The sequence below is a fragment of the Aplidium turbinatum genome, chromosome 3, assembly GCF_918807975.1.
Source record: "Aplidium turbinatum chromosome 3, kaAplTurb1.1, whole genome shotgun sequence".
Classification (NCBI taxonomy): Eukaryota; Metazoa; Chordata; class Ascidiacea; order Aplousobranchia; family Polyclinidae; genus Aplidium; species Aplidium turbinatum.
This window is the reverse complement of record NC_137474.1, coordinates 15,257,490-15,401,668: the sequence shown is the minus strand read 5'-3', so window position 1 is coordinate 15,401,668 and position 144,179 is coordinate 15,257,490. Positions and strand designations below refer to the sequence as shown.

General features: G+C 39.2%; 5 protein-coding genes across 6 annotated transcripts; 4 read left to right on the top strand and 1 right to left on the bottom strand.

Annotated features, from left to right (window-relative positions):
• Positions 1 to 11,741: 11,741 nt before the first annotated feature.
• Positions 11,742 to 12,128, bottom strand: LOC145766578 (zinc finger BED domain-containing protein 5-like). The gene has a single exon (XM_082578296.1). The coding sequence runs from the start codon at positions 12,126 to 12,128 to the stop codon at positions 11,742 to 11,744; it is 387 nt and encodes a 128-aa protein (XP_082434422.1).
• Positions 12,129 to 45,695: 33,567 nt separating this feature from the next.
• LOC145766577 (ribosomal RNA large subunit methyltransferase E-like) lies at positions 45,696 to 46,499 on the top strand. Its single transcript, XM_082578295.1, has one exon. It carries the CDS (start codon positions 45,696 to 45,698, stop codon positions 46,497 to 46,499), a length of 804 nt encoding a protein of 267 aa, XP_082434421.1.
• A 3,891-nt stretch (positions 46,500 to 50,390) lies between these two features.
• On the top strand, positions 50,391 to 78,180 carry LOC145766170 (kelch-like protein 3). The gene is made up of 13 exons (XM_082577824.1): positions 50,391 to 50,688; positions 51,431 to 51,537; positions 53,519 to 53,670; positions 56,097 to 56,229; positions 64,297 to 64,406; positions 66,980 to 67,096; positions 69,118 to 69,267; positions 69,677 to 69,811; positions 70,274 to 70,454; positions 71,173 to 71,274; positions 71,435 to 71,563; positions 72,062 to 72,202; positions 72,675 to 78,180. Exons 1-13 carry the CDS (start codon positions 50,525 to 50,527, stop codon positions 72,845 to 72,847), a joined length of 1,794 nt encoding a protein of 597 aa, XP_082433950.1. The 5' UTR covers positions 50,391 to 50,524; the 3' UTR covers positions 72,848 to 78,180.
• Positions 78,181 to 87,749: 9,569 nt separating this feature from the next.
• On the top strand, positions 87,750 to 98,696 carry LOC145766575 (uncharacterized). Its single transcript, XM_082578293.1, has 6 exons — positions 87,750 to 87,783; positions 90,166 to 90,255; positions 90,764 to 90,793; positions 91,464 to 92,291; positions 93,024 to 94,031; positions 94,065 to 98,696. Exons 2-6 carry the CDS (start codon positions 90,198 to 90,200, stop codon positions 97,163 to 97,165), a joined length of 5,025 nt encoding a protein of 1,674 aa, XP_082434419.1. The 5' UTR covers positions 87,750 to 87,783; positions 90,166 to 90,197; the 3' UTR covers positions 97,166 to 98,696.
• Positions 98,697 to 120,633: 21,937 nt separating this feature from the next.
• LOC145766092 (cysteine--tRNA ligase, cytoplasmic-like) lies at positions 120,634 to 142,865 on the top strand. 2 transcript variants are annotated; one of them, XM_082577751.1, is made up of 17 exons: positions 120,634 to 120,775; positions 126,756 to 126,859; positions 127,256 to 127,441; positions 127,697 to 127,795; positions 129,305 to 129,487; positions 129,928 to 130,017; positions 130,209 to 130,419; positions 130,708 to 130,820; positions 131,174 to 131,302; positions 132,293 to 132,400; positions 133,019 to 133,144; positions 133,342 to 133,442; positions 135,514 to 135,703; positions 136,009 to 136,162; positions 136,532 to 136,680; positions 139,753 to 139,896; positions 141,372 to 142,865. In XM_082577751.1, the coding sequence occupies exons 1-17, from the start codon at positions 120,769 to 120,771 to the stop codon at positions 141,507 to 141,509; spliced, it is 2,232 nt and encodes a 743-aa protein (XP_082433877.1). In that variant the 5' UTR covers positions 120,634 to 120,768; the 3' UTR covers positions 141,510 to 142,865. The 2 variants fall into 2 exon arrangements, with proteins under 2 accessions (XP_082433877.1, XP_082433876.1); XM_082577750.1 differs by lacking the exon at positions 120,634 to 120,775 and adding an exon at positions 124,804 to 125,307.
• Positions 142,866 to 144,179: the final 1,314 nt, after the last annotated feature.

The following is a 144,179-nucleotide window of genomic DNA, read 5'->3' as shown; positions in this document are numbered from 1 at the left end:
AAATTTAAGATGGCCGCCAAACCATTCAAATAATGGTTAATTGACCATAACTCGGTCATTACATGACCAAAACATGTAGTTTTGGTGTCTATATCTAGGTTTTTATACCCTGTAAATAGTCCAGTCGTTGAAGCGAAAAAAGGGGCCGAACCTTGACTTAATTGGTGTAAAGATAAAATTTTGCACATTGGTTCTGTTCAGTGTGTATATTAGGGTGTCCCACTTTTAGGCGACTTTTCAGGAAAATTAGGTTCAGGTCAAATTCTGACTGGATTTTCGTCACTGATTTCAAAAATGACGTTATTTTTTCATTATGACGTCATCTTGATGCGCCAGCTAGCGGATTTTTGTTATTTTGACCTTATCACAAATATGGTAAGAGCTAGAGAGTTGGAACTTGCGCCAAAATGACCGGAAGGGACGATTTCCTATTTATTGTCAATACAATATGAAACGCTAACTGCAACAGAAAAGGAGTTATTTTGAAAAAACATGTTTTTGGACAAAAAAATGAGAAACATGGCAATTTTGCTACAGTGACGCTTTTATATCGATTAAGGCAGTGGTTGTCAACGGAGACGGTACCGCCCCCCAGGGGGCGTTTTGACTTTGTAGGGGGCGGTATGATTACTTCGGCTTAAGGGGGGGGGGGCGTTTTGATTATTAGGTGGAATTCTGGTTGAACCCATCTACCGCCCAGCGTAACAATTTCATCAAAGAGCTTCTATCTTCGTGGTAGCATTTCCTACCTCATACCTGGTAGAAAAGGGATTCAGCTGTGTTGTTCTGCTACATACCAAACTGCGAAACCCACTTGACATATCCATAAGAGGTGATCTTCGAATGTTTCTCACTGACTTTACACCAAATGTGAAGAAACTGGCACTTTCTCATTAAGTCCAAGGTTCACACTGACTACCAGTAGGCCTATACTGTTTTCATGCTCGCAAATATATATTTGCTTTTATCAAATATAGTTACTAGTCTCTAAAACCCTTAGACCTTACAGCTTGTTTCACCCTAAAAGGGGGACCTTCAAAAGGTCCTTATTTTAATAGAAATAGAATTCTATTTGAAGAAGGACCTTCTGATGATCCCCCTTTTAAGGCAAAACAGGCTGTAAGGGTTTGGTTTTAGAGACTGGTAACTAGCCTATATTTGATGTAATTCGCTCTGCTTGGCTTTTTGCATGGCATTGAGCACTTTTGTAGTATTAATACCCTCCCCCATGTAACGCCAACGTAACGCTTTTTTCAATCCCCCCCTCCCCCCATGTAACGCTTTTTCACTACAAATTCAGCACAAAAAACTACCATTCCGTAATCGAAAGCGTTACGTAACGTTTTGCTTGAACCCCCTCCCCCCGATGTGACGCTAACGTAACGCTTTGCATAAACTCCCCCTCGAAGGCGTTACGTAATATTTGAACGTTCCTTAAGTTGCTATGCTGCGCCACATTGTTTAACAATTAGGTACAGTGGTACTTGGTAGTAGTCTACTAGCATATTGTATTTACAATTAATTACCTCAGCATTGATTTTTGCATGCATGTTGCAATTACTAATACTAGCAAACGTTAAACCCTTGGTCATTTAGTTCAAAGATCTATTAAACAAAACCACCATTCAACAACACAACACAGTTCAATGGGATTATTTATCACACCATACTGTGCAAAGCAGCACAAATGCGCAAGTCTGTTTTGGCCAAATCATCTTGGTCATCTCGAATCAAGCCGTTCACAACGCCTTTCAGTCTTCCAATGAAGCGCTTTGTCGTTATTGTCGATCATACGCCAAAACACTGATGGAGACGAAAAACATGCTATGCATGGAGCCATCTGACTTTCTTCAGAGTAAAAATCACGTAAGTTGCCACACTTCAAAAGCGTCTGCTCGATATCAACGTTCTTGGAAAATTTTTCTGTCTTACCGCATCAGCAGCAAAAGGCGGAGCTTCAGTGTGAGAACTTAAAGCAACGTTTTTAGTGCTCAACCATTAGGATGCATGCTTAACGATGTATCAGAACAGCGTTGAATACTGGTTCATCAACATATTTATCTGCAAGTTATAAACCTCTTGTGAACAGTACAATTGAGGGACCTTCAGCAGCGGAAGGTTTAAGATGGATGACCAAAGATGCTGGCAAATGAACACAAACAATGAAAGAAACCATACGTTGAAGTTTAGGGATATCCTGAGGCTCAACACAATACCCAAAAATTAGCATTCTTAAGTAACCACTCGCTGTTGTTATCCAACGCGCATGGGACACGCCTTCTTGACGATAAAAATGTGGGAGTTTCAAATTTCCTGGAACATCCATCAATAAATCAGCTGCCAGAGCAAGAAGACACATATGGTCGCTCCGAAAAGATGTATCTTTAGCTTCTTTCTTGTGCTCAGAAAGCTATAAGATCTTGGCTTTTAAATGATTTGCGGCTATTGTTCCAGACGGTTGTTCGCCTGGTCAAACGTCATGTAGAAACCGTTCGGGTCTACTGAATATTACGTCATGGAAATTCCTAAAACATGAGCCAAAATTGCACCATCGTCCGTAAGACTCGTGTCAATCCTGTTGAAACCGGTTTAAACATGAAATGTTGCGTCGCCTTTGAGTTATCACAAATTTTTCTGATTCATTCTCGAAGTTGTTTGTTGGAAGTCGGTCGCACATTTAACTGGTTTATTTGGTGCTTGCTAGCTGGACAAATTCTCCGTCTTTTATCCAAGTAATCTGTATCGTAGTGACAGTTTTTAGAGGTGCAAGGCGTTGCATTTCGATTTCGATAGCCTCGGGCTAATTTTACAGGAATACACTTTAAGAATAGACGTTTCAAGAAGTGTTTCTTTCTCGGTCGATACATACAGACGAACGGATTCGGGAATCTTATGTTACAATTTTCCCACGAAGAGATTATGGTTTACCGCTGTGACCATAAAAAATAAAAGACGTGTTCTTGTTAGCTGGTAGGCCAAGAAGAAATTAAAGCAAAAAATAAAAATAAAAGACGAGTTATTGTTAACTGGTGGGCCAAGAAGCACTTGAAGGCATAAAATTAAACGACGTGTTTGTTGTCAGCTAGTGCAGAAGAACTAATTAGAAGTACAAGAAATAATAAAAGAAGATTTGTTGGTTGGTAGTCTACACTCTTACAGAAGCAAAGAAAAGTGAAGACATTTCTTCTCAGTTTGGTACAGAAGAAAAATAACTTTGACAATCATTGGCAAGAAAGAAGATTAAAAGACAATCCATCTGTGCTTGTAGATTCAAGTGGAAGAATCCAAGCAAGTTTTGTGGACTTTAGGACTTCATACTCGTACAGCTACGGTATCGTGCATTTAAATTCTTTTTTGTATTTTTACGGTCTTTGCAGTTAAGTTTTTTATAACTACTGTAGCCTAATAATTTTGTGTGTTTGTGTAACTTAATTTTTTTAATTGTTAAATTTAGCCCTAACATTTAATATGTCTACACTCGGTGGCGACAAGGACTCGACCGCCGTAGACTCGACTGAGTTTAAGCCTGATGATGTTCTTTGCGGTCGGGCAGGCCATTCTGGGGAGGGACCCATTAACGATGAGGCTAAGTCAGTTCGAGAGGCCCGGCATCTTAGACGGGATATTTTGACTGAAATTGGGGAACTTTCTGTAGCCCTAGGTTCTTTGAGTGATAAGCAGGAACTGTTAATTTTTAGATCTAAGTTATCTACTTTAGAAGAGGAATTACGGCATTTCCATGCTCTTTTGACTAAAATCTTTAACTCTGCAATCTTGGCAGAACTTCGTGATAGGGTAGATCCCGAATTTAACTCGTTAAAAAATAACTTTGAACAAAAAGAAAGTGAGTTCTTAGATATGTTGGATGCTGACATACATCCTGAGGATAGCGCCTCAAATGTAAGCACTAGGATGTCTAGGACTTCGTCTCGGATAGTGGCACAAATTAACCTGCAGCTAAGACGAGAGGAGCTCCAGATACAAGCTGAGGCCGAAGCGAGAGCTGCTGAGGCTGCCGCGAGAGCTGAGGCCATTCGAGCTGAGGCTGCCGCGAGAGCTGAGGCCGAAGCGAGAGCTGCTGAGGCTGCCGCGAGAGCTGAGGCCATTCGAGCTGAGGCTGCCGCGAGAGCTGAGGCCGAAGCGAGAGCAGCTGAGGCTGCCGCGAGAGCTGAGGCCATTCGAGCTGAGGCTGCCGCGAGAGCTGAGGCCGAAGCGAGAGCTGCTGAGGCTGCCGCGAGAGCTGAGGCCATTCGAGCTGAGGCTGCCGCGAGAGCTGAGGCCGAAGCGAGAGCTGCTGAGGCTGCCGCGAGAGCTGAGGCCATACGAACTGAGGCTGCCGCGAGAGCTGAGGCCGAAGCGAGAGCAGCTGAGGCCGCCGCGAGAGCTGCTGAGTTCGCACTCAAAGACGCTCAGTTGAGGGCTGAACAACGTAAAGAGGTAGTTTTAGCTGAATATCGATCAGAGGTGGGCTCTCGGCGTAGCTCTAAGAAGGGCTCTTCTAGGCATTCCAGAAATGAACATCAATCGCAGTTTAATTTACATAACCTTTTCCAAACGCCCGTTCAACCTGTGAGTGGACCAGGGCAATCCACACGTTTTCCAGCTGTTTCAGGAGGTCTCGAGGCCGCGGCTAAGGGTCTTCCGAATGCTGTAGAGCCAAGGTCTGCGAATTACAACCGAACTCCTCCCCCAGAGCGTACAGGTCACGGGGCCGCCATTAGTAGTAATGCTTTGCCCCCTTCACAGTTTTCTGCGCCGCTAGGTTTTGATCGCCCAGCTACACGTAATTTGGGTGGTTGTGAGAGGCGTATTGCGTCTCCTGATTTTAACGTGTGTGAGGATCGTGGTCGGGCTGTGCATGTGACTGAGCCCACTCAGCCCCTTAAGGGATATAGCTTGTCTTCTCCCGCTAAATCGAGTTCTCAACAGCAGGATTGCTTTTTTGAATACCAAAATAGTAGGACGTTTTTCGATAAGGCGGCCTTGATTGGTTACGATGGTAATAATATGCCATTTATCTTCTTTAAAAATCGTGTAACGGCCTTAATGGCAGCTTCGCCCTTTAAGGGGACTCGTTTGACTTTGTTACAAGCAGCTTGTGTTAGGACAGCTGCGCAAACGATTGCTAATTTGGTTTCTGACACCCCTGGCTTGTCAGAGGAAGACAGGATAGAAATGTCGTTAGCTCGCTTGTCCCAGCGTTTTGGGGTTCGTGGAGGTCTTTTTGCAGAACCGGAAATTAGAAAGTATCGCTATGGTAGCAAATTGACTTCGACCTCTTCCAGTGATCTGAAAGAGTTTAAAGATGAATTATCGCAGTGTTTGCTTTACGCGCAAGCTTATGGTCAGCGTGATAAATTAGAAGGACGTTTTGTTTTGGATTTGGCTAAGCGACTCCCGTTTGACGCTAAGCAGCGTTATCTTGACTTTTTAGGTGATCAGTATGGTGGCACTAATGAGCCTACTTTTCAGAGTTTGTTCGATTTTGTTGTACGAGAGGAAACGCATAAGTCGACTGATTTTAGCATTATGCTAATGGGCGATTCTGGTGAGTCGCAGCATTTTAAAAAAATTGGCAAAGGAAAATTGCCTTCATGTCCGGTTAGGCAGACGTCCGTAAAACCCCACGATGATGTGATGTCAGGGAGTTCGCAGTACTCGACTGTTGTTGGCGCACCGCGCGGTGGTGAAGCCAGACGTAAAAACCTACCGGCATGCATTTGTTGTTCGTCACGTGGTCAAGTTGAATATCATTTTTTGTCTAATTGTAAAGAATTTTTGCGCTTGACACCTAAAGATCGGAGAGATGTCATTGTGAAAGCTGGCAAATGCTTGAATTGTTTGCGCCAGCATATGGTTAGGGATTGCGTTCATGCAAATAACTGTCGTAAGTGTGGGCCTAACAACGATAGGAAACACTATTTTCTTCTGCATGATTTTTATGTGACGTCACGTGATTCTCTGGATTCGGTTGGTAAAGATGATGCTCGTGCCAGAGTTCCTGTGCGTAATGTTAAGATTGGAAATGTTAAAGCAGCCTTTAACCGCGTTACTGCTGCTCGTGTTTTGAATCCAATGACTGGCAAATCGAAGTTGGTGTATTGTCAGCATGATCCTGGTTCGCAGTTGACGTTTGTTTCGAGTGACTTGGTGTGTGAACTTGATCTTAAACCGTACGATAAAGCGTCGTTTAAAATGGATACCCTGGCTGGTCAGAAAGCTACTTGTGCTGACCTTGTCAAACTCAACATCCAGTCGTTAGAGACAGATGAACTGTTTTGTGATATAACTTCGGTGGTTAACCCAGCTTGGGCTGACGATGTTAAAACTTTACCGCATAAACAAGATTTAAATGGTTTCCGTCATTTTCATGACGTGAATATGTTTCATTTGAATGATTGTAGTACTGTAGATGTACTGATTGGCAACGACAACGCTTATTTGATGTGGGCAAAAGAAGAACGTGTTGGTGAAAATCGTAGTGAACCGCATGCTTTGCTCACTCCTCTCGGTTGGTTGGCTTGTGGTGGTAAGTCACCCTTAGAGGAAAGCGTTGCTAAAGTGTGCAGAGTGCAGACGTCTTCAGAGTCGGATGTCATCTCTGGCTTTCAGCGTAAAATTGAGTCTCGTGATATGGAAATAGCAGACCTGAATAAAGTCATTCAGGATTTGACGTTGCAAAATGAAACCTGTGAATTGTCTCGCAATGATAAGTTGGCTAGAGAACTTGTTGAACCGAATATTGAGTTGAAAGATGGTCGATTTGAGATACCTGTTCCGTTGAAGGAAGATATTGATCTACCTAACAATTTTGTGTTGGCGTCAGATAGAGTTGCTGCTTTAAGGAAGAAAGCTTTAAAACAATCTGAACTTCGTGATTTCCTTACTGACACCATGAAAGATCTTAAATCAAATGGCTATATTGAGCGTACTGGTGAAGCAGGAAATGTCAAGGGATTTGAATGGTATTTACCGTACTTTGTTACGTCACAATTAAAAAAGCGCATTGTTTACGATGGCAAGTCTGAATTTCGAGGAACTTGTGTTAATGATGTAATGTTTTCTGGTCCTGACTTGTTAAACCCTCTGGTAGATGTCTTGGCTAGATTTCGGCTTGGTAGATTTGGTCTCATGGCTGATGTGGCTAAATGCTTCTTTCAAATAAAGTTACCTGAGTCGCAAAGGGATTTGTTTCGTATATTGTGGTTTGAAGATGATGACCTTGAAAATGGTAGGATGGTACCATTTCGTTTTTGTGTACACCCTTGGGGAATAAAGAGTAGCCCGTATATCGCTTGCTTGGCTATAAAGAAAATGATCGAGCAGAATCCCAGCAGTGCTGGTGAATTGACTCTCTGCAATATTGCAAATAATATGTACATGGATGATTTTATATTTTCGGCTGATAGCTTAGAGGAAGCTCAGCAAATCACTCATGAATCAATTGCTTTGTGATAGCCGTGGGTTTAAACTTGGTAAGTGGAGTGCTAACAAGGAGGCTATGACTGTCTTGTCAAATTTGGATAATGAGATGCTTTCACCTTTGATTCGTGACATTGACTTTCAGACTGAAAATATGACTTTGCCATCAGCGAAGACATTGGGTTGTGTGTGGCAAACCGAGTCTGACGAGATGCGTATCGCATGTTCCTTAAAGCCCTTAGCTAAACACACGCGCCGAAGTATGCTCAGTCAGCTTGGACAAAAATTTGATCCGCTAGGCTTTGGAGCGCCATTTTTTCTAAAAGCACGCCTTATACTTCAGCAATTGGTGATAGACAAGTTTGATTGGGACACCGAGGTCCCTGATAGCTTTGTTAAAGAGTGGGAGTCGTGGCTTCGCTCTTTGGACCTGCTTAAGGATTTTTCGTTACCGAGATGGTATTTTGCAAACTCTGGTGTGTGCAGTCCGGATGATATTGTTTCATATCAATTGCATGGGTTTAGTGATGCTTCGAATCAAGCTTTCTCTTCTGTTGTTTACTTACGTAGACTGGTTAACGGAGTTCCGAGTGTGTCTTTCGTTCTGGGTAAATCTACCATTGTTGTAAAAAATCAGTTTTCTTGGCCGATAGCTAGGAAAGAGCTTGTTGCCGCTTTGAATACAGCCAGACTCGTGAAGCAGGCCTACGAGGCATTGAAGATGCCCGACTGCCTTAAGTATTTTTGGTGTGATTCTCGTACTGTGTTGCAGTGGGTTAAAAACCCTGATTTACGTTTGAATAAGTTTATTACGCGTCGAGTTGAGCATATTTTATTGTTGTCTGGAGCCCAGGATTGGCGTTTTTGCCCTACCGATATGAACCCAGCTGATGTTGGCACAAGGCCAAATCTTATTACAAAGAAAGAATTTCGAGAGTTGTGGTTAAATGGTTCTAGTCTTCTCTACCAGTGTGAGGAAATTCCATCTGTAGAAAATGCCACTCCAGTACCTGTCCATAGCCTATATCTTCGTGACGAAGAGGAGTCGCTTGACGTTGGACAGGGTGGTCTTCACAGATTGATCGAGGCCGCACCTTCTTTGTATGTTATGAAAAAGAGAATCGCTTATTTGGTTGCCTTTGTAGAATTTTTGTGCTGTAAAACGAGAAAGCGTAGCTTTGTGAAGCCAAAACTGGATGCATCTTATCTTAACAGTGCTTCAGAGTTGGCTGTGAAGTTTGTTCAGAAGAGCGTGTATGGCGATGTGGTACATTTAATGACCAAACGATCGCCGGATGCCCTTGAGGAAGTGATAAAGCGAGGTAGTGTTGGCGCTTCGCAACGTGAGAAGGAACGGTTGAAAGAATTACGTTCACTTAAAAAGTACAGACCTTGTGTAGATGACGCTGGTGTAATCCGCATTGAAGGGCGCTTAAGTAATTCTCCCGAGATCTCTCTTGAAGCAAAGCATCCGATTGTTTTGCCTTCGAAGCACCCCTTCACTAGGCTTGTTGTACTGTCGCATCATAATGGAAATGCGCACTGTGGAGTACAGCACACTTTGTTGTCTACGCGACAGAAGTTTTGGATCGCTAATGGTAATGCCTCCGTGAAAAGGTATCTTAATGACTGTGGTGTATGCGCGATTGAGAAAGCTCGACCTATAAGGCAGCTCATGTCTGATTTACCTTTGTCTCGCACAACTGCGCATAGGAAACCCTTTTTTGATTGCGGCTTAGACTATCTTGGACCTTTAACTTTCGTTGAAGGTAGAAGTCACAAAAAAGCTTGGGGACTCTTGTTCACATGTATGGCATCTCGCGCTATTCATGTTGAGCTGGTTACGTCATTGTCGCTGAGTGATTTTTTACTTGCCTTTACAAGGTTTACAGATTTACGTGGGCAGGTTAATGCTATCTATTCCGACAATGGAAGTACCTTTCAGGCAGCATCTAAGAAGTTACCCGAGTTGATAGGATCAGCTGAATTTCACAACGCCCTGAGACAGAGAGAGATAAACTGGGAATTTATACCTCCGTATGCTCCGGCGCAAGGTGGCGCCTGGGAGGCAATGGTTAAACAATTTAAAATTGCATTTTTTCACATTTTGGACTCTTCAAGTCGTAAGCCCGATTTTATTGAACTGCTTACGTACACAGGCAGTGCCGTTCGGATCGTGAACGAACGCCCTTTGGTACATTTGAGTGACGACCCTAGGGATTTTACTGTCATCACCCCTGCCTCACTTTTGACCCCATACTTAGACCCATACTGTGCTGTTGGGCAACCACATGATCGTGACCAACTAAGAAGGGATTATCGGTTCAATTTGTCACTTTCTCATCAGTTTTGGAGTAAATGGATCGATTTTTACTTGCCAGGTCTTCAGGGCCGGAAAAAATGGCTAAAAATGGTCGAGAATTTGGAGCCTGGTCAACTTGTAGTGGTAGGTTCTCTCCAGGACATTGGTAAACGTGGGAAGTATCAACTTGGGAGGGTGCATGAGGTAGTTCCACAAATTAGGAAAGGGAAGCCTGTGGTTCGTAGAGCTAAAGTTGCCGTCTGCAACTATGATGAGAGTACGGGGAAAGTGAAAGTAGACTATGTGTTGAGGGATATTTCGTGCCTCGCCCCCGTAAAGAACACCTAAGTGTTAGGGTTTGAGCCTGGTTTTGTCTGCGGTGGCCGACCCTTGTCTGAGCCCAGAACAGTCGGTTATTATCGCAATCATTGTATATAGCATCATTTTTTGCGTGTACCTAATACCTATGGTACCAATTTCATGTATCGTCGTGTTTATTCTTATTGCTGTTCATTCTTCGCATGCCCTTTGTATTTGCGTATTAACTTAAACGTGAGTGATTCAAACAATTTGTGTATCATGTGTTTTTATTCATTGGCTCACAATTGTCGTCAATTCTTTTTTAGTTATGCCATGTCAGACTGTCATAACTAGGGGCCGCTATGTTCCAGACGGTTGTTCGCCTGGTCAAACGTCATGTAGAAACCGTTCGGGTCTACTGAATATTACGTCATGGAAATTCCTAAAACATGAGCCAAAATTGCACCATCGTCCGTAAGACTCGTGTCAATCCTGTTGAAACCGGTTTAAACATGAAATGTTGCGTCGCCTTTGAGTTATCACAAATTTTTCTGATTCATTCTCGAAGTTGTTTGTTGGAAGTCGGTCGCACATTTAACTGGTTTATTTGGTGCTTGCTAGCTGGACAAATTCTCCGTCTTTTATCCAAGTAATCTGTATCGTAGTGACAGTTTTTAGAGGTGCAAGGCGTTGCATTTCGATTTCGATAGCCTCGGGCTAATTTTACAGGAATACACTTTAAGAATAGACGTTTCAAGAAGTGTTTCTTTCTCGGTCGATACATACAGACGAACGGATTCGGGAATCTTATGTTACAATTTTCCCACGAAGAGATTATGGTTTACCGCTGTGACCAGCTATATCTGTGATGGAAACTTTACAATCTTGTCGGATTTTCAGATGTTGGGGCTTAGGTTTTGGTATTTTCTTAATTCTGTTCATCAAACCACCATCTGCCAGACAAAATTTATGAATCTTGTTTGCAAAATATAACAAACAAAAATGATGCAACATTGCATCATTTTTATTTTAGGATGTACTGTTTATGACATAACAATCGAAATAAAAGCGTCACTATATTCTATTGTTAAGCTACTACCACTGTACTTAATTTTTAAACAATGTGGCGCAGCTAAACAATCGAAATAAAAGCACCACTGCAGCAAAACTCAAGCAAAATTGCCATGTTTCACTTTTTTGTCCTAAAATGACCAAAAACATGTTTTTTCAAAATATCTCATTTTCTGTTGCAGTTAGCGTTTCATACTGTATTGACAACAAATAGGAAATCGTCCCTTCCGGTCATTTTGGCGCAAGTTCCAAGTCTCTAGCTCTTACCATATTCGTGATAAGGCCAAAATAGCAAAAATCCGCTAGCTGGCGCATCAAGATGACGTCATAATGAAAAAATAACGTCATTTTTGAAATCAGTGACAAAAATCCAGTCAGAATTTGACCTGAACCTAATTTTCTTGAAAAGTTGCCTAAAAGTGGGACACCCTAGTGCAGTGGTTCTTAACCTTTTTTCTATCAAGCCCCCCTTCAATAATGGTCATGTGCCTCGCGCCCCCCCTAGATTTTTAACAAGTATCATACCAAACAAATTGCATTTTTGTCTGTTTATTGTACACATCAGTGAGATACTTGACACTGCTTCTTAGCGACTAGATTTTTAATGCGAGGTGTAACTCCAGAGAGTGAACAACGTAAGTCTCCTTCAACTCTCAGCCTGTTTCTGTACTTTAGTCTTGATAGCAACGAGAGCAGAAAATGCAGCTTCACAAAGATACGTGGATCTAAACATTGTTAGAATTCGAAGAGCCCTAGTTGCGATAAGAGCGTAAACAGGAAGGTAATTAGCCCAGAACGTCTCAAGTTCCAGTGCTTTGAAGTCTTCTTTAGCTGTGGAGTTGAACTTCATCTCAAGAAACTCCTCTTGTCCTTTTTCGAAAATATCAACTACTTTGCATTGAAACGGGTTTCTGATGAACTTCCAGGTTTCACGCTTCTCATCCAGATCTGGAAAGTATTTGATGAACTCCGCTTTCAATTCATTAAGGTGGATTTCTATTTGTTTCTTCAACTCAGACTCAAAAGTTACCATCTTTGAGAGCAGAGTCCAAGTTACTGAAGCTCGATGGATTTCCTTGTTGAATTCGACTCTTCCATAGGTCGAGTTTGGCTATAAAAGTTCAAATGATGTCATGATGCTTAATGATGCTATAAAGCAAGAATTACTGAATACAATATAAAACAAGATAAAATACAAAATATGACGAACAGCATAGGTCCTAGGACATTAAAGTAATTAAAAAAAAATTGAAATTGTTGTAAAACTCGCGCCCCCCCTGAGAGATGCTTCACGCCCCCCTGGGGGGGCGCGCCCCCCCGGTTAAGAACCACTGCCCTAGTGTATATTGACCAAAAAAATATCCCCGTGAAAATCTTTAAAATATGATATTATTGTTGTCACAATTAATAAGCAAGTAGGTACTCAATAACAACTATATTTCACTTTAATCGAAGTGACATTAACAAAATATTATATAATAGCCTACGCTAGAGTTCAAAAAACAATAATTTTGTTATTTTAGTAGTCAGGTCAATATTTGACCCCAAAAAATTCTTACAAAAGGTTTTCCAACGGTTTTTTCTAATAGTTATCATCAAGAATAATATATTAAAAATCTAGGAGAGTCAGAGCACTAGAAAGTTGTCATTTTCAAGATGGCCGCCAAAACAGTATAATGACAATAATTTACTTAATATTCATGCTAGAGCTCTAATTCTGGGGTCCTATCCCTGGGTTTAAGGTGGTAAGGAATTCATTAAAACAAATCAAAATGAAATTAACTCATTAGTTTAATGGAAAGACTTATATGAAACAAAACAAATAGTGAAACACTGGCATTATAAGAATCACACACCACTTATTAAGTTATTTACATTCAGTTGCTTAATATGTCCTGGTCATCATCTTCATCCAATAATGACTGATTGTACGTAGGCCTATTGTCACAGGCATCAAGTTGCACTGTCCACATGCTGAAGTACAGGGTAGATTATTCTGCCTACAGTTACACCTGGCAGTGCTACAGGCAGTTGTGCAGTTGCAGTAGATAATCTATAAGAGGGAATCTGGGGCCGCATTCATGTCCGACTCTGTTATCACAAACTGACTGCCTTCCAGTTTCCAACCCCAACCGCAAGTTTCCATATCACACTCCTGTCCTAGCCAGACCATTATTTGGTAGTAGCCTAAACCCTTAGACCAGTGGTTTTCAACCTTTTTGGTGGAATGGAATCCAATAAAACATTCCAAAAGCTCGAGGAACCCCTGTTCAATAATTTAATTACCATACTTGTAAGGCTGTAAGCAGAATTTTATAAATATATATAAAAACAAACCTAATACTGGCAAAACAAAATCATCTCTAACACATTCACGGCGATTTGATCCACCGGTGTACAAACGATCAAACTGTCTGAAAGAACTGGAAGCGAAGAAAACATGTCGACGAAATTTGGCGAGAAAGCAGAAAGTTAAAGGTAATCGCATCACAAGAAAACAACGAAATTTCGTGATCGCAGCGAACGTGTTAAAGTGTAGCAAATTTATGTTAGTGGCAAACCTAATCAATACTTGATTGTATTTAAACAATATAATATGCATATATTTAAACATTGGGAAGTTCATAGCAAACGTCTCCAAGCAGCAATACAAAGTGGCAGAAATGGATTCAACCAATCAGGAATATTTCGGTAGAAGACTTGATGCTTGTGGTCGACAGCAGTTATCAACGTGGCCTTTGGCCCAAAGGCATAATTGAAGAGGTATTTCTTGACAAGGACGGTTTCGTTTAACGAGCCCGTGTGCGCACAGCAGATTCGACTTTACAGCGGGACATTCGCAAATTGTGTCTTTTGGAAGGCGCGTAAAGTGCTAACTACGAACTGCAATCGTGACACAACGTTACATCATAATTATGTTAACTTTCCTGGCAACTCTTGAGGTCAAAGTTGCAATTTATTTGTGTATGTTCGTATTTGTATAAACTGTGTATGTTTGTGTTTGTTACTGTATAAGAAAATGAGAATTCTCATCATCATTTTGGGGCCGGTATGTTACAAACACATCGTCGGTTCGGGCCGGTTGTAATGTTTTCTCTCTGATTTTGACGTTACATAGATAGGCTATTGCGTCAATATTCGTCCTGACAACGTCATGTTTAGGTCTACTACATTTGTCGCCAGTATGGCGGCGTTTAAAACTCTCGATACGAATCACGTGGAGTCATAGGACAGCGACTTTCTTTCTCTCTCGCTATGATGTCTGTATTTTGTTGTTCAACGTAACTTCTATGTATTTAGTAAGATATGGGCCACTGCTTTCTAAGCGCACAATTGTCCAGTAGAACGCGCTTTCCATCCATCGTCCAGTTTATTTGATCAGTTTAGTAGCTTGATGTGAGCCTAGCGTGTATTCGTACTTTTAGTGCAGTTTCATTTATGGCATGAGTACAAACAGTAATAGTTTCGTTTTATCTTTCAGATTTAAGCTCGTTGTAGGTGTTTGCCACAACTATTCGAAATCTCTCTCTTTTCTTTGTCTTTAAATACCAATCTCAATTTGATATAGTTTATTTCGAATTTGTCTATTGGAAGCGTACTGTCTTTTTGAGTGGAAACGTTGGAAATTAATAGAAATTATTTGAGAGCATTTCGTTTGGCACTTGCAGACGAGAAGATTAGCGATCCAATTGCCTAAGAAAGCCGCACCGTCTTATCTTAGCTATTCGGGTTTGGCGAGAGATCTCAATAGGTGAAATCGCTTGCTACGTAGAACATAGGGTTCTACACATAGCTTTATTTACAAGATCCTTAATGATGTGGTCTGTCTGATTTGGGAGAATAAAGCAATTTGCACATTCTTTGATTATTGGTTGACTTTTCACTAGTTTCTTGAAAGCGTCTTCTTCCGGATACCAAATATCCTTGACGTTGAATCACAACCGGTGAATGCATGAATGAAGAAGAGGAGCTGTGAGCATATGTCTGGTCCGATGATTGCTTTAAGTTTGTTGATGTCGTGTATCTTGGTTGCGTAAGCTTTGTCGGAGCGGAAGTAAAGGTCGTTAATGTCTGGGTCAGTGCCAGCATAGTGTATAGTAACAATATTAAAAGGTCTGTGTCTTCACTAATTAAAGTCGTGCTATGTCGATGAGAGCTGTCCATCTGTCGTCTTCACGATGTCCACATCTGCATCACCTGGTGCGTTGATCACATTGCAGCTTCTATTCCTCAGTTGAGCAGAAATTAGTGAAATTAATCCTTCTTTGTTGGAAGCTCGAGACAAGAACTGCTCCTTCTTTCCAATGAACTCGGTGTCTACAGTAAAGTAGCCTAAACAACCGGGTGGACATTCATGCCGCGTCTTTGATGGGTATTGTCTTTGATAGAAAGACCACCGTTGCTAATGACGAATGGTAAAATCTGCATACGACTGTGCAATAGACCCATAACTGTCTCCAGTTTCCATGGCACTCTATGCAACAAGAACCCTCCATCAAGGACGTAGTGATCGGTTTTCGAGGCAGATTCTTTCACTACTTCATAATCGCCTGACATCACACTGCTGGCATGTTCTGTGATGGCAGTAGCTATTTGAGGCTTATCTTCTGCAAGAAACAGGATCTGGATGTTACATGGCTGTTACAAGTAATACTCGTCTTCCTCTCAACTGGTCTGAGTTTTTGGGAAATGACAGCAACAAAACTGCGCTATATCAACTGGTTCAACAAGCTGTGATAACTTCAGTCGATCCAAACTTGTCTACGATTGTTGTTACATCGTTAGATACAGCTCTTAACAATCAAACATTGGACATGTCTGAGGTTTCCCCATGTGATCGCGAAGAGGCAGACACCCGTATGTTTCTCCATGTGAAACATGGAAAATCCGATGCCATAGTCAAAACAGTAGATACTGATGTGGTAATTATTGCAATTTCGTGTTTTGACAAGTTAGAAATCTGTAAACTATGGGTTGAATTTGGAGTTGGAGAAAAAACTCGCTTCATTCCAATCCATGACATTGTTTCATCTTTACCTCAATCTCCGATGATTTGCGCTTCTTTACCTTTGTTTTATGCTATCACAATCTGTGATACTGTTTCGTCTTTGGAAAAAAAAAGTCTTGGGAATGTTAGATGCTTAATCTTATCGAAATTTGTGGCTTATTTAACTCTCTGAATTTCTCAAGCTCTCCTAGTTCTATAAATGACATACAAAAGTATATCATAGCTCTTCATGGCAATGGTCTTACTATCACGGATGTTGACGAATGCTGTTATATGATGTTTACCAATGGTTGCACTATTGAAAAGCTGCCACCATACGTCAGCTGCTCTGATGCAACATAGGCTACACCAGTAACGATCGGTGAGGGAAAGCAAGGAAAGCAGTGCTTACCTGAGCAAAAACTATGCAAAATATAATGACTGAATTCTAGGTTTAACTTATTATTTTTATCACGTCTATTTTAACTTGAAAATTACTGTGTTCGTGACTAGAATTACTCGTAACGCTTGTGAGTAGTCTAAGTCCTCACCAAACCGCACGTCTTGCCTATAAATGCCAATTAACGCAAACGCTTCTGTCAGAAACAACCACTGAGGCTTCAGGGAAATCAACTTGCAAAGTTGCTTTCCCCACGTCCAAAAAACGTCAAAAAACGCCTTCGTTTTATCCAATCCTCACTCGTTTTGCAAAACGTCACCAGCTGCTTAGCCAATCAGATGTGTTATGGTTAAAGTTGCTTTCCCAGTGACGTCAATGTGTTCAATCACTAGACTAACTGGTCATACGCACAGAATGGTCTCTCGTCACGGTACACAGCACAGCATCATAAAGGCGAAAAGATTGTTGCTGTTTTTTGATGTTTCCTCGCCATATACTTTAGCCTACTAGCTTTCATAGTCATGCCTTTGCCCTTTTTACAGCGTTGATATAACGTTACTTCGCCAATGAGCGTTCAGGTGCGGATGCAATATTTAGTTCGTTAAGCTTCTATACCCAGGAGGCAAACTTATTCAGCTTTTTGTACAAATTGCTTGCGGTTGTAATGTTTAGGCGTAAGTGTTAGTTTTTTTAGTGTAGGCCAGGGATATCTATAACTACGGGATTGGAAACTCTATCCAGTGCTATACATCAGTAGGGTCATCACATTACTACGATTACAGAGAGATTAACAAAACAAAATACCGACTAAAAGATACACAAAATTCGATTTTACAATAATAATACAAAATGTACACTCACATTAAAACTTAATTGATTATAAAAGTACATTTACGCTGCTAGAAAAAAAACGATGAATCCAAAAAATGAATGAATGCAACGAGTCCAAAAACCGCTTACTGTTGTTCTTTAGCATTTTGCGTGCTGCAAATCGGATCAGAAGTAAATGAGGAGTGTTCAGCAATCAGTGAAATATGCTGTTGTATCATCAACTTGTTCACAGACCAATCTAGTACGAAACTAATCCGTTTACGATGTCATCAGAACTAAAACCAATAGTCATTCTGGAAATTTTGTAAGCAGAAAACAAAATACAACATGACTGCACTAATGGAATACCAACAAATAAACAAACCAGGCAAGCGTAGACCTTACAATTTACAGCAGGTGAATTGATTGTTACACTTTTGGTTGTTCGTTTAGCCTAATACTTGCTGCCCTTTGAGGTCAATTTATGTGATTACTTATCACAGCAGCGCACAAAGAAAAGTGACCCTACTGGTGTATAAAATGGTTTTCAGTTCCACAGAGTTTCCAATCCCGTAGTTATAGATATCCCTGGTGTAGGCCTAACTGAATATCTGAGAATGAACATTCATGACGATCTAAATATTTAGACAACTATTATTCCATGTCTAACACTGGATTTTGGTCCTGCAACGTTAAAATTAAGATTGTTCATGACTTCTAAACATTAAATGGATGTATGATCACGACATAGGCGAAGCACAATTTGACAGATTTTTATTTTTGATTTGTTTTGGAAATGCTCTCAGAGCGCACCAAATTGGAAGTGTTTTTCAAAAATTTCTGACCCCCCGCTGGAAGTGTTGCCTTCGGCAACACGCTTTCGGGCTTCGCCCGACGATTACGCCCTTCGTGCCTACTACCTTGCTGCAGAATATTTCCAAGTTGCTTTCCCAACGGTTTAAGCTACCGAACGTCACTGGGCTACACGCAGAGCGATATTTCAAGCTCAAATACGGAAATCAAGCCTCGTAAATATTCACAGCAACTACTTCTCCTTTAGCTTGGGGTTGGAAACCAGGGATATCTAGAGAACTAGAGAAAGGGATATGAAGGCTCGCAGCGATTGCCTTATTCTCATGACACTACCAGAGCGGTAGTTTGTAGTGCTTTAAACATGTGGTTCTTTTTAAAATCGTGGAAAGTTTTGTAGCGCAGCTGATACAGTAAGCTACAGAAGACAGTTGGCAAATGTTACGTGGAGCATATTTAAAGAATACCTGTTTGGAAAGACAGATGAAAAGTTGCATGTAAGCTGTTTTTTTTAACAAAGCCTTTGCAGTAGGCTAGATGTAAAGCAAGTATATTGGTAGTTGAATTAACAAGCAACCATGGGCATGCTGTGAATATCCAGGCCTGATGCTAATAGCGCAATGCAAGTTATCATAACAAGATCTATTAAACTACTATCGGTGCCAATTGTCATTTTACGATAAACACAGATTATTTACGATAAACAAAAGCCTTTCTATTGTCAGACGTAATAAAAGCCTTCGTAGGCTATCCCCTTCTTTAGATATCCCTGTTGGAAACATATTGATGCAAATCAGCTTGCTCCGTTTTGTCAGTCTACTTGTGGCTCTCGATGTTCCTGTAAGAAAAAATCCATAAAATGCACAAGTCTTTGCTCATGCGAGAACGAAACATGCAATTCGACCACACAATCCCCAATCTTCTCGGATGTTTCATCTCCAATCCACACTGATCATTCAAGAAATGCTTTTGACTTTCTAAACTCTATGTTGTAACTTGAAAAAACTTGTCGTACGAATTTTTTTAACATCAAATTACGTATGGTAAGAATTTAACATCGAAAACTGCTAGTTTTTTCATCTTGAATTAACAGTGTTAAGACTCTGACATTGCATCATCTGGGGTCGTGTATTAATTTGATTTGTAGATCATAATTGCATATTATTTTAAATTTTAAAGTGGCATGACTAAAAGGGAAATTCACCCCTGGTAGCTGCTCTTCTGGTTATAGCCTACCCTTGATCAGGGCCTCTGAGAGAAGTCAGCACTGGTCGGGAAACAATAACTTACGAAAAATGGGCCCCATAATATTTTTTAGCAAATGTACAACTAATTTGTATCTTGCGTTGCATGTTCATGTTGAGCTGAAATTAGCCTACTTTAGCAGACTATTTTGTCTAGAAAGCTTTGTAAACACACAATAGTCCTACAGGCAACAAAAATAGTTCAACCAAGCATTTAATTCAGGAGTGTTCGAACTTTTTCCCACTCGAGCCAGATTTGATAATAATAAGTGTTCGCGGGTCAACAGCCACAATAATTTTTCTGAAAACTGCAAGTTGAATTTATATGATTTTTGTGTGTCTGCATGCCAAAAATACCACATTGTACAACAACAGGCGTGGGCCATACAAAAACGTCTCGTGGGCCCGAGTTGGCTCGCGGGCCGGACTTTGGACATCCCTGATTTAATTCAACCCTTTCTGGACTTTTTGCAATGCAAAGTAACGGATCACAGCATCAAATGATAACATTTTGCGATGTCTGAATTGATGCACAACATGTATAGGCATAGTTAGGCTTTTCAATCGGTTTTGAGTCATAGGTCTACTGGAGCGCAAACAATTCTTTACAAATTTCAGTAATTGCTAAAACTACGTTCTCAAAGCGCAACCGTTGGAGGTAGCTGTCGGAACACAAAAAAAATCATAACAAAACTATTTGGAAAAACCTTTCGAAAGTTGCAATCAATGATTCCTTGTGTAGAGATTATGGGGTGGTTCGTTCTGGTTTGCAGCTGAAGTTTGCTATGTGGCTTTCTGTCAAAAGTACCAACTCATCCAAAACGTCTTGAAAAATGTCATTGTTGTAGCCTGCAAATGGTTTAAATTTGTCCACATGCCCGCAACTGCACAACAGACATACGATGAAATTTTCATGGAACTTCAAACTCATCGACGATAATTAGGTTTGAGTTTGTTGATACATTTGTCAATTCCAACAACTATCGAATCCTTTGCAATGTAGGCTACGGTAGAATACATTTCCTTCGAATGATTCAGCTAGTTAAGTGGAGTTTTAAAAGCGTTCTGTCCTCAGGAAAAGAAAATCATTTTCTTTTAAATTTACAATTGCCACTGCAATTTTAGCTTGCGAGTAGTAGCCTACTCTTCTCAGCTTTCTCTTACTTAGGCTAGATTAGGCTACATCTTCCTTTAATTTCAATAAATTCATCAGTGAATCTTGTTTAGGACCGTAATCCACATAATGCAAAGCAGTCACAAATTTAAAACTGCTAGTTGTAGGCTACTTTAGCATTGACTCAGCTTCCGATCAAGCTCTTGTTGGTTCCAACTTGATGCATTTAAGAAACGCCTTTAGAGCTTCAATTTCAAAAGGGTAATGTAAAGCATTGGGTTTGACTGCACCACGCCTTGATTACCCTCTCGAAGTCAATTTTCTTTGCAAGATGATAGGACAGCTTTCTTTAGATTTTTCAGAATTTTTCCTCTGACTGGGCTATAACTATAAAGATACCACAAGCTTACAGATAACTCCAAAAATGATAAGACATTTGAACAACGCTGTCTGTAGGCAACATTGTCAATTTCAACTAGATTTAGCCTAAGCAACAACATCCATAATCAAAAAACTCAAATAAACAAAAAACTCACTACCTTCCAAAATCACATCATGAGAAGCATGACCAACAAAAAGCTACTTGACCACACGAAAACAGAAGATTTTTTAACTATGACAAAATTACATCCAATTGCAGCAATATTAAAATCAAAAGTTTTAAAACTGTTCGGCCACACTATAAGATCACAATTCGGAATCAGCAAAGTTTACACAGAAGGCAAAGTAGAAGGAAAAAGAAAACGTGGCAGACAACCAAAACGATGGCAAGATAACATCCAATCATGGACCGGACTCAACTTGGCGACGCTGGGCGAGCTGGCTCAAAATCGCCACTCTTGGAAGCAAATAACTCATGTTGATGCGCAATATGCTGCAGGCGGAGATGATGACTGATGATGATCCATAAACAAAAAATATACAGGATTTACTTTCTTTAATCGTGCTTGGACTGATACCTTTAACTTTCCCAGATAACTTATGTTGCATAGGCCTACAACATCCTATGCCTGGCCAATGCAGATTTTGAAGTTAAGGTTCAGTTTTCAAGCAAAAATAGTTCCCGCTTAGCTAAAACAGCACCAGTATTCAAGTTGAAACTATCAATGAAATCGAAACCGTTCAGTGATACAGAAATCATTTCAGCTTCAGATTTTTCGTCTTGAAGCTGTTCAACATCGCCTACCTTCACATGAAAATGATTTGTTCTTGATGAGAAGCATCGAGAGTGACATTTACAATGATTGAGAAATACTTGGAACTACGCACTTCATTTAAGAATTTGTTGATTATTTTGTAGGTACCGTACATTTTTACTTTAGTACTAAAATGGGCCCCCCTCAAAAGTGCAAAAACAAAAAACTACTCGTTTTTCCTTTACAATGTTTTGCTAGGTGGGAAACTGGCCCGACTTCCCCCCCCTCTCTCGGAGCCACTGCCCTTGATGACATTGCGTCATACATACTGTACTGGAATTATTGTTATTGCTTGCATTTGTAAAATTTTAAGCATTTGCAAAACTTATAATGTGAGTATTTGATCGCTTTTTTCGGAATAAACTTACCTTTGGTTCCTGAATTTGAAGTTGTCTAGTTTTAATAATGTAGTGATGACGTCTTAAAAGATGCAATCATGACGAAACTGCTTTTAGGAATTGTGAAATGGTTTTAGTAACCGGTACTCCAACTAAAACCAACAGCAAACGACCAAAATAGGTTAAAAAAGCAAAAACATATATGTGATGACGTCATAATGACGCCATCAATCAAATTATTTTGTGTTTATTTTGTCTCACTTATTTGTATGTGCTTTTTAAGTTAAAATATACAAAAATCAAATATGTAATTACACAAAAATGCTGTAAAAAGAGCTGAAACGTGATTTCTGGGAAAATCCCCGATTTGGGGGTGATCACGTGACCCAAAAAGTTGCGGCACCCACTAAAATCAAAGTTGGGTGGATCAACTGCAAAAATATGCAAAAAAACAACGTGTAACACGTTTAGCCTAAAGATTCCCCTAAAAGGGCCTGCACTAATTCAGTTCATTCATTACGCGTGTCATGTCTCTAAATAATTGCCCAGTCAAACCACATAACCTAGCAGTAGGAATATGTGCCTGTCCCAATTGCTAGACTAATAGCAAAGTATAGGCCTATTTAATATTTTTTCAAAAAGCTTCCCAGCCAGCAAGCCCATATGGGCCCCATATACTATTTTAATGGGCTTGTGGGCATGTGGGTTCTATGTGGGTTTTTGTGTTTTTGCCACATGTGCCCAATATGGGCTTTCTTGCAGAATGTGTCGCTAAATGACAAGGTGGAATATAAAACTTCCAATCTTCAAATGCGTGATCATATAAATGCATTTTAATAAATTTAGCCACATAAAATTATTGATCATGGGCTAAGCATGAACTATTGATGGGCTTCCCACTTTGTTTATGGGCAGACAATGAGATGCCCACTTTGTTTATGGGCAGACCATGGGCTGCCCACATTTTTTATGGGCAGAACATGGGCTGCCCACATTTTTTATGGGCAGACCATGGGCTGCCCACATTTTTTATGGGCAGACCATGGGCAAAGGTGGGCAGTAACTAGTTACAAAAGTAACTAGTTACTGTAACTAGTTACTTTTTGAGTAACTGTAACGGTAACTTCGTTACTATTTTCCAAAAGTAACGAAACGCGGTAACTAGTTCCTATTTTAGCACTTTTTCAACAGTTACAGTTACAAGTTACTTTTGCATTGAAATTTCTGTAAAAATTATGCATTGAAAATTATGAAAATGTTACTTTTGCATTGAAAATTATGAAAATGCAGTAAATTTCAACTTCTTGAAGGTAACTAACTAACTGACTATAAGCATCAAGAAACACGCAGCGATTAAAAGCAATTTCTTGATGCTTATAGTCAGTTAGTTAGTTACCTTCAAGAAGTTGAAATTTATTGCATTTAATGTAGGCTAACGCTTGCAATGCCTCTAAAAAGATTGTCTGACAGCAAAACCAGTAACAGCATTGCTGCTTGCTTGCCGTTGGTGGACGTTCTTGTGGAAGCAATACAAACCAGATTTGGTCATTGATTCGAGAACAGCGACTTTCAGCTTGCGACTGCATTCCACTCACAATTTAGACTTATCTGTGTTTAAATAATGGTTGACAATTAAGCGACAGTGCTGAATTGAAGACCAAAATAAAACAGAACACATGCTTCAAGCAATTAAAGAAGCAAACTGCTCTGCTGAAGAGGAGAGTAGCAGCGACACTGAAGTGGATGGTGGTAGAGCCACAGAGGACTTTTTTGCACCACTTACGCAAAAACCAAAAAAAGAAAGCAATGCGCGTTGAATTTGTTACAGGAGTATTTGGAAGCGGACCCTGTGCCCAATTTAAACGGATCCAGATTCACAAGCGAACCGATCAAAAAACTGTTTTAAAAACATAACACTCCCATTCCGCCAAGTGCTGCAGTGAAAATATTGTTTTCATTGCAGCACTTGTTCATCACCGGGCTTTATTCGTTCATCCCCGACGCCAACACACGCCCCATCAGCCTGACACTACCAAGACAAGCATGGGTGCGCCTCAATCGTCTCCGTACGGGCGTCGGGCTTTTCCGCTCAAACATGCACCAATGGGAAATTGCCTCTTCCTCCTCCTGCGAATGTGGTGCCGAGGAACAGACCATAGACCACATCACTGATTGATTGAATCTTTAGCCTCGAACTGGGAAAGCTTCTTGCAGAGCGTAAACCTGGCAGTTTCGCCTACTTGTAGACTAAAGGCTTTAAATCACTGACGCAGGCCCGGTGACCGAGATTGACAGAGTGAATGGCTGCTCTCTGGTAGCCTTCCAGTGTAGTCCGGGAACATCGTGATCTGGGCCGGTAAAAGGATAGATCCTCGGCCTCAGAGGCTCACACGACGACCACGATTGGGCAAGGACATTTTAAAGCCCAAAAGGGCAGGCCTAAGTGACGAGCACTTTGAAATGCTCGTATTTCTCAAAGGAAATAAACATATAAGCCACTGAGTAATTTTTTTTAAATAAAACGTTGTTGGTTTTGTACTTGTGCTGTTATGTTAGCATGGATGGCTCTAACACTATACAGTAGAATTCGCCTATAACGGCACCTCTAGGGGATTTGCAAAAACTGACGTTATAGCCAAATTGACGTTATAGACGAACTACTGCAAACTATTCCAAAACTGTCTTTTGATTAAAGAAAGAGGTGTATAGTCCAGTCAGGTTTACTGTGTACAACCAAACTGACAAAAGTCATGTAGAAAATACAGTAAACAAAGAAGTTGTTTAAAAAACAATAACCTACAGCGAAAAGTACAGGAAATTTGCGCAATACAGCTCATTACATACAGTAGTAGAGAAGTTCATTGTTTATTAGCAAAAAAGGCATTGATCTTCAGCTGTTTCGGTTTTGACACGGATTTGACACACACAGCTGTAGAGCTGCTTTTTAGACGTGATAGTTTTTCACGCGGGAAAAAAGTTAATTCAGTTAATTAGTTTATACAGTACTGCACGTACAACTGTTGCTTTGAGTTGTTTAAAGGTCAGCTGTAGAGCTGCTTTTCACACGTGATAGTTTTTTACGCAGGAAAAAAGTTAATTCAGTTAAAGTCGCCGCTGCGAACGACGTAGCAAAATAAAGGGAAGACATTTTGCAAGCAGCAGCGCTAACTGGATTAAAAGACTGACCGTTCGTGGTGAAGGTGATGGCTTAAAGTGACGTTATAAACGAACAAAACACGTCTGGGGACCAATAAAGGGTGCTGTTACATGCGAATTGACGTTATAGGCCAGGGCTTCCCGATTCGTTTATCACCCCGCACCCCATAGGATTGATGAAGCCACTCTCGCACCCCCTGTTTTGAAGCGGAGTGGTTCTGAAAAAAAATTCAAACTACGTACAAAAACAAAGCAGAAAAGCCGCTCACCGGCCTTTATATGGCTAACGAATAGCAAAAAGGGCAGCCTTCAACAACGAAATCACACAAAATGCAAAAGCGAATAAATAGCCTAAAGAAATAACACAAACTGAGAATACAATGGCGTTATTCAAGATCTTTGACTTTTCTCCTGCCTCTTTGCAATTATCTGTTCGACTAGTTCCTGACACATTCCTTTTCGTAAGTCAATCCACAGTCAACAACGTGAAAAGCGTTCTTTCCCAATATGTACGATCATGGGCGCCGATCGCTCTCTAAAATTGGTGGGGACATTTACTAGGAAAGGTAGGAAGGGGCGACGAGCGAAGCGAGCTAGAAAGATCGGGGGTCTGTTCTGACAAACAAACTAATACAGTAGGTACAAGTCTAATGCGATGTATAGGCCTATATATTTTAATTGTCAGCATTGGACAGCAGACGTCCCAACACTCGGCAACGAGTCTCCGGCGAATTAAAAACGAAGTCCTTGGAGAGGTCATGAAGGTTGATCGAATTCAAAACCTTGTGCCGTTGCACGATTTAGTCGTTTCTGTGACATGGTAGATCGTAACCAAGTTTTGACACGTCGCAAAGTTGAAAATGACCATTCAGCTGAACACGAGCTGGCTGGTGAAATGAGCAAAAGTCGCACAAAAAGTTCCACTTTCGGAAACATTTGCCGACCAGCGGATGGCATCTTCTTGAATAGCCTATCATTCAAAAATCTTCCACCCACTTTCCATTGTACTGCTTTCGAAAGAAGCATAACTTAGTTCTTGTGCAAGGGATTCTGTGTCAGAGAACTCAGAATAATCGTCTACCACAAGTGATTGTATCTTTCCACTAAAGAGTGATTCTTGTAGAATTTTATAGTGCTCTAGAACGGTCGACTTGAAATAGTTAGTAAGATTTTGCTGGGCGCTGTCAATGACTGCAAAATACTCTGACCGATATTTCGTCTCTGGTGTTTGAAAGTTGAGGAGGTTAGCCATGTCCATGCTGAAGACGATTTGGTATCTTTTTGGGACGTGACAGTTTCAATGATTCAGGGTTGCAATCTTCCATTAGCCTCTCAGCATTTACAAAGACACGATGAAATTCTTCTTCATTGCGTAGATGGCGGAGCAGCAGGCTACTAACTTACAAAGTTTAGTACATTCAACTTCAAGCATGCCAGCCACAGTCACCATGCAACCTTGCAAGGCTTTGTTAAAACGTTTCATACACTGAATGACAGACAATGCCGCTAATAACCTAAGCACACTTGACCCACGAGAAAAAGGTTTCAAAAGCCAAATCGCAGTTGTTGCTACATTTGTATCAATTCGACTCACGGCTGCTTCTATGGCTTCCAATACTGACTTATTATTATACTGACGTTAGAATCATCAAGCACTGCTTTTACAGCAGCTGCACGTGTGAGCAATCTGGTTGGACAAATTAGTTTCAGTTTTGATGCAGCCTGAGGCAAAGACTCTTTAGAATAAAAATTCAGGTACATATGCTTGAATTTCCCAGAAACCTTTTAGCCTATAGGCCTAGCTTTCCGAGTTCTTGTGTGGAACTTGGAGCATCTCGAATATACGGCGAAGCTACAACAGCTTTTGATACAATTAGATTAGTAAATATGTGCCCCACAATGCACATATTTAGCAAGACGTTGAGATTTTTTATTTCAGCTTGACCGCTACGGGGTTTCCTCCCATAAAACAAAAATGTTGTCCCCTCCTTTCAATAGATTTAAACGTCTGACTAATAAAATTGTGACATTCGGTTAATATTTTCCCTTTTACGTTATAAAAATAATGAAAAAAGATGGTGGGGACATGTAAAAAGATGGTGGAGACATGTCCCCGCTGTCCTATAGGGATCGGCGCCCATGTGTACGATAAGAAATTGCCAACAATAAGCAAACAATTACAAACAATGAGGAAATTGCTGACACAATATCATCGCATTATCCCGCCACCAATCACGTGAGGTTCGGACCACAGCCTTTTTGTTATCAGCAACTCGTCGGGTGGTATTTTCTTGTTGTTGTGCATTGTGCTGTATAGGCCAACATAGAATGCTCTGAGAGACAATCATCACCTCTCTCGTTAAACAAAATCCATCTCTATATAGCCTACGGTATAGCTCTTATTCCTCGGTGGATTCTCGCACCCCTAGCAACACCTACTCGCACCCCCAGGGGGTGCGAGCACCCCCAATCGGGAAGCCCTGTTATAGGCGATGCTGTTGTAGCCGAACTACAATGTACGTAAAAGATAGGAATTCTACCGGGACCGAGCGAAACGTGACGTAATAGGCGAATTGACGTTATAAACGAAGCCGTTATAGGCGAATTCTACTGTATATCAAACATTGCGGTTAAATTGGATTAGCATGCAGAGCTGGCCAGGTGTAGAATTTTATGTTCAGATTTAGGAGTAATCGAAAGTAACTAGTGACTGTAACTTGTAACGGTAACTAGTTACTTTTTAAAATCGGTAACTGTAACGGTAACTCAGTTACTATTTTGGCCAAGTAACTGTAACTGTAACTCAGTTACTTTTGAAAGTAACTTTGCCCACCTATGACCATGGGCTACCCACACAGTGATTCAAAGGTTTGTGGGCAACCCATACTAATATGATATACACCTCGATCAGCATTTGTCTAGACTTTGAGATTTTTTAGTTGTCTCAAACGACTTTTATTGATCTTTTAAACAAACACAAACTGAAATTGAACAAGCAAAATTACTGGGGGCACCTTGCTATGCATTGCGCAAAGCTCACTGCTTGCACTTGGAGCACTTTGGCAAGGTTGGCAGTAGTACTATTTTTGGTGCTTACGTACCACAAATAGGAAAATGTTACATGGAGTTACCCGTGCGCTGTTGATGCGAATAAAACAGTTTAACACCTATATATACTAAACGGTGTGCACTGTCTGCAGTTATTGACGCTCTTGGCTTACGCCGATTGAGCACTTTACTGGGGGCACCTTGCTATGCATTGCGCAAAGTTCACTGCTTGCAGTTTGCGCACTTTGGCAACTGTCTGCAGTTATATATATACCTGATATACATATGGGCAGCCTGTATTAGATTTATGGGTTACATATGGGCAGCCCATATTAGTTTTGTGGGTTGAGTGTGAGCAACCCACATGAAACCCATCAATGAATATGGGCAGCCTATATGGGGGCAATGTGATGCCCGCGGACACAATGTGTATGGGCCCCATATGGGCAGCTCACATGGGGCCCGTATATCATCCCATATGGGTCTCCATGTGGGGCCCATATGGGCTTGCTGGCTGGGTTGGCTACCGTAGTTTCTAAGTTGTAAATCTCCCAATCTAAACTATCACTGTATTGTGCAAAGTTGCCAGATGTTTTAAAAATTGCCAGCCTAATTGCTACTGAAAAGTAGCCTAATCGTCACAAATGATTTGTCGACGAAAATAGAACGAAAAAAGCAACTTCTAAACAAACTAATCCAGTTGTGCCGGAAAAGCCACAGAACTGGCAACTCTTGGTGCTAATTGTAGCACCAAAATCGTCCCATATTCTCGTTCAACGACGGCCAAACTACGTCATTGTCACATGACTATCATTTATTGAACCATAGGCATACGAAGCCGAGCAACGTTATCAAGTTTAACATATTAAAGATTACTATATTTACCAAAAACACAAAACTACGCAACAAGTGAATATCGAACGTTTTCGACATCACACGATGTCCTCTTCAGGAATAACATATATACAATTTTTAGCCTACTACATCTGAATAAAATACAATGGTTATTATAACTATAAACAGAAGAAAATAAAAACTGCACAGTACTTCTGACTAGCTCTCCCGTGATTTGTCATAACCTAATATCCGCCATTTTCAAGTTTTCGAGATAAACGACTTTTTGTGTTTATAGCTGTAAAATTAACAAGGTAAAACACTCGAAGTTGACTTTTGGAAGGCTGGAGCGGACAACCAAACAAAATTTTTAAGAATGAAATTTGAGCCAGATTTTGAACTATATTTTGAAATTTGAACTATAGTTATCTGGCAAAACCAAATATAAGCCATATTTTAATAAACAAACAAAAATCTGGCTCAAATTTCATTCTTAAAAATTTTGTTTGGTTGTCCGCTCCAGCCTTCCAAAAGTCAACTTCGAGTGTTTTACCTTGTTAATAGTTATAAAAAAAGTATTAGGTTTGTATGATAAAACCTAATATATACTCTCGATGTTGACTTTAACCGCCTTATTGGCGTATTTAATGCAGAGATATCTAGAGAAGGGTGGTCACAGCGGTAAACCATAATCTCTTCGTGGGAAAATTGTAACGTAAGATTCCCAAATCCGTTCGTCTGCACGCAATGACCCAAAAATAAACACACTTTCGAAACGTCTATTCAAAGTGTATTCCAGTAAAATTAGCCCGAGGCTATCGAAAATAGGTGTAACGCCTACACCTCTAAAAAAACTGTCACTACAATACAGATTACTTGGATAAAAGACGGAACCTTTGTCCAGCTAGCAAGCACTAAGCCAACAGTTAAATGTGCGGCCAACTTTCAAACAATCATTTTACGAATGACCAGAATAGATATCAATATCTCAAATTCACGTAGAAAGTAACTGTGACGCAATAGTGAAATCAATTGTCACGCAATTCAAAACAGGTGTTCGAGCTAGTGAACCAATGCATTCATGTTTAAACAGGCCCAAACAGGTCTGAAACAAGTCTATGAACAATGGTGCAATTTCGGCACATTTTCTAGCAACTTCCATGACGTAATATTCAGTAGACTTGAACGGTTTTATATGACGTTTGATTTGTACAGAGATTGGCCGTAACATAGCGGCCCCTAGTTATGACAGTCTAACATGGCATAACTAAAAAAGAATTGAAGGACAATCGTGAGCCAATGAATAAAACACACGATACACAAATTTTTTGAATCACTCACGTTTAAGTTAATACGCAAATACAAAGGGCATGCAAAGAATGAACAGCAATAAGAATAAACACGACGATACATGAAATTGGTACCATAGGTACACGCTAAATTGACGCTATATACAATTGTTGCGATAATAACCGACTGTTCTGGGCTCAGACAAGTATCGGCCACCGCAGACAAAACCAGGCTCAAACCCTAACACTTAGGTGTTCTTTACGGGGGCGAGGCACGAAATATCCCTCAACACGTAGTCTACTTTTACTTTCCCCGTACTCTCATCATAGTTGCAGACGGCAACTTTGGCTCTACGAACCACAGGCTTCCCTTTCCTAATTTGTGGAACTACCTCATGCACCCTCCCAAGTTGATACTTCCCACGTTTACCAATGTCTTGGAGAGAACCTACCACTACAAGTTGACCAGGCTCCAAATTCTCGGCCATTTTTAGCCATTTTTTCCGGCCCTGAAGACCTGGCAAGTAAAAATCGATCCATTTATTCCAAAACTGCTGAGAAAGTGACAAATTGAACCGATAATCCCTTCTTAATTGGTCACGATCATGTGGTTGCCCAACAGCACAGTATGGGTCTAAGTATGGGGTCAAAAGTGAGGCAGGGGTGATGACAGTAAAATCCCTAGGGTCGTCACTCAAAGGTACCAAAGGGCGTTCGTTCACGATCCGAACGGCACTGCCTGTGTACGTAAGCAGTTCAATAAAATTGGGCTTACGAATTGAAGAGTCCAAAATGTGAAAAAAGTATTTGGTCACATCAGCCATGAAACCAAATCTTTCAAGCCGAAATCTAGCCAAGACATCTGCCAGAGGGTTTAACAAGTCAGACAATTCAGGACAAGAAGACATTACATCATTTACACAAGTTCCTCGGAATTCAGATTGTTTTAAAGCCTTCTTCTTTAAATCAGCAGCTCTATCTGACGCCAACACAAAATTGTTAGGTAAATCAATAACTTCCTTCAACGGAACAGGTATCTCAAATCGACCATCTTTCAACTCAATATTCGGTTCGACAAGTTCTCTAGCCAAAATATCATTGCGAGACAATTCACAGGTTTCATTTTGCAAAGTCAAATCCTGAATGACTTTATTCAGGTCTGCTATTTCCATATCACGAGACTCAATTTTACGCTGAAAGCCAGAGATGACATCCGACTCTGAAGACGTCTGCACTCTGCACACTTTAGCAACGCTTTCAACTAAGGGTGACTTACCACCACAAGCCAACCAACCGAGAGGAGTGAGTAAAGCATGCGGTTCACTGCGATTTTCACCAACACGTTCTTCTTTTGCCCACATCAAATAAGCGTTGTCATTGCCAATCAGTACATCTACAGTACTACAATTTTTTTTTTTTTTTTTCTTTGCATGTTGTTTGCTTCAGATAAGCTTTGCTTTCTCTTTGCTACTTGTCGGTTTGTTGTCATTAGTCGAATCCAGGGCTCACCACGTGGAGGTTGACAACTTGAGCCCCAGCTGCGGCAGCCGACAAGCCGACAAGCCGACAGCCGGCAAGCCGACAGCTGCGGCAGCCGCTACTGACTTAACAGACTGCATCAACAGGAAAAAAAGAGATAGATGGGAGGAATCCGTCGCTGGAATAGACTTCACCCACTCAAGTCGGAAAGCCTGGTCAACGCTCAACCGCCTCACAGGCAGGACCACGAAACCAAAGCCATGCCCTATAACGGCCAACTCCATAGCGAAACAACTTCTCGCAAATGGCCAATATCAAGGAGCTGATAAAGCGCATGCCAGAGCAGTGAAAAATGAAATCAACCAACTATGGAAGGTACCCAGTTCAAGCTGTTTCCTATCTACCTCTTTTAACATCTCTGAGTTAGACGCAGCCATCAAACACCTAAAAACTGGCAAATCACAAGGCCCAGACAAAATCCCACCAGAGCTAATTAAACATATTGGACCACTCGCACGAGAGTGGCTGCGACAGCTCATGTCATTCTGCCTAAAGAAGTTGCTCCTCCCAAAGATCTGGAGGAAAGCTAACATCATAGCCATTAGAAAGCCCAACAAGCCAGCTGATAACCCTAAAAGTTACAGGCCCATTTCCCTGCTCTGTGTGCCATACAAGTTACTTGAGCGTCTCTTACTGAGCAGACTCGAACCAATCGTTGACCCAAAGCTGCCAGAAGAACAAGCTGGATTCCGACGCGGCCGATGCACAACTGACCAGGTTGTCAAGCTTACTGATGACATCGAAAGTGGTTTTGAAGCCCGTGAGAAGGTGGGTGTTGTCCTAGTGGATCTTACAGCAGCCTATGACACTGTGTGGCACCGTGGTCTTACTATGAAGCTATTACAGCTCATTCCTGACCGACACATGGTTAAGTTTCTGGTAGAGACCATCTCGAACCGTACCTTCATACTGCATACCAACGAGGGAAAACCCAGCAGACCACGCCGCCTGAAAAATGGCGTCCCCCAAGGGTCAACACTATCGCCACTCCTATTTAATATCTATATAAGTGACCTCCCATGCACTACATCGCAACAGTATGGCTATGCGGATGATCTAGCTCTTCTATATGCTCACAGGAACTGGCATGAGGTGGAAAGAAAACTTGAAATTGACCTGAAACTGGTGGCTGACTATCTGGACAAGTGGAGGCTCAAACTGAATGCGTCGAAAACAACAATCTCTGCTTTCCATCTAAATAATCGGGAATCTCAGCGTCAACTGTCTGTCTCGCTAAAAGGAAATCCTTTACCATACACTGCAAACCCAACTTACCTTGGAGTAAAACTTGACCGGCAGTTGACCTACAGACCCCACATCGAGTCACTCCGTGCCAAGGTTACCTCGCGAAATAACCTCTTGAGAAGCCTAGCAGGAACAGGATGGGGAGCCCGAGCATCAACCTTGCGTACAAGTGCACTAGCCTTGGTCTACAGCTCAGCCGAATATGCCTCAGCTGTGTGGAACCGCAGCAGACACACAAAAAAGATGGATGTATGCATTAACGACACCTTGCGCATCATCACTGGCTGTCTCCGCCCCACACCTACTGCTTATCTGCCAACTTTGGCTGGCATTGCTCCTGCTCATGTCCGTAGGGAAGAAGCCTCTTACAAACTGGCTCTACATGCGAGACTCGATCCTCAACACCTTCTCCACAGTCACTCCCAAACAAATGGACCAGTCAGACCTCAACGCCTATCATCAAGGCGCCCATTCCATCGATACGCTATACAACTTGTGGATAAGAACTTCAGCTGCATGGAAACATGGGCCCAAGAATGGAACGAGCTGCCACATATCCCTCCCCAGTTTTCAGTTATGCCAGCACTCTCCATCCCTCCTGGAGCAGACCTCTCAAGAAAGGCATGGGTCACATTGAACAGGATCAGATGTGACGTTGGCTGTACTGGAGCTAATCTGTTTAGGTGGGGGTTGCATAATTCGCCGATATGTGTCTGCGGAGCGGTAGAACAAACAATGCAACACATACTCCACGAATGTTCCATCTTACGACCCCCAAGTGGAATCACTGGTATTCGACAACTGGACCCAACTACCGTATCTTGGCTGCACGAGGAGGCATTGCCAATCTAAGCTGCTACAAGTCAAACGAGAGAAGAAGAAGAAGAAGTACTACAATCATTCAAATGAAACATATTCACGTCATGAAAATGACGGAAACCACTTAAATCTTGTTTATGAGGTAAAGTTTTAACATCGTCAGCCCAAGCTGGGTTAACCACCGAGGTTATATCACAAAACAGTTCATCAGTCTCTAACGACTGGATGTTGAGTTTAACAAGGTCAGCACAAGTAGGTTTCTGACCAGCCAGAGTATCTATTTTAAACGACGCTTTATCATACGGTTTAAGACCAAGTTCGCACACCAAGTCACTCGAAACAAAGGTCAACTGCGAACCAGGATCATGCTGACAATACACCAACTTCGATTTGCCAGTCATTGGATTCAAAACACGAGCAGCAGTAACGCGGTTAAAGGCTGCTTTAACATTTCCAATCTTAACATTACGCACAGGAACTCTGGCACCAGCATCATCTTTACCGACCAAATCCAGAGAATCACGTGACGTCACATAAAAATCATGCAGAAGAAAATAGTGTTTCCTATCGTTGGTAGGTCCACACTTACGACAGTTATTTGCATGATTACAGTCTCTAACCATATGCTGGCGCAAACAATTCAAGCATTTGCCAGCTTTCACAATGACATCTCTCCGATCTTTAGGTGTCAAGCGCAAAAATTCTTTACAATTAGACAAAAAATGATATTCAACTTGACCACGTGACGAACAACAAAAACACGCCGGTATGTCACTATGTCTGGCCACACCGCCGCGCGGTGCGCCAACAGCAGTCGAGTACTGCGAACTCCCTGAAATCACATTATCATGGGGTTTTACCGACGTCTGCCTAACCGGACATGAAGGCAATTTTCCTTTGCCAAACTTTTTAAAATGCTGCGACTCACCAGAATCGCCCATTAGCATAATGCTAAAATCAGTCGACTTGCGCGTTTCCTCCCGTACTACACAATCAAACAAACTCTGAAAAGTAGGTTCCTCAGTGCTACCATACTGATCACCTAAAAAGTCAAGATAACGCTGCTTAGCGTCAAACGGGAGTCGCTTAGCCAAATCCAAAACAAAACGTCCTTCTAATTTATCACGCTGACCATAAGCTTTCGCGTAAAGCAAACACTGCGACAATTCATCTTTAAACTCTTTCAAATCACTGGAAGAGATAGAAGTCAATTTGCTACCATAGCGATACTTTCTAATTTCTGGTTCTGCGAAAAGACCTCCACGAACTCCAAAACGTTGGGACAAGCGAGCTAACGACATTTCTATCCTGTCTTCCTCTGACAAGCCAGGAGTGTCAGAAACCAAATTAGCAATCGTTTGTGCAGCTGTTCTAACACAAGCTGCTTGCAACAAAGTCAAACGAGTTCCCTTAAAGGGCGAAGCTGCCATCAAGGCCATAACACGATTTTTAAAGAAGATAAATGGCATATTATTACCATCGTAACCAATCAAGGCCGCCTTATCGAAGAACGTCCTACTATTTTGGTATTCAAAAAAGCAATCCTGCTGTTGAGAACTCGATTTAGCGGGAGAAGACAAGCTATATCCCTTAAGGGGCTGAGTGGGCTCAGTCACATGCACAGCCCGATCACGATCCTCACACACGTTAAAATCAGGAGACGCGATACGCCTCTCACAACCACCCAAATTACGTGTAGCTGGGCGATCAAAAACTAGCGGCGCTGAAAACTGTGAAGGGGGCAAAGCATTACTGCTAATGGCGGCCCCGTGACCTGTACGCTCTGGGGGAGGAGTTCGGTTGTAATTTGCAGACCTTGGCTCTACAGCCTTCGGAAGACCCTTAGCCGCGGCCCCGAGACCTCCTGAAACAGCTGGAAAACATGTGGATTGTACAGGTCCACTTACGGATTGAACAGGCGTCTGGAAAAGGTTAGGTAAATTAAACTGTGATTGATGTTCACTTCTGGAATGCCTAGAAGAGCCCTTCCTAGAGCTACGCCGGGAGCCCAACTCAGAACGATATTCAGCTAAAACTACCTCTTTACGTTGTTCGGCCCTCAACTGAGCGTCTTTGAGTGCGAACTCAGCAGCTCTAGCTTCGGCTCTCGCGGCGGCCTCAGCAGCTCTCGCTTCGGCCTCAGCTCTCGCGGCAGCCTCTGCTCGTGCGGCCTCAGCAGCTCTCGCGTCGGCCTCAGCTCTCGCGGCAGCCTCAGCTCGTATGGCTTCAGCAGCTCTCGCGTCGGCCTCAGCTCTCGCGGCAGCCTCAGCTCGTATGGCTTCAGCTCTTGCGATGGCCTCAGCAGCTCTTGCTTCGGCCTCAGCTTGGATCTGGAGCTCCTCTCGTCTTAACTGTAGGTTAATTTGTGCAACTATCCGTGACGAGCTCTCAGACATCCTAGTGCTTACATTTGAGGCGCTATCCTCAGGATGTATGTCAGCATCCAACCTATCTGAGAACTCACTTTCTTTTTGTTCGAAGTTATTTTTTAACGAGTTAAATTCGGGATCTACCCTATCACGAAGTTCTGCCAAGATTGCAGAGTTAACAATTTTACTCAAAAGAGCATGGAAATGCCGTAATTCCTCTTCTAAAGTAGATAACTTAGATCTAAAAATTAACAGTTCCTGCTTATCACTCAAAGAACCTAGGGCTACAGAAAGTTTCCCAATTTGAGTCAAAATATCCCGTCTAAGATGCCGGGCCTCTCGAACTGACTTAGCCTCATCGTTATTGGGTCCCTCCCCAGAATGGCCTGCCCGACCGCAAAGAACATCATCAGGCTTAAACTCAGTCGAGTCTACGGCGGTCGAGTCCTTGTCACCACCGAGTGTAGACATATTAAATGTTAGGGCTAAATTTAACAATTAAAAAATTAAGTTACACAAACACACAAAATTACAGTAGTTATAAAAAACTTAACTGCAAAGACCGTAAAAATACAAAAAAGAATTTAAATGCACGATACCGTAGCTGTACGAGTATGTGAAGTCCAAACGTCCACAAAACTTGCTTGGATTCTTCCACTTGAATCTTCAAGCACAGATGGATTGCCTTTAATCTTCTTTCTTGCCAATGAATGTCAAAGTTATTTTTCTTCTGTACCAAACTGAGAAGAAATGTCTTTACTTTTTTGCTTAAAGTTCTTCAGTTGCCTACCGAGAAGAAATGTCTTTAATTTTCTTTGCTTCTTTAGACTACCAACCAATAAGATCTTCTTTTATTATTTCTTTGCTTCTAAGTGCTTCTTGGCCTACCAACTAACTAACTTCGTCTTTTATTTTTTATGGTCACAGCGGTAAACCATAATCTCTTCGTGGGAAAATTGTAACGTAAGATTCCCAAATCCGTTCGTCTGCATGCAATGACCCAAAAATAAACACACTTTCGAAACGTCTATTCAAAGTGTATTCCAGTAAAATTAGCCCGAGGCTATCGAAAATAGGTGTAACGCCTACACCTCTAAAAAAACTGTCACTACAATACAGATTACTTGGATAAAAGACGGAACCTTTGTCCAGCTAGCAAGCACTAAGCCAACAGTTAAATGTGCGGCCAACTTTCAAACAATCATTTTACGAATGACCAGAATAGATATCAATATCTCAAATTCACGTAGAAAGTAACTGTGACGCAATAGTGAAATCAATTGTCACGCAATTCAAAACAGGTGTTCGAGCTAGTGAACCAATGCATTCATGTTTAAACAGGCCCAAACAGGTCTGAAACAAGTCTATGAACAATGGTGCAATTTCGGCACATTTTCTAGCAACTTCCATGACGTAATATTCAGTAGACTTGAACGGTTTTATATGACGTTTGATTTGTACAGAGATTGGCCGTAACAAAGGGGATATGAAGGCTCACAGCGATAGCCTTACTCTCATGACACTACCAGGGCGGTAGTTTGTAGCGCGTGAAACATAAGGTTCTTTTCAAAATTGCAGAAAATTTTGTAGTGCAACCGGTACAGTCAGCTATCAAAGACAGTTAGTAAACGTTACATAGAGCATATTTAAAGAATAGCCTACTTGTTTACAAAGACGGTTGAAAAGTTACCAGTAGGCCTAAGCTGCTTTTTTATGCCTAAGCTTGCAGTACGCTAGATGTAAAGCAAGTTTATGGGTGGTTAAATTAACAAGCAACCATGAGCATGCTGTAAAGATCCAGGCCTGATGCTAATAGCGCAATGCAAGTTATCATAACAAGATTTATTAAACTACTATCGGTGGCAATTGTCATTTTACGATGAACACAGATTATTTACGATAAACAAAAGCCCTTCTATTGTCAGACGTAATAAAAGCCTTCGTATCCCCTTCTTTAGATATCCCTGATTTAATGTTATGTTTTTGTATGATAAAGCCTCATATAAGCTAAATGTTGACTTTGTCCACACTATGTTGGCTTTGTAAGCCTAAAGTACCGGTAAGCCTCTGGATTTCTACCAGAACTGTGTATCATTTCATCACTGTAATCTCTAGATGACTTTGCTGATATCACAAAAGCCTGCTAGGTTAAAGGCTATCGCTGACTCAAAATTAGTTGCTGGTAGCCTACTTAATAACCATGCTTTCATTTAAGGCAGAGGTGACGAACCTGCGGGCCGCATGCGGCCCGTCAAAGAGTTTTGTGAGGCCTGCAAAACGATTTGACAATCGCTCATGCATTAAAGACAAAAGACATCTCAAAGCTGTTTTATGCATTTACTGGTACACCTTTCCTTTGCTATTTTCTTGCCCTAAGCACTAACTTTCAAGGTTTAAAATTAGAAAATAGGAAAGCTATAAGGCAAAGTTGTTTAACTTTAAACACTATTCACCAACTTCACCTTGTATTTTTGGTCGATTCCAATCTATGACGTCATAGAATTTTGACAAGCACTAATCAGTTGTGTGGCCGCGATAACTCATGTGTAATTGACAAAGTGGCCCGCGACCGCAAAAAGGTTCGTCACCCCTGATTTAAGGCTACCGTACTACATTGGCTCATTGGCTGCACAGCATCTGGGACGGTTGATTAAAAATGACTAAACACACTGAGTAGCGTACTCCCGGGCCTCTGCTTTAAAATCTTAATAATCGTATGCAAGCTAAGTTATTTAGCGTACCGTAAAGTCAACTAAGCCATCAGTACACCAGTAGGCTAAGAAAAATCAAACTGATCGGCGAGACGTAAATGATACGGCATTTAATGAAAAGAAAAGCTAGTGTGTTCGGATGGACATTTTTAGGCTAGCCTACATAATTAAGCTTACTTAGTGCTTGACAACATTTTCGCCCAATCTACTTTATCAAACGCTTTTGAATCCGCTTCATGCAACTCAAGAGATGTAAGATGTTGTGAAATAGCCTGCTGCAATTGCTTCTGAAATTATGGCTGTCACGTGACGATATCCTGTTACGTGATTGGAGTAGATGAATATGTTAGGTTTCAGAAAATTATTCTTGCACAGATTAGAATATGTTAGGTTTTACCTACCAATTATTTCGAAAACCATACTACATTAGGGCACAAATTTTTGTCAGGAGATGCATGAAGTCTTTAAACGTAAAAAAATGCAAAAAAGTCATTTTCGACAAAATGGCGCATATTAGGTTTGCCAAAATCACGGGAGAGCTTAAACTCAACGATATAGGCTCTGCGATAATCAAAGGTAACTGCATCAAAAGGTGTTAAACAGATCACATGATGTGGTAGAAAGGCAAGGTGCGAAAACACTAATTTTAAAATACAGAGAGCAAGAAAGATGAGCCGCAAGCATGCAATTGTCTGTTCAAAGGTGGATTGTGACGTTTTATGTACAAGGCTTATAAGATTTCAGTTTAATACTTAGACCTGCCTCTGGACATAATCTCAAATTGTTTTATAGAAACGTTGTTTTTGCATACTGTACACAAGAAAATGTGATCTTTCATGGCATTTTTCTGTATAGAATTCAAATTCAAGTGTTCCCCAGCTCTAGTCAATAAATGTCTTGTTCACATATCGATGTATGTCAGGCTTGCATCACACAAACAACTGAATTTATACACAACATTAAAACATAGAGCAAAGGGCGTAGGTGACTTAAGTTGGAAATATCTGCCTACTTTGAACGTTCTATATACAGGGTAAATGTCACAATCAAATTTTTTTTTTTTAACAATTTTAGCTAGATTTTTTGAAAATCTTACCGAATCTTTTCCCAAAAATAGTATATCAAAAAAGTTGCTAAAATCGTCTTCTTTGGGTATATCTTTCGGTTTTTTATCCAAAAAAAGTTTTCAATACTTTATCGAAAAAATATGACGGGTACTGGTATCCATTTAAATGTAGCATATTTTTTCAGCTTATTAGTTTCATTGTGGAACAATAAATCTGTCGAACAAACCAAACGGGCACGAGATAAAAGACATATCTAAGTAATCCAGATTTCCATCTATTTGGGAAAAAAGCGTTGTAATTTAAAAGTAGGCCAGTGTTGGTGGGTTTTCGCCAGATGTGTGTGTCAAATGAGTCATGATTCATTTTTACTTGAACGTCTAAAAAGGCAATAGTGTTACTAGATTTTTCAACCGTAAATTTGATGTTTTGATGTTGAGCATTTAAAAGGTTTAAAAATTGGGAACAAGACCGATCGTTGTCAAAAATTGCAAAAATATCGTCAACATAACGTACATACATTTTAAGGTAAAAATCACGACTATCATTTACTTTGTTATTATGACGTCGAGGTCTGAGCATTTTTTACTCCAAGCTTGACATCTTAAAGCAGTCATGTGACAATAAGTAGTGTTGGGCGCGATAACTCATTTTTCAGTTAAGCGATAACGATAAACGAAAAATGCCTAAAGCGATATCGATAAATCAAAAAAAAGTTAAGCGATAACAATAGTTTTTTTTTTCTTGATTAACGTCAACGCAACTTGTAAAAAAAGTTGGCGGCGTCAGCGCATACACTAGCGTAAACTCATTTTGTTTGCAAGATCCCAAACATTCACACGGTATAAACCTCTCGAAACAAAGAAGTTTTATTTTGAATTTCCACAAAGAAACACAAGCATATCTGAAAGTGTTCATCTGACATTTTGCTGCGTTTTGGTTTCAATATGTCTTTGCCCATGATTAATATCAAGATGTCATCATATTGTAGATTTGAAATACGGTATCTTACGAAGTGGCTGTTTATACTCACTTGTTGCCATGGTTACAATCAAGTCTTGCCAAAGTTAGGATTAAAGTTAGGAAGGGTTAAGGTAAGGGTTAGAGTTAAGAATGAGGTTAGGGTTTTGATCGGGTGCAACCTATTTCGTCTCCTGAACACTTTGTACCCCCATTTTGTGACCTGAAAAGATCGAGAAAAAATACAACAGAGCTGAAGTCGCTGATTGGAGTTGCCACAACATTTCAAAACTTCTTTCGATCTTTTCAGGGCACGAAATAGGTCGCATTCGTTTTGATCTTTACCCAGGGCTAAAAAAATGTCCAAAATACAAGTTTTTGTTTTCAACAGCTTTAAACTTTAAGGGCTTAAGTTAAGCCGAAAACCTTCCACTGTTAAAACTATTAGTAAATATGTAAAATATATTGTTATAATGCTCAATCTTGTTGTATTGTTGTGTCTTGCCTGTCTTTGGTACAAGAAAGCAAGATTTCTCCTGAAACTATTATCAATAGTATAAATACCATGTTTAATTGTTTAGTTAAAAACATCCTGTACCACTGACATTGCCTGATAGTGGGTATTTAGAGGTACCCATGCAGTTTCTAGTTTATAAAAACCTTTACAGGCTGTTTCACCAGATTCTAAGTAAAGATGAAACAGCCTGTAAAGGTTTTTAGAGACTAGTAACTACAAAAAGAGACCTTCTGATGATCCGTTAGGTGAAACAATTAGTAAAGGCTTCAGATAGTAATAACTATATTTGATTTATATATAATATATATATTTATTAACTACTCAAACTATCAATTTATACAGTTTGAGATTTGGGCAACTAACAGATCAGTCAAATTTGAAACTGCATATTGGCATTGTCTGTGAACAATGGTTGCTGTGTATCAGAAGTTACGATACAAAATAGATTTTGATTATGAAATTAATTTTGCAGTGGCTATGGGGTAAGTCTTTGTCAACTTGACCAGAAAAAAGGGAAAATGTAACCCATGGTGTCAGATTTTGATGAAACTTAGACACTTTGCAGAGCAAGTCATTCTGAGAAAAATGATACCAATCTCAGCAAAATCGGCTCAGCGGTTTTCGGGATATTGCCATTTGAAAATGAGGTGTTTTTGCGTTCGCTCAAGCATGAAATTAGTGAAAAGTTGGTACAACAAATTTTAAACGTAAATAAAACATACACCATTAATGTTACAAACTTCAAATTTTGTGAGAACTTAAGTTTGGTTGAAGTCAACACATTTACAAACTTTCAACAATTTTGGTCATGGTTGAATGATTTTGAAGACAAGTTAATATTGTTGTGGAATTGAAATCAATCAACCGTGACGTAACTTCCAAGCACTATACTGAAAAAGGCCTCTCTTCAATTTTTTCAAGTAATACATCATATGAAAGGTCTTAACTTCCCCTATACAGTGAAACAAAGATATCTTTGTGTATTTGAGAAAATCTAGGCGTAGTAAGTCGAAATGTACCATACACACAAAGTGGCTAAATTGATTGTTTTTATAATTGTTCAACAGTGCTTTGCTTCCCTTTTTTCCAATTATGCACAAAATATATACATTAGTAGACATAATAGGTAAGTTGAAAGCTTTGAATATCTTGCTTAGTCAATTAACCATACTATGACTACTGAAAATCAAAGCAAAGATTATTGAAATTCAATGTGTAAAATGTTTCACTTGAAATTGGTTTTTAATGATTGTATAGTTTAATGCTAGAAGGAAATAAAACCAAGAATACTAATAGAGAAGTGGCTTTTTTTACCTGGTCCAAACATGCAATTTAATCAACAAAAAAGGGGATCGTGCTTTGAGAAATTTTAAGAAAAACATAACGATATATCACAAAATTCGTCAGCAAAAGCCAAAGGATAATTATATTAAACTCTCATTGCAGTTTTGAACCATGATAACTTTTGGGCTGCTTTTCAATTTATATTCCCAATTTAAATAATTGGTTAAACTGGATATTAATGTATATCATATATAATATATTCCAAAGCATATGTGTGACAGAAATTAATTATTTATTAGCTGATCTCCAATGAGTTTGAATTTGTTGCTAACATTGCATGGAAAATTGATATTGGTCTCAAGTAGTTGCAAGGGTTGGATTGTCTACAACACACAAAACATGTTCAAAAGGAATCCAACATTCGTCTTTGGTTCTTGGCCAATGAAAAGATGGAGACGGTCCATTAGGGTGCAGAAAATTTACAAAGATGTCACCATTTTCTGTGTCAACTACCAAAGTTACTCCAACATAACCACTTTCCATCATACATGGCTGCTACAAAGTTTCCTTGATTGATGCTTTTGTTGCTGTACTTGGTATCAAAGTTGAAAGTGTAATTATATGTGAGTTCATTGCTTATTCTTTTGATGCCAATTTTAGACTTGTCAACTGGTTCAAAGTAATGAAATCCTCTGGTTCCTTTTATTGTACTTGCTAGCTTGTTGGCAAAGAAAATTTCATTTGTGCCTGCACAAACATGATTTTGGCCTGGAAACATCATGGTCTTTCTTTGCCACAAGTCATGGTAAGTCACCTTGCGATGGCACTGGGGGCACTGTGAAGCATTCAATAGCTATGGAAAGTTTACGAAGACCTCTACATCATCAAATTGGTACTTTAGATGAAATGATAGATCACTGCACTGAAAAGTTGCCTTCAATACATTTCATAAAACTTCTCAAGGAAGATTTGACAAATGAAAGAAAATGTCTGGAAGAAAGGTGGAAGCTAGCAAGTACAATAAAAGGAACCAGAGGATTTCATTACTTTGAACCAGTTGACAAGTCTAAAATTGGCATCAAAAGAATAAGCAATGAACTCACATATGATTACACTTTCAACTTTGATACCAAGTACAGCAACAAAAGCATCAATCAAGGTAACTTTGTAGCAGCCATGTATGATGGAAAGTGGTTATGTTGGAGTAACTTTGGTAGTTGACACAGAAAATGGTGACATCTTTGTAAATTTTCTGCACCCTAACGGACCGTCTCCATCTTTTCATTGGCCAAGAAACAAAGACGAATGTTGGATTCCTTTTGAACATGTTTTGTGTGTTGTAGACAGTCCAACCCTTGCAACTACTCAAGACCAATATCAATTTTCCATGCAATGTTTCCAACAAATTCAAACTCATTGGAGATCAGCTAATAAATAATTAATTTCTGTCACACATATGCTTTGGAATATATTATATATACATGAATATCCAGTTTGACCAATTCTTTAAATTGGGAATATGTATAAATTGAAAAGCAGCCCAAAAGTTATCATGGTTCAAAACTGCAATGAGAGTTCAATATAATTATCCTTTGGCTTTTGCTGACGAATTTTGTGATATATTGTTATGTTTTTCTTAAAATATCTCAAAGCACGATAACCTTTTTTGTTGATTAAATTGCATGTTTGGACCAGGTAAAAAAAGCCACTTCTCTATTAGTATTCTTGGTTTTATTTCCTTCTGGCATTAAACTATACAATCATTAAAAACCAATTTCAAGTAAAACATTTTACATATTGAATTTCAATAATCTTTGCTTTGATTTTCAGTAATCATAGTAATTAGTATGGTTAATTGACTAAGCAAGATATTCAAAGCTTTCAACTTACCTATTATGTCTACTAATGTATATATTTTGTGCATAATTGGAAAAAAGGGAAGCAAAGCACTGTTGAACAATTATAAAAACAATCAATTTAGCCACTTTGTGTATATGGTACATTTCGACTTACTACGCCTAGATTTTCTCAAATACACAAAGATATCTTTGTTTCACTGTATAGGGGAAGCCAAGACCTTTCAAATGATGTATTACTCGAAAAAATTGAAGAGGGGCCTTTTTCAGTATAGTGCTTGGAAGTTACGTCACGGTTGATTGATTTCAATTCCACAACAATATTAACTAGTCTTCAAAATCATTCAACCATGACCAAAATTGTTGAAAGTTTGTAAATGTGTTGACTTCAACCAAACTTAAGTTCTCACAAAATTTGAAGTTTGTAACATTAATGGTGTATGTTTTATTTACGTTTAAAATTTGTTGTACCAACTTTTCACTAATTTCATGCTTGAGCGAACGCGAAAACACCTCATTTTCAAATGGCCATATCCCGAAAACTGCTGAACCGATTTTGCTGAGATTGGTATCATTTTTCTCAGAATGACTTGCTCTGCAAAGTGTCTAAGTTTCATCAAAATCTGAGACCATGGGTTACATAGCTTGGTCAAGTTGACAAAGACTTACCCTATGGTTACTATTTATAGCAGCCATAATCTCTGAGACTATTGACCAATGGGCCATTAGATCTGCTCCAACAGTTCAGAAAAAGAAACAAGTTTCATACTCAAGTGGTGATGGGTTCCCCCATTAAATTCCACTGGTGCTTATACTTAAATCCAATCAGATTAAGAAGATGCACACTTATTGCAGAGACATTAGGCCTATCCATCATAATTTTTGTAAAATTAAACATTATATATAAAAAAAAAATTTATTGAAAACATTTTATTAGGATATAAGATGCTGGTCTTATAAAAAGCTACATATACTGTAAATAAGTTATTTTATAAGTAGCTTCAATGATTATGTGGAAGCCAACCATATTAGCTGTATGTGATTTGCGACAACCAATTTTGTGCCTCAGCAAAACTTTTCATTTATGCACACTTCAATCCAAAAAGAAGCCTTTAAAGCCACCCCCAAAAAACTTTATGAAGTTCCCAGTCTGTGGCTCAATCCAGTATGTATCAAGACAATTATCTGATCCCTATGTGAAGCAAAGATTTAAAGAAGGCTATAGGTGTCGAAGTGTTTACAAACTAAAAGAAATAGATGATTGCAATCATTTTCTACAACCTGGAATGAGTGTAGTGGACTTAGGTGCTGCACCAGGATCATGGTCTCAAGTCGCAAAGGAGAGAGTATTTGACTTTAACGATAACGGTGAAAGAGAAGAATCATGCACGGGAATAATTGTTGCTGTTGACTTACTTCGTTTTTCACCAGTTGATGGAGTATCACAGATAGTTGGTGATTTCACCAGCTCTTCCATTCAAAATAAAATTATTGAAATTTTAAAAGCAGGAAAGAAAGGAGGAAAAGCCAATGTAGTTTTATGTGACGCTGCTCCAAATGCATCTGGACATAAAGACCAAGATCATGTCCTCCTCATAAAGATGGCATACAAGGCGACCAATTTTGTGTTAAAAATTTTAAAACCAGGTGGAACTTATTTATTTAAGCTGTGGGATTGCCCAGAAATTACTAAATTCAGCACCTCGTTATCTATGTACTTCGATAGTGTAAAATCTATTAAGCCTGATGCAAGTAGAGATGATTCTTCTGAACTATATATTCTTTGTCAAAATTTTAAAACATTTGATTTTTAATGTGTATCAGCATAATTATATGTTAAAATGGTGATAGGTTCCCTCAGCAATTAAAGAACTACTTCAGAGTCACCAAATGGTAGGCTATGGCAGTACTGGATGAGGCTGCCCTAACTTGTCTTCTCATTACCTCTCTCTGATGAATGTGGTAAAAATCTGTTTCATAATCATCATCTAAATTTGTTTTTATCCCCATTAGTGGGATTTACTTATTTTATTCTATATTTCGGCTAAACATGTGAAGGAAACCAGTCCCTAAACATTGTGACACAGTCCAAATGCTGTAATCTACATGCTATCATACTCGAATGGTGTTACACTTAAAGGTTTCTTTTAAACTCCAATGCTATAGTAAGAGTTAGATAATTAATTTTGTAATACTGTAATTTTATTTCAGATATGTGTCCATAGTGGTGAGGAATAAAAATATTAAATATTGACACCTTTAACTTTGCTTTGATAAGAATGAGAAAATTAGTTTTTCCATATGGCAAACCGAAAATAAAAAAACTGTGGAATATACTAGCAATCAGAGGTGGGCACTCGCTACTTTTAAATAGCGGCTCTACCCTCTACTGCTACTTGGACCAAAATGGTGTGCGCTACCAATTTACAAAAGTAGCGGGCTACCGCTACTCGGACCAAAGTAGCTCGCACTACCGCTACTTCTTCCTCTACTTTTGTCTAAAATGACACTAGGAAACACTCTTCAAGTCCTTAATGACACAAAAATGACCTTGAAAACGAATGCTATCATTCGTTTACACTGTCATTTTAACGTCACTATAGCAAACAAACACATTTTAAGGGAAATTTATTGTTACGCATCTTTCAAAAACACGAGCATTTTAAAATGAGAGTCACTAAGTCCTGCCTAGGGATGGGCAATTCAGAATAATTCACTATTTCAGAATTATTCCGGAATACTAAACCGAATCCAGAATTGAATTCAAAATACCGAATTCTATTAACTTCTAGGCTCCAGCAACGCAAAAAGTAAAAAATTTCAAACACAAAAGCTACACAATCAAAGTAAATGTTTGTTGCAATGTAACACATTAAGGCATTCTAAATAACTGCCAGCCAAACGGGAGCAGTGTTGCCAGATGATGGAAGCCACTTGGCACCAAAAAGTAACTAAAATTTCACCAAATATTTAAAGTTCCTTAAATAAAGCAATTTCGCCTAAAATACAAATAGTTTTTAAGACATAAGACACTGCCATCACGCATACGCAAACCTCTTGCAAAACATAGATTGAAAGATTGAAAAAAAGCATTGCACGATTGTGCATGTGTACAAAGTGTGAAGAAAATTGCGCGCTTAGTTTCTTTGGTTGCTCATGCGAGCGAGTGACGTAGGGTTGCATGCGCCGTGCGCGCACAACAAATGCAAAATGTTTTTGAAGGTGCAGTGCAGAACTGCGGATGGTGTCAGTGCAAAGAAAAAAGTGAGTAAACCACACTTTTTTCAGTTTACTGTCTCCAGCTGACAGATTGCACAAGACTTATGCATGTCTTTAAAATCGAATCGTATTACCCGGTTTTATTGCCGTTTTGGATTCGGATAGTTTAGGATTCGAATCCTTCTGGGTTCGGTATTCTGAATCGCCCATGCCTAGTCCTGCCCGCTTTGGCTTAAGCACATTCTAACAGAGAAAAGTCTCTTCACCATAGCACTGGAAGGAATGGGGGTGTTGTATTTAATAAACAGATGTTTTAACTCGGTACCATTGGAAAACCTCAAGGACTTGCTCCTGTCCGAAAAAAGGCGTCCACAATTGCTGTTTCCTTCTGCACTGACGTTTTACGGGATGTCCCCAATTATACATTTCATACCTTGAACCCAGGACCGTAGCTCCACACCAGAAAACGAGATTCCCAAAAGACCAAAACTTTGCAACCAAACTGATTATATAGGCTATATGATAATTAATATAGTTGCTTGACCAGTGACCACCCCAGTGTTTCCAAAAAAACGAGTATTTTTTTCACTATAAAATTAAAAAGTAGCAGAAGCGCCACTGAAAAAAAGTAGCGCCTCTCCCGCTACTTTGGAAAACAATAGCGCTGCTACTCCAACTAAAAAGTAACGCCGCTACTGTTACCAAAAAAGTAATGCGCTACTGCCCTCCTTTGCTAGCAATGTATGCCATGTTAGATAGGAGAATTGTTCGTAACACAATTGTTCGTAAACAGTTGGTAAAATTAAATCTTCGTAAAACAATTCTTTGTAAAGCATTTCTTCTTATACATCAATTCTTCATATAGGCTACTTGCTCGTAAACAGGTGATAGGTCAATTGTTCTAGAACAATTTTTCAGTTGTTCAGGGGCGCCGGAAGCGGGGGGAAGGGGAGGCAATGGTCATGTCAGCTACTGTACATTTTGCAATATAACAATTTCTGCTATTCGCTTTTAGCCTAATTATAATATTTAATTTTTACCTCAAAATGATATTCATGGCACAAAATTCTGCAACACAGTAGGTTACATCATTATAACATAGCATGTTGCTGTTGCCCTTGTTCGTATACCGGATGTCCACTTGTATTCTTACTCGATAGTGAGCTGCTAGATGAGCATTATTGCTATAATATATCTTATCTTAAAACTTTTAAAAATATTGGCCTTTCAGCAACAAAAGTGCCCTTTTTCATAATCTTGCCCCCCTCCCCTAGTCAAAAATCGTTCTGGCACCCCTGTTGTTACTCGTGCAGGACATTTCTTTTGAAAATGCTCAAATTTCCAATAAGTGGTTTCTTGCCTTTGTGCGTTAAGTGCACTATAATCTTTGTAATAAAGCTGGCCACCATACAAAAGTTTTGGCTTTTCTATTTTGCTGCGCACAAAGTGTAATGCCATTCTGAATCAGGGACTCTACACTTTATCTGCTCGTCTACAGCACGTCACATCCAGCACATCTCTAGCATATACGCTACCCTAATTAATTGTTCGTAAACAATTGTAGGCCTAACCGTTTTATGAACAATTTACTGTTACGGAATTAATTTTACGAATAATAATTGTTTACGAAAAAACGTTGGACACCATCTCAAACAGCGTAACTTCATCAACGGACACATAAAATAGTCAACTTAATACAAATAAAAAAATAATTATGGTAGCTGGTTAGAGATTTGAACAATATCTATGAACAGCGCAACCTCAAGTAAGCAAATAACTAAGTCATACAGGTTTTGTGGCATTCAGGTATAATGACATGGAGATTGTGTCATTCGGTTTCATGGCATTCAGATCGTGTGATTAAGACAGAAAAGAATTGCAGTTGTTTTTGTGATGTTTTTCTTTAAACTAGAAATTTATTTTCATTAACCTTGCTTTGGTTCATGTGATTTAATGGTAGGTAGCATCACACTTGCCCACTTTCTGAGTGTAGTACTGTATGTAGTGATTTTTTGTACTACAGTATATAACTATTCTCCCACTTGATATGTGAAGTTTGTACCAAAATCATATTTTTAAACTGTTCTACTGTAGCTCTGTCTTCGTTTTGTACCATTGTTGTGAACTGAAAAATAAACTCAAATAAAACAAGTCAACTTATGTAACTACTGTAGAATCATGATTGGACTTTATTGTTCAATGAGAATTTGTTTTATATATATCATTTTACGTTAAAGTCTAGAACTACTGTTTTAAAATAGCCTGGTTGTTTGGGTTTGTAGGGAAAAGTGGATTGAGCTTGATCTTTTTTTATGATATTGGTAAATTAACTGTTTAATTTGGATCTAGGCAAAACAGCTAGACCTGCGTAACAGTCCGATTATAATGTGAATACTTTTTCATGCAGGAAATTTAAATTTTTTACAACTTGTAGTAATCAATTTGATTAAATTTAAGTTTGTTTATTCTGTTGAATTATCTTCCAAATTCTCCTGTGCATACTGCTGAACAAAATTAGTATTCTTGAAAACACCAACTGATTACTCAATCTGCTCATCATACCTCCTCAACTGCAGACGGCCTTTGACAAGCTTGCTGCTCTTTAAAGCACTGAACAAAAATGATGAACTTCTTGGGGACCGAATTAGAATCGTGTAGCGAGAGCACGGCCGCTGCTGCTTGTGTTGCTGCAGGAGAGTCGGGTCGTATGCTGAGCAACGCCCAGCAATTTCGAAATGATTTACATACGAAAGAAGTTTTGTCTGCAATGAATATATTAAGAAAGTAATTGAACTTTTTTAATGTTATTTTATGTACAGAGTTGTTTAGCACATATTTTATCTTTCGAGTAGTTTACCAATTATTGTAAAAATGATATTGAAGTCATATAAATATGCATTATTCTGAAAACAGAAAATTATTTAATCATGACTTAATTATTCATTTGCATTTTATTGCACTCGCCTGTTTTTTTGAATCTTCCCTAATTTTGTGAAACTCCTTTGACTTAACGAGTATGAATCTATTTGCTTATTCGTGTTAACAGTTAATAGTGCACTAAACAAATAAAAATGTTTATCTCCATCCATCAAACAAAGTCTGTTATGTTCAAAACTATCGTTAGTAAAAAGTTTTGCTTTCAACTCAACATGTTTATGGAAGTTGGTCCAAGGACATGAATTCTTTTAAAAACTGCGTAGTGCGCACAATGGAGTGTGGAAAAGTATGTTATTGATAGCGCTAAATACATATATCTGTTTGGCTGAACGTATTAAAATACAACAGTAACTAACAGTATTGCTAACTTGTTGACTTGTAGAGCGTTTGTGTCATGAGCCCCTGCTAGAAAGATTCAAGGATATGTTACTTAGCTTTGTGTGGCTACTTTATAAAACCCCGCAAAAATTATATTTCTGGTATCTTTTTATTCTGATATGTTGATACAACGATTATGATCACTTTTCTAATCTTATTTGTGTTAAATCTACCACCTGCTTTTGTTAACTGTTTTTATTTCTCCACTCAGAAACAGCGTTCTCTGCGATGTAATGCTTGAAGCCGCAGATATTGAAATTCCTGTTCATAAGTTGGTGATGGCATCAGGATCTCCTTACTTTATGGCAATGTTTACTGGTATGTTTTCAATGATTATTGATTAGTATTGGTTGCTGTTGCTACTTGTTTTATCTTTTTTCAGGACTCATTTTCTAAGATGTGCTTGTTTGAACAACTGGAGTTGTAAATGTTAAAGTTGTTCAAACGAGCACATCTTTGAAAATGAGTGAGGCAACAATCCAGGGTTGCAAAATTCCCAGGAATTTTCAGAGCCGAAAGTTTCCTTGGAAATTTTCGGAAACTTTCAAAACGATCTTAAAGGCATACTAAATGAAATTTTCGAACGGGAACTAAGCATTAAAATGCGTAAACTGAACATTCAAGAATACATTTCAAAAAAAATTACCGAAAAAAAAATGTTTTCAATGGCACTGGCAAGGTCCAAAGTCCAATGTTTCATTTGCTCAACATTGCTCGAGAATACGTCACTATCGACAGCAATAACAAAAGCCACGTTACCACATCTGATGTTTTAACATCAGATTTGATGTTTTGAGCAAACTGTCTGATGTTTTGATGTTGAATTCTGATGTTTTGATGTACAATTGTACATACATACCTAGTCTACAGTTAAATCGCCCGCAGTAAAAACTATTGGCCGATCAGCGGATTGCTAGTCGATAGTGACGTAGACTGTACAGTCGCACGCTTCGCTGCTCACGCCCATTCCTGTTTTGACAGCTCTGACAAAAGCACGCGCGGAATGCCGATCAAACCGCAATGGGGCAAAATTTTATTGAAAATCGTTTTATGGTAGCATGTTAAACACAAAGAACGTGTATAATCACCAAGTCAGGTTTTTCCTTTAGTATCCCTTTAAGTTGATGTTGAAACAGGAAAATAATGGCCTTATACTGTTTAGATTAAAAGTACTATGTATAATATATAATATATAACTAAAATACTTAAGAACATACAAACACATGGTTTAGTTTAATAACTCCAAAAATGAATCATCACCAATCTGTTTTCTTACAAAGAAAAACAATACTGAGTCAGTATTACAATACTGACTGTCGTGACTGAGTCAGTTACAAAGTCGTTGTTCTAGTTGCTGCCGGTTAGCATCTCCTCCTGCTCGGCTTCTTCAGATGATGTACTAATGACTGTGCTGGCAGTGTCATCGACTTTAAAGTCAACTTCAATTTGAGTTGACTTGTCTTCACAGGGCTCAAACAATGCCCAGTTTGACCTGACGGATACAAGTTTTTCCACCCTTTCATTTGCGAGCCTATTGCGGACCTTGGTGTGAGTGTTCCCAAATACTGACCAGTATTTGTTTAAAATAGTGAAAAAGTATGCATAATTATGCATAAGCCTCATTCTTAATTAACACATTACTGTTTATATTTAAATAAAATAAGAAATGCTTAAAATAGGTTTTTAAATTTTTTTTGTGGTTAATGAAATATTTAACAAATGTTTTAAACATAATAAATGCCAAATTTGAAAATTCCCAATATTCCCGGGTCCTTCAAAAATCCCGGAAACTTTCCACCCATTTACAACCCTACAACAACAGAGAGAGTAATTCTTCATACGCAAGAAGAACTGAGAGTACAACTGGAGTTGTAAATGTTAAAGTTGTACTCCCAGTTCTTCTTTCGTATGAAGAAGTGCTGTCTCTGATTGTTCATTCGCCATTGCAGGTTTCCGGAACTCACCACGAGGAGGTTGACAACATGAGTCCCTACCCAGTCGATTATTTGTAAAACAGACTTCACCATATACAGAATTTTATAAAAATTGTTCAATGTTCATTTGCAATAGGTAGTGCCGAGTTTTGAAAAACAGAGTTGTGTTTTTGGTATTGTTTGAAATTATGCTTGTTAAGGTTTTAGATAACAGTCACTGAAATGGATATTGATATTTGGAGTTTATATTCAAATACTTTTTATCAAGTTTACACCACTGATGGTATGGCCGCACTCCAAATACTTGTACATATCATATTTATACAGTAGTTTAAGTTAGAAGTTAGAAGTTTTATTGCTTGCAGGTAAAATGAGTGAAAGCAATGCTGATAAAGTAAAACTGAAGGGAATCGAAGGCAAAGCTCTGGTGCAACTAGTCGAATATGTTTACACTGCACAAATTGAAGTAACTGAAGAAAATGTACAAGCCCTTCTTCCTGCGGCTAGCCTGTTAGAAGTAAGTTGACAATTTTAATTGTACAATGATGTGTTTTTATCGGGGTTAAAAGAGGTTTACTGAAAGTTAATAAAATTGAAACTAACCAGCGATTATTGTTACAGCCACTGCTGTGCGCTGTCCTTTTTGAAACAAGAAATTTACAAACATTGCCAAGTGAAGTAAAGGTTGTGCGTTAATAAAATATATTTTTTGACATCAACAGAATTGATTAATGAGGCTGAGTGGGGTTGCTTTACGAATCAGTGAAACATAAGACTACTTCACTCCAAAAAGAGAAAAACCAAATCTCTTCATTCTCCACACAGTAAATGTAGTATCACTGTTTCTTTCAAAACGTTTAATGTGTTCCCAAAGGGTAGTTCTGAAGTTTCACTTCAATGTATAATAAAGTTTTGAACATTGTTCAGTCCCAATTAACCAAAATACTAACCAGGCTTCCTGATGACTTCCCTTGTCACTCAAGTGACTTGATCATTATTGCTTTTAACCCAGCAAAGGACGGCTGTTTAAGTGTAGACAGCGCAATCTTTTTAACAAAACTGTAGCTTTCTTGCTTTTAATGTCAATTTTGCACAACTCTGGAGCACTTCGTGCTTAATGATTTTTTCAGAACATTTTTGATGGGTTAGCTGTTAGCACTTGTATGGACTTAGAGTAAACATATCCAATCAAATTCCAAGTTAAAAAAAAAAACTAAAAAAGCATTTCAGTTTGAATATCAGTTAATTTTTATGTACTTTGATTCAACGTTTGATGGATTTAATACGGTGAAAAAGCGCACATTGTTCTTGAATAACATCTAACGTTGTAATCAGGGTGACCAGGTAACGTAAAATTCGGACAAAAAAAAAAACACGATAAATTGGCCTGATTTTATACGCTGTGTCCAACGGGCGACGGCTGGCATATCATTTGGACATTTATTTGTGCCAATGTTTAAGGTCACATCAATGAAGTGCTGGACTGCAAATAAAACAGTTTTTTATTACTTGTCCTAAAATGTCCGAGTTTCATATTAATATTGTCTGAAATTTTCTAGGATTACCTGACAACCTTGGTTGCAATCGATTATCTGCTTCCGTTTTGCTTTCACACCGTTTTGGGTTCAACCATGGCCACCTAAAGATACGGCCTGATTTGTCACATTTTGCAGAAATTTCCAGGTTTTTCTAACTTTGGGCGAACGTTTAAATAAATTTTTCTAAAAATTAGATTTTTACGCTTTGTTTATTCTTTTCCCCAGATGACACAATAGGTTTTAACATCCTCACATGTTGAAAAACAAAGAAAATTTGATTTTGTAGATTTTAGTCAGACTGTTAATTTTCAATAACAGTCTGATTTTGCGTTTTTCAACTTACTTTTTCTCATTTGCTACTGCTCCCCAAGGCAACAAAAAAGTATTTTGTCATTAGGAAACCGCAAAAAGTAAAAACATCTCAAAAAATGTCAGTCAAGCACTAGCAGTAGCTGTAATCAAAATTTGCAAAATGTGACAAATCAGGCCGCATCTCCAGGTGGCCATGGTTCAACCTTGAAACTAATAATTGTTGTGATCGCAGTTATTGTTTATTCACACGAGCACAAAGGACCTCTTCACACTCAGAGAGAATTGATGCTCAACTATACTCGTATCTTCAAAGCGATTCATCTGAATTGATTTGGTTATTTCGTTTGTCCGAGAAGTGCTTGATTTTGTTGCTATGTTAATTTTTTTAGACGTTTTTGAGACGTTTTGAAGAGCTACAACCACTATGGACCCACCACTTTGCTTCAGTCAATTGTCATACGGCTTGAAAACTTTTAAAACTTTACTGATTCACATATAACTCTATTGTTCCTCAGTTAAAAATATGAACAGTCTAAGTCTGTCAGTTGTTTTTTTCTGCATATTCTTTTTCTGACTTTATTCTTACTTCAAGTGGGGTCGCCGGTGCAGATTGCAGTCCTCCACATCACTCTGTCAGCTGCATCTTCCTCCTTCACTCCCACTATTTCTATATATTCTGTCACGCAATCTCTCCATCTTCTTTTCGGACTTTCTCGCTTTCTTTTACCAACTTCCAATAATTGTCTTACTCGTCTTCTGACGTAATCCTCGTCTCTCTGTACGGCGTGACCCAGCCATTTAAGGCGTGTCTTCCTCAGCTTATCTTCCTTGTATACAGTACCAGTATTTGTTTTTTCATGTTTTTTTTTCAATAAAATTGATATTGCAATAAAATTTCGAGAAAGCAAACAATGTGACGAACTGTTTTTGCTTATTATTGCGCTGTGATGTTGTTAACCTGCTTAAGTATAGTACATGAGCATTCACTTAAGGACAAACACTGTGTTTGCTTCAAAGCCGAAAAAAAAAACTTTAATGTAATATCGGCAGTGGGATACGGAAATTAACTTCCGTCCTTGGTGATGTTTTGCAGTTGACCTTTGTTCGAGAATCATGTTGCTGCTTTCTGCAGCAACAGCTTCATCCTTCAAATTGTTTGGGAATTCGTCATTTTGCTGACATACATTCCTGTTCTGACTTGTTATCACATGCCCGCTCCTTCACAGGTGAGCTCGTGGAACAAATATAATTTGCAGGCGTTATTTATTTATTTTATATATATATAGTTGTTTAATCCTGACCTGTTTTAGTGATTATTATTTGTACTCGCTTCAGCTCTTTTTCCATGTTCAAAACTCTAAAGTAGTTTTAACATTGTGGTCTGAACCTCATTCTTGGACACTCATTACTCCAGTATTAAGCCCACGAACACTTTATCCTGTGTCATCTGCGTGTATGAATTGAAAAGAAAACTTGATTGAAGAAAATTGGCATAATGCTTAGTGTTTTAGAGAAACGCGAAACATGTTGTTTAGAAAAAAAGAAAAAGACTGATTCGTTCTTGGTGTATATAATACAATTTTTGATTTTCTTTTATACAAAAACGATTCGTGTATTCGAGCATGAGCTATCTACACAGCAAGGTCGAAGCTTCCAATGGGCGCACAACTATTTATTAGTGATAGAACGCCCTCCGGCTTCTGTCATTTTTTACAATCCGACTCCAGGCCGGAGGTAATAATGGCTCCGGCCCGCTGCCGGAGGTGTGTGTGCTTGTGATCAGGTTCATACTTCATAGTGGTAAGGTTCATAACCTTGAATAAATTTTTGTGTCATTGTGGTACGTGTACATTACAGTAATGCAAGAATAGGCTACACATGTTGCCTGTAACATTGGTCACCCGTAGCGCCAAAGAAAAAAAAATTAAATGTTGTCAGAATTTTTTTTCAAAAAGGTGTAACCTGGTATAACCAACACAAGATATTTAGCAGTACAACATGTTGCAAATTTGCAATATTGAGCTATAATAAAGGGTTACTAGAAATTGTTTTTTTTTGTATCATTTTGTTTACAAATAGGCTACTCATTCTACTCTCCCAAAGTCATGTACTTCTGCTATTCAGCTTCTCCCACTTTAGTATTTATTACAGTGGGCACATCGTACAATTACTTTGATAGTTTGGGCCAAAAAATCGAACACCACATGAAATAAAAACAAATTTAATAATAATAATTTATTTATTACACTCACTAATGACAGTTAATTTGCGCATTGAGTAAGTAACTTGTGAAATAAATGATGTCGTCTGGATATCTTGCCAATGTCAGCTTTGACAAAAGTGGCAATAATACTATGCCACTTGACGAAGTCTGTGGGGACCACATAATTTGTACCACGGACCGTATATTGCACGCCGCCGTATATTGATTTAAAGTGACCGCTTTTCTCCGTTTTTGGCGAGAGTTCGTTGAATAGTCGTATACAAGTGACTGTTTTATTGAGCTGGTGAAGTCGTGAGCGGTTACGCAAACACAACGGATATATGCAGATGCAACGGCGCATAATTATCATCATCTCTGTAATTATGTAATCACACGCATTCTCAGAATTGTGTACGTGTCAAGCAGCGTAGCAGAAGTAACTCTTGCAGGTAATATGTTGTGAGAATGTAACTTATGAAAGTTTTACTTTTTACCTGGTAGTGAATTAATAATTAGGTTACAATTCTGTGCAAATCTCCCTTTGCAGAAGCAAACGTTTGTCTGGTTTTGTAAGTTCGGTTTCAACTTTTTAACATTTGCTGGATTGTACTGACAAGTTGTGTATAATAAAAGTTTGGAAGTGAAGTATGTTGGCTATGAACCTTACAGTCCGTTAATCTTTTCATGTAATTTATTAAGTAGAAAGCACTGAGCATTTCAGGTCGTCGTAAAATTTCAAGCAACAGTATGGGCCGAGCTGTGCAGCACTTAGCTATTTTGAATCTTTTTTGAAACCCGATTTTAAAGCATTAGCCAACCTTTAGTCACATTGCTACTATGAAGCACTCCACCGCTTTTAGTGCATAGGCAATGAAAGACATGTATTGATTTTGTTCGATCTTGCACATATGCTTGTGGTACAAGCTTGAGTTTTTACATAATATATATATGTAATTTAGGTTATATCGTGTGTTTGGTTTTCTTTGTCTTTAAATGTCGGAACTTACAAAGTTTTAATTAAATAATAGACGAAAAAATATTAGTTTGTCATCTCTGCGTGAGAAATTACCCGCGTTCATTTACACTGCTCGTAAAATGACAGATTGGTCAAATTTATTTCACACTCAAAGTTTACAGAAACCGGGCTGCTAGGGTTGCAAATGTGTGGAAAGTTTCCGGAAATTTTGGAAACTTTTCAGGAATTTTGAAGGACTCGGAAATATTGGGAATTTTCAAATTTGGCATTTATTATGTTTAAAACATTTCTTAATTTTTCATCAACCAGAAAAAAATATTAAAAATCTATCTTAAGCATTTCATATTTTCTTTAATTATAAACACTAATTTGGTGTTAATTAAAAATGAGCACTTTTTTTCTATATTTAAAAAAATACTGGTCAGTATTTGGGAACACTCACACCAAGGTCCGCAATAGGCTCGCAGACGAAAGGGTGGAAAACTATTGCCAGTCAGGTCATACTTGACATTATTTGAACCTTGTGAAGACAAGTCAACCCAAATTGAAGTTGACTCTAAAGTCAATGACGCTGTCAGAACAGTCATTAGTACATCATCTGAAGAAGCCGAGCAGGAGGAGATGCTAACCGGCAGCAACTAGTACAACGACTTTGTAACTGACTCAGTAAAACAGATTGGTGATGATTCATTTTTGGAGTTATTAATGGAAACCATGTGTTTGTATGTTCTTAAGTATTTTACATATACATAGTACTTTTAATATAAACAGTATGAGGCCATTATTTTCCTGTAGTTTTGGCTCTGAAAATTCCCGGGAATTTTGCAACGCTACGGTCTGCAAATCACTCTGCGTATCGTTCTTGTATGTACACTGTACAGTAAGTGGCTTTCAAACTGTGTCCTTAAGCAAACATCGAGGTCTGCACAACGTTGTTTAGACTTAAGTTTAGACTTAAGTTACAGATAATGCAGGATGCTAGTTTCAAGGTCCGCTTTGCTTTTGAAGAAGCTTTTTAATGTTGCATTTTAGTGTAACTGCCATATCTAAAAATCATTAGATTCGCGTTAAACTTTGCGTGTGTGTATTTTTACGCTTCTTCAAATAACAACACGGAACTAACCATGTGAACCTTCCTTGAAACGCGAGGTATAAAATGTCTAGTACACAATCCCAATGAAACTGTATATGCTACGTTTCCAGTTTACCTTCTTTATGTATTACCTTTCAATGACATTACATCTGTTTGTATTTTGTAGTTTAAATTTTTCTACTGTGTTGAGCTAGTTTTCTTTTTAGAATCGATGGGGGTACACCGGTACAGTCGACAGACGCCATTAGAAGGAGTCTGAGGATCACTGTTTGACCTTAGCTCAGTGGTTCTTTTTATAAAGTTGCTTTATTAGGCCTATCGTTTCATCTATAAACATGGTGGTATGAGGTTGTTGACGCTGCGACGGCTAACCAGTAACCACGTGACATAATTATCGTCTGAACTCTTGCACCGCTTTGGAAGCGGTTCAATGGTTTCATTTTTGCGTTTTGCTTTCAATCCACTTATTGTTTAAGAAAGGTTAGCTATTTATTGTTTTTTTTTACTGTACACATGTTGTCAACGGTTGAACCTAAAACACCAACGCGAACTATGCCGACGTCTTAATTTGTCAACGTCATGTTTTCTGTTTGTGCTCTGCTGATCACTCTTTCCCTGCACCTTGTTCAGTTGACACATTTTATAAATCGTTTTCTCCTTTTGTTACATGTTCTAACTGGCCACTTTGTCTATATAATATGTGGTATATCAATTCTGGTGTTTATTGTTATTCTAGGACCGGTTCCTGCTCTAGGTACACGATACGATATCGTAATTATTTCGCTTGCAATAATTATAATATTTGAATTTCAAGTAGGCTACATGCATTTTTGTGACGAAAAAATACATTAATTTATTAGTTGACAACCTCTTCCACCTTTTTGTACTGTATATATTTGAAATCTAAATACGTCGATAATTCAAAACCCGCGATTTATCAATTATTTTATAAATGACTACAGGGGCTCTATCCACTTTTAGAATTCGGGGGGGGGGGGGTGATTTTTGGACAGTGGGCTAAAATCGTCATAGTCATTTTAACTTCTAGGGGGCTGCGCCCCCAGACCCCCCATTGCAGCATCAGCTTCTTTCTGATCGAAGCATAGGGTTTCCATGTCGTTTCACAAAGTATGTTTCGGAAAGGGCATTTTTGGGTAAGCAAACTGGTAGTCACTTAACAAGAAATATTTCTGGCACTGCAAATGAAAACTCGAACCAATCATAAACTACGTTTTCCGTGACGTGAAAAAGGGCGATAAGAAGATGATACAAAGCAAATCAAGTGCTGGATTTTCTATCAGCTGTTTGTTTGTTTGTTTATTTGTTTTTCATATTTTTACCCTGCATTGCGAGAAAGCGGACTTGAGCGCTATGCATCGGTGTACGCCTTCTGACATACACCTGACCCACGCTGCAGCCGACGGCAATGTCTGTTTCCGGTTGTCTACTCTACTTATGACTTAAATTTGATACTACCCATTACTCGAAATCGATCACTGAGTAGAGGCAATTATACTCATAGTGAAGTTTCTTCCCCACAGAAACAACAGCAAGTGCGGGGGGGTGGAGTCGAACATGCAGGCTCTCGGCTGCGAGCCCAACGCGCTAACCACTCGGCCACTGCTGCCGACTAAGTTGGCAGCTGGTTGACTTTTTAGGGGTTAGGGTTAGAAAGTAGTCATTTCATTGACGTGGGTTCGATTCTCATAACTGCTATTGCTCTTTTTTCTTCTGTAATTACCAAATAAAGTTCAAAACAAAGATTAACTCTCTGGCTAAGTGCGATAAAGGTCACAATTGGACGGTAGCCTCTTATAACATGTTCTGATTGGTTGGCGGTGTCATTCTAGTCATTTGCAGTGGCAGAATTTTTTCTTGTTAAAGTGGCTACCAAGCAAACTAAGTTAAAACACAGTGTAAACGCCTGGCTCGTAGTTCAGGGTTGCCAAACTAAAAAATCATATTGAAATGAAATATATATTCATATTGATAAAAAATTCAAAATGTGCTAACAGCGAAAATATATTTTTCAAAATTTGATCAATAAAATATCACAAAACCTTTTCAAAGCCAAATGAGTGGGGGGGTGATTTTGCATTGATCACCCCCCCACTCCAATTAGTGGGGGGGTGATCACCCCCTCATCCCCCCTTGGATAGAGCCCATGAATGACTATTATTTTGGAACCCCTGTGAGATTTTTAAAAATCTAAATCTGCTGTTAAAATAAATTTTTTTGGAGCACTTGCTCGGGTGTTGCTTTCTGAGAAATCATGATCACGTCGTTTAACAACCACCACGCAAATATGTGCAAGCCGTAGCGTGATGAGAATACAAATACGTGGTTGCACAACTTGGATATCGCTTGAAAATTTGGTTAGACACATGACGATTCGTTTGTCATTGAAAAACGTAGGTGGTTTCTACAGTTTCCCATCTATCAACAAAACATTTAACGACGTCATTTATGTCTCTGACGTTTTACCACTTTTGATCAAAAAACTTACAAGTCGATTTTTCATATTCTTTCCTTTTGTCTTTCTACTTTGCTGATCACTTGTTTAAAAATGTTTATAGCAACATAGTTCTTAGCTGACAGCACGCTTTATAATTGGTTATTGAGCCACCAAAATTCTCACTTTTTTACATTTTTACAGCCTACACCCGTTGAATCAATGTAAAAAGTTCGGATTTTGCTACCTGGGTGTTTATGTGTATATCATACATTATTACAACCCTCTCAGGTTACCAGTGAGGCTGTATTTCTTTTAACAATTAACTAGTCTTGTGATTTAAAACGAATTAGATTTGAAGCATTGTCTTCGTGTTAATTGTTTTTCATCATTGCGATTACATTTTGATTCCCTTTCGCAAACTCAACTCAAAATAATCAGTTTCTGTCCAGAGTCCAGACATAACTAGAGTTTTCATAGCCCTATTAGGGTTGATCGGTTTAAACCGCCCGGTTAAAACCTGGTTTAAACCGGGCAGTTTTGACCACCTATTACTGGTCAAAACCCCTTTAGTGTATGAATCAAGTTGCTTTTCAATTGAATTAAAAATAGTACCCTCCATGTTTAGTAATGATGTTCAACTATATTTTGTTTTGATCAGCAATAACCTAAATGCTGGAATTAAAACCAAAAAGATTCAATTTCTCTGTTTATTTTTGATATTTCAATCAATTAGTTATTTTAATTATTGAGAAAATTCAAATTCTAAAAATAAGTTTTTGATGAACCAAAAAATGCTTGGTAGAACGATGATCCATTTGCACAGCCAACTGAAGTACAAGAATTTATTCCAACATTTTTTTTATGAAAAACATTTGCCATCAATTTTGCTATAAAATTTGCGGAACATTTGCCCTCCCGCGTTGCGTAGCACATAAGACGTAGCACGACATGTAATTAAGGTAGTAGTTTTAACGCTGTTTGATGTCTTGTTTTTGGCGGCGCTGAAACAAGAGAAAAATCCAAGATAAATGTAGTCTTTCGTACGAATTTTACAGGCAGCCATCTGTGGCTGCCTGACAGGTCGGTATTGGCGGCCATTAATAACAGTTCAGGCGGCCATGGCCGCCAGCTATTTCGAGGCATGCATATCAAAATGGTCACAACTCACAACTGCTTTTATATTTCCTAAATAGCCCATAGCCCAGGTAGCCGACCATTCACTACATAAAAATATTTTTCTGGGTTGTGATGCTGGTAGGCTGTTTTGAAGCAGTTCAAAATGCGCAAATTGCTTGCCGAAACATAATAACATTTTTGCTGCTTTTAGTAGAGACGATCTAATGGCGACTAGTGACCAACCTATTTGAGCGCCTCGTCGTCGTATCAAGTAAAAAACTGAAGCTTCGGCTGAGTCATTCCCCTGGGAAATGTGAATCATGGTTCATGTTCAGGTTGAGACGAAGTTTAACAACAGCACATAACGTCTCCATCCCGGCTTTGGGATTCTTCACCCATGTTCATGCAGTTGCTCTGCGCTAATGCTGCAAATCATCTTAGACCATTTGATTCCAACACTAGCCATGCGAAGCTCAGTGCAGACGAGTCCCGTCTATCGAGTAGCCAGCCTGTTTCCACAAACACCCTCTTGCCTGTACAATAATTACAGTTTAAAAGCGCTTAATTATTTAAGATTAAACAAATAATACAGTGAGTTGAGTGATTGCATCTTTTATTAACAGATTACTCCAAGGGCAATTATTTATAATTTAACTTTTACTAACTTCCAAGCTATGACAGACATACATTTGATCTGCTAGATTGTCTTCAGTTAAGCTTTTAAAGCAAACAACACAAATAATCAAAACAATAAAGGTGCGAAAAAAATTGTATTTCTGTCAGAAGACATTTCTTTCTTTTTTTAGTTCTTGTGGCGCTGCTTTTAGGAATACTCACGAGCAAGAACAGCAGCGTTTGGCCTTTTCGAATTGATTTCTTGTTCAAATTGTTGAGTTTGTTTTATTTATTGATTTTGTTAGCGATATTATTCTTATCCAATGTGACATTACTCTGTGGTTCTATACAAATTTTTGCAGTCAACCCAAACCAACCTGGATGCTATGGCCAATTGTCCATCAGCAGGGTTTTTTTTAAATGCAGAATGTCTAAATTAGACCGAATATGCATTAATTGTCGAACTGCATGCAAATTAACGTATTGTGTATTTTAGAAGGTAAAAAAACACTAATGTGCTTGCAACGCGATTATCATAGGCTTTGGTGAACCAGCTTAAATTTGAAAGAGCTGCCGTGGCTAAACCCAGGGGGGCAAGAAAATTAAAGACAGTTGAAAACACAAAATAGACATGCTGCATTATTGTGTTTTTGATCACGATGCGCTATTGTGTTGCATTACCCCACACTCTAAAATTTCTTGGTTGCAGTTGCATTACCCCACACCCTAAAAAAACACCCTAAAATGTCTGTTATTTTCATGAAGCACAGTCACCAAAAGTTGGCATGACTTGAAAATAACAAGTGAGTCAACTGAATGATTGTTTTCCTCACAGAACAACACTTCAGCGACGTAGTGAGGGGTGAAGAGTTCCATAATCTGTCATGTCAGCAAGTATGTGAGCTAATCAACAGCGACCAACTTTCTGTATCATCAGAGGAAATGGTACGTATTGTTATTGTTGTTGAAGTTTCCATTCATAATGCTACTGCTGGCGTGAAAGCTTTGAATCGTGTTTTTTATACTTTCGATTCACATAGGCTTCCTGAATTTGTTTTTAAGTTTTCGGTTTATTTTTTACAGTCACGAATACATTACTTTGCAATGTCTCGCTTAAAAAGCTACGGTTCCAATATCAATGTTATCTTGCAATCAAGATGGTGTGTAAGTGTTGCCGAAGACATTGTGGCGTATATTAAACTTTGTGAAATGCAACGCCATTTTCCACCCTAACTTTCAGCCGACTTCATCGTAACTGTAGTGTAGATGCATTCTTGTATGGTTACATTTGCTCATATCAAATATCAATCCCCAATGGAGGTGATGATGTCACCTTGTGGGGTATATCATACTATATACATTACTAAGGCTCCGATTGTGACATAGGCTAACGGTACAAGTGTTGTTTTTTTTTTATATAACAGCATAAACGCAGAGCGAGTTATACAAGGCATGTAGAACGTAGGTGGTGAAAATATTTCAACGTTTTGGATTGGAAAGCTTAAAAACTTTAATCTCAACTCCAATATGGGACGAATCTTAAAAATGCAGACGATGTATGAGTATTTCTAATTATGACTAGAAGCTGATCTACATTAGATTACGATGGTCTCATAAACGCTTAGCATTTTTTTCACCTTATCAACACAATATACTGTAAACGGTTATTGGTCAAAAATCTTGCGGGTTCTCATGGGACTTTAGACACATGAGCTGTTGAAAGAATCTTGTATGATTTGGTTGAATCACTATGCATGGCTGGGATTGGCTGCTCATCACAAGGCACTGTTGCAGAAGGACAAAATTGCCAAAGATAAACACAAAGAGTAGTCGTGCCTTAGGGCGAGGGGTATGCATACACTTTTGGCCAGCTCCATGTCCAACGGGCTGCCGGATGCCCTGTTCATCAAGGCCTGCCTTACAGGAAGCCTGCCCGTTATGCACTGCCCTCTTCCGCCAAAAAGAGATTGCCGTTGAGAACATATTCAATAGCTTAGCAACAAGCAGTGGTGGCCTTTGGGGTGAGCGAATTAGGCGACCGCCCAGGGCCCGCGCTTATCCAAAATATGCACGAATAAAATTTACATTGAGCACTAGCAGAAAGCAGTAGGCCAACTTAAACTAAACTGCAGAGCTTTACAAGAATATATTCACCATTGAAAACAAAATAAACCACAGTTCTCTCTGTTCTACAGTATCTGTATCAAAACAAACTGAATGTTGTGTACCCTAACTTGTGTTACAATTTTGGTAAAGAGGTCACTTTCTTCAACCACAGACATATACAACCAAGCAACCACACGGCATTTAACATAATCCATTAAAATTGAACATAAACTATAAGCTACAAACGTTTTCGGCCATGCACACGTTAGCCCTTATCAAGTAACAAAAAATAACTGCTTATCATATCTACAATGAAAATGAATAACTGATCTAAACACTGAATTGAAAAACGAAATGCAAAATGAAACGGCAGAGCATAGGAGAAAGGCACATCACATGGCGTTTAAATTACACGAGGCAAAGACGCATCATATGACGTATCAAGAAAACGTATGACTAACTTGTGTTTGTTACTGAGACTATTTCTTACTGTACCAGTTGATGTAGCTTTACAGGAAAGATTATTTTCTAAACTAAAGTTGATAAAAAATTACCTTCGCTCTACAATGAGCCACGAACGCTTGGTTGGACTAGCTGTTGTTTCAATTGTGCACAATGTGGGCAAAACATTGGGCAATGCTTCTCTTATTAAAGAGTTTGCCGTAAAAAAAGCTAGAAAAGTGCATTTTGTGTAAGTGCTGCAGACGGATGGTGTAGGACTCGGAGGGCACTGGGTGTGGTCAGGCCCGATTTAGGGAGGGGCAGAGGGTGCAGACTGCAGATGCCCCAGGCCCCCTTTAGAAGAGCCCCCGACGTGGAAAAAATGTGATTTTGTGTTTTTTTTTTTTTTTTCTTTTAGCCTTTGAAGTTTCTGCAAAAATGCTGTGCAGTGCAGTGCTGGATTAATGCTACTGTAGACGTAGAGGTGGTTTTTCGCACGGGAGCCTTCCCGATCTAAAAGTGCCCCAGGCTCCCCATCAGCTAAATCCGGCCCTGGGTGTGGTGCCGTGGTGGTAGGCCTACAACATAGCATCAGAGTGATGTGAAGATGTCACAGCATCAAATACACTTTTCTCTCTTTCCATCGCTGTTTGTTGTTGTATCATGTTAATTCCTTTTTGTGTTATTGTGATTTATGATTATTTGAGTTTACGTACTTTAAATTGTCGATACCGGGCTGTAGGGGCCCTTATATTGCTTCTTGCCCAGGGCCCACAAAACCTTAAGGCCACCACTGCCAACAAGTCAGTTCTGCAACCCAGAAATTTTGTATGAAATTAATGAATTATTTCGACCTTCTGGCCTGGGACTCATCAGTGCAGTGATGTGTTGACGAGCTACCAAACACACTCATTAAAGAAGTGTCTTTGCAGTTATCGTTCTTGAAGAATATTTGTAATGTTTTATTGTAGGTTTTTGAAGCAGTGGTTGGTTGGGTTCGGAGTGACATGGCGAACAGATCCCAATTCATGCCAACTCTACTTGAACACGTCCGCCTTCCTCTAATGCCAAGCGATTACCTTGTTGAGGTATGGCTCGTTATCGGTTCCATACATAGTAATATGAACTGCAATCACTTGGTATAGAAATTTGCATAAGGACTATGTCATTTGTGTGTTGGTCACAAACGAGCAATCCAACTGCTTGAGCATGTTTTTGCTTGTGTGCAATATCTTTAGAACTAAGTTGGTTTGCTTCTGGCAAACTGAATGGCTGACTTTGTTTTGTTGCGTTATGAGTTTACAAACTTTTACGACCCAATGTTGAAAGATCTTTCGCCTGATGTGGCATTCATGTTGTCGACTATTCACTGGCTGTGCTGTAACACCATCCGCAAGGCATTTATTTCACCACCACACTGGCATGATGTATTGTATTGACATGACGTCTGTATCGCTTCCTGGCCTCAATGGATGTTTGTAGTTGCTGTTAGTCGGCCTCGCTATGAGGTCATTTAGTGTATGCACATCTGGTTTTGTAAACAAAGAAATTGAAAGACCAACTGCGGTGGTTCTACTCTCATAGTATGCGGACGAAGGACAGTTCTTCAATTAACGGTAGCTGCAGTAACATATTTCACTGGCAACACTACAAACTGCAAGCAAAACATTAAGCTTTCCAGTGTCCACTGTCCAGCGACCACCTCGGTAACCGGACCTGTGTGGGATATCCAACACCTCTACATTTTACAGTATACCTAACTGCCAGAATTAATCCCCAGTCGACGATAAACAATCCGTCAATTAATCGAAGTACACGGAACACACGAGCGTGATCAATTCCAAAATCTTCAAGCTTGATGGTGGTTTGGAAATGGAAGCACGGGTCAAAATCCCGCCTCTGACATCGTGTCGTGTAGGCGACTATAGCTAATATATCGAACTTTTTTGCCGACAAGTAGTTACCGACCAAAAAGGCGTATTCTCATTTGGATATCTTGCCTTTTCTCCGCAAGTACTGTTTATATGAAAACGTAAGAAGGTTTCGCTCATTACTTTTGGACAGAAATAAACACCCATAGAATTTTAACTGGAAACCGGAACGTGTTGAGCCAGGCTCAATCAAGGCTTGTAAAAGTGCGTATCAAGACTTGTTATAAAGTGAACAAGTACGTGCACTCGTGCAGTCGTAAATGTTTGTTGTAATATCCTTCCATCTCTCCTGTATGTTACGATTATTATTGTACTGACACTCTTGGTTGAGAGAAGGCACTACCTCGCAGCTGTTCTAATGATATTAGAAGTCATGAGGTTGCGGACTTGGTAACAACTTGGTACAAGAAAAGACGAGTAAGCTTGCTTTCATTGAATTAGCAGCAGAGAAAACAGGGTAAACACAGACAGACTGTATTGTTCAGGCCCGAAGAAGATAGGTTCTCACAGCAGAATGAATGTAACAGTTTAAAGGAAATTTAAGGGCTGAATTATTTATGAGTGCAAAAGCTATCTATTCTCTTAATATAATAATGGTTTACCATCGCCAGAGGCCTCTTGTTTTGTCAATGATTGCAAATATATATTTGGAAATTGAAGACAAAATTTCCATATGTAACAGAAGCTAGTCATTCATGTTAACATTTAACCAACGAACCAGTCCTTATTTACTTTATTTCAACGTATGCAGACATTATAGTCAGGTTTAGTTCACTGGGTTGATATTCTGTTTGTGTGTTGCATCTCTTGTTGATGGCAAGCCGTTCACTTCTCGTCTCATGCAGTTTGTCCCGACTATTCTACACATTAACTAACTTTACATGACGCCTGTTGCAGTTGTTGTAATGTGTTATGAACCCCTACAACTTAGCAGCTTACAGTTACATCTTTCTGCATGGAAAAGGCAAGAAAATTGGCTTGGTCATTAGATTATTGATTTTTTTCGATAAATTTTCCGCTTTGTGTATTTAAACATTATATTGTATTTACGCTGCTTATATTTATCATATGTCCCAGCCAGCTAGCTAAACTTGCTTTTTTACGTTACTTTAATGTCCGACGTTGTTGAAAATAGGGAACGATGGCGAACTGGAATAACATTTTATCGTTTCTTTCAGAGGGTTGAGCAAGAAACACTTGTGAAAAACAACGATCTTTGCAAAGATTATCTTATTGAAGCGATGAAATATCATTTACTGAGCCCAGAACACCGCGCTACAATGAAAATATCACGGACTAGACCTCGGACTCCAAAAGGAATGCCAAAAGTGAGATGAATTAAACGCACTGATAGATACTGTATATTCTGCATTCGATAAGACAGAATGACTTCGTCTTATGTCAAAGTACTCAAAAATATCTCTAAAAATCTAAACTGAAAAGTTGATGCTACTTAAAAACTTGAGTGTTTCATGCCACCAGTGCCATTAAATTCTGTCAATCTTTGAACTCTTCGAAACTTATCCTAAAATCAAACAGATGAAGTTGCTCATTTAACGGTCATTTTTAAGATCACCCAACATAACCAGGCTTTTCGACGTCGATCCAATGTAAAGTAGACTATTTTGTTAATTTGATCATGTTTTTCCAGTTTCTTGTGCTAAATATCTTGTTAAAAGAAGTTTAATTTTGAAATTTGTTTCTTCTTTTTTCTAAACTTTTGTAAATTTTTCCCAGTCGATGTACGTCGTCGGTGGCCAAGCGCCTAAGGCCATTCGCTCCGTCGAATGTTACGACTTCAAGGAAGACAGATGGAGGCAAGTGTCTGAGATGACAACCAGAAGATGTAGAGCTGGAATCAGTGTCTTCCAGGTGAGTACAATTTTGTAGAAGTTTTTCAGTTTGTAAAGACAAGACATTCAAAAACTACTTTCTATGTTAGCAACTTGTTGGGCACAAGCTTCGCGACCAGGCATTTAACTTGCTTTACAAAATACCACGTTGTTCTTTATTTGGATGTACTGTACAGTTACGTTGGAGACCAGATCAAAACTTTTCGAATTCCTAACATTATAAGATGCGTATAACTGTATTTTTAAAGTCCACTTTCCAATTAGAAATTATAATCATCACTGTATGATTTTCCTCACGACATAATTTTATTTTCCGACTTCCTAATTCTAATTTTCAACGCTTCTTATGCTTAAGACAATAACACTGAAAAATGGATCGAATAATAATTACTTCTGCATTGTTTATTATGTCCAGGTGAAGTTTCCTCTATTAAAAAGTGACAATATTGTCATCACATAACATTTGTTTTTGTTTTGTCAGGGTTGTATTTGGGCTGTTGGTGGGTTCAACGGCTCACTCCGGGTACGAACAGTTGACAAATACGACCCCCATACCGACTGTTGGACGAGCGGTCCTCCTATGGAGGCAAGGAGGTCGACACTTGGTGCGGCTGTCCTACACGACATGCTCTACGCTGTTGGTGGATTCGACGGCTCGTCAGGTGTGAGGTAGCATGTTATGATGAGTCAGTCACTGATGAGTATCACTCGTGGTTACTTTATATTTAATTATTCATAAGGACTAAACCAAGCAACGGCGTGGTATGGAGTCCACTGACTGCGACCGATGAAGTTTTGACTCTTTCTGTGTTTGCATCATACAGTAAATGAAATTACCAACTGCGATCCCACCAGTTCACTAATCAACAGGTTAATTTGTAACTTCACTTGCCAATGCAATGAAACGAGTATCTCCAACAATTGAAACTATTCACACAACCTTTAAAAAAATGCAAAACACATCACAATTTCCCATAGCCGAGACATTTTACGTGGCTGAAATTTCAGATAGCGCATGTCAAATGTCGATTTTATTGGTGGTATGAGATTCAATTTGCATTGAGTGAGCGAGATTCTGATCTATTTGAATAAGCTAGCATGTGATTTCAATTCAGATCCTTTTGTAGTGATACCCAGTGAATTGTATTTAGTTTTATTCTCAAATGCTGGCGAAATCATGTCGATATCACATCCGTTAGTACAATTATGTAAATGTTATCTCCCCATTATCATATTTATTATGACCTGTTAACAAAACTATAAGTTTATTTTTTTTAATGTTTTTTTTCAGCAAAATCATTTTTCTGTTCACCGCGTACCTTTTTTCCGCGTTGCAATATGCTAAACTTGTTAACCACGTAATTCATGCTATTTTATTAGGTTTGAACACAGCTGAAGTGTTCGACCCTAAGCTGAACGAATGGAAGGTTGTTGCTTCGATGAAGACAAGAAGGAGCAGTGTTGGTGTTGCCGTGCTTGGAGGTGGGTTTCTGTTTTATTTTTTGTCAATGCCGTGTTATTGCTTGCTTTCGTCTGTTTATGGTTTAAAATAGTACTCTCTACCCAAAGTTGTATTCTAGTATGATCTCTAAGATTTTATCCAAACTTGCACTTGTCATAACAACCGGTTTTTCCCGACCAGGACTCCTGTACGCCGTGGGAGGTTACGATGGTGTGTCGCGGAATTGCCTCATATCCGTCGAATCCTACTCAACCGTGACGAAGCAGTGGTCGTTCGTTGCTGAAATGAGCACCAGAAGAAGCGGTGCAGGTAAGTTTCCAGACAGTAAATTAGTCAATTTTTACATTGATTCAACGCCTGCAGACGTTGAATTGATGTAAAAAAACGGTTGATTTGCTGTCTGGTTATTGCAACCGGTCTTTTGAGACTGATACTAACCTCATTGACGCCATCTTGATAGACAGAAATGATACAAAATCATGCCTCTGTTTCATTTGAATTCCAGCCTTGCATAACATTCGAGTCTTTTGATTGCTTTATTTGTCTACTTGTTTATTAGGTCTGGTGTGGACTCCGCCTTCTTTAATCGTTTTTTTTATTTTCTGATAACTTTATTGATTTATTGAGACTAACCGAAATGGTAAACGCAACCCTTTGTTGTTTTTATATGAAACCAGAACTATCCAGTTCTAAAATTGCTCTGATGAGATTTTTTGATGTTGAAAACCCAACTCAGACACACTGCTTGCTTCAAGCAGTTGACTCTTGACTTGTTGTAAGTGCTTTCACCAATACGTTTATTTTAAGGGGTGGGCGTAGTGGACGGTCTCCTGTACGCCGTTGGGGGTCACGATGGCCCCCTGGTTAAGAAGAGCGCGGAAGTGTACAACCCAGCCACCAACAGTTGGTCGCCGATCAGTGACATGAACATGTGCAGAAGAAACGCGGGTAAGAAAGAAACGCAAGAATTCTTACCGGTCATCTGCTTCACGGACAATAGATAAATACCTTGTCAGCAAATCAGTCGTTTATTACATTGATTTAACGTCTACGGACGTTGACCCACTGTAAAAAAACGACTGATTTGCAGTCTAGATTCAGAATACAATATTTTGACGCTCTGGTTTTGGCACTATGACGTCAGATCATTTTGACACCAGGCCGTAACAATTTCAAACGAACTGTGTTTTTATTGAAAAAGTTTGGTTACAGCAGTGTTGTATATTTTAACAATTGATCACACCAGACAGCGATCACACCTGTCATCGTGAGGGACGGCTTTTACGGTTTGTGTGTACTGATGGTTAGTTAAGCTCTATAACTCTCACTACACCTTAAAAAACCATCTGTACAAAACTTCAAAAACTGTTCATCAATGAAACCTACCGACTTTGATGAAGCTCTAACTTTTCTTCTTCAGGAGTCGCATCAGTGAACGGGATACTGTACGTGGTTGGAGGAGATGACGGTTCGTGCAATCTCGTATCTGTCGAATACTACAACCCTCGCGCTGACGCGTGGACTCTTCTGCCTACGACCATGAGCACAGGACGATCTTATGCTGGTGTGGCAGTCATCGACAAACTGATTTGAAACATTTTCCTAATCCTTAGTGGGCGGTGTGGTACTTCGGTCGGAAAAGTTCTTGTCCGAAACTTATATCTTTTTTTTTAGTTTTCTATTCATTTGATTGTTTATTTGTAATTTTCAAGCATCTCGACAAACACAATCGCAGCAAAACCGAGTTTGCTGGACGTCGAGTAGACCTGTAATAGGGCGACGAGTGGTGCAGTGTTACATACATTGAATGGAGTATTTCAGGCTATGCTTGCGATTGGACTTTTGGTTTTGTTAGTGCAACCGCTTCCCAAAACCTACTTGGCTTCATTAAGGCCCTTTATTTTCTCATTTTAACGTTTGGTTCCGCCACTTTGCCATAATTTCATCTGCACACAATTGCCACAGTCAATAAAATGCATCGTTTTAATTACTCCTCTATCCTAATGAGTTCTGATTTGCAAGCTCATACTTTCCACCACGTCTTCTATCAAGCTCCACATTTTGTGAAATGTTGCTACAAAATAATGCTAAACGATCATGGGTTTTCGTTCAGTTATGGTAGATGACTTGTAACAGACTTTTAATTTAACGGAGGTACGGGCGTTTTATTTTATTTCATTGTTTAAAATCAAAGTTTGCTGTTTAGAAACTTGAAACAGAAAGTTGCATCATAATATAAAACATTCCCTGATGTTTATGATAACACCGCTGTCCATGGTGTAAAATTATCGAAATCTAAATAAATAATTTAAAAAGTTACAGGCACTCCATGTTCAAGTACGCAAAACCCGTTTTTTACTTCTGCAGGCATTGAATCAATGTAATTGTAATAAGGACAAATTATGCGGTGTTAGATTGTTCCAGTAACTAGTTTCCTGGCCACGATCATATAAAAACAAACTCTCAACCGGGGGTGGGGGGAGAGTAGATTGCACAGCACACTATAAAATGCAAGAAATTTAATCGACACTTTTCAGTTATCAAACTTTCCTGGACGCACATTCCCATGTGATCCTTACAGTTTCTTCACAGTAAACGTGGTCTTCTTACGCTGCTGGTGGCTTTTTGGGTTAGTTTGCAGAATGAGTTTTACGAGGAAGGTCTCGCGCGCCGCTTTGTGGTGCTAAAGAGTTAATCATCCATCGGCGTCATTATTTTGTATTGAAAAGTATTGCTAAATGTTGATTCAACGTTTCCTGCTGTTGAACACATAAAAGAACAGCTTACCTCGTCTTTGATATTACTTCGTAGCTTGCAAACTTATCTTCAAATAGTAATTTGACATTTCTTTTCTTTACTGAGTTCATTTCTTTTTCCGGCTTAGGGTCATATGCTCCGTAGTCGGAAACTTTCGAAATTTTAAAACTATTATTATTGTAACTGTCTCCGCCGCCAGTGTAGCCAAATCGTTTGGCATCCGCTGGCTTCGATCAGTCTTTCAACAAGGTTGATAGGATCTCCATTCTGTTTTGTCCTTTGCGATGTTTTGCAATCGATGGAGATGTGGTGTGCTGAGCAGGGATCCCAGGCCAGCTTTTCTGATGTCAGATCTCAGCAGTTGTAATAAATTGGTACGGTGACGTCCGGTTCGGCCTTGGTACTTTTTGCTGCCAATTATTGCAAATTCAAGGGCTTTCTGGGGAGGTGAGTCCTGGTGAAGTCTCAGAATGTGTCCAAACATGTTCCATCTCATGGTGGAGATCTTGCAAGACAATGGTTCACTGTTGCATATTTTGTAGAGATTTTTGTTCGAGATAAGACTGTTTGGCCAAGTATGACCAGTTATGACACGTAAATGTCTTCGATGACAGGCATCCAATCTTTCAAGACTTCCTTTGGTAACAGACCAGCTATTACAGTTGTAGATCATAATTGGGATGCAGTACGCGTTGTACAATCTTAGTCGCAACTGTAATGGGATTCTCGATCTCTTGCTCCATAGTTTCCAGTGTGATCTGAAAGCGACATTGCCTAAATTGCAGCGGGATTTGACATCGGCAGTGCTGCACAACAATGATCCCAAAAGTTTGTGTGTACGCCATTTTTCGTTTCCTCGAATCGGTAGGCTATCAGCATCAGTTTCATTTGTGTCTGCAAGAAATATGTGGGTGAATTCAGTTTTAGTCTCATTCATGAAAAGATTGTAGTTTTTCAGGTTCTTTGTTGCAATAGATTGTAGCATATCAAGTGGCTGTCTTTCCTCATCCAGAAACTCAACATCGTCTGCATACTCTTTAAAACTATGTCATACATACGTCTTTAAAACTATGCATCAGCAAAATCACAAAATCAGACTTGTTCTTTCGTTCCTCTATGGCTTGTTTTTATCTGCTGTGTTTAAAATCCGCTAAACAGGTTCCAATAAAAACACACCAGGCAAGGAGTGCATACAGGTTGGAATTGGACCTCACATTATGAACCATCAAACGCTGAAGGGATATAGAGTAGACTACGATTTTTTTTGTCCTGCATTCTTTTTAAGCATAGCACCTGTCTCTTGTTGGCTACACTTTGAACACAATCCATTGTGGATCACTTCACAGAATTAGTATTATTTTTTTGAAATTCTATTTTGTATCCTTTTTGATCGTTATGACTATTAAAATCAACTTCTTTTATGAAAGAAAAAGATTATTAACATTTAAATTTATTTCTCTTTCAGTACTCGTGTTAATTCGAATAACTTGAGTACCTACTGATGCATGACGCTTATCATAGTTTCCAATCTCAAAGTTATAGAATTCCTTGGCCTATCCGTTTTTAAGATTAATCTATTTGCCTCTATGAGTGCGTTGGAGTTCACATGACGCAACATCTTGTACTGTAGATATGATGTCCGACTTTGTTGGTCAAATTGCTTTTTAAGCCCTTTTATCATGACTGTGCATATTCCATCGATGATTCTGATTGGTTGGTTTGTTAGTGCTTGACGCTCATACGTAGTTTTCTGGTAGTTTTTTTCCATCTTTGTTTCCTTACAAGTGATCTTTTCTATGAATAGTCACTCTTTCTCTTCAGAAGGAAGAAATATCATCAAAACACGATTTTCTACTTCAGCGTTGCTCCAAAACACGTAAAGGATACGTAGTGGCGTAGATAGAGGTTGTGAATACCCTGGAGACAAAACGGGGTAGGTTCACTTTCACCCTTCCCAAAATTTCACTACATTGTGGCGTTGACCCGAGATTTATAATCCAAGCACAGACAAAAGTTCCTTTTTGCGTTATTTTATTGTCACGTGACGTTAAAACGATATGTATAAAGGGCATTGTGTAAACAAAAGTGACTTTAAACACAGTGTTTAAATAAATTTATGCCAGTATTGCTTATTTGTACTTGAAAACGTAAGTTGAAATTTGATGAATGTTTTCAAACGAAACTTGCATAGTCAGATTTCACATTTACTCAGACTTAAGTGCTGAACCGATGTGAAGCGAACTAAGATCATCATAACTTCAAAAGGTACTAAAATACTTGTCGTGTCTACAATTTGGCAATTGGGACCTTTTTCGGCTATTTTAAGCAGTGGTGTGTTTGGTCACCCAGTAAGACATGTGCACATATTTTTTTGATAAGTTTCAAGTGAAAGTTGCTCAGAACACAAAGTTAAATGAAAGCAAAAATGTGGCTTTGTTTACCACCGCTAGATAGAGCAAGTGAGTTTTCATAATTGATTATTTGTATTTTCTCTTCAGCGTCACGTTCGCAAATTCAATATCCCATTTACGCGAAGTTAAATTATCCATGGTGTTATTTAACGTTGAATTGCAAAATAGTACCGTTAATGTGCTTTTTTGAATGGTTGTGTGAAGCTGTGTAAAAAGAGTCGCCGTTTGTAAGTGCGTTTACTTATTGTCTTTCCATAGAAAATTTTGCATCTCATATTTGAACCTGGTACCACCATGAGAAGATACACAGCTTTCCGAGCTTGTAAAAGTTCCCATTTTGACACATTTTCATCGTTTAAACTTTTTCTGAATGACTGTGTTAACCTAACTTTTATTGGCTAGGAAGGCATTACCCCAGCAGATGTGGCGACTTATTTTTTTCTCTCTCTGTAGGTCATTTTGTTTATGCTTTTGACGTGATTTCTGTACTTTATAGGCAAAATTCTTTACCCTTTGCCGGATGTGACGACCCAGACAGCAAAATTGCATTTTTGTCTCGCATTTTACTTTTTCTGTTCAGTCTTTTTTGACGTTGTAACTGTCTCAATAAATACGCTTTTGTTTTGAAATTTCTCCTTAGCAGTCCAAGAAGCTTTCTTGATCCCTTGACCTACTCAAAGAAATGTGAAATTTTGATTGGGCCCATAAACCTTAGTTTGGCCAAGAATGCTTTTTAGTGGTTGGAACGCCTTTATGCCAAGATATTCAACATAGTTTCATGTTAAATTACGTTGAATTTTGGAGAAAAAAATTTTTTTTACTGGAAGTGTTATGCCTTTTAGTGGGCGATGCCTGTGTTGTCTAACAAAGTTTACCGGCAAAACCTATGTAAATGTTACGTGCCTGGCAAGATGCTTTAATTCGAAGCTCACTCGGTAGTTTTGGCGTCAGTGACGTAGAACCGACGCAAAACGCTTGTTTGTCATTTAATAATCGCTGACTTATTAAAAGCTTTGACGATGCAATCAGCGCAACAAGTGATTAAAAGTTTTAAGACTGCCCAGAAGATGAACTTTTGTGAACGCCTTCACTTCAAACAAACTCCGTAACTAAGTATCGATTTATTAAAGGCTTGTCAATAAATTCTGGTCGTTTGACTTCATAGCTACGAGAAGGCTAACTAATCTTTGTGCTTTCTTTAATTCTTGTTCAACAATCATAGAACTTACGCAATAACTTTCTAAAATACCGTACTTGATTTTGGAATCAAAAACGATGTCATACAAATCAGGTGTAGTTCGACAAACGAATGAGTGACTAGGCTACTTCCGACACAACCCTGGTATTCAAAGTCAGGTTCAAAGCCACAAAAAACTAACCCAAATGTTTGCCATACATAAACTTTAGTTCACTTATAAATAGATTCGCCTATGTTGCAACTTTGGGTTCTTATAGAAACAATATTCAAGAAGCATCGCTCCACACAAAGCATTCATATTTTCGTTTCAAATTGTTTGAGCAAGAATTGCGTACAGGTTATCTCACATTCTGTTAAGTTTCAATCTTCAAAGTAACACGGTAACTCAATTATATGCAATGGCGCCGCCAGACCTTCAACATTGGGGGGAGGGGCAAAATATTACTGCAAGACAGTGATAAATTACCGTATTTAATTTATCTTGTTTGCTACTGCAATATAGCGTATTTAACGTCCCACATTTTGACATGTCTGATCTGTTAAAACAAAATAAATTGACTTGATGCCAGGTGCTTGTAACCGTTAAGTTCTCTTGTGTGGGTTATAGCCAGTGGTGGATTTCCAGAAGATTAGCTTCCGGAGCGCTAGTTTTTTACTTTCCAAATGCGCTAGGTGCCGTAGAAGAAATTCAGAAATATGTCTTTATAAGATTTTGAAACAACACACTTGATGTACCTAAAACGTTGCTAAAGTAAGTACTGTATCATGGTCTATAGATGGTATAGCGTTGTTCAATGCAAATATTCATATTTTAGTGAAACAATAATACAAAAAAATACAAGTTATAGCCTAGAAAAATAAAATAAATTGTTTTTAGTTTTTTCCACTTTTGATTTTTCAAGTTATAGCCTACAATTTTTAAGACACTTATCGTATTCAAAATCATAAATCCTCTGGCGACTTCGGGTCTCAATTGCCGAGTTACGTCCATGGCGTAATCAGGATCCAACATACTTCGCTGGTTAAAAATTTCTCAGTGGAAGACGGATCATTCGTATAAAGAGTAAACTTGAAACAGTTACAGTGTGCAGAGAAGCACGGTCAGTATGAGGTTCATTTGTGAAAATCCGCGCTCACACTCGCTCGATGAAATTGGAAGGGGTGATAGTGACGTTTTCAAATTTTGAAGACTCTGGGATCTTCTTTTCGTAGTTATATATTCACGAAGTCCTCTCACAGCAGCTTCGCGTTCATCTAAGCGCAATCTCTTTGCCACTTCAATGCTTTTGTTTTCTCCGTGTGTCATTACTGTGTCCTCTGGCCAAATAGTTGAATCAAGTATTTTTCAGCTGTTAATAAATGACAAGTCTGTTGAATTCAACAAGCGATCTTGGATGGAATTTTCTAAGTGTTATAACTTACACCCTTCTCTGTTGGGTGGAAAATATCACCCTTTGGTAGGGTGGAAATGACCATCTTTCCCAATAGGCTATGGGGTGGGAATGAAAAAGTAGAAGTGAAATTTTAAGACACCCTAGAAGTGGTTAAAACTACACTTTTTGATTTACAGTGTAGAAGATGCGGGAATTGATTAGCGGGCTATTTCTGCAATTGTTTACATGTAATTCTACACCTTTGAACTCTAAGTTTTCTTCAGCATCCTTAGCAATGCCATAATGTCGTCCGGGTTCGTTCCTTCGTGTTTCAAATAATTTTGCAAGATTATTAATTTTGTTATCTGCATCTCAAATAGTAGCCTACATGCTCTGTTTTACAGTTCAAGGCTTAGGCTATTTCGGATAATTCTTGCGAGTGTTCGTCGACAAGAGTCCTTGATATTTCACACGTTCCCGACAATCTCTTGTGTCGCTAATAGCTCCCTTTTTGAAAAATTCGACAAGTGCTGGGAAATCATTCCAGACGGCACTAACTGTGCGGAAACTCGAGGCTACTCAACGTGTGTCCAGTAGGCCTACCCTTCCGATTTTCAACAACTGCACTTCAACAGCCACTGCACATTCATCCAATTCCCTGCTATTGTTAGGAGAAGCGTGGTAAAGGCTATAGCGTTTGTCCATAAAAGATCGAAATCGATTCAAATTACTGACTGATTTTACAGCATGACGAACCGATAGTTCCAATCTATGGTTGCACAATACCACACCACAATGTCTGGAAATTAATCACGAAGCCATTTTGCTACACCATTTTTGCGACCTATCATCACAGCCGCGCCATCACATACAACACCAATCAAACAAGAAGATAAAAATGTTGTAGACATGCCATGTGATTTTAGGCAGCTCTTCAGGGAATCAAAGATGATATTCGCCGTAAGAATAGCGAGCTCAACAAGACAAATACATTCACAGGTTCGCTTCCGTCAAGACTGGTACGAAGATATATTATCAGAGTGAATACCCGATTTAACGTGTTCGACTCATCAAGAATTATGGATATACTTTTACTGAACAGGGCAAAGCATAATAAGAGTATAAAATATTTGAGCTTCCGGAACGCCGTTCCGGAGAAGTCAATTTTTTGATCGAGCTTCCGGAGCGGCGCTCCGGACCGCTCCGGCTGAAATCCAGCCCTGGTTATAGCCTACCTAGTTTCAACCTCACTTGCACTAAACTAAGTTGGCAGTATCGTAATTTACCTTGACCGTCAAAAGTAAAAATGTAAAATAATTTTAAAATCGCATTCCGTTCAACACTGCTAAGCGTCTATCTAAGTGAATAATCTAACGCAGTGAATAATCTGTCATAGTTCGAAATACATCTTCATTCTTCACAACTTGAGGAATAATATTTGTACACAACTTTCTTATGCCAATAACAAAAGAGAACACGTTGCACTGTTAAAATCTGTAGTAAAATGTTTCTACTATTGATTTTCAGATATTTCCACTTTTTTTGTGGTACATTGTAGCCTACTTGAAAGTTGAGTAAGTATTACTCAATTTTTTGTAATATTTACTCACATTTTTGATAAAAGTTAGTGTGAGAAAAGTGGGAATAACTGAATACCAAATTGAGGGTAAATTTTAGAAGCATTTTTAATAGTGCACTGTAGGCTATATACCGGCGATGGGAAAGAACTTTTTTCCAAAAATATCAAGCTGACTGGCAACTAAGTAACAACTAACAATGTCAATAGGAATTCAATAAATAGAACGTAAACTTTATTTTAATATAGCATCACTTGCCAAGGCAAATTTTTCTATCAGCATTCAAACCTAGCTTCTCACATATGTCTGATTCTGATGACATTATGATCAGATTGTTTAAGCGGTCTTGAATCATGGTGGTTCTAAGTCGCAATTTTCAGTTTTGAAAGCGATCTTTCTGCTGAGCAATTTAGGGTGGAGTGAAAATAACTTTTTCGCGAAATTCAAAAAAATAGCCCCCTAAAAAGTTGCTTTTGTTCATGAAAAACACATTTGTGAAAAAAAAAAAATAAAAAAAATAATGGCTTGATGAAGCTCAATCCACAAATCAAAGATGGCCGCCAACTTTGCTTGAAAATACAGTAAATTCACCATAACTTTGCCAATACTTGCCCAATTTTCATCATATTTCAACAAACTTTCCTCGTTCATGTCATAAAACACTAGAAATACATATGATGACAGCGTGAGCAAATTATGACGTCACCAAATCCAATATGGCCGCCAAATTATGTTTTTTTCACATTTCCTAACCATGTTACACACTTCTTTTTCGATTTTCTCCTACGTTTGACAGTTATATGATTATGCTGTCTTCTGTCGTGGGTACGATTGTTCCTCTTGATAATAGTAAATACAGATGGAAGCTTTATTTAGTATAGTATTCATCTAGAAATTAAAAATACCTTCAATAATTGCAACAGAGTAGGATAGGACGTTTAGCCGTTAAGCCCGTAGAATTAACGTTTCCAGTTCACGGCACGTGGAGGTAGTCCTACAGACCTACATGCAGTGGCGTAGCCAAGGGGGGGGTTTTGGGGGTTACAACCCCCCCTTTGGCACGCGTGTGACGTCACGATATTGAGAATGATGCTTTCAGTCTAAAAAAAAATTGCCTAATTTTAAACAAAATTGCATTAAAAGAGCGAGTTTTTCCAATACCAAACATTCAAATATCTCAGCCAGGAATTAGCAACAAGAAAACACAGAGACTTAGCTTTATTTCCGAAAAATGCCGAAGAAAACATGATCTTATCCTTTTGCTATGCTACTGGACAGCACCATTTTACAGGAATATTCGTACCCACATTTTTGTTGAAAATGCTCTCAGAATGCACCAAATTCAAAGTAATTTTTCAAAATTTTCTGGGGGAGGCCCCCCAGACCCCCCGCCGCTGGGTGGTCAAAACCCCCTCTTTCAAAATTCCTGGCTACGCTACTGCCTACATGTGAATCTTTTAGGAGACAAACCGGGGATAGAATATGTTTGTCGCCCAAGGGCATTCTGGGAAGTCCAAGGTATATGAATTTCACCCCAGAATGACCTGTTCAATGTAACCTTCACTGAAATTCTAAACTTTGAAACCAGCCTTGCTGTCAAACTTTGGTATTTTGCGCATGCTCTCTAATCGAGCCCTGATGAAACCATCTTTGTTATCTTCTCCACAAACGGAGCCTGAAGTTTCTGTCACAAGCTTAACATGGCGTTCCACAGCTTTGGTTATGACAGGGGAAACTTTCAACTGTGAGAGGACTCATCGTGAATGGATTTGTTTTGATCATATTAGTCAAATCTTCATTGCTAAGGTTTTTGGTGTGGGGAGGTTCAGTGATATCTTCGGTCTGCCAGTCAATTATTTCTATATAATTCCTAGCGTGAAGGTTCAAGGTTGGCACTCTAAAAACTCGCACTGTACTGCTGCTCTTGCGTTCTCTGGACTTCAGTATTCGCCTGAGAGCCAGTTCTCTGATACTGATGTTGTCGTCTGCCAACATCGCCAGCAGAACGTTTTCAGGGTGCGCAAAAATAGCATTTCTCTAGATCATTCATAACAACTTCCTTAAGCACATCTTCAAGATATCTGGCCTTGTCTACCATGTTGTAGACATGTTTTGCTCCATCTGTACACAAAGATGCCTTTTTATTAGAGAACCACATCGGTGCATACACTTTCAAAATAAAGGTGACAACAGTCTTCAATTCTATAGACGGTGCTTCTGTTGAAATATACAACCGCAATATGCGATTTGCTAAAGTCAGCCATCTTGCTTGATTAATTGTACCAGGGCATTTGAGTGAAAGGTCCAAGGAGCAACGACCTTTGCTAATAGCCAGACAGATTTCAAATAGATACTTCTGATCGGTGCTTAAGTCTTTGGGATGCAGTATGTGCTCTAAATCACAAGGTATTTTGTCAAAATTTACCAGTGGTTGACGGTCACAGGTATGAACGGCTTTGCCGATTGGTCCTGCAAGTCCATGGGGGCCAGTAGTTGGACCATCTATCTTCTGAAAAAGATACCTGAGAGGAATCTCATTTGCATGCAACAAGCAGATGCACCATTGTAATGGTCTACCTAGTGACTCTTCAATTAATCGAATGACTCCCTTCTTTACACCAGTATTGACAACTGTTCCATCAGTAGGCCTACCAATTACATTGAGTTCATTTGTATCTACCCCCCTTTTTTCTAAATAATCTAACAACTTTGAAGCTATCTCAGCCCCTGTCCCGTTACTTGCACAAACATGCCCGTAGTAAGATGATCCTGGTTCTGTTATATTTGTTATGTGTTCCTCTAATATTATTTTACGGTGAAATTTGCCATCAATCTCTTTTGCATTAAATATTGTCTTATCTTTTCGGCCATCAAAATATAAACCTGTAATCTTTGTGCTGGCTTCACCTGACAAAGCTGTGCGTTTCTTCATCCTTTCCCTGCGAACTTTGCTTCTGTCGATCACCAGCAAGGAGTTGCCGCCTTGAACATCAGCAAGAACAGAGCTCGCTATGGCTGCTGCTGCCCTATCTGAGACTCCATATCTGTCACAAATGGTTGCCATTGTTTGCAAAGATTTGGGGAAGACCTTTCTCTTCTTTGGACAGGAAGCATCTATATATGTACCACTATTGTTAGGACATTCTCTGTCACTGTTACTGTCACTATGATAAACCTGAGATGATGCAGACGACTGAGTTGCACAACTTCTTGGGGTCATTTCACAATGCTTTAACAATGTTCTCCTTTTGTTTCTTTTTTCTAGCTTTTGTGTTTTTGCTTTATCAATACTACCAATAATCATTTGCCTGGCATTTCTTTGATCTATCAGAAATTCCTTTTCGACATTAGGCAATTTACACTCTTTCTCACACTTGCAGTTATACAAGTTAGCACACTTGCAAGCCGAAACGTAAAATAGATGGTCAGCTTTCTCCTTGAACTTGCAAAGCCTTTCTTTGTAACTATCTTTGTCTTTATCTCGCTTATAGTTCTTCAGAATAAGCCTGTATTCCTTGTAGATTGAGTCCATCATTTGTTCCATCCTAAGATACGTCACAATAGGGATTGATGCCTTGTGTCACAAGTATTTCTGGTATAAGATGAACACTTTTGAACAGGTCTGCAATACGCAATCATACCCATTGAAGAAGAGAACGTAGCCTATATAACTATAAAAAAATGAAAGAAGAAATAGTAGAAACGGAAAAAATGCAAAAAAAACATAATTTGGCGGCCATATTGGATTTGGTGACGTCATAATTTGCTCACGCTGTCATCATATGCATTTCTAGTGTTTTATGACATGAACGAGGAAAGTTTGTTGAAATATGATGAAAATTGGGCAAGTATTGGCAAAGTTATGGTGAATTTACTGTATTTTCAAGCAAAGTTGGCGGCCATCTTTGATTTGTGGATTGAGCTTCATCAAGCCATTATTTTTTTTTTTCACAAATGTGTTTTTCATGAACAAAAGCAACTTTTTAGGGGGCTATGTTTTTGAATTTCGCAAAAAAGTTATTTTCACTCCACCCTACGAGTAAGCATGAAGTGACGGGCAACGAAAGTGACTTTGTTAAAATCACAACATTGCTGTAGCAATTGCCCTGGCCACGAATTATGCAGTAAGTTATAGGTCTGTCAATGTTGCATCTGGGTTTAAAAAAATAGTGTTTTGCAGCAGTTGCAATTTGAGATCGTACAGATTAAGGTCGTCACGGTGTAATGTTGGCTATGGCATATTTCGTCCGAAATCGTCTTGGAGCTAAATATCCTAGTTTGCGTAGCACAAATGAACTTGCTTGATTAAATCGTGATATTATCGTTTGCTGCGTGATATCAAGAACCTGAAATATAAAATGGTGAATACAAAGAAATGAGAGCAGATTCGCAGAGTAATTTCGGAGTAGCCTACAAAATATAAAATTTACTTGAGCGGAACGTGCGCTACATTACATATCGACTGCTATCAAACTATCACAAACCTGAAAATTAAACTGCACGCGGAAGCGATCTTTTCCAGTAAGGTTAGCGACAGTGTGACGATTTTATCGTCAAGTCGTTTTGGAATTTTTCTCTTTTGTGAACTACCAGAGCTGTAAACATCGATGGAAAACCGCTAATGATACTATACATTTTGAAAGCCTATTTTAAATAAATTCGCAATTAAAAATAGGGTTTATTTCAATGCAATCTGATGACATTGCCAAGGACTTTTTTGACAATTTTTCAAGTGAAACGAATAGTCTTCATCCCGCCCACCTGCAAATGAAGTGCGTGGATATTGAATAAACAAACAAAAAAAATCTTTTTTGTTAAAGGTTGGATAGAAAAGGCATTGGAATTCACGTCTTGGCCTATGCCTTAATTCATCATCTCCAGAATGGAGATCTGAAGTAGCCTAATCAGGCTCTGCGCCATCTTTAACTCAGGTACAGGTCTCATCAATCGGCCTATGGGAGAGTGTTGGCACGAATGTCTATCATTTCCGTTCAACCGACCATTAACATCTTCCTCTTCTTGCAAGTGTGACGCTGCGGAACAGACTGCAGATGATGTTATCAATATCTCAATATTGTAGACCTACCACACTTGTCCATGAAAATGAGCAGAAGATTGTTGGTTGGTCTTTCAATGTATTCCAAGCACACATCGACAAACTGGGTTGGTAAAATAACACACCCTCGTCCGAGTTGTAGGGCATTGCATTTCTCGACGGTATGTCAACTTTTGCTGTGATCTTGTGCTTAAGTTAAACCGTAATCCATGTTAAACTTTAGTGGTCCACAAAGTCCTATATATCCCTTTGTACAAGAAAGGTTTATGCTCCAGCTATAAGACAACTCGAGCGTGTAAAATGAACATGTTTGTTGGAATAATGAGAAGGGCTTCTCTTTGCTGTGTATGCCAAATGGGTTCGGTTAACTAAGCACACGAACAAACCGAGAACCTCTTCAAGTTGTCAGAGATTTGTCAAAGTAATAATCCGTTTTCATATCTCGTGTATATGACAACGCCCATCATGTGATAATGTTCTGGAATTGTGCTAATTCATCTTGTCATCCATTTGCTAACATGTCGCCAGTGACGTATAATGTTAGGCTACTCTACGTCATGACAGCTTTGTGAATCCTCTCAGATGCTCGAAACATTGCCGGTTGGAGGCCTCCCAAGAGCATGTGGCAAAACATTTGATGAAGAATTTACAACGATAATAATGAGAACACACAGATAGTAGGACACAAAGGTTAACTTTTTCCACATCTTCCCGGTCAATTAATCTGAAATTGTTCATACTAGGCATAAGTCTGAACAGAATAAAAACTCAACTTAGTCTTAGCCCAACAGAGACAAAAGCAGTTGAAAGTAGTGGACTGACTACATTAAACTTGTCTTTAAAAATAATGAAAATATTTTACATGATACCGGTCACCAGAAGCTCCAAATGAAAATTCGGTGAAAAATGTTATGATCATGAGCACTAGCGTACGCAGGGGGGGGGGGCCATTGGGCCATGGCCCTCCCCCCTTAAGATGTTGTGTGACGTCACGATATTGAGAATGATGCTTTCAGTCTCTTTATGCTTGGGAATGATGCTTTCAGTGTAAAAAAACTTTCCTAATTGTAAACAAAACTGAATTAAAAGAGCGACTTTTGCCAATACCAAACATCTCAGCCAGGAATTAGCAACAAGAAAACGTAGAGACTTAGCTTTATTTCTGAAAAATGCCGAAGAAAACATGATCTTATCCTTTTGCTATGCCACCTGACACCACCATTTTACAGGAATATTCATACCCACATTTTTGTTGAAAATGCTCTCAGAATGCACCAAATTCAAAGTAATTTTTCAAAATTTTCTGGGGGAGGCCCCCCAGACCCCCCGCCGCTGGGTGTCGTCTTAGGCGAAAACGCCGTCGGGCTTCGCCCGCCTGTCGTCAAACCCACCTTTCCAAATTTTCTGGCTACGCTACCGTTAATGGCCCCCCCCCTTTGAGAAAATCCTGCGTACGCCACTGATCATGAGTGCTAAATCTCTTTCCGTCATGATGAGGAAGACACGTAGGCCTCATGGCTGATGAGGTGTCCAATATTCATTCTGGAAGCAAAATGACAAACTCACTATCAACTGCAGGCTGCAGTATTTCTTCATATTGCAAAGATGGTAGGCTGATAGTCGCTGGAGAAAAATTAATTTATTTTGTGAAATATTTTTTAGGCAAACTTTAAACTCATCAAATACAGGAAGAATGTTTCTAGGAAGAACAAAATTATATAGTTTTTGAAGTATTTCAAACATAAAATTATAAAGAGAAATATGGCCAATTCAAATATCTAAATTAAAATCTGATAAAAACGTGTTGCGTAGTTGGGTAGCTTAATGGAAGTTTTACCAGTCCATATATTAGGCAAAGTTAAATTCCAATTAAAAAACCCAGATGAGGTTCAAGCTTTTAAATTACTGTGAATTGCAAGATGCATCGTGAAATTAACGAGTGTGAGACGAAAATGCACCTTATTCGCTACTATAAAGAGTTATCATCGATTGCCGGGCGTTTTCAAAATTTGTTTAAAAAAGAAACAGTAAAAACTTTGTTCTGTACACAGATTGTGTTTGTGTGGCAAATAATCTGAAGACCTATAAAACGCAGTGCCTTGCTGGAGCCACTACTTCAGTGTAGGAATTTTATTGAAGATTATTTCAACCTAAAAGGTAAGCTATCTACTTTTAAATTGTGGTAAATTGTTTGAATTTATTTCATAAAGTGTCACAAAAAAACTCACCTCAAAAGTTTAAACTACTCACCTTTCTTATTGCATAAGTAATTGCTTAAATCCTGCAGTAGCCTCATGGGAAAGCCTATGCAAAATGAAAATTTTGTGGTTGTTTTTGTCCTGTGGAAAAATTCTGCTTTGTTGTTTATATGAAAAAACTACAACAGTTTAAAATTGTATTTTAGATTACTAACCTAATATTCGCACTAAGACATAGCGGACATAGTTTTAAAGCATAGTAGCAGGCGACAAGGTTAGTAGACCAAAACAAGATACTACCATTGATTTACTGCCTGTAGTCGTTGAATCAGTGCAAAAAGAGCGCACGTTTTGCTGATTGGGGACGTGATAGTACCCCAAGCAAGAAAGAAAAACATATCTTTTTGAAACACTTAGGCCTATTAAACATCGTTTGTATTTTCTGTGGTGTAAAAAACTGCCTCGCAGGCTACAGTTGTTTGAGGTAAAAGGCATTGTCGGTGTTGCGATGATTCTAAGCGTGTACACTCTACAGTCGCCCATCATTCATTACAATCCATTCAGCAGCGAATCTAGAAAATCATTTTCGGAGGGCACCAGAGTTTCAATCAAGCAAATTTACAAGATAAATAGGCATGTAGAACTTAACTGTGGTCTGAAAAAGCAAATACTTTGGTAGGAGAACTGGGGGAACGCCACACAAAAAAATTTTCACAACTTTTAACTTGCTTTGATCACTTTTGCGCATTGTGTGACCCAATATATCTGTTTTTTCTTTTGTTTACAAAATTAATTTACACAATTATTTTGTTTACTTGAAGAAAACTCACTAATGTAATAAACATTACACTTAGGCCTATAACTTCATTGAGCAACAGTAACTTGTTTTGTAAATTCGTAAATATGTTTGAATAATTGACGTTTTCAAAGAAACTGGCGGATAGCGAGATTCCTGAAATTGTGATGTAGCCTACTTTCTGCTACCACTTGCGTTTTTTTTTACGAATTGACAAAACGAAAGTTACCAGAGGCTACTTTGAAACAAAGCAACCTACCATCCCTAGCCTATGTTTAGGACTTGCATTTTGTATTTGATTAAATTGACCAGGTTTTTGTGAACGTTGGAGTTACAAGGTTCAATTTAAAAGTAATGTTTTGTTATCAATAATTTTTTTCATGACCACAGAAGGATTTCAATAATTTGATGTTTGACAAAATTTTGTATGTTGTTGCATAATATTTATTAGTGGAATTTTTGCTGTAGAATGTTGCACAGTCACATCCAGTGAAATAATGAAAACTCGTTCGATACATGCCTACCTTTCCTTATGATATACAAAGAACCCCACCTCCCTGAGTTTGCTACAGAATCAGTATTCTTTTTGTCACAAAATAAACGTCGAAAAAAATTTCCAACAAAATCATATATTACGTTGTTGTTTGTCATTTCAGTTTTAACTAATGTAAGATATAAATTTGAGATTTTAATTTTTTTTCTTCGTTCGTACAATTGCATCCTATTAGCCTAGACTGAGTCAGATGATTTGCCCATGGTCCAATAATACTTCTGTAAAAAAAAAAGTGTTGAACATTTAAAAAATCTTTAGACATTTATGGCGTGCTATCATAGTATTACTGTATAGGCCTGTCATTTTTTACCATTCTTATACCCGATATGGTAGCCTATCCATGGTTGTGCCATAAAAACAATAACGACCAAATGCAGACCAAATTTAACTAAATAAAATCACTATTTATTAATTATATCAAACTAAACTTTCAAAGCGTTTCACAATGAAGTGCCAGCATAGCAAATAACGTCGGCTGTTCTTTGGCCAACGATCGCAAACGTAGCCATGGGCCTTTCGACGAGAACCAGTCATTAGCCAACTAACAATACTTCTTCAGCTGAACAAAAAGTCACCAAAAAGAAGTAAAACATGTTCTAAATTGGTGATTTAATGATATAAACCATTTTTTCAAAAACTAAATATTGGTCAAATATTGATTGTTGACACATTAATATTTTTGCCGACGATCAGCCTATGTTAGCCGGTTCGCCAAATATCGTATGATCTTATGCGTTAACCTCGCACCAATGAAATACTTCTGGTGGTCCAACATTGGGTTAACAATGCGATGCTTGAGGCTCTTCAGGTTTAAAGCAGTGTCAAACAATCTCTTAAGGTCATTGCAGAATAATAGCCTATCTTGTTATATTGTTGAATGTTGTGTTTCTTAATGCTAACTATTGTAGCTTATATTAATATAAAAGTATTCATTTTCTAAAGTTCCTCCAAATGTGGGCTGCTCTCTTAACAGTAGTTTATTTTTAACTCAGGAATTCCTGGGAAGCAAACAAAAGGGTGAAATATGAGAATTTTGGTAGTAGCGCTGTTGGTAGCAGCTGTTGCGTCTATTCCTTTGACAGGTAAACTACTATTGTGATTGTTTACTGGTCATAATTATATTGATGATTATAACTAAATTGTTTACTAATCATCGTATGGCAGCAATGCTGAAGTGTCTGAGAGACCAGCTACCGACAATCAAGGCCGGGGGTTTCTGTCGTTACCGTACTATTTTCGGGCCAAATATATTTCATTGGCTAGGTGTAATGTTGAAGATACATGTTCAAAACATTTTACTTGCATAAAATGTTTTGAAAAAAACATAAAAGTATTTGTATTTTCTAAGGTTGGTATGCTAGAAGCCACCAATAAACAGTAATGTTATAAAGAATTTAAATCAAAATTTATATATAAAATGTTATAAAGAATTTATATATCAACATAAAGCAATTCAAAGCTTAAAAATGCTGAATCAAAATACTTTTTCGTTTTCAAAGCAAGTTTCACATTTTATGTCAGAATGAAACTCCTTAAATATACCAATGATTCATTTAAATGTAATAAAAACATGACTTTTATTTTTCACAGTGCATCAGAAGAGAGACAATGCAGAAAACAGTAAGTCCTTCAAATTTGTGCTATTTTATGCGATTGTGATATAACATGTATTCACAAATAATGCACTGTATTTCAAATACTACGAGGATAAACTTCAAAACAAACAAACTGTATGAACCAAATCACAATTTTTTTACTGCTAGTCAAAGACTTGCGTTCAATATCAAACCACTTTGAAATGAAATGATGTACTCAGACGAACAACAACTTTATATTTATGTACCTTAGAGAAGTAACGATTAATAAAAATCATTTTGATGCGACATAAAGGAAGAAAGGGGCTAAACTTCCTTTTGCTGAATTACCGACAATCCGAGATTATGTTTGTTTGTTTGTTTGTTTGTTTGTTTATCTTTAGTCTGCATTGCGGGAAAGCGAACTTGAGCGCTATGCATCGGTGTACGCCTTCCGACATACACCTGACCCACGCTGCAGCCGACGGCAATGTCTGATTTTCTGGTTGTCTACTCTACTTATGACTTAAATTTTGTACTACCCATTACTCGAAATCGATCACTGGGTAGAGGCAATTATCGTAAAGTTTCTTGCCCAGAGAAACAACTAGAGATTAAATACAAATCATCCATTGCAGCATTCTTGGTATATCTTTTATCATCTTCGAACCATCATTACAATCATACCTTCAGACGCAAAAATATCATTGTTTCAGGCGACATCGACGAAGCCGAAATACTGATGCACATCAGAGCGTACTTGCAACACCAAATGCAACAACAAACTCAAGGAAACAAAGGACATGGTGGACAAACCCAATCACAAACTCAATCACAGTGGAATAGACGTGGATTCCAATCTCAAGGACAATCTCAATCCCAAGTTGGTCATGGAAACGGTGGCCAATCCCAATCCCAAGGACAAACCCAAGTTGGTGGAGGTGGATTCCAATCTCAAGGACAATCTCAGTCCCAAGTTGGTCATGGAAAAGGTGGCCAATCTCAATCCCAAGGACAAACCCAAGTTGGTGGAGGTGGATTCCAATCTCAAGGACAATCTCAGTCCCAAGTTGGTCATGGAAAAGGTGGCCAATCCCAATCCCAAGGACAAACCCAAGTTGGTGGAGGTGGATACCAATCTCAATCTCAGGGTCAGTCGCACTTTAACCGACGTGGATATCAATCTCAAGGACAATCTCAGTCCCAAGCAGGTCAAGGACATGGTGGCCAATCCCAATCTCAAGGACAAACACAAGTTGGTGGAGGTGGATATCAATCTCAAGAACAATCTCAGTCTCAAGCAGGTCATGGACATGGTAGCCAAACCCAATCCCAAGGACAAACTCAAATTGGTGGAGGTGGATTCCAAACTCAAGGACAATCTCAGTCCCAAGTAGGTCATGGAAAAGGTGGCCAATCCCAATCCCAAGGACAAACCCAAATTGGTGGAGGTGGATTCCAATCTCAAGGACAATCTCAGTCCCAAGTTGGTCATGGAAAAGGTGGCCAATCCCAATCTCAAGGTCAATCACAATTTAATCGACGTGGATATCAATCTCAAGGACAATCTCAATCCCAAGCAGGTCATGGACATGGTGGCCAATCCCAAGGACAAACCCAAATTGGTGGAGGTGGATTCCAATCTCAAGGACAATCTCAGTCCCAAGTAGGTCATGGAAAAGGTGGCCAATCCCAATCTCAAGGTCAATCGCAATTTAATCGACGTGGATATCAATCTCAAGGACAATCTCAGTCCCAAGCAGGTCATAAACATGGTGGCCAATCTCAATCTCAAGGACAAACCCAAGTTGGTGGAGGTGGATTCCAATCTCAAGGACAATCTCAATCCCAAGTAAGTCATGGAAAAGGTGGCCAATCCCAAGGACAAACCCAAATTGGTGGAGGTGGATTCCAATCTCAAGGACAATCTCAGTCCCAAGTAGGTCATGGAAAAGGTGGCCAATCTCAATCCCAAGGACAAACCCAAGTTGGTGGAGGTGGATTCCAATCTCAAGGACAATCTCAGTCCCAAGTTGGTCATGGAAAAGGTGGCCAATCTCAATCCCAAGGACAAACCCAAGTTGGTGGAGGTGGATTCCAATCTCAAGGACAATCTCAGTCCCAATTAAATCATAGAAAAGGTGGCCAATCTCAATCCCAAGGACAAACCCAAGTTGGTGGAGGTGGATTCCAATCTCAAGGACAATCTCAGTCCCAAGTTGGTCATGGAAATGGTGGCCAATCCCAATCCCAAGAACAAACCCAAGTTGGTGGAGGTGGATATCAATCTCAAGGACAATCTCAGTCCCAAGTAGGTCATGGAAAAGGTGGTCAATCCCAATCACAAGGACAAACCCAAGTTGGTGGAGGTGGATTCCAATCGCAAGGACAATCTCAGTCCCAAGCAGGTCATGGAAAAGGTGGCCAATCCCAAGGACAAACCCAAGTTGCTGGAGGTGGATCCCAATCTCAAGGACAATCTCAATCCCAAGTAAGTCATGGAAAAGGTGGCCAATCCCAATCCCAAGGACAAACCCAAGTTGGTGGAGGTGGATATCAATCTCAAGGACAATCTCAGTCCCAAGTAAGTCATGGACATGGTGGCCAATCTCAATCCCAAGGACAAACCCAAGTTGGTGGAGGTGGATTCCAATCTCAAGGACAATCTCAGTCCCAAGCAGGTCATGGAAAAGGTGGCCAATCCCAATCCCAAGGACAAACCCAAGTTGGTGGAGGTGGATTCCAATCTCAAGGACAATCTCAGTCCCAAGTTGGTCATGGAAAAGGTGGCCAATCCCAATCCCAAGGACAAACTCAAATTGGTGGAGGTGGATTCCAATCTCAATCTCAGGGTCAATCGCAATTTAATCGACGTGGATATCAATCTCAAGGACAATCTCAGTCCCAAGCAGGTCATGGACATGGTGGCCAATCTCAATCTCAAGGACAAACCCAAGTTGGTGGAGGTGGATTCCAATCTCAAGGACAATCTCAATCCCAAGTAAGTCATGGACATGGTGGCCAATCCCAATCCCAAGGACAAACCCAAATTGGTAGAGGTGGATTCCAATCTCAAGGACAATCACAGTCCCAAGTAGGTCATGGAAAAGGTAGTCAATCCCAATCCCAAGGACAAACCCAAGTTGGTGGAGGTGGATTCCAATCTCAAGGACAATCACAGTCCCAAGTAGGTCATGGAAAAGGTAGTCAATCCCAATCCCAAGGACAAACCCAAGTTGGTGGAGGTGGATTCCAATCTCAAGGACAATCTCAGTCCCAAGCAGGTCATGGAAAAGGTGGTCAATCCCAATCTCAAGGTCAATCACAATTTAATCGACGTGGATATCAATCTCAAGGACAATCTCAGTCCCAAGCAGGTCATGGACATGGTGGGCAATCTCAATCCCAAGGACAAACCCAAGTTGGTGGAGGTGGATTCCAATCTCAAGGACAATCTCAGACCCAAGTAGGTCATGGAAAAGGTGGCCAATCCCAATCCCAAGGACAAACCCAAGTTGGTGGAAGTGGATTCCAATCTCAAGGACAATCTCAGTCCCAAGTAGGTCATGGAAAAGGTGGTCAATCCCAATCCCAAGGACAAACCCAAGTTGGTGGAGGTGGATTCCAATCTCAAGGACAATCTCAGTCCCAAGTTGGTCATGGAAAAGGTGGCCAATCCCAATCCCAAGGACAAACCCAAGTTGGTGGAAGTGGATTCCAATCTCAAGGACAATCTCAGTCCCAAGTTGGTCATGGAAAAGGTGGTCAATCCCAATCTCAAGGACAAACCCAAGTTGGTGGAGGTGGATTCCAATCTCAAGGACAATCTCAGTCCCAAGTTGGTCATGGAAAAGGTGGCCAATCCCAATCCCAAGGACAAACTCAAGTTGGTGGAGGTGGATTCCAATCTCAATCCCAGGATCAATCACAATTTAATCGACGTGGATATCAATCTCAAGGACAATCTCAGTCCCAAGCAGGTCATGGACATGGTGGCCAATCTCAATCTCAAGGACAAACCCAAGTTGGTGGAGGTGGATTCCAATCTCAAGGACAATCTCAATCCCAAGTAAGTCATGGACATGGTGGCCAATCCCAATCCCAAGGACAAACCCAAATTGGTGGAGGTGGATTCCAATCTCAAGGACAATCACAGTCCCAAGTAGGTCATGGAAAAGTTAGTCAATCCCAATCCCAAGGACAAACCCAAGTTGGTGGAGGTGGATTCCAATCTCAAGGACAATCTCAGTCCCAAGCAGGTCATGGAAAAGGTGGTCAATCCCAATCTCAGGGTCAATCACAATTTAATCGACGTGGATATCAATCTCAAGGACAATCTCAGTCCCAAGCAGGTCATGGACATGGTGGACAATCTCAATCCCAAGGACAAACCCAAGTTGGTGGAGGTGGATATCAATCTCAAGGACAATCTCAGACCCAAGTAGGTCATGGAAAAGGTGGCCAATCCCAATCCCAAGGACAAACCCAAGTTGGTGGAAGTGGATTCCAATCTCAAGGACAATCTCAGTCCCAAGTAGGTCATGGAAAAGGTGGTCAATCCCAATCCCAAGGACAAACCCAAGTTGGTGGAGGTGGATTCCAATCTCAAGGACAATCTCAGTCCCAAGTTGGTCATGGAAAAGGTGGCCAATCCCAATCCCAAGGACAAACTCAAGTTGGTGGAGGTGGATTCCAATCTCAATCCCAGGATCAATCACAATTTAATCGACGTGGATATCAATCTCAAGGACAATCTCAGTCCCAAGCAGGTCATGGAAAAGGTGGCCAATCCCAATCCCAAGGACAAACCCAAGTTGGTGGAGGTGGATTCCAATCTCAAGGACAATCTCAGTCCCAAGTTGGTCATGGAAAAGGTGGCCAATCCCAATCCCAAGGACAAACTCAAATTGGTGGAGGTGGATTCCAATCTCAATCTCAGGGTCAATCGCAATTTAATCGACGTGGATATCAATCTCAAGGACAATCTCAGTCCCAAGCAGGTCATGGACATGGTGGCCAATCTCAATCTCAAGGACAAACCCAAGTTGGTGGAGGTGGATTCCAATCTCAAGGACAATCTCAATCCCAAGTAAGTCATGGACATGGTGGCCAATCCCAATCCCAAGGACAAACCCAAATTGGTGGAGGTGGATTCCAATCTCAAGGACAATCACAGTCCCAAGTAGGTCATGGAAAAGGTAGTCAATCCCAATCCCAAGGACAAACCCAAGTTGGTGGAGGTGGATTCCAATCTCAAGGACAATCTCAGTCCCAAGTAGGTCATGGAAAAGGTGGTCAATCCCAATCTCAGGGTCAATCACAATTTAATCGACGTGGATATCAATCTCAAGGACAATCTCAGTCCCAAGCAGGTCATGGACATGGTGGACAATCTCAATCCCAAGGACAAACCCAAGTTGGTGGAGGTGGATATCAATCTCAAGGACAATCTCAGACCCAAGTAGGTCATGGAAAAGGTGGCCAATCCCAATCCCAAGGACAAACCCAAGTTGGTGGAAGTGGATTCCAATCTCAAGGACAATCTCAGTCCCAAGTAGGTCATGGAAAAGGTGGTCAATCCCAATCCCAAGGACAAACCCAAGTTGGTGGAGGTGGATTCCAATCTCAAGGACAATCTCAGTCCCAAGTTGGTCATGGAAAAGGTGGCCAATCCCAATCTCAAGGACAAACTCAAATTGGTGGAGGTGGATTCCAATCTCAATCCCAGGATCAATCACAATTTAATCGACGTGGATATCAATCTCAAGGACAATCTCAGTCCCAAGCAGGTCATGGAAAAGGTGGCCAATCCCAATCCCAAGGACAAACCCAAGTTGGTGGAGGTGGATTCCAATCTCAAGGACAATCTCAGTCCCAAGTTGGTCATGGAAAAGGTGGCCAATCCCAATCCCAAGGACAAACCCAAATTGGTGGAGATGGATTCCAATCTCAAGGACAATCTCAGTTCCAAGTTGGTCATGGAAAAGGTGGCCAATCTCAATCGCAAGGTCAGTCGCAATGGAATCGTCGAGCTGAAAAAGAAGTATCCGTTGCGAAGCGTGGTATTCAGCATCAACATCAAGGCCAAACATCTGTGACAATCGAAGTTTCTCATCAGGGTCAGTCACAAACACAAGTTGGAGGTGGGTCTCAAGGCCAGTCGCAGTCACAATGTCAGAAAGGTCAATGTCAGTCTCAAAATCAGGGACAATCACAAGGCAAACCTCCACCACCACCTCCACCACCACCTAAAAGCCCTAAGCCGAGCCCTCATGGAAGTAAGCACAGTGGTTCAAAGTCGCACAAGCATTCCGGATCACCGCACAGTGGATCAAAATCAAAACACCACAGTGGATCAAAGTCAAAACACCACAGTGGATCAAAGTCCCACAAGCATTCCAATTCGCATAAGCATTAACTCTTAATGACTCTTGCTGTTTTGATTTATTGCGTTAAATTCAATGTAAATCTAACGGAATTTTGCATGAATTTTAATGTGTAGTAGACTGCTTACTTTTGAATTTTAATCATAGTTTCAATGTAGCCTATCGTAATTCAAATGATCTTTTGAAAATGCTTTATGGTGTTGCTAAGTGAACTATTAATTATTGCGTGTGAGATACACTACATGTTTACAAAGCTAAATTCTTATGTATTTTTGAAATGTAAAACAATTTGAATATAATCGATGGTTCATCGATGATTGGTTAATTCAAAAACTGTACCTTCATTGTGCACAAAAAACACAATTATATGCACACATTTACGCTTTATGCAAGTAGTACGATTGACAACTAAATACAAAAAAGCAACATGAATTCTAGGCGTACTCCTAAATACTTGGCAGTTTGACTTCGAATTCCTTAAAATCAACACTTGGTAATAACGTTTATTTATTTTTTAGGAAAGTATGATGGTACTGCATTTTAATTAACATATGTGCGAATTTTTTATTAGCATCACCAGCGTTTTGACTTATAGCAGTATGAAAAAGGATTATTATTGATCTGGATAGTAGTTCTATGCTGTTAGAATTTTATGTACAGCACTGTCAAAAGAACTTTAGTTCCTTTTTTGTGGCAGCGGCTATTTTCTGATATTAACTTTGGACTATTTGCTTGTGATGTAGCTGTAAAGAAAATTTTAGGGGAGCAACTGTAGGGGGGGCAAACGTCATTCAACATTGCTTACAAAGGCATTAGAACGTTGTAATACTATCAAAACGTATTGTTTGGGCGAGAAAGATAAAATTTTGGAGAGGCGATTGCTCTCCCAAGACTCTCCCCTGTGGCTACGTCCCTGCTATTTGCGCTACAAGTTTCATTTGATTATTGCAAGATAAAAATATGTCATGCAATAATATAATTGATGCTTAGATAAACCAATTTCGTAACATAATGGTAAAAGTTTAGTTATATTTTGACACATCAGTGAATTACTTAAAATTTGGTCGGATTGGGTGTTAATGACGCGGTCACTTGTCATACTGCATGGTTTGTGATGTGTCCCTCGAACAAAGAAATTGCTGTGGCCTACTTAACATACTGTATAATCAAATCGTGATCTACGATCAAACTCGTTGAGATGAAGATCTTAAACCATTCTTCGCTTCTTGGTAGATTGGAAATTTCGCATTTTGTTCGGTGAAAGAATAGACTATTATTTCACATAAAGCTGATAGCCTATGCAAGCTTTTTAAGCAGATATTGACAAGTGAAACAATTGCCGATTAAAACTACCAATGTGCTGCTTTTTGCTGCTGAGGTTGAACCGTTGGATTTTATACATTAGTTCTTGAATTGAATTATTATAATGTTGTTTGTTTCAATGATACGCGGAGATCTAATTAACTTGTAATTATTTACGCAATTATAACGTCATAAATTGATAGCTTACTTTGTTTAGCTGTCTTTCGTTGTTTACAAAATACATTTGCACTTCTATTCTCATTTTTTTTTTTATATTCTCATGGTCCACTCCAACAGTGCATTCAGTTAAGAGCTCGACTTGCAAACAAATAAGAAACTGCAAGATGAAGATACAATGATTCTACTTGAGCACATTTCAAGGACATTTTACAATTATAGGCTATCATTTGAAGTAACTTATTCAATGAAATAATTCACAGACAACGCTTATTAACAACTTTCAACTCTGTCAATCTGGGAGACTTGGTCGGTGGTTCACACCCTTTACGAAAGTCAGGGATTCAGGTTTCCAGCTATGCCATGTCAACTGCCGTGACGATGGTGCATTGAGCTAAAATGTTGTCAGATGTTTTTCAAATTTCAAGCAGAAGTAGGCTACCACTTTAAAGTGGTAGTCGTTCACATCTTCTCCATTCAAAACTAGCCTAAAATTTTAGATTAAACAAAATTAGTCCAAAACAATTATTATAATCAACTCGTATTGCAGTGATATTTCTAAACTTATTTATTCTGAAAAGAAACTAAGCTACAGGTTTGAAAAATATTTGACAAAGCCTTTGAAACTAAACAAAAGGTCGAAAAATTGAAACTTGGCTACGCTTAAGGCAGTGCTTCCCAACCTTGCTCAGTTTGCGACCCACTTTTAATGCAAGTTTTATTGTGCGACCCAGGGGCGCCGGAACGATTTTTGACTGGGGAGGGCAAGATTACGAAAAAAGGGCACTTTTGTTTACTAAAAGGCCAATTTTTTTCAAGTTTTAAAATAAGATATAGCGACAATGCTAATTTATCAGCTCACTATGTATTGAGTAATGATAGCCTACAAGTGTCCGTTATACAAAGAAGGGCATCATGCTATGTTATACTACTGTCAAGCCTTAAAGCAGCCTGCGGCCATGGCCGCTGAGTAGTGCTTGAATGACCGCTGGTGCTACCTCCTCAATCAGCCAAGTTTGGCCGCCGGTCTCTTTTGGCCAATTATTTAATTTCGCAATAGAATGATCGAGGATTAACTGTCGAAAAAATGTAGTATCAAAGAGTGACGCAAAATTAGGTCGGCGCGTCATAATCGCCACTGTTGCATTGTGCGGGAATATTTGTAATTGATGGGATATATCTATCTGCGATCACCAGCGATGTAAGTCTTGTTTGTAATTCCCGACGTTTATTTTAACAAAGTCTTAATCCGAAGTGCTAATTTACATCGGCTTGCAATATTGTCGATTTTATGTCGATTCGATGTTGTCGGACATTGAATCGTTGTTAAAAAGGAGAACTAGGTTAGTTGGCATCCGAGGGGAAAACATTTTTTGATCATATTTTGCAAAAAGTATGCTTCTTTTAGTAATGTCCTTCACATCATTGAAATACTTATTTTATTACCTTGCCGTCATCGTCAACACATGTCGAACGTTGTTTTTCGTTGCTAAAAAGAATTCTAGGGGACTGGCGAACTTCTTTAAAATCAGCCACATTGGAGACACTCGTGCAAGTGTCGTTATAGATGGTCCCGCAGTACTGGATTACAATCCCGATAAAGCAGTTATTGCGTGGTGCAACGATTCTATTGTAGGACGTCGCCCAGGCCCAGACTTCAACAACGCTAAGTGATCATTTTAGCATTGTTGCAAGTTTAATTCTATTTACTTGTGCTATCGTTAATTTTATTTTGTATTTTGGCCTCCAAGCACGCAGATTTGGCCGCCGAGAAGGAGCTCCACGATGGCTGCCGGAAAAAAAACGAGTTTTAAGGCCTGTAGCCTACTGTGTTGCAAAATTTTGTGCCGTAGGCTATATATTATTTTTAGGCAAACATGAATGATTATAATTAGGCTAAAAGCAAATAGCAGAAATTGTTATATTGCAAAATGTGCAGTAGCTTACATGAATTTAAAAGGGCACTTTTGCCCCCTGCCCCCCCCCCCCCCCCGCTTCCGGCGCCCCTGGTTCGACCCACAATGAGATTTGACATCTTTATTATGGCATCTTTGCTACTGGCGTACGTACTGAAATAGTTAATGCGACACAGCACATCTAATTGTTACATTGCTGCATAATTGTTACGTAGTGATACTGCAATAACTTCCCGGTCTAATAGAAAACACGGTCTACAATTCATGACAGTGGTGCCACTGCCACTCCTAGTGTTTTTCCACTAGATCTAGTATTTTTGGGTTGCATTTAGTGTTCTAGTGTTTTTTTTTGCTATCTAGTGTTTTTTTAGCGATTTACCGCTATGTTGGTGTGCATAAGTTTGGACAGCGTTCAAAGTAGCCCCACCTATTTTTGTTTGGCTGCATCAATGTGTTTGTAGTGCTTTTCAAAGTGGACTCGAGTTTTTTGTCTAGTTACACCCAGTGATGACCAAATTTGAGATATTTAGCATAAATACTTTAAAAAAAATACACACAAATGACTGTGAAAAGTGTTCAAAGTAGACTAAAGTAGGTAGCGTAGTCTCCCACAGGGGTGTGCAACGTGCGGCCCGCGGGCCAAATGCGGCCCGCGAAGAAGAATTGTGCGGCCCGCGAAGATGTGCCAATTTTGAATTGTGCGCGGCCCGTGAAACGTGTTTATAATTTATTTTAGTCTGGTAAGCCTACGAGTGAACAATTCATTGTGGAGTGGATTATTATGTCGTAGGCCTACTGTAGATTTACCACCTTCTGCTAACCATTTTAGAAATCTCCTACCGGCCACCGCAATCCATTGTATTTAATCATTTGGAACGTAAAACTGTATGGTCACATAAAAGGCTCTATGAACAAATTACGACATTGGAAAGCTCACATACAGACAGAAAATCTTTTCCACTTTCCAACTTTGAGAGGCTATGGAATGCATCCTGAGAAGAAAACTGAATTTGCAGACCAACTTGAAAAATTGTTGTATGAATTTTTTTGGCTCGTTTCAAGGACTTCAAATCTCATGAACATTTGTTTGGTATATTCTCTTCGCCATTCAATACAGACATTAACGAAGCACCAGCTGATATCCAACTTGAGCTGGTTGCGATCTTCAAGAGAAAACGGATTTGAAAGCAAAGTATTTAGAAATGAATCTTGGCGGTTTTTATCGAAAACATCTCAACCAAGATGACTTTCACATTTGAAAAAAACTCATGGCTTCAAAAATGGTTCTTTTTGGCTCAACGTATTTGTGCAAACCATTTTTTTCTAAAATAGGCGTCATAAAAACTCAATATTGATCGGTTCTGACCATGGCGACAGACAAACATTTGGAAAATTGGGAAAAAGTAAATGGGGAAAAAGCAGTCGGGAAAAGAAGCCAGCTGCAAATTTCTCACTAAACTCGTATAAAGTCGGTGTGACAATAAATTTGAATAACTGTTTTCTTCAGAAATTTATGCGTGTTGACTTATTATTTCTGCAAAGAGATAACCCCTAATAATGCCACAAGAATAACATCAATAACAAAAAAATACTTTTTAGTGCCTGCAACTACTAGAAATCATATGTTAAATAAAGGTGCGGCCCGCGGTTTCTCCCAGTTATTTATATCTGGCCCTCCTGTAATAAAGGTTGCACACCCCTGGTCTACCATATGGCTTGCATTTCGTCGGCTTACATTTGATGAGTGTGGAGTTCTTAGACTCTACCTCAGAGATGATTGTGAGTAATATTGCGTTTTTGACAATATATTTGCAAAGGCCAAATTTGGGAAAAATATGGAAAAATTTTGTTCGCCTCCCCCAAAATGTTTTACTCTCCTACGGCTATGACTTCAGGGCTCTCACTTTCAAGGAAATTCAGTTCTACTTTGAAATTTTAAGGACTTTTAACACTCACTAACGCTATTGGCTGTCATTTTTGTACATTTATGCATGTAAATGGTCGTGCATTTATGATACTAGTGTTTTTTTTTGTGAATCTAATGTTTTTTTCAGTCAAATCTAGTACTTTTTCATGACAAGAAAGTGGCAACAGTGATTCATGAAAATGAAAAGTCAACAAATGAAGTGAAGATAAGAGTAGAGATGGCAAAGGCGCAGTAGGCCTACCTACTGTTCAAGACCAAACTGCGGCTTGTGAGATCCATAGTATAATGTCGGTATTTTTTAGAAAATTTTAACATTTAAAACATTTAGAAATGCTTCGCGACCCACTTGAAATAGCTTCGCGACCCACCGGTTGGGAAGCACTGGCCTAAGGGATATAGGCTAGGCCTACGTGTAATGTGTCAGGTGATACCAGGGATGGGTGATGCATAATTGCATATTCAAATTTATGGGTAAAAGTTCTGTATGTAAGTAAATTAAGTTTGTGAAGATCGTGAGCTTTAATGAGTTTGGTTGAGAGAATAAAAAATGGCTTTAAATTAATTTTTGAACAATTTTCAATGGACAGCACTTGGGCTACTAGGCTACCACTGTAAAGTAGCATTTCTGCTTAACACTTAGGAGGTTGGGCTCCTGGAATCTTATTTAGTTTGGGGGGGAGGGCTGTCGATTCTTCTTATGCTTTAGGAGTGATATCTCTGTCTCTGTTATTTTTTAAGGCACGGTTTTAAAATTTGGGATTCACTTTGTAAAATTATTCACGCTGAGCATATCCGAATATTAAAACTATGTGAATTTTAGAACTGCTCATATACGTTGAAATGTTGAGGTGACTTATGACTTTTGGATTATTTTGCGATTAAAGCAATTGTAGCGTGAGTTTACACATTATTTTTTGGTAGAGTAATGAAGAACATGTATTGCAATGTTGTGCTAAAATTTTTTTACATAATCTCAATTTGAATCCATATTTTTCATGCAAAATAATAACTTTTCCCACGCTCAAACATAAGCTCGCTGCTTGTCTAAAAGAACAATACTTCATCAATTACATGCAGTAATGAGATTTCTGAACGCGCGTCACACCAATTTGGATTACGATCTTGTGACCTCGGTTCTTAGAACAGCAACTCCTACGCTTTATTAACAAATGTAGACCAGCTGAAGAAGCAGGGTGGCGTTTATACAATCATTTCGACGTGGATTTAACATCGCAAGACGGTGTAAACATGTGCGAGTTTGCAATTAGATTACTTCTCTTCTGTCCTTGTTTGTACAAAAGTCATAAAATCAGCCGTTTTGTCCGTGCTAAAATTCAACTATGTTCAAACCGCATTATATTGATATTTTCTAAATAGAAAATGGATTTATGAAATATAAATACAATTCTGTTTCAGCATATAAAAATGCTGAATTTTACATCGAGTAGGCCTATTACGATTAGTTTTATGACCAACTTTTTATACAAAAAAGGATCGATGATTTTGATAAGCAATCTAATTGCAAAACCGCGCCTGTTTACAAGTATTAAACGTCTTGATATGTTGAATCAACGTAAAAATAGCTATCTGTCTAATAAAAGGAAAAAAGAAAAATCTTTCATTGAGCCCCTCGTTTTATTTAGGCTGTGGTTGAAGCCAAAGTTTATAAAACCGCAATCATTTAAATAGTTTATTCTGCGCAAAAGCAAGCTTGACACGCAAGCTCGTATGGAAAGTGCAGGGCATAAAGGCTTTTCACAACATTGACATTGGCCACGATTTTTTGGTACCGTAGTTTATTTTTTCTGGCTTTGGCACCTTCTCCCATAATGGCGTGTTTGCATACGTCGCATCTACGTCGTATCGACGATAGTGGGGGCAGAGTGGCCCTTCTGCCGCTTGGAGTTGATATAGGGGTTGTTGAAGGTTGTTTCCCTACTACTGCTTCAATCTTATGTATGGTGTGATAGTTCAGGCCCTGGAGAGATCGCGACTTTGCGAATGGCTTCACGGGTTCCATGGTCAGTTCCCAACCGAAGTCGAAGGATTTTCGCTTGCGTGGATCAGTCCCTTCATTTAGTGCTAAAACTGTAGATGCATTGACCCGGCAAGTATCTAAAAAATAAGCAAACGCAGTAGTTGTCCATTGTGGGGACTTCGCTTTGCACGTGAATGAACCCATCTTTTGGTCGATGATATCGGTGCCACCCTTTGTGAATTCGTAAAGCTTATACAAGCCTGGCTTCTTTTTGCCATCATCCTTGGTAATCCCCAATAGAGGTTGCATGGTCGTCAACATCAACAAATTCCGCATGCCAAAACTCTTCGTTTTTACTACATAAGAATGTAGGTTGAGATCAGCAGGAAAATTCTTCCCTACCACTCACTTGCTTCACTTCCATGGGTATTCCTCTACGTATAGCGTTGAGGGTTTCCACTGACGTTATACCCCTGTCAAGCAACCACTGCGCGAGTGCTATGGAGGTGTACAAGCGGTCATACGAAATATTCCGACCTTGAAGGTCACCGTGTTGTTCCAGGCTCATCACCATTCCATTTACCACTTCTTCTGTTCCACGAACGTAAAAATGAAATGGCTCTTCCTTCAGTTTACCTGAATACACCGATGCCGAAAATGTGTATGGGAATCTGCTGGCGTTTACCGACTTGAACAGAAGGCCATATTTCGCAGGCTTGTTTGGATTATATTGCTTGAAGGCAATTTGTGTCCTCATGGGGCATAGCGTTTCGTCCAACGACAAGTAGTCACCTGGAATGACATGTTTGATGCAGTTTTCGTTAAACATTTAGAAAACGACTCGAAATGCGGCAAACCGGTCATTCTTCCAACGTTGCGGGCTTGCGGCCTAGTATTTTGGTCGTCGAACGAAATATTCGAAAATAAAAATTTAAAGCGGTTCTTGCTCACTGTTGCACTAAACACGGGATGCCCTTGCAGTTGATTGAACAATACATCCTTGGAATGCCCAGCCTGTCCTAAAAGCCCCCGAAGATACCCCAATCCAACAAAGGCCAGCATCTCCTCGTTGTTGGTTGGGCCAAAATAGCAGTACCCAGTAGCGTAGCCAGGAATTTTGAAAGAGGGGGTTTTGACCACCCAGCGGCGGGGGGTCTGGGGGGCCTCCCCCAGAAAATTTTGAAAAATTACTTTGAATTTGGTGCATTCTGAGAGCATTTTCAACAAAAATGTGGGTATGAATATTCCTGTAAAATGGTGCTGTCCAGTAGCATAGCAAATGGATAAGATCATGTTTTCTTCGGCATTGTTCGGTAATAAAGCTAAGTCTCTGTGTTTTCTTGTTGCTAATTCCTGGCTGAGATGTTTGAATGTTTGGTATTGGCAAAACTCGCTCTTTTAATGCAATTTTGTTTAAAATTAGGCAATTTTTTTTAGACTGAAAGCATCATTCTCAATATCGTGACGTCACACGTGACTGCCAAAGGGGGGGGGGGGGTTGTAACCCCCAAAACCCCCCCCCCCTTGGCTACGCCACTGGCAGTACCTGCTGTCATCTAAAATTCTCTTTGGCAATTGAGAAATGAGTGTGGCAATTTTTCTATTTGTTTCTTGAACAATAATGTTCAAAATGTTTAAAAAAAAAAAGTTCCCATGCTTGCCGAGGAGTCTTGGCTTCTTTGGCTTCTCCTCTAACACTAGTCGGGCCAGATATAATGTTAGCTCGGCCCCTTCTCCCATTGTGCACCGGCCTCGCATTAGACCAAGTACTGGCAGCATAGCCATTCTCATTTACCCGCCTTTTTGTCGATTCAACGTTGCAAGACGTCGCATAAGTTCATATCTTCAGTTTGGTAAACGGACATGAGTTTTCATTGTGGCATTGCTATGTAAACATGTATTTCACATGAGACAGCTTGACAAGTAAATACGCAAGTTTTCACAATTTATGACGAGTTATAGCACATGCCAATGTTACGCTACAATTATTGCTTTGCGAGGTACTGCATTGTGTTTCAGTTTATCAGTGACAGTGAACCTGGTGCAAGAAGCCTCAAATATATTGATTCAACTAAGCCGCGTCACGTATAAACGTGGTGGAACGATCGTACTAAGTATATATACTAAGTTTATACTAAGTATATGTACTAAGTAATATTTATACAAGTATATTTGAGAAGCTTTGGGAACATCGACGCCTTTTCTGCTTTTGATAGTGTGTCGGACAGAAGGAAAGATTTGAAACTAAAATCATAATATGTTACAGCGCAGCTTCTACAGTAGGGTGGCTCGTTTTTGAACTTTTTTTTTTAATTCTCTCGGGGTAGTGGGAAAATGGTGCCAATGAGTGAGAAAACAATCATGACAAAATTTGAAATTCGTAACAAATTGTCTTCAGCCTCCTCATGGAGCCCAAAAATCGAAAAATGGGGTCAAAAACGCAATTTTTTTCAAAAATATTTTTAGTTTGGGTGGATACAATATTGTTTAGATATATCTAAATAACCTAAAAAAAAAATTGAAGTCATTTGAACTATTCCTTCAGCTTCCTCACAGCTTCTGAAAATTTTCATTTTGCTGAAAATTTCGTATTTTTGTTTGTGGTTACATAACTACAAACTTCGTCAGTGACGTAAATTCAAATAAAAGACGTCACTTTTTCCTACCAAATTAACCCAATTTCATTAAAAAATGACGCAACAGCTCAGGGCAGGTCTATAAAGAGGAATACAATGACGTTTTATAGCTGGCAAAATGTCTAACGCAATTATGTATCATGTAACCACCCCCAAAAATGCGAAATTTTCAGTAAAATCGAAATTTTCATAAGCTGTGAGGAAGCTGAAGGAATAGTTCAAATGACTTCAATTTTTTTTTCTTAGGCTAATTAGATATATCTAAACAATATTGCATCTACCCAAACTAAAAATATTTTTGAAAAAAATTGCGTTTTTGACCCCGTTTTTCGATTTTTGGGCCCCATGAGGAGGCTGAAGACAATTTTTTACGAATCTCAAATTTTGTCATGAGCGTTTTCTCACTCATTGGCACCATTTCCCCACTACCCCGAGAGAATTTTAAAAAAAAGTTCAAAAACGAGCCACCCTATTCTACAGTAGCTAAATTTCAAATTATTCATAAAAGCGTTGTAGACCAAACAGAGCAATCTAGTAGAAACAGTCCACAACGTTGAATATGCCACGAGAAAGGAAAATGCAATCAAAAGAAACAAGTCGATCACTTTCAATACTTATCTCACATTTTACATCAAATCTACTCCAAATGACGCTGAGTCATTGCAATAACGTTGTATGCTTTGTTTGATTGAAAGGACATCATTCAATGCGAAAAACAATTGTCGCGCTAGATACATTGGCACCAAGTCTTGTGTTTAATTTTACGCAATTTCAACCGCAAGCGACGGTAACTCATCGTATCAAAGTTGAAGCTTTCACTGTATCAACGTCGCTTATAAGCCGCGGTGAGAACAAAAGGTCTACGCATACAGCCAATTCCCTTCACGCTGTGAAACAGTTAGGATTAACGAGACACCAAAATAATTATTTTCATCCAGCTGGTGGGAAAATTTTGAACAATGGAATTTGAAATATTTCAGAGGATGTGCTGAGAAATGCCTTATTATATCTCTCAAGTTATAACCTTTATTCGCTCAAAATTTCAGCTCAATAGAGGTAAATAAAAGTTAGGAAAAGTCAAGAAATCTCGTAGTCGCAGCCTCAGTGGTTTTAGAGATACAACTGTTGATACAAAAAAGTTGAATTGACAGCCCTTCCCCAACCTTCAAAGGGTTAAAATTTGAAAAACATCTGGCAATACTAAAATTTAACCAGAGATGTACGTATACGCCGCAAGTCTGCAAGTCTGACTTTTTGTTTACGCTAACGCTTGCGGCCACATTTTTTTGGATAGTTTGCGCTTGAGGCTACGCCGTAAAGTTTTCGCGGTTTTTTAGCGCATAGCGTCAACGCATACTTTTTAATGTATTTTTTTTCGGTACAACACGCCAGTGACGCCAATACCTTCCAGCGCTGCAGTTGAAAGAATGTTTTCAATGGGCAAAGACATATTGGAATCAAAACACAGCAAAATGTCAGATGAACATTTTCAGATGCTTGTGTTTCTTCGTGGAAATTCAAAATAAAACTTGTTTGTTTCGAGTGGTTTATACCGTGTGAATGTTTGGCACCTACCAAACAAAATTAGTTTACACTAGTGTATGCGCTGACGCCGCCAACTTTTTTTACAAGTTACGTTGACACATACGGCGTATGGTTTTTCGAACGTTTGCGTTTACGCTGACGGCGTCAATACTTTTTGTATGCGCGTACATTACTGAATTTAACACGCCCTCTTCTTGGCAGGTAGGCTACAGTAGTTGGACATCTTCTACAAGATTGAGCTTCTTGAGAAATCTGTGATGCGAAACAGCGCTAAAGCACTGACAACTCTGACCTCAAAAAACTTTAACCTAATCAGTGATAACGGCCTAACAACACAGTTGAACAAAGTATAGCAGGCCTTAAAACTCGTGTTTTTTTCCGGCAGCCATCGTGGCCTACCGAAAGCTCTTTCTTGCCGACAAAATCTGCGTGCTTGGAGGCCAAAATAAAAATAACAATAGTACAAGTGAATAGAATTAAACTTGCAACAATGCTAAAATGATCACTTAGCGTTGTTGAAGTCTGGCCGACATCCTACAATAGAATCGTTGTACCCCGCAATAGCTGCTTTATCGGGATTGTAATCCAGTATTGCGGGACCATCTAACGACACTAAATTGTTTCAACTGCTCGCTGTTCAGTAAATTGTTTCAACTGCATACCGCCTTTCATAAAACCTGACCATTATACCGTTATGATGTCACCATTTAGGCTGTGAAGTCACTAACCCACAGCGGAAACATTTCTCAACTCTGAAGACACGTGTTTTCCCCTCGCATGTCAACTAACCTACCCAGACAACAAAAGCCGTCATTTTTACATTGATTCTACGTTTGCAGTCGTTAAATCAGGGTAAAAATGACAAATTTTGTTGTCTGGATAGTTCTCCTTTTTAACAACGATTCAATGTCCGACAACATTGAATCTACATAAACACGACAATATTGCCAGCCAGCCGGGATGGACGACAAGTGGCTCCTCGTGCCCCATCCTGTGAGTAACATCTGCACCCAAGCAGATGCCAAACGAAACTTGTCAACCAAGAGCCTCCACCCGGACGGCACAGCTGCAAGGGGCAATGGACAAGTTCAGACGCCCCACCATTCTGCAGCTCAACATAGAAGGCTACACAACAAGCAAGATCAAAGTTGTGGAGCAGCTTGCCCATACCAACCGGGCACTCGTCATCCTCCTCCAAGAGACCCACTGCACCTCTGCAGATAGGCTAGCTATTCCCAACTACACACTAGCCGGGTCTACCTTAAGCAGGAAGCACGGCATTGCCACGTTTGTGCATGAGAGCCTGAAGTGGACCCTTGTCGACCAATCTCCAATTGAATCTCCAACTGAATCTTCAATTGATGCTGAGATTGAGTGGGTGTGCATTTGTATCTAAAACTACAGCATCGTCAACATCTACAAGCCCCTACCCTCGCGAATGTTGCCACCATTCCTTCCAACGTCCCCCCCCCCCAGTCTCTACGCTGGCGATTTCAACTGCCAGCACATCGACTGGGGCTACAACAACACAAGCAGCGACGGAGAATTGCTGGCTGACTGGGCCTCTACAAGCCACCTTGCCCTCCTATTCAACCCAAAGGAACCAGCCAGTTTCCACTCCGGCCGCTGGGGAACAGGGACAAACCCTGACTTGGCCTTCGCGAGTGTCGATAGCTCTCTTCCAGACAGACGTGTGCTTGAGAAGTTCTCGCGGTCCCAACACCGGCCGTCCCTCATCATCGCCCCAAAACTTGTGGCTCCTGTCCCGAGTTCACCGGTGAAGCGATGGAACTTCAAAAAAGCCGATTGGAATCAATACAGCCTCCTGACCAATGAGTCTGCTGCAAAGTTACCATCACCTGAAACATGCAACGCAGACGAGGCATACCAGGACTTCTGCAATGCCATAATAACTGCGGCAAAGGCCACAATACCACGTGGCCATCGAACCAGCTATACACCATGCTGGGACTCTGAGTGTAAAGCTCTCTATCGCTTCTACCTAAGCGCCACAAGTGGTGCTGCTTCTAACACCGCTGCCACCAGACTACTTGAGCGGCTGGACACAAAGAAGCTTGAGCGATGGAACGAAGCTGTCTAAACCATCGACTTCTCACACTCAAGCCGCAAAGCATGGAGCATCATCAACAACCTCACTGGGCGCTCAGTAAACTCCCCTCGTCAGTGCCCCGTTTCTGCTAATGCCATCGCTTCTCAGCTAGTGCAGAACGGGGTCTACAAGACGAAGGACCGCAAGGCATCCCGCCTTGTTGCCAAGTAAGTATCTGCCCTTTGGCGAGTGGAAACACCACAAGAGGAAGCAATCTCTGGAGACTTCACCCCAGAGGAATTCGCTACCGCCCTCCGCCTAATGAAACCACACAAGTCTCCAGGGCCGGATAAGATCTGCCCTGAGCTTGTGCTCCATGCTGGCCATGCCCTAAAGTCATGGTTACGTAGATTCCTCTTTTCCTGCCTGCACCATCTCACAATCCCAAAATCTGGAGAAGAGCTTTAGTAGTTGCGATCCCTAAGCCTCACAAGCCACCAGAGGACCCAAGAATTTATCGTCCGATATCCCTCCTCTGTGTTCCTTTCAAGATCCTCGAAAGACTGATCTATGCACGCGTCAACTCAATCATCGACCCGCTCCTTCCAAAAGAGCAAGCTGGGTTTCGGCGCGGAAAATCCACCGTTGATCAGGTCACACTCTTAACCCAAGACATCGAGGACTGCTTTGAGGCAAAAAAGAAGGCCGGCGCTGTCTTTCTAGATCTTACAGCTGCCTATGACACCGTATGACATCGCGGCCTTACTTGCAAGCTGCTTCGCCTGCTTCCTGACCGACATATGGTTCATATGATTATGGAACTTGTCAGGAATCGAAGCTTCACCCTCACCACCGGTAGCTCACGGCGAAGCAGACTGAGACGCCTGAAAAACGGCGTCCAACAGGGATCGGTCCTGGCTCCACTTCTTTTCAACATCTACACCCACGACCTGCCAACTACGGTCTCCGCCAAATATGCTTATGCGGACGACCTGGCAATTCTCCACTCGACAAAGTCGTGGGGAAAATTTAAAAGACACCTTGAGCCAGGACATGAAAACTCACTCAGCATATCTCCAGAACTGGCGACTGAAACTCAGCGAAACCAAAACTGTGGCAGCAGCTTTCCACCTCCACAATCGGGAAGCTGATCGTGAGCTACACGTCCAAAACAATGGAAAATCTCTGTCCTTCTGCCCCGAACCAAGATATCTTGGGGTGACACTGGACAGATCGCTCACATACCGCCACCATTTGGTGTCACTGCGCAAGAAACTCACATCCCGCGCTGCGCTACTCAAGCGCCTGGCAGGCTCTAGCTGCGGGGCGAGGGCTGACACTTTGCGTATAGCAGCCTTAGCCCTTGTCTACTCTTCAGCAGAGTACTGTGTAGTGTGCACCTGTTTGGTGCCGCAGTGCTCACTGCCATAAACAGCGCCCTGCGCACAGTGACCGGATGCCGCGTCCCACACCATTGGACAATCTCCCCATTCTCGCTGGCATCCAACCCGCTGAGCTTCGTCGCGAAGAAGCCACTCTGTCCCTCGGTCGACGGGCACTGGAGCCTAACCACCTTCTCCACCACAAGATCTCTGCTCTCCCAAACGAGCACCCCCGTCGACTGAAATCAAGACACCCATTCGTGCCAGCCACTCAACTTCTTATCAACGAAGCTGATGTACAAGACGTCTCTGCGGCTGCTTGGGCGGACCATAAATGGAGTTCTGAATGGAAGTCAACCGCCACCAGACTCTATTCGTTCATCCCCGACGCCGACACACGCCCCATCGGTCTAACACTACCAAGACAGGCATGGGTGCGCCTCAACCATCTCCGTACGGGCGTCGGGCTTTTCCGCTCAACCATGCACCAATGGGGAATGGCCTCTTCTTCCTCCTGTGAATGTGGTACCGAGGAACAGACCGCAGACCACATCATCAATGACTGCTCCATCTTCAAGCCACCTAATGAAGTGGAAGGTCTGCGTGTCATGGATGACGAAACCAAAAACTGGCTGCTCTCTAGTAGCCTTCCAGTGTAGTCCGGGAACATCGTGAATCTGGGGTGGTAAAAGGATAGACCCTCGGCCCCAGACGCTCACACGACGACGACGACGATTGCCAGCCTATGTAAATTAGCACTTCGGATTAACACTTTGTTAAAATAAACGTCGGGAATTACAAACAAGACTTATAGCTGGTGATCGCAGCTGGATATTTTCCATACAATAGCAAATGTTCCCGCACAACACAACAGTGGTAATTATGACGCGCTGACCTAATTTTGCGTCACTCTTTGATACTAGATATTTTCGACAGTTAATCCACGATCATTCTATTGCAAAATTAAATAATTAGTTAGAAGAAACCGGCGGTCAAATTGGCCGACTGAGGAGGTAGCACCAGTGGTCATTCAATCACTACTTACCGGCAAGGCCTATGAGAGGGGGTACGGCCTACCCTTGAGGGCCCAGGCCTGTGTTTGTTGGGGGCCCGAAATTGTGGTTTTATAGTTTACGCGCAAAAATGTTTGGTTAAAACCATCCTGAACGACTGATATCAAGCATAAAAGTTGTTATAGCCTACTTTAGTCCTGGGGGGCCCGTAATCTAGCAAAAGGGCCTAGAAAGGTAATCGAGTGCTTTGCAAGCAAAATAGGAGCCCAAAGTGGTAATTTAATGCTTTACATGCAAAAATGTTCTGTTAAAAGCACCCTAAATTAAATCATAAAAGTTAGTTATTCTCCTGTCCTGGGGGGGAGAGGCATATTGTAGCAAAAGCAGGTTTGAGAAAAACCCGAGCAAAAAGCCGGGTGTTTTTTTTTTGCGTTTTTTTAAAACTATTTGACAAAGGTAGTTTCACGCTTATTTCACTTCAAAATAAATGTCGGAGTTGGAGCAAGAGCCGGAGAATACTTTCGGAGCAGGACCGGAGCCGGAGTCAAAAAAAGTGACTTCTCTCATTCACCTCTGCTGGTGCTGGGCAATGTGGGCATGTGGTGAATGCAAAAGTTAATGAAGAAAGGTTTGGATTGGTCAGATGAAAAAGTTGATTATGTTTTAACAACATGTTATGTTTGAGCCTTGGTAGAGAGCTTGGCTTGTACCAAATACATATAACACTCAGTAACGTTAACAGATTTAACATTAAACACACAAAAAAACATGAAAAAACTACTAAATCCAACGTTTTCGACACCACATAGTGTCCTCTTCAGAAATAATTATAAGCTACATCTGAAAGAAATAAAAAAATGAATTTAAAAATTTTACATTAATCCATATCATCCTGAAGTCTTATCTTTTTTCGATATCTTGTTTGCACCTTAGTTTTAGGGTAAGTTGAACAGATTCGGCCGAATTTTTGCACACTTTTGTGTTTAACCGGAAATAAGGCCAGTTTTATGTGCGTCAGTTTAAACAGACGCTAGGAAGATATAGTTGCAAAATTTCACGGATTTTTTTTCTTGATTTGGTTTCTTGAGCGGATGGAATATCAGGAATTGAAATTGTCGAACTTAATCAGTTCAGTTACAGTTGTTTTATGAGCAAGCTTGATGGCTGCGTTGCTATTTGAAGTAGTTTACATAGCTAAGTGTACATTTAGAGTTAGTGTTGAGACGAGCGAGCTATATTCTTTTGAAGATGAAAGCTTGGGAAAATGATGAGGAAAGCATATCCAAAAGTTGTGCAAAACCACTAACATTGTTGACTATGTTCTCTTCCACTTATCTCTGTGAATCAGCATTTTCAAGTGTTGTTGCTTTGAAGTCAAAATTACAAAACAAGCTGCTAGATCTGAAGTCAGACTTGCTTTGTGCAGTATACAAAATCGCACCCAATATTGCATCTATTGTACACAAAAAAAGCGCAAATGTCTCACTGAAACTATTGATGTCGTTCTTTACATTAAATGTTGTTTTTGTTGAATAACGCTGTTTTATATTTTTAATATGATAAAATAGATAAAATTAGATTTTGGGTAATGGGACTTTGATCTGGACAGAAATGGGTAATAAGGGAAAAAAGGTTAAGAACCCCTGTTCTAGACTCACCAGAAGAGAATTTACAGCAAAGGTAGTGCAGACAGTCAGAAAGTTTTCAATCTGATTTGGAAAAGGGCCTCGGTCAAACATTTGCTGATTTCTGCAATCTGAAAAGGGTTTTGGTATAATTTTTAGGGCAGAAATAGTGATAGCAATCTTCTTACCTGTGCCATTTCAGTTTTTGCGTTTGAACAAATATTAGCCTGTTTATTTTGAAATTTGTGTTTCGGGTAATATTCGTGGTTAGGGAAAACACTATACTAGATTAAATTCTTATTTTAATGTTTGGTGGCTGAAGTAGCTTTTTTACCACCAGAAAGCTGAAGTGGGCCTGGTACCCAGAAGGGGTCCCGTTACTTTACCACCTGACGGCTGAAATGGCTGTTTTAACCTCTGATGGCAATTCCTTTAGATCTGATTATATTAAGATCTTGATAATGTTTGAAGTCGCCGGGAATTTTTTAAAATCCGGGCCCCTTAAATATTCCGGCCCCGGGTCCAAAAGTACCACCTAGACCCCCCTGTCAACGCTCCTGACCAGCTGGGTTTAATTCAGTTTCAGATACTGTAGAGTCCAAAGTTTAGACAGAAACTTAGGCTATCCATTTCGACTTTCAAGTTTTTGACTACTGAGTACTGACCACCTAGTCTACCTGTGTTCAAAACTATATAGCCTAACCACAATCTACAAAAAAGAATCCCTTCACAAAAAGGAGAACGTAAAATTTCTAAAAACAGACAGCTTAGTAGGAGAACAAACAAAGGATTGTGGCGTCACAGACATCAATCCTTAGTTATAGAACACTGCGAAATCCTACCTCGCAATTTACGCGGCCTCCTTTCTGTCGCTTGTACGCTGCAACAGCCTACCTCGTAGTTTACACAGCTCCTTTCTGTAGGCTACATAACCTCGCTTCTTGTCGCCGAACCCGTATAATCTCTCCCAAACAAATAATTTGACCACTACGAAAAACTGCCATAAACTGAAAAACGAACGACCAATTTTGTTTAGAAAATCAAGTAACTGTAACTAGTAGGCTAGGCTACCTGTTGAAAAATGCTAAAATAGTAGCTAGTTAGCTTACTGTTTATCGTTACTTTTTCAAAAAAGTAACGAAGTTATAGTTACAGTTACTCAAAAAGTAACTAGTTATGTAACAAGTAACTTTTTTAACTAGTTACTGCCCACCTTTGTAACGAGGTAATCCATGCAACATACGAAAAGCATCGTTGTATGCAACAGGCAAATGATTGATAGACGTACGAGAGAAATTACACCAAATTTGACATTCATAAAACGAAACACAATGCGCCTGAAAGAGCAGGTTTTTGATAGAAATTGAGCACTTCGAGAAGTTGACCCTTAAGATTGTATCACTTGGCCTGTTTTTTTTTTTATAAGAGTAACTTGAATGAAATACAACAGTCAGTTACTTGTATTTTAACGTTGATTCCGCGTTTTTACGAAGATTCTAATAACTGCTAAACAAGTTATCAAGCATTTACAATAGCTCAATCGGTTAGCGCGTCACTTCTGGAACGAAAAAGCTTCAAGATCAAGCTGCGCTGGTTCGACTCTCGGGGTGTGCGCTTGAGCAACGCACGTTAAGGACTGCTCTCCATTCAGCGGCATCTAATGGATGGAATAGTTCCTCAGCAACAAGACTTCAACAATCGGAAAACTTCACTCTGTCAATTGTTTTTGTTTGTTATATTATCTTTATCCTGCATTGTGGGAAAGCGGACTTGAGCGCTATGCATCGGTGTACGCCTTCCGACGTACACCTGACCCACGCTGCAGCCGACTGCAATGTCTGTTTCCGGTTGTCTACTCTACTTAGCCTATGACTGAAATTTGGTACTACCCATTACTCGAAATCGATCACTGGGTAGAGGCAATTATCGTAAAGTTTCTTGCCCAGAGAAACAACAGCAAATGTGGGTGGTTGGAGTCGAACATGCAGGCTCTTGACTGCGAGCCCAACGCGCTAACCACTCGGCCACTGCTGCCGACGATTTCTCGGTGACCGGGCCTGCGTCAGTGATTCAAAGCCTCTACAAGTATGCGAAACTGCCAGGATTAAGCTCTGCAAGAAGCTTTCCCAGTCCGAGGATAAAGATTCAATCAATCAATCAATTTGGTGCTTGCTAATGAAGCAGCCAGCGTGATGGTTTTTCACTTCACGCTTCATTGCACAGAACTGGAGGAAAGGTTTGGGTTTGCCTGGGGTTTGCTTTAGCCATAGATATCTTAGGCTGTGGGCCGACCTCGATTTTTCGCTTTAAAGATGCAATTGAGTTGCACCCCCCCCTGTAGACAATATTTTTTTATATGGTTCGATAGAGTAATTTTTACTGAGTCCAAAACAAAAAAGTTCAAGCAAAAACCTGTGTTCGCTAAAAAGATATTAGGCTTGGAAGATATTAAAAAGAACGCGGATGAACACACTTACAGGCACTACTTCTATTTGACGCTTCATTATTCGGCGCAAGCGATTGGCTGGCAACACCTCGATTACACCCACTTGTCGTGCATTTAATGCATCGGTGCGTACATAACCTAGCAACGATCAAAGCTAAAACAGCGTTTAGTTAGACTACATTCGTTTTTTCGCGTAACCACTCCGACATATTTGCTAAGTCAGTTTAAGGTAGTTTTGCGAAAAAACGCCGAGGTTGGTTAGTTTTTTGTGAAGTATTGATAGAAAAATTACTTTTCACACCAAAGGTGACTTGTTGGGCAGATTCTGCTGAAGTTTAGACTTTTTGAAAGGGTTTTATTGTATTTTTTTGCTTCTAGTAGAAGCAAATAGTAGAAGTTCTACCAAATTTGTAGCATCTGCTTTTATTATTATTTGTGCATAGCCTATAAACAATTATACAGAAAACTGCCAACATGCAAAAATTCTATCTTTTTGATTCGCTGGTGATAAATAAAATTGATGGTAGGATATGCGTGCTAGATTGTTCTTTACGTCGTTTTTTTGGCTATTTGAGATTTGGAACGCAGGAAACGTCTTTTCTGTGGAAGCGCTGCTGATGGGCTTGCGGGTAATAAAGGCTCAATGTGTTGCAACATTTTAGGTTTTCCATTTTGCATGCGCGGTGTGCGCTTGAGCAACGCACGTTAAGGACTGCTCTCCATTCAGCGGCATCTAATGGATAGAATATTTCCCCGGCAACAAGACTTCAACAATCGGAAACTTCACTCTGTCAATCTCGGTGACCGGGCCTGCGTCAGTGATTCAAAGCCTCTACAAGTATGCGAAACTGCCAGGATTAAGCTCTGCAAGAAGCTTTCCCAGTCCGAGGATAAAGATTCAATCAATCACATACATAACATAATTTAAGTAAAGATATATTGCTCATTGACAACAGCAGAAAAAAAAAATTATATTATTTTTTATTTACTGGACTGGTTCAGGGAAAGAAAATAAAAGCAAGACCAAAAATGAAATACATCACTTTCAGTCTCACTTTCGCACTGATATTGCAGTCCTGACTTAGCTTTGATCGTTGCTAGGTTATGTACGCACCGATGCATTAAATGCACGACAAGTGGGTGTAATCGAGGTGTTGCCAGCCAATCGCTTGCGCCGAATAATGAAGCGTCACATAGAAGTAGTGCCTGTATGTGTATTCATCCGCGTTCTTTTTAATATCTTCCAAGCCTAATATCTTTTTAGTGAACACAGGTTTTTGCTTGAACTTTTTTGTTTTGGACTCAGTAAAAATTACTCTATCGAACCATATCAAGAAAGTATTGTCTACATGGGGGGTGCAACTCAACTAACGAATTTTCAGACTCGGCCCACAGCCTAACTTACATATGTAAGATATCAAAACAATGAAAACTATCAATACTACAAAAAAGTGCTCAATGCTAAGCATAAAAGCAAAGCAGAGCAAATTAAATCAAATATAGTTATTACTATCTGAAGCCTTTACAAATTGTTTCACCTAACGGATCATCAGAAGGTCTGCAAAAACATGCAAAAAAAGTAAAGAATCGATAATTCCTGAAAAGATATTAAATAATTACAACTGTAATTTAATCTGCAAAAAAAACCTTTTAAACCTGTACTTCCTGAAAAGATATTAAATATTATAACCGTAATCCAATCTGCAGTAAAAAAACCTCAGAATTACTAAGGGCTACCTTCATCCATTACTACAAAGTTTCAATGGATTTGTCCATCTGAAAACCAAGCAACATTGATGGCAACCTCTATGACATCACAAAAAAGCAAATGCAGTTTGATGATCAATGCAACCCGTAGTAATCTGAAAAAAATAAATGGAAATTGTTTGTTTAAAAACCTGTAAAAACTAAATGAGATTTATAACCTGTAAGAATCAAATGAAATTTAATTTTTTCAAAACTATAACCTGTGAAAATCACAAGGAACTGTGATGATGCAACCTGTAGCAACCTGAATAAATGAAATAAAATCTGTTTATAAACCTGTAAAAATTAAATGAGATTTATAACCTGTAAAAATCAAATGAAATTTTTTTTTAAAAATAACCTGTGAAAATCAAAAGGAATTTATTTTATTTTGAAGTACTTGAGTTTAAATTTGTTTCTATGACGACATTTACCCACCAGTTCGGAACGCTTGTTCAAAAGGTGGCCACTATCAGCCTTCAGAATGGCCAGCTTTTCAGCCAAACATAGGCCACAATTATTACGACCACCTCCACTGTAAGGTCGAGCATAGCTGTGGATGGACCAAGATATTTTAGGATCAACACCCTTGTCCTTAAGGTCCCAAACTGCCTTAGATAGTTCGGTGCTGTTTCGTTTAGAACTATCATTAAAGGTACATTTATGGTTGGAAAAACGTTTTTTAAAAGTAGTTTCACAACAACCAATGTAATTAAGGACCTTCGGGCCGTTATCAATGGTAGCTTTGTAAACAACGGCCTTCTGCAAGCATTGCCCATTCAAAGGACAATCTGTCAATTCAATTCTGTTCAATTCAATTCAATTCAATTCAAAGGACAATCTGTCAATTCAATTCAAGTCAATTCTGTTCAATCTGTTCAAAGGACAATCAATCAATTATGTAAGATATCTATGCTTTAGCTATCAGATGAAATCACTCTTGTGTGACCACACATTTGGTCTTCATTATTCATGCATAACGGGATTGCATCATCTCATGAGATTTTTATTCGATTTCGATTTTCGAAGTTCTGACTGAGTGCGAGAACTTTGCTTAACTTTGATATGAAATTGGATTGTGAAACTTGCACTTGAAGCCTCCTCTTAATTTCATTTGGGCCTGTGCGGCAAAGCAATAGTCTGGGTCAACAAAGCGAAACCATTTCACAGTCAAACTTTCTAGATGTGTCCATGAGTTTATTTACCAAAATTAAGATTCTCAATTGTTGTGATATTTCCATGTTTATGTTACATTCAGTTCAACTTTATTTTTTTCCATCAAAGCGAAAGTAGGCTAATGCCTGCCATAACAAATTGAGGGTCTTTAAAGGTTGTTCTAACCAAATGCAAATGTGAAGGCATGCAAAAGCTATGATAAAATGATATGTTACTTGAATAGTTTTGGACGTTCTAATCAATAGTTGAATCACCAGTGTAGGCTACTGTTGGTCAAAATTTTGGAGCTGGTATACAAGTCCCCCCCCCCCCCCCCCCCCCTGGCAACTCATGACAAAAAGGAATTGACCAAAACATGTGGATTGAAGTGTGTGAACAGTAAAGGAAAGGTAAAGTAGTTTCACCCTATATGTTTCATTGGTTGAGTCCTGTCTTTGTTATTAGTTACCAAGGGGGGGACTTGTATGCCAGCTCCAAATTTTTTTAGACTTTTATTTTGCATAGGCCTACTACTTAATTTTTAACAATCTGTTTTGCATGCATTTACATTTTAGCTAATTAGGCTTATTAGTTGTTGTTACTAGTGTTTGAGGAACATTACTATCAGCTACCGTAATAAACGAAAGTAAATTCTTGTTTACTGGCTGAAGACTATACCAGTGGCAATTTTTATGATTTAAGCAATCTCTGGATCTTCAGTTGTCCATAATTAGATAATGGAAGGTACTTTCTGTTGTTATTCTAAAAAACTTAGAATCTTGCGTTTTGTTCTTGTTAGCAAAGCTGTGGAGTCAGAGAGATTTTGGCATGTGAGAGTCGACCAGTTACAAACCAAGGAGTCAGAGCTGTTTATTTTTGCTTCATTCCACAGCCTTATCAGGGCTGCAGGAGCAGAGTGGAAGGATTTTGGCATGACCGGAGTCGGCTGGTTACAAACAGGGAGTTGAAGTTGTATATTTGTCGCCTGACTCCACAGCCCTGCTTGTTAGTGCAAGGTCACAGCTTCTACACTCTGTAGGAGATTCAAGTTTTTAGTTGGGAAAACTTATAAGTACTTAAAAGTGTCTAGTTTGTATGGTTTAAAATATTAGCATAATGATTTGGCTTCATATAATGTTGGAATGAGATAAGGTTTGGGGCTGCTTGGCCAACCCATACAACTCTTGTTAATATTTTTAGTTCAATAACCTACTGCATTCAATCAGTAAAGTTACATTTGTGAATATGGTAGTACAGTCGCGTTCAAAAGTTTAAGACCACCTGTCAAACTTTTGGATTCTTACAACAATCTATGGAAATCATTTTAAATGTTATGTCATATTGGGTTTTAAGCCATTACTGCAGTGTTATGTAACAGAGCCTTCTGTTTAAGCCATTATGAATGAGCTATTTCTTTCAGAAATAAAATAGTTAAACTCTTTTTCAAGATTTGTTGCTGAAAAAATGGGCAAAAAAGGAGCTTATCAGCTGTGGAGATGTCAAAAATTGTTATATTAAAGGAGGAAGGGTACGGTACTCAGAAAGAAAAATATCCGAAAGATTAAAGTTCAGCAAGACAGCAGTCCATCAGGCAATAGTTAAATTTTAAAAAATTGGAAGTTTAGTGGACTTGAAAAAGGGTGGTAGACCCAGGGTTACCAGTCCAAGAGATGACCATGTGATGAGGAGGATGGTAGTGCGCTCACCCACGTGTTCCAGTAAAAAAATTAGATCGGCTTTGTTGCGTAAAGGTACAAATGTAAGTACATCTACTGTACCATAAAACGCCGTCTTAGTGATAAAAAGCGCACTACCATCCTCCTCATCACATGGTCACCTCTTGGACTTGGTCTATCACCCTTTTTCTATTTCACTAAACTTCCAAGTTTTTTTTTAAAATTTAACTATTGCCTGATGGACTGCTGTCTTGCTGAACTTTAGTCTTTCGGATATTTTTCTTTCTGAGTACCCTTCTTTCTTTAATAGAACAATTTTTGACCTCTCCACAGCTGATAAGCTCCTTTTTTTGCCCATTTTTTTCAGCAACAAATCTTAAAAAAGATTTAAACTTTTTTTATTTCTGAAAGAAATAGCTCATTCATAATGGCTTAAACAGAAGGCTCTGTTACATAACACTGCAGTAATGGCATAAAACCCAATACGACATAACATTTAAAATGATTTCCGTAGATATTGTAAGTATCCAAAATTTTGACAGGTGGTCTTAAACTTTTGAACACGACTGTAGTAGTAGTAGTAATAGTCCAGTTTTAATCCAGTGATGTCCCCGTTACCGAGGGTGGCCGGATTCACCTCCAAGTGCTGCAATCATCTTCACACCCTGCTTCCACATCGATCTGTCTAACGCATCCTCTCTTGTCAAGCCCACCTTGCTGCTTTCCAACTCAACTTGCCTTTTCCACGTTTTCTTGGGTCTTTCTGGTTTTCTATGACCCTCCACTTGCAACTCTAGCGCTCTTCTCAAAACATCATCTTCATCCCTTTTCAAATCATGCCCATACCACCTCACTCCATTCGCTTTCACCAACTTATCAGCATTCTCATTCAACCCAAGCAAGTTCATAAGTTCTTCGGTATTCCTTTTGTCCATCAGCTTCACACCACACATTGCTCTCACCATCGCTCTCTCAGTTCTTCTTAAAATTGCCAATTTTAAGCCAAAGCCAAAGGCATTCACTGATTCAACTTTGTCATTCAGCTTTTCAACAGGACCAACCATTCCTATTAAAAAGCTGAATGACGAATTAATAATTAATTAATTAAGGTAAATTCTGTAAAGTCATGTCACATCGGAACCAAGCACTGTGGCTGCCATGAACATTTAGAGTTAACAAATGTAGTACCGGTATTAACAATTCATATTTGCATAGGCATGCTTGTATGCATATTGCATAATCCTCACACAATGTACTTTTTGTTGTTGAAAAGGTGAGTATATGGTACGGTACTTGCTTGAGTGGCATTTCTACTTTTATAAAATCACAGACTTTATAACATTACCAAGTTATGAGAACAATAACTGCATTAGTGCATTAATCAAGGGCATCAGTTGATGAAAACGGTTGAGTCAGTGATTGTCAGTGAAGTCTGTCTCTGCACTTTTGCATGGTATACTAAGCTGTAACCGAACGAGTCGACATAATTTAGTATATTGTAGCCTATTTTATATTACATGAATAATTGAATATATTATCTGAAGCACCTCAACATAGCTACAACAAATTAATACCCATTTGTAGACACACCATTGAACGGAAATAATCCTTGCAAAATATTCCTTACAAAATGTTTCTTTTATGCTGTCAGCTGTGTATATCTAAATTGGTTGCTTATTGTTTTAAATTGTTTGTTTTAGATGTTAGCCCAAATATACCACTGTCCACTACCGTGCTTCTGTTAATGCAGCAATTGTGCACTGCTTATTTAATGAATGTAAACCTCACCACATGACATATATATATAATAGAATAAATGAATCTAACTTCATGTTCCTTTTATGTCATAATATGCATCATTTTTAGGTTTTCTGCCTGAAACACGGTTATGCAAAGACCAATAATATCTTTTCAGATTCATAGAATTTAGGATCATCTATTCCACTATGAAACACGGTTATGCAAAGACCAATAATATCTTTTCAGATTCATAGAATTTAGGATCATCTATTCCACTATAAATTGTGTGAATAAACTTTTATTCAATATTATTGGTACGGTAATTATGAGGGTCAATAAATGTTTTTTTTTTTAATTGAATGAGGCTGTTCACCAGGCATTTAGTTAAATAACATGATATACATTCTTCTGGTACAAACTAAGTTGAACTATGTTTTTTTATGGTATATTTTCTTAAATAGTTTTATATTGTTTTATTTTCTTCACGTTTGTGTGAGTTTGACATCGAACTTCAAATGAAAGGTTTGGTATTACATCACAATTCTGTTTATATATAATTTAGCCAGAACTATTTTTGGGAGTTACTGGTGTGTTGGTTAAAGATATTTGATCCAACCTTTTGTTCTTTAAATTTTGATTGCAACAAGCTAAAAATCAACAATTTTTAATTATCTCCACAAATCATTAAACGCTGTCTAGTATCTATGTTGCACTGCATAAATTTGTAGTCAAAATTTCATACTTAAAGCAGCATTCTCCTTAAAGTAACCCAATAGATCTACTATATATATATATATACAGTATCACTATTTAATTATTTTCATTTTTTATTCCGTCATGAAAGCAAACTTTTCCTGGTTATTAGTTGGGTCTGCTACTATTCGGTGAGAGCCTTTTTCAGTGAGAGCCCTATTCGGTGATTTTTTTGAAAATTATTGGGTACCGTAGCCTAATTATCATTGCCGCTTTTACATTGTTTTAACGTCGCTAAACGTTGAAATAAGACCCTTAACCACTAACCCCAACCCCTAACCCTTATCCCCTAACCACTAATCCTTAACCCCAACCCTTACCCCCTAACCCTATAACGGCAATGATAATTAGGCTACGGTACCCAATAATTTAAAAAAAATCACCAAATAGGGCTCTCACCGAATAGGGAACTCACCGAATTGGACTCACCGAAATGGGCCATTCCGTTATTTGTTAGTTGCGACTAAAGTTACTTCAATCGTGTGTGTCATGAAGCAAAAATTTTCCTTGCAAATACTCTAACCAGCAAATGTGTTGAAATAAATATAATCACAGTAATGCCATCAGTACCATCTATACATTTAAATTAAAAGTTTAATTTTTTGTTTAGTTATTTGATATTGTTTGTTTCTACAATGAACCAAATTAGTGATGACAATCTCTCTTGCTTGGCAAAGTCGAACAGAGAAATTTGCAACAAATTATGGTTTGATGGATACAAATGCCTTGAAGAAGAAGAAATGGCAATGACAGTCAAAAATGGTGAAAAAACTTCAAAAACTGTTGAAATCCTCACATCAACCAAAAATATTGAACAAGAAAGGATTAAAATCTCTGCTGAAATATCAAAAGCAAGGAAGTCTTTGCAAGATGTGATCACTAATTCCAAGGCAAGTCCTCCTCAGAATGCCCCTCTTCCAGCAGCAAAATTATTGGCAACGCTGCATGAAGAAATAAAAGTTTTAACAGAGACTGTTGATTTTCTGTCAACAAATATGGAGAGGTTTGAAAAACGAATGAAGAAAGTGGAAAAGAAGGACACTCGTGTCAGTCAGACAGCCGTGAAACAATCGAATAGTGTAATGCATTCATTAAAGGCACCTTCAGGTCTGATGAGATCACATTGCATGCAGTTGTGTAAACCACCATCATTTTTTTAGCGATTGTGGGTTTTAAGCTGCCCAACTCAAAAACAATTATTTCTTCCTTTCTCGTCATCTATTCCACAGAGGTGGACGGCTTAAAATCCTCGTCCCCTTTTTCTTTGAAATAGTGCACTTTTAATTCCATTTTCATTATGTTATGTTTTTTTTTTAAATTTAACCATAGCTTTGTTATCAGACAACAGAGGTGTCAACAAATTCACTGACATGACTTTCAGTTCACTTTATTTTTTCTGCTGGCAAATAAACAAAAATATACACTAACACTACACAATAAACAAAAATAATTTGCACAGCAAGGATGGTAGCAAAAGACCAAAAGGTCACCAAAGTCAGCTGCCACCCAAATATATAAGCCAAACACAAAAATTAAAGAACATAATATCCGTACTTAACATAATACAGTGAAATAACAGAAACAAGGCAACATAAAGACTACCGGTATGTGCAAGGAGATAAGCAGATATGTTTTAGGAGTGATTTTTGTGCAAAGGTTTTTAAGAAACATTTATAATAGTACCGTAAATGTTTTTTTTAGTTCTTTTGGTGTTTGATTCCATAGCAATACTCCATTGAAACATAGCATCTTATTACCAAAGTTTGATTTTATAGATGGCAAATATAAATCATTATTTTTGTTTTGACGGGTGCTATACTGGTGAATTTCATGTACGCAAAGCAGCCATCAAAGGCCTGTGGCAGCATTTTGTGCACATAGTTGTACATGAACTTTGCGTCTCTAATTTAATAATATCTTTAATTCTGAACACATTAAATTTATCATAAAGAATAGTTGTACTTGTTGATGTTTGCAAAAATAGATACGATCAGACAAACTTGTTCTGTAACACTTGAATTGGAGCAAGTAGTGTAGAATTTGCCCTTCCAAGTTTATAACCGAGTATTGAGTTTTGGATTGAAACAAAGCATAATACATAGTTTGTAGTATTGTTAATAAAGCAATGTGTCTTAGCATAAATGCTATACCACAGACCTTTGCAAGCTGCTTAGTGCTTACTAACATTAATAACATGATTATTTCATTGCAATCGTTCATCCAAAGTTACACCAAGATAGTTTATACTTTCCTTCCTTTCAATACTTCGGCCACTGATTGACAAACTAAAATTTTCTGCTGCACTTTGTTTATTGCAGAGAATCATGTAAGAAGTTTTACTATAATTTAATGACAGCTTATTGGATTTTGTTCACACATCAATTTTTTCTGTTTCTCTGTTGATATTTTTTTGAAGAAATGACAATTTCAGTTTACTGGAAACTTCGGTGCATGTTTTTATTTCAGCCACACACCAATGAAACAACCTGGTAAACATATGCTTTCAATGTTTTCAGTTGATTTTTCAATGAAGTGTTACTTGTATTGATTTGCAGAGGTCAATGAAAAAAGAACTCAACCGAAATGGGTTTCTCCTGTTGATTTACACACTGAACAAAAACCGCAGTTAAAGATTTTCAACAGCCTAACAAGACAAAAGGTCTGATGTTTTCTTTGGGACTTTACATAGGCTACTGCTGTAAGCTAATTTAAAAATTCATTTAAAGTTAACTCTATCCTCTAATAGGAGCCCACTTTCACATTTAAGAACTTGCATTTTTACTTATACCGGTACTGTATGACCAAAATATTTATATGTTCGATCGAAGTTGTATAAACAAAAGAAACCATTTGGATCCTGTATTTTAGTTGTATCACAATTAGCAGGTATCCTGTAATATGCCTGAGCTTATACAATTGACTAAATTAACACCTGACGACTTTCACTGATGCTGCACAATGCTTTTTATAATTTGTCACTCCAACGTTTTTTATTTGTGATCAACACATCAAGATCTTCTATTGCTTGCTTTAATTTTGATATTTTGCTTCCCAGGAATTATTTATCCCTGAAAATGCCAATCAAGTGAAATGGTACAGTTGTGGTCCGACGGTGTATGATGCATCACACATGGGCCATGCAAGATCGTACATCACTTTTGACATTCTTAGAAGAGTATTAACAGACTACTTTGGTTACAACGTGCAATATTGTATGAACATCACTGACATTGATGACAAGGTAAGCAGCATGCGTGCACCAAAGTAAGTAGATATTTTTTATGTGCACCCTGATTAACTATTATTTTACCTCATATTTATGTTATTGGCTAGTGATGGAACAATTAATCAAAATCGAAAAAATGATTTTTTTGTGGATTCAAATTATTTTCGATGAAATTTATCATTCTTAAAGCCGATTTTTAGTTTATTTATGGCTGCTCCTGTATTTGCATTTTTATTTTGCTGTCATCTCACTTTATAAAATGTTGTGCAGATCATCACACGGGCAAGACATAACCATTTGCTTGAACAATATCGAGCAAACGTGTCAGATATTAAGCAAGTCGTTGATGATGTCACTGCTGCAAACGAGGTAAGTTGCATTTTTTGCGTTTCTGCAAATACAGTATTATGAGTTCTTTCGTTTGATATCTCAAAAATCTGAGGTTTTAAACTTCTACTTCTTTAATCATTTCGTTTTTACCGTATTTTGTATCATAAGGCAGATATATAATATATCTGAATGATTGGGTTGTCTCAGTCACAGATACGTATAGTCATATATCTGGGACAACCCAATCATTCAAACAGAAAGTTTAGCTTACAAAATCAAGGAGGTGCTACCGCAGCTGTGCATGATTCAACTTTTCTAGGTAACTTACTGCGTTTTTGTTATTTCTACATATCAACCACATTTCACTTTTTGTATTACGAGTAAAAGTTTTCGTTATCATTCGCTACCTGCAGACTCAGGCCCGTAGCCAGGGGGGCCTCGCCCCCCCTGAAAAAAAATTTGCCCCCCCTGGCAAAATCCCAACATTCTCGAGCAACAGCTACCATTATAATGATTATTATAAATTATAATGATTAGCAGATATTGCTACATTTGGATCTAGCACTGCCGTTTGTGAGTGTGGATTCTCAGTGTTAACAAGGGTTGACGCTCCCACTAGACGGAGCATGTTACAACCAAGACAGGCAAACTTGGTGCTTAAGGCCTTTGAACATTCTGTATCGAAATCTATCGATTTAGACTTGTTTGTGAGACGGTTTGCATCCAAACATCCACGACTGCAATTGCAATAGACTAGCTCACGCAGTGGCGTAGCCAAGGGGGGTTTTGGGGATTACAACGCCCCCCTTTGGCACACGCGTGACGTCACGATATTGAAAATGATGCTTTCAGTCTCTATGTCTGTAAAACAAAGTTTGCCTAATTTTAAACGAAACTGCACTAAAAGAGCGAGTTTTGCCAATACCAAATATTCAAATATCTCAGCCAAGAATTAGCAACAAGAAAACACAAAGACTTAGCTTTATTACCGAAAAATGCCCAAGAAAACATGATCTTATCCTTTTGCTATGCCACCGGACAGCACCATTTTACAGTAATATTCATACCCAAATTTTTGTTGAAAATGCTCTCAGAATGCACCAAATTCAAAGTAATTTTTCAAAATTTTTTGGGGGAGGCCCCCCAGAACCCCCGCCGGTGGGTTGCTGTGTAAGTGTTATGTTGGTCATTGTAATATGGTTGCCGTGATTTAACTAGCAGATAAAATAAGAGACCAGTGTTGGCCTTAACACTAATTTGATATATTGCAATTTTTGTGGATACCGGTATTTAAGAGGTTAAAATGCCAACATCATTTCAATTTTTTTATGCCCCCCCTAAAAAAAGTTGGCCCCCCCTTGCTCTGCGGTCTGGCTACGGGCCTGTGCAGACTACTATAAACCATAAAATCACTTCCAGCAGCTATAGTGTAGTCAGAAAGTATCTGTTAAAGTCTGGGTAAAAACTTTAAAAGAGAAAACGTGTTTTTTTCTTGATCGTAATGTCCACTCCATTTCCCTCTCGGTTTTATTGGCGTGCAATGAACAGGAATTTTCGAAGAAAGTGAAAGATACAGCAGATCTTGACAAGCGCGCCATGATGGAGCGAATGGAAATGCTAGCCATCAGTTGCTTGGATCATTTGAAACAAGCTACAGAACTCACTGATGTTCTACAGGCCAAGGTTGTACAAGACTGTAAAGATCCTCTCGCCACATGGCTAGACTTAAAGGTAGCTACGAAAATAAACTATATCATAATGTTACTTACAACAAAATGAAACGCCGTACCATTTAAAATGTACTGTCTGATTAAATTTTGTCGCTATCTATTCTCTGTTTTAGTTTTACATATTTTTCGACGTTTGTCCGAGATATTATAAGTTCGCATTGTTTGATATGAAATTACATATGTGAATTTTTTTTTCTGTGATTAAATTTGAAAGTGGTACTTTTTGGACAGTTATTTTATGTTTTGTTTACCGCTTTGTGTGCTACTGTCATACAGAAGTGCTTAAGTGTGAGTTTCTTAACGAATTACTTTGTTTTAATTTCCCTTTTGTGTCATGAATAAAACAGCATTGTATTTCATGTTTGACTTGTTTGTTCATGGTGTATATAATGTTTTTGTATCAACTAAACACAAATTTCGTAACTTTAACCTTGTTTCTAGCACGGTGGCACTGTGACGGACAATTCCATATTTTCTGCTCTTCCTCAATATTGGGAGCAAGAATATTTCAAGGACATGGATGCTTTGAATGTAAGTTATCTCCCTGACCCATTTTCTGACGTCTGTAGTAATTTTCTTATTTGATCACCCGGCAAGCAAAACCAGTCCTTTTCACATTGATTCAACATGCGCAGACGAAAAAAGACCCGTTTTTTTCACGTGGATAAAACAACTCAGATCAATTCTCAATTGACTGAAGGACCTGTTACCCTTTGTTTCAGGTTTCTCCACCGGACGTGCTAACGCGCGTTAGCGAGTACGTCCCCGAGATTGTAGCCTACGTCGAGCAAATCATTGCAAACGGCTATGGCTACGCATCGAACGGCTCCGTCTACTTTTCTGTTGCTCAGTTTGATCGTTCAAGCGATCACTTCTATGCCAAGCTTGTTCCTGAAGCTGTTGGAGACCTGAAGGCCTTGCAAGAAGGAGAAGGTGGGTCGAAAATGTTTGAACAAGTTTTACGCTTTCAACTTAAAGAATTTTTTATTTTGAATTTAGTTAAAAATCAGGTAAAATTGCATTGTTCACTGCAAACGAATAATCCTGAGCAAGTTCAGCTTGAACTGCATTCTCGTTTGTAATATAAATTATTCCTGCCAGGCTGTGATCACAACATTTACCGAGCAGAAATAATAAAGATAATTTTTTGAAAGGTTTTCTGAATCAAAGGCTTCGAAAGTAGTAACATGGCCTTCTGCAAACTATATTTTTTAAACTCAGGCTCGCTCAGCGTATCAGCCGACCAGTTGAACGAGAAACGTTCCCCGAACGACTTCGCCTTGTGGAAAGCGTCGAAACCTGGCGAGCCATCCTGGGAATCACCGTGGGGAAAAGTAGGCGCTAAATTCACAGCAATAGATTGTACCTTGGCATGATCAAGGTCAATTTAAGGGCTGCACTGGTATGTGACCGAAGCTCAGGTTCCAGGTTCGGCTCCAGCCCAGAGTAGACGACGCAGTCTTTTTTATCTCATTTTTGAAGACCCCAAGCCAACCTTAAAGGACCTGAAGTTGTGGTTGATAAATGTTAAGCATTACATATAAAATTATCTATAAGTAATTGCATCTACAATCGGTATTGATTAATAAGTGGCAAGGTTTTATTGAATCGAATGTTTTAAAGCTACTCGTGCACAAGCTTTGTAGAATTTTTTTTGTCAAAAAACCATTGCTCGTGTTGTCACCAGGGCCGTCCCGGGTGGCACATCGAGTGTTCCGTGATGGCATGCAGCATACTGGGATCCTCCATGGACATACACACAGGAGGAGTGGATTTAAAGTTTCCTCATCATGACAACGAGATAGCGCAAGCAGAGGTAACGGATTTGTTTATTTCTTACTTCACAATGTAGATACTAACGAGCTGTTTTAGCCTGATGCTGCGAGTTCGCCATGGTAATAGCGGTTTGCCCTAGCTTTCGGAACACGGTTTCCCAACCATGTGCGTATATGACGAATGGTGTTGGAGTCGGTGTGTTCTTGTTTTATGCGTTTTTTTGGCTTGAGACTGATGTCTGAATTGCTGTCTGTTGAGTTAATATGTTGTCAGGCGATGTTATTGTAAAAAAAAATTGTCGAATTAGTTGATTAATAGATCAGCTAACGTGATTCTTCCCTTTCGGAAGGTTTATTAATCTTTACGCAAACCGCTATTACCACAGCGAACTCGCAGCATCAGACTAAAACATGTCGTTAGTTAGTATCTACATTGTGAAGTAAGCAACGACCATGCTGCTAAAAGCGAAACTCAATCTATTGTTTATATTTCTTTAGAACAGTCGCCATTTGCACATTGCCTTCATTACTGAGGTGGTCGAAACTAAATCCAACTTTAGCCCTGACTTTTTAATGCAACAAGATATTTCCATGTAAATTATAAGTTACAGCACTATATTGCAATAGATTTTTATTGCAATGGTTTAATTTTTCTCGGCGTTAAATTTTATGATTTGACCACTGAAAGTTTATGTTTACACTTGTTTGTTATTGTCTAGTTTCTGGCTTTGTGCCGAGAACGCATAAGACGAAGAAATAATTTATGCTACACAGTTGACCGAGGAAATTCATTTTGTAAAGTGTTTTTTGCCTTTGCATAAAACCACGAAGAATGTTACGCCTGAACGTGTACCGTAATGTCAAATTCCTTTTATGTGCAAAAAAATGTTCAATTCATCTTTTACGTTTCAAAGACAACATATCTTTATGGATGGGACCCTGTGTAAATTCACTGTATTGTTAATTTTGTTTTGCTTGATTATTGTGTCGTCGGTGTGCCAGTCAGTTATGTTTGGTGCCTTTGTTTTCAGGCACATTACAACAACCGCCAGTGGGTGCACTACTTCCTCCATTCAGGTCACCTCACCATTGCCGGGTGCAAGATGTCCAAGTCTCTCAAGAACTTCATCACCATAAAGGTTTTCTATGTTTGAAATCTTTCGACATTCCCGCTTTGTGTTATTTGGTCATTTTAGTCAACTTCAATTTGATTGTCATCTACCTTAGCAACTCTCATTCGATGAAGTACGAACTCCAACAGAAAATGCCAATTGGTTTGATGCTTCACAAGCATCAAATGTTTATCATTTTCAACTTGAACTTTTTCGCTCAGATTATTCAATATTAACATTTTGATTTTTACCCGCAATCTTCTATCAAACCATCCTTACTGTTGAAGAAAGTTGTTCTTACGTTTCGAAAACTAAGAGTTTCTAAACTAGCCTGGGAGGGTACAGCAAGTATTTTATTGAAAAGAACATTTGATAGGGTTCAGTTAAACTAACTTTTTTTGCTAAATCTTTTTGATGTTGATTAATCATTGCGCGCTTAAATGTACGAAATATGTCATCAAATTTGTTTAATGTGTGGTACGTTGCATTGTGCAATGCAAAAATAATCGCGTACGCAATTTTTAAGTTATTTGACAACATGGTCATCTATCATCTTGTATCTAAGTTGTAGAAGCCATATCAGACGCAGATATAGCACAGTATAAAAAACCATTTGAGCGTGTCATCAATTTCATTTCTCCACAGGATGCATTGGAGCGAAACACCTCCCGTCAGCTCAGATTCGCCTTCCTCCTCCATTCCTGGAAGGACACTCTGGACTACAGCGACAACACAATGCACGATGCTGTGCAATACGAAAAGTTTATGAATGTAAGACATTTCTTTGCATTATTGTTTAAAATCAATTTTGTCTTGCTCCGTTTAGAACATGTGTCATGCTAATTTCTTCAACTTAAGCTACCCAACTTATGCATAGTTTGTTTTCTCATGCTTAAGGTGCGGAGAGCACATTTGCGTTGCTCTCAAAGTCATCGTGTATGTGAGTATTACATTCAATTTCTTTTTAGGAATTTTTCTTGACTGTCAAAGACATTCTTCGAAATCAACCCAGCGAAGGTCCGGATGCATTTTGGAAGTGGGACAAAGAGGAGTTGGATCTTGCACAGATGTGAGTTAAACAATGGTTCAAAGATCCATGTGTGTAATCGACAACTATCAGTTGTCTCGGATGCAGAATCCTACGGAACAGTCTGATTATAAGGGATTTCCGCTTCACGAGCTTTTCATGTCAACAGCCGTGAAGGAATTTCCGCTTCACCAGCTTTCATATGAACAGCTGTGCAGAAATTACCGCTTCACCAAGTTTCATATGAACTGCTGTGAAGGAATTACCGCTTCACCAGGTTTCATATGAATTGCTGTGAAGGAATTTCCGTTTCACTAGGTTTCATATGAACTGCTGTGAAGGAATTACCGCTTCACCAGGTTTCATATGAACTGCTGTGAAGGAATTTCCGCTTCACGAGGTTTCATATGCTCAGCTCTACTTCTACAGACCCTGCTCCGTAAGGTACGCAAAGAAACAACAATATCAAGCAACGATATCAACAGGGTTGGCTGATTTAAATCAAATGATTTAAATCATTGATTTAAATCATGATTTAAATCAAACAATAAAAATCAAAAAAATCAATTAAAAAAATCAAATGATTTTTTATTTGCTAAAATAAAAATAAATACATCAACAAACGTTTCACTGCTTCTCTGTAATACAAAAGTTATATTTAAATACTTAAGGCTATAGGCTATGCATGTTTTGAAAGGCAACTTAGTTTACTTGGCAGTTCACAAACAGTGTTGTTCACTAAACATAGTTTTTGAGCAAATTTTTTCCACTTTTGGTCTGCTTCAATCAGAAGTTCGCAATCGATTGGGCACTGCAAAAGCTGGCGAGCTTGTATTTATGTACAAACTTCTCAATGCAAAATAAACTGCAATTTTGTGTCATCTGAACTTTTATTGTTTTGGTATGGTACGTCGGTAACATAATTATATTACACAGTTAAACTTTCTTTGCAAAAAGTCTGGTTGTAGGCTATGCATCAGTTGCGCAAAAAAGCAAAGTAATGTGTGCTCAAACGTAAGGAAAGATTTTAGTGTAGTGAGATGACAGTCTGAGACGTACCTCAATCTCGATATGCACATAATGATTTAGTATAAAGCAACATATCACACCTACTTAAAAATATGTGCAATAGCGTGACGCGACAATTTATCAAAAGACAATTTATCGAACGACAGTTCATAGAACGACAGTTTATCGAAAGACAGTTCATCGAACGACAATTCATCGAAACGACAATTCATCGAAACGACAGTTCATCGAAACGACTGTTTATCGAAACGACAGTTCATCAAACGACTGTTTATCGAACGACGAAGAACATATGCAATGGAATACTCAGGGGTTAGGGGATAATGGTTAGGGATTAGGGGTTACTGGTTAGTGCTTAGGGGTTAGGTTTTCGATTAACTGTCGTTCGGTAAATTGTCGTTCGATAAACTGTTGTTCGATTAACTGTCGTTTCGATAAACTGTCGTTCGATTAATTGTCGTTCGATAAACTGTCGTTCGATAAACTGTCGTAGTACCGTGCAATAGACACTAGACAGGCTAGCCTACAATGTGATAATAAAAATGATTAAACACTTGCAAAGCAAAGCCTTTCAATCAATCAAGGGGTTAAAAATAATTCTGCTATCTTACTAAAATGATCTCTTCCCTCAAGTAGACTCGACGCTTTTTTATATAAAAAAAAATCATGATTTTTTCCAACCCTGGATATCAACTTTAAAGTTTGCGCTAGAGCAGTGTAACTGAGCAATTTTTAATTTAGCTAGTTTTTATTGATTGAGTTGATCTGTGCCAATGGTAGAAAGTCTCTGTGTGTATTGCAGAACTGCTAGGATGAAGCGAAGCAAATTTGGCTTTTCGATATTAAAAAAAAATCAATCAACTACCTCCCATACGTAAATTGGTTTAATCTTTTATTGAACTGTCATGTCAAGTACCTTTTATTAACTGTTAATAAAATAACTAATTCTTATAATATTTAGAACGTCTTATGTCTGATTGAGCGCTCTGATTATTATTTTCCACCATTGCAACACAGATATGCAATGCATGCAAGCTTTAGTATTTCTCGTAGAGATTTACCATTTCACTTCCTTATCTTCCAGCTTCAGTCAGCAGCAGGACGCAGTGCACACCGCCCTTTGCGATAACATTGACACTCGAACAGCGCTTGATCGATTGCGCCAACTAGTGACGGCTGTCAATTCGTATTTGGCGAAAGCGCACGAAAAGAAAGCCACACCGAACGGACAGCTGTTGAAGAACATAGCGCTTTATGTGACCAAGATTTTCAAAGTAAAGGAAGCTGATGTCCATGCATATTGTTATTTATACTGACGATTTCATGATAATGCTAAGTCTGTTTTACCCCTCGACTATCTTTACTAGATGTACGTTGAAAAATGGGACTTGTGATTTTTAAAATCCAAGAACGCCTGTTGGAGTACTGCTTTTACGATGAAACTAGAAGCAGCGAGTTCTCACTCATTCAAGGTTTAAGTTTTATCCTAATTTTGAAGCTGAATTGAATCTCGACTTGTGGCTTCTGCCTGCAACAAACCACTAATTCCAGATTGTTTTACAAACACTTTCCTTTTCAGGTGTTTGGTGCGATAGTTTCTGATGAAGGAATTGGCTTTGCAATGAGCTCTGGAGCCTCCTCCAGTGCTGATATTGAATCACAATTAATGCCCTATCTCAACGCCTTATCTACCTTCAGAGAACAAATAAGAGGAATTGCCCGAAAACACAAAGGTTGGTGCCTAAGCTTGTGACTTTAGTCGTCCATGAAAACTTTTTTGTTGGCAGAGTCGTGCAATGCCTCACAGATTCAATAACTACATTTTATGCTTTAATTTAAATAGTATTTTTAAGTTTGTTCACATTATGGGCAGTAGACGGGGAAAGAATACAAACGGGATACAGCTGTTCCGATAATTAGGTCCTGTCGTTGCCGCCCAAATCAGCCACACAGAGTCGATGACCAACAATCTAAAAATTGTTGTCATTATTCAGTTTTAAATATGGCCAATTTGTCATGGGACTGGTAGGCTACACCGCTACACTTTGTTGTTCCAATTTTATTTTTATCAGCTGGTAACTACATTTCATTTGCATTGATAGATTCCGATGTTTTGTTGGTCTGCGACGCTCTGCGAGATGATATATTACCGCCACTGGGTGTCAGGCTGGAGGACAAAGAAGGCGCACGAACCGTTGTGAAGTTAGTTGACCCACAAGTCTTGATGAAAGAAAGAGAAGAAAAGAAAAAGGTAATTGTGGGTTTGAGAGATTATAGACACTACCACAAGTGGTGGTGATTACGTAAATTATAAGGCTTTGTAATTATGCCAACCTGGTTCAACAGCCGGCTTCAGCTGGTTGTTGAAAAACACCACCTCTATATGAGAGGTTGCCATGGTTTCAATTCTCCAATGTTGGCACTTCCGTGCTAAATTCACGTTTATTCTTTTAGAGTGACCCATTTCACATGCGTCATCTGACATGACCATGATGATGTAATGTACATTACAAGCAGCACATCCAAGGCCTGCGTGCAAAAGTAACTGCACGCAATGAACTTTTGAGGTGCTTGGCCGGAACTACATGGGGGGCAAAACCATCTACCCTTCGCATAGGTGGCCTGGCGCCCACCTACATGGCCTGGCCCACCTACCTGCATGGTGTCGCAGCAAGCATACCAAAAAATTAGACGCCTGCCGGAACGAGACAATGCGACTTAAAACCAACACCACAGCAATACCTACCAGTGCTGTCAGGTATCCTACCCGCTAATGTACGCAGAGAAGCGCTGGTGTCTTCATAGATGAATAAAGCCTGTGCTGATCCAAACCACATACTACACAATCACGTATCCACTCTCAATGTCCCAATCATACAGCGCCTACCATCTCGGCGCCCTTTTGTACGGCATGCTGCAAAACTCCAGCTCGTCGACTTCAACACGTCAGATGCCTGGTTCGAGGAATTGAGCACTGCACCAAAAATAAAATTCCACCTCGTTCTATTCGATGTCTCTCCTGCTTCCTCACTCCCACATGGTTCTGAGCTTCAGACACAAGAGTGGGTGACACTGAACCCATTAAGAACGGGAGTTGGCCGGTTCAATGCTTGCTTGACACGCTGGGGCATGAGGGACTCTGCTGCGTGTCAGTGCAGTGCGACGGAGCAAACAGCCAACCACATCATCTTTGAGTGTCCCATCTATTCCCCTCCCAATGGAATAACAGGCCTCCGCGCACTTGACGATCTGAATAAAAGTTGGCTCCAAGTTCTTCCTTTCGGCTGACCACAAACTTTCTGCTTCATACGAACGACGACGACCATGATGTAGTCCCCATGGTTTCACCACCTTTAGTGAATTATGAGCTTTGTCAAATATATGAAGATGCCTATTTTGTTACTGTTACCTCGCTGTGGAAACATTATGTAAACAACCACATTTACGAGATTGGTAAATCTAGCAACTGAACAACTTTCTTGTCCATTAACACAAGTAGCTTGCAGTTGCTTAAGCGCTGAGATTAGCACCCGAAGGTAATTTTCCTCATTTGAAATGGGTTACAACTTTCAAAAAGGCTACTTTAATGAATGTGAAATTGTAAAAAAGAGTGATCATATGTCCATAGGTTTTATACCGAAAAGAAGCTATCAGATAAATTTGCACTCAAAAAGTCGAGTGGAATCTGTTTCTCAAGTTATTCAACAATTGAATACGTGAATTCAAAAAGGGCCCAATTCCACTTTTTTTTCAAGTTTTACTTTTTATGTTTTTCCGATTCCTTTCAATATCTTCTATAACATACCTGAAAATCGGCCAATGTTTCCAGTGTAAACATGAAAAATATTCCCTCAATATTGCCATCGATTTCAAGAAGGACCCAACTCCAGCAATTTGGCCTTTGTTGCACTCAGTCAGACAAAACAAATTAGGCGTTAAGCTCCGTTGACAACGCAAGGAACCACACCAAAAAGACTAAAGACTAAGCAATAAGCATATATCATTATCGAAGTTCCATTACAAAAATAAATGGCCAAAATATATCGCTTTTCGTCTTGGCGGACCCCTTTGGTGCTCTTAAGCGGTCGCAGACCCCTAAAAAAGTTATCTGAAACTTTAGTATTTTGCGTCTCCCAACGACAGAACCAAATGTTTAATAAGTTCTGAATAGACATGCTTGGAAGAATTTGCTAAATTCGCGATCAAAAATCAGTATTGTAAATTCTAATTTAAAGTTTTTCTAGTTTTAAAAAATTATTAAAAAATTTGCGACCTTAATAAAGATTTTTTTCATTTGCAATCAATATTTCGTTGTATGCACATTGCACAGTCATAGCAAAACTGAGTGTTAGTAAAAAGGTTGCTAGTTTCACGTTTTTTTCGGCGGAATTAGGCTAGTTTTGTTTTGGACTCGCGTGAAAATTTTAGCAGTCGCGGTTTTTTCGTTGCATTTTTTTAATTTTGACTACTTTGCGCGAGTTTGTCATACTTTGGGCCACTTTTGGGTTTATTTTATCAATTCTGACGATTGGGCTATTCTTGAACTACTTTTCAGCCGCAATTGGACTGGAAATTTTATAAAACATCTGGCAACCTTGGTTGGTAGGATGTTGACTAACCTTTGCATTTCTGAATTAAGCATTCATCAATAATTCTGCTGTCTCCAAAAGAATAAAGCTGAACATACGTAGCCTTATAAAAAAAATTAACTTTTTGAATATGCATTTTGTTGAGTTAGCAAACCGAACCTTTGTGCAACACCTTTTGAAATTCCAAAAAAACGCACCAGGGCATCGCGACGCACAGTTTGAGAACCATTTTAATACACAAATAAAGCACAACCAATCAATTCTTAAAGGTTTTAATTTATCTATCATACATTCATTTCGGAAACTTTCATGGACTCCCTGTTGAAAACCGCTGATGTACACCTTTTCATTTGTTCCTTCCTCGTATGGAGGGTTGGATACAATGCGCCATTGTTCTCGACCATGAGCTGTGCGTACTGCACTTTCATAAGTTAATTTTGTCCATTTTGTGATGTTTGTTGTCCAAATCATTCTTGGTTTGCCTTTACTTTTTTTACGGTTTATCTTCCCTTCTACACCTTTTAATGAGTGAGATTTGGCATTGCGCTGCCCTGTAACTTCTCATTTGATAAAAAATAAGTGACTGGAGTTTGTGCACTTCTCTTCTGAAGTCGGCCTGAGCGAGAGGTAAAAAGATAGCCGCGCGAAACAACCTTTGTAATGGTTTCTTTTTGCTGAGTCATTTATTGTTCACATCAATTGGATTATTTTTAATAAACAACTTTTTACTGCAGCTTGAAGAAAAGAAAAGGCAAGAGAAAGAAATTGCAAAATTAGCTGCAGCGAAGAGGAAAGAGGAGAAGGAGGCTCAGAGAAGAATTCCAGCCAATCAACTCTTTTCAAAACAAACCGACAAATTCTCACTGTTTAATGAACAGGTAAAATATCCTGATAAACAGAACTTACGTTTTGTTCGAAATGTATCTTACATCCCAACCTCGTTGTGTAGTTACTGTTAGCGCTTTGGGTGGCGCTGAACTTAAGCAACGTTGTGACCACAAGATGAGATGATTTTCTCCATTTCAATTCTTGCCACTAAACGGCTGCCGAGAAACATGTAGTTGATTGGATGGTCTAAATGGCTAGCGTGGAAGCTACACCGTTGTGGTTGGCGGGTCGCGGCATCTCGCTGTGCTGGTGAGTGCTCAGCCTTGTGCTGGTGGCCGGGGGGGGGGACGCTCCTTTCTTCGCAATGAAGTTGCCATCTTGGGCGCAACAAGACCATTTTGATTGGTTTGGTGAGGATTCGTGGTCCCATTGCTTTCTTTTTGGGCCTACTTATTCTGCCATGACATTGTTTGGGCTTGGTAAGTTTGTTGCGGCTAAGGGTGGAAGTTGAATCGCCGACTGGTGGGGCCGGCTTGCTGGGGGCAGCGAGTTGCACGGGTTTTTTGAGCGTTTGACAGGGTGGGAGCGAGGGCCAGCGAATAGCAACAGCCCGCCACACCAGTGAGCGCTCAGCCCCGTGCCGACAGCAGGGAAGGACACTCCCCCCCACAATGAGGCCGCCATCCCAGGCGCAACAAGAACACTTATTAATTAGTTCAGTGAGGATTCACAGTCCCACCGCCCCCACCCCGAGCCCACCCACTCCGCCACGACTTTGTTCAAGCCTGGTGAGTCCACCACAACGAAAGGCGGAAACCAAATCACAAACTGACAGAACCAGCCCACCAAAACCAACCAAGCCACACGGCTCCCTCAAACGTCCAGCAACGCAAAACCACACATTCCGCCACCTGGGTAGTCTTGGCCTGGGTTTATCCTCTGCTGAGAGTAAAAAAGAAACACAAATGATCAATATTGGAGAAATTGAGTCTCCTTTACAACTTAAGAATCGAACAACGCAAAACTGCTGAAACAAAACATTTTGTTTGAGTGAAAGAATCACTGCCAAAAGGTGCGCGCATGAAGTCATGGGAGTGTGAGGTATCAAAAATTTGAACAGGTTTTTATTTTTCTACTTCAATGTGACGTTAGTTACTACTTTAAAAAATCTATATCTTTGCTTCTGCAGAAAATCCGCAGCAAACGCCTTTTTTTACATGTTTAGTATCGGCCAAATTTTGCCGATACCGATACTCAAAAAATGGCCGATATCACCGATACCGATATATCGGTACATCTCTAAAAGCGACGAAAGGTTTTATCGTTGAGACCAGTTTGTGGGGTTACATGTCAAATTCCCGATTGTGTTTGATTGTTTTGTAAACGGCTTCACAGTTTACATCTGTACAATTTTGCAATTTACATTCCGTGAACAATATTTACCAGACGCTCTTACTAATCCTCACGCTCTGTGACCTTAGACTTCCAGCAACATGCTGCAGAATTGAATTCAATCATGTTGCAGGGTTTTCCCACTCATGGAGTCGACGGGAAAGAATTGAGCAAAGGCCAAACCAAGAAGCTTCGAAAACAATACGATGCACAAGACAAATTACATCAAGAATATCTTAAAGAAAACTCTTCGATGAACGGTAGCGCTTGAGCAATGGCTAGATCTCACTGCCCCGTTGCAGCTTTGTTGATTGTGATGTCAAAAAGTCTTTGTTAGAAAGGCCTTGAATGCAAAAAATGTAGACTTTGCAGTTTACTTTTACGCGTTAAATCACTAGGCCATGCTGTTTAAATACAAATGTGGAAATTGTTTTAGAAAATTAAATAATTTAAAAATGAGAATAATTCCAAGAAAACAAACTGCTTCTTTGCCAAATGTCATGGATTCCATAGCTATCGAACCGCAGTAAGTTGTCGTAATTCTGCTTTAATAATTAATCCATAGAAACAGTTCTTCAGTTGTAAAAAGCGATCAATGCAATATTTTTTTTTTCGAAATTTTTGTCTGTTTATTGTCTTTGCGTAATGCTAGCATACAAACTATCTCAGACATCTATCGTGACATACCTTATCAGCCTATAAACAACCTAATGCTTCCTCACATTTAAAAACTAAATAATCTTAGGTTTTTAACATTGTTCTAAAGAAATTGTGTCTTATTTTTTTATGTCTTGTGAGAAATTACTTATTTCTCGATGTCAAAACTGAAATGTGTTTTTCTAAAACGTTAAATTCTCATAATTTGTTCTATTGCCCTCCCTATAATAAATTTAGAGTGAATCATAGAAAATTTTAAAAACCTCTAAATTGTTTTGTCTATAATTTATTTACCTTTTCCTTTATACGTTCCGTTTCATCAGCCAGCTGATTTTAATTGAATGGAATATTTACTGTTAAAACAGCAACTGCTTGTCGACAGCTGTTTTTCCACGTGTGAACTTTTTCTCGCCAACTCAAGCGGTGACTCGGGCTAGATGTTAGTGCAAGTGTCGAGCAGCTATTGTGTTATTTGGTCATCTTTTTCGTGCAGACCATGCACCCCGTTTAGCGCGCTATAAATGGGTTCATCTGATGGTGTAGTCTGCTGTTTGTTCCTCTTAATAAAAATTAGATTATGAAGAACTGTCGTTAAGCCGATTGGTTTCACAACGACCGAATGACTGACAATCATTGAATTAGCAGAGTCCTTAACGATGAAGATACAAATTAAGTGAACGGAAGGCAATACAGTCCTTTGTCTAGCATGTCGTTTAGTGTCTTGCCTAGACAGGGCTCAGTTCTTTTGGGTTTTTCTGATACACACTACAATTTGAGTACGCAGCTTTTTATGTGACAATTTTAGCAAATGAAAATCCAACCAAATAATCACTTAGTTTTCACTATTTTGGCTGCTCTATCAATGGTACTCTTGGTGGTGCAAAACGCCTGTGCTTTATTTACGCAAGTTTGTATGTTTACCGACGTTTTCTTTCGTTGACACAAAGTCTAATAATTTGCAATTTTGTTATACGCTTTCGTTTTGCTTTGTCGTATTTAGAATTAGTGGCATGATTGCGGTTGAAATGCACATGGGTGATTTGAAGGAGCTCGCGTAACCCTCTGGTACCTACCACTGCCTGTGAAGCTCCTCTCGTGAAAACCTGTATTTTCGTCACTGGTGACCTGGTTTCATTATTTTTGCAATTGTGGTTTTTGGTTTTATACCCCAGCATCATTTCCACTTAGGCCTACATCATCGTTGTAATTTTTCTCCTAAAATTGTGTTCTTTGGTTCTTCATATTACCAAACCGTGACGGTTTCAACTAGAGATGCAGCGAACCCAAAATTTTTATCCGCACACCGCACCGCAACTGAATCACCTATCCGCACACCGCAACTTATCTGGAACTTTAACACCGCAACGCACACCGCAAATTACAAAATTTTCAAGAAATGTTTTACGCGTTATTTTTTAGAAAGTCAATTATGGCAAAAAGTACCCAGGGTATATAACTGGTACCAGTAACCTACCAGTACAGTTGTGCACTATAATGACTAGGCTAACCAGATCATATTCTCTTACCAGCAATGCATTTAAGTTCTAAGACATCATGCTTATTCAAATAGAATGTTCCTGGATCCAGTATCAGGACTTTTGAACAGTTTTTGTAAGCATTAATGCAATTTTAATGTCAGTGGCTGTATGAACTACACACTACACAGACAGACAAGATGTCAATAGTAAAACTTATAGCCTGAACTCACTAGGCTAACTGTTATAGTAACTAATGCGGTAGTTGCGCTAGGCCTATAGCCTGGTAACTGAGCTTATCAGCTAGGCTATTAACCAAAAACACTCGTACAGCTTCCTCACAAGCCAGCCCCAAAAACCCTGTCAACTGCAAGCCATTTGCAGCATAGCTTTGAGCTTTCCAGCTTAGGGTTTCCGAAAAAAAACTGATCTGTGTTTCCAATTTCAATTTGAAGTTTCATAACTGATTTTCTTGAAAAGTTGAAAGTTTACGAAAGTTTAATTTCTTGAAAGTTCACGCGGCAAACGGCGCGGCTTTTTCATTTCAACTTTCCACGCGGCGCGGCACGCGGCGAAAAAGTCATAAGCGGCCGCGCACGCGGCGCGGCTTGCATCACTAGTTTCAACTTCAATTTACATATAGTTTGGTGGTGTACCATTAGCGCTTTACGAATTCAAATCTGTTGAATTCTTATTCAAATAGGAAATGATAATAAAGTTAACGTGCATACAAATATACAATTTCCATTGGTGCTAGTACAAGTAGCCTACATGTTAGGCTACCTCAGTTCGGAAACTGGTAATATAGT

Bases quoted from the DNA above. Each gene is read 5' to 3' on its own strand.
- LOC145766578 (XM_082578296.1), bottom strand. From the start codon at position 12,128: ATGGTAACTTTTGAGTCTGAGTTGAAGAAACAAATAGAAATCCACCTT.
- LOC145766577 (XM_082578295.1), top strand. From the start codon at position 45,696: ATGTGGAAGCCAACCATATTAGCTGTATGTGATTTGCGACAACCAATT.
- LOC145766170 (XM_082577824.1), top strand. From the start codon at position 50,525: ATGATGAACTTCTTGGGGACCGAATTAGAATCGTGTAGCGAGAGCACG. The intron at 71,564-72,061 runs GTAAGTTTCCAG...GTTTATTTTAAG, and splicing joins CACCAGAAGAAGCGGTGCAG to GGGTGGGCGTAGTGGACGGT. The intron at 72,203-72,674 runs GTAAGAAAGAAA...TTTCTTCTTCAG, and splicing joins CATGTGCAGAAGAAACGCGG to GAGTCGCATCAGTGAACGGG.
- LOC145766575 (XM_082578293.1), top strand. From the start codon at position 90,198: ATGAGAATTTTGGTAGTAGCGCTGTTGGTAGCAGCTGTTGCGTCTATT. The intron at 90,794-91,463 runs GTAAGTCCTTCA...TCATTGTTTCAG, and splicing joins GAGAGACAATGCAGAAAACA to GCGACATCGACGAAGCCGAA. The intron at 94,032-94,064 runs GTCATGGAAAAG...CCCAATCTCAAG, and splicing joins ACAATCTCAGTCCCAAGCAG to GTCAATCACAATTTAATCGA.
- LOC145766092 (XM_082577750.1), top strand. From the start codon at position 124,836: ATGAACCAAATTAGTGATGACAATCTCTCTTGCTTGGCAAAGTCGAAC. The intron at 125,308-126,755 runs GTCTGATGAGAT...ATTGATTTGCAG, and splicing joins TTCATTAAAGGCACCTTCAG to AGGTCAATGAAAAAAGAACT. The intron at 139,897-141,371 runs GTAAAATATCCT...ATCATGTTGCAG, and splicing joins TCTCACTGTTTAATGAACAG to GGTTTTCCCACTCATGGAGT.